Below are 144,179 nucleotides of genomic sequence, written 5' to 3'. Positions count from 1 at the left end.
AATGCGATCTGAAAGAAAAATGAAGTGTGAGAGAGTCTGCCCAACAGCACGAACAGTTTACTCTTGAGCACCACAATTTTAGTCATCATTCCACACCGAAATAAAAATGGGTCGCCGCCCTGACCACAATAGATGATGAATGCAAATCAGCCCTCCTGTTTCATCAAATTAGCTATAAATCTCACTGGTCCTCTGTCCGAAATGAGATACGACTCCATTACGAATTTTGTCCCATGAGCATTGATTTAATAAGGAGCAATATAAGTCGACAATTCTTTATCTAAGATGCAGCCTCCCTGAAATTCGATCAAGGTGGAATTTCTTCCCGGGGCTCTGCAGCACTTTCCGTGATGGATGGTATTGGCTCGAGGCCTGCAGCCAGCACCGGTCCGAAGCGACGGCGTCGGAAGGCGCCTAATTATCATCAAACGCGCCGCCCGGGTGCCAAATGGCTGCAGCTCCCTGCCCGCCCACCTACACGGGCACGGGCGGCGATATTGGTTCCAGCTGATGAGCGTCGGACGCCAGCCCCGCCCAGATGGCTCCAGATCAGCAGCCAGTATCGGAAACATGTTTGGATAGGGTAAACTATAAACTATATTAGATGGGCCACTAACCCAAATCTCAACCCATTTGACCAATGCAATATATCCCTTCAATACCGCAATTAGGTTGGTTTGATTTTCCACTTTGGCCAGATCCCAGATAAATGACAGCTGGTCAGCGAGTGGCGGCAGACACAGCCCTTTCGGCCACGTCATGTCTCTATCGCCACCCCCCTCCGCGTCACAGTTTCTGACGAGGTGGGTAGCCGGGCCTGCTCGCCTGCCGGGCCGATTGCCGAGTTTGACCGGCCGCCCGTACCAGCTGACGTTTTACAAATGTGCCCGCCCAAACCTTCATAGCGGGCCGTCGGATCGCGTCGATACAGGCGGCCGCTAAGCATCGCTAACGGCATCGATAAGAGGGTTACTGTGTCAGAACTATCCGCAGCTCGTATCGAGAGAAGTGGACAACATTAGCGAACAGCGAAAACTGACTCCAGAACCATTTTGACACAATTTGAAACAGGCGAAATCAATCCCAGTAGGTGGGCACTCTTCCAATAAAGACAGAAGTAGGCATGCAATATTTATAACAAATACCAATGAAACTTAGCCAAACTCTATGGGCATACTCTCAGGAGAATTTCATCCAGAGATCGCGTCTATCAAGCGATGGTTGATCCACGTCAGTTGTCATTCTGAGATTCCCTCCCCTCTCCAGCGCGCGGCCCCCTCCCAACTGAGAGAATCTACCGACCCTAGTCTCTGCGACTCCCCTGCGGTCGCGGGCTGGGACACTCACTGACACGACCGCAGTCGATGGTGACAAACTGTTCCTCGTTACGGTGTCGGGTCTCGTCCCGACACCCCGGGTGGTCGGCGACTCTCTCCTCTGGGTCCCGGCGGGCGCCCCATGGGGTCCGCCGGCGTCGAGACGACGTTCCCATGACTCCGCCGAGTCCTGAATTCAGCACGAGACATTACTGCGGAGTGCAAAGACAAGAGATATCGCACTGCCGTGTTTTTGTCTATTATGAAATTTAATTGTAAGTGCTGCATCATGCACCTCGATGCAGTCCACTGGTGGCCGACCAGTCCTTTGGTCGACCACCGCAAACAGGCAAATAAAGGTATTTTCCGAGGACTGGTAGACTTGAGTGTTTAAGACAATATTTTAGTATGTTTCACAATAATGACATACCGGAGAGACACTTAGAGGACAATTAAATAATAATCTCCCCGCCCCTACATCTGGGCATAACTGCCAGAACGCAATTTTCTGCGCCATAAGTCTCCAAAGAGCGCTTCGTGACACAAAGTTGGCCGCCTGGTGCATTTTTAACGTATCACCTCCATTTACGACCAATATAGCCCCAAATTATGCGAATTAGCGTGCCGCTGACACAGTTCGTCTTCCAAGTGTGCAATAGCTACTAAGTTAAACAGAGGCATCCACTCTGTAGCATGCTTATCAGAAGATTCTGCTTCCGTGACCACTTCTTTTTACTTTCACGTGTGTAATGGGAACCGTTGCATATAGGTATTGTAAGAAAATTGCATTAAGGATCCGTCATCACTCCTTATTCCACGCTTCCAGACATCATAACAAATTTACATAAAACAGCGCTAAAATGTTTGACATAAGGCGAAGTTTTATCCGGTCGCTTCCCGTTTCCCAGATCATGTCTCTGCTTTTTCCTGTCGGAATGAAGAACCACATGTTGATTGAGGTGAGAAGAGACGTCATATCATCCGAGCTTCTAACGGCTAACTAACCCCCTGGGACACTCCGGAAACCCCCCAGACCCTGCAGTGTACCGTTATCCCTCCGAATCCCGGCCCTCCCCTGGGCTCTCCCTGAGCATACCGCCCTCGAGTCACTGTCCCCAGCAGCGGTGACAGCTCTGACAGACCGTCATCTGACACCGTCAGCCGTCAACTCGTCTCTCCCCGTCTACCGGTTAGATGTCTAACCTGACATTCGGGGGAAGTGCTGTGACTGTCAATTGAGAGTTGAGGGAGGGAAGAGGCAACCGATGAAACTGTCTGATATTCAACTAAACGGGTCGTAGGCCTCTAAGCATCACAACTTGCTTACCACATGACCCTTCTTTTATGCCTACTTCTGTGGATGAACGCAATACGGACTGAAAAAAAATAGACAGCGGTGACGAAACTGACACATTTCAAACTGCAAAGAAAGACATTTAGAGTTGCTGGTCTATGTAGTTCCTAATAAGGGTCCAGTTTCCCAAGGCTATCGCTTTAATTGGGATCAGGTCATTAGGTCCTGAAATGGTTTTAAGCCACTTGATAATAATCTCGGGTGTAGTGTATCGGGCCAAATTTCAGTTCCTCTTTTTTACTCAGCAGCAATTAGGCAGACAAATGAGGTGAACGAAATAAATACGGTATTGTCACGCCATCAGTTTTTACCATTGAAACCATGACGCCTGTGTTTATTAAACGGATGTGTAACTGACCATTTAGACTATTCAATGACATGTTATTTAATAACATTTCATGACATGTCACTTGCATATCAGTATTGTGCTTTGCATACTGTATAAAGTGCAGACATTAGGTTACAGACTCCCCTCGTTTTCTTATATAGGCTATAACTTCTTATAAAGGCTTTGCAGTTCGCACTGAACCATACATCTGTGCACCTTGTCGCTGTATGACAATTGATCCCAACTCAAGTTACAAATCGCACACGCATCAGGTAAGTTCCCCGCCGGTCACCACGTGACTCACCTTTGCCATTTATATCAAGGGCAACACAAGTGTTGAGGCAGAGTATTGTTGAGGAATTTTAGTCCCACCATGTGAACACGCTGACTGCTGGGCCTCACTACCCTCGTTTTCGTTAGAACTTCTTATAAAGGCTTTACACCGAACCGTACAATACAAGCTGTATATCACAACTTGTCACTGTACGAGAATTCATCCAAACTCAGGTTGCAGAGGATCCCACACGCATCAGGAAACCCCGCCGGTCACCACGTGACTCACGGTCAAACTTGGTTCACCTGCCACGTGATTCGGCCGTGACGCGTCGACAAATCACAGTCCGTGTCTCCCAGATATCGGTGCCGATGGAGCGGATACTGTCGAATAGATATACCGATACGCCAGTCGATATAAGAAGGGCCGCGGAGATGGCTTTATGGCACCCATCTCCTGACAGGCATACCGCCGTGGGGCAGGTTCGAATCCCAGCCTCCTCTCACTTTTCCGACCCGTCAGGTCAGTGTTATTTATTGCGTCTCTGGAAGGTGTAGTGGCCTATTGTCTATGAGCTACTTGACCCACAGTGTGATTGTGGTGTGAAAAGCGGGCCATTACGAGTGGTTTTGGAAAGCAAAGAATGCGGTAACGACCGAATAGCAACTGTTAGAACGATGGAAATTGGTATCCTTATATGCCTTTCACACTGTCTGCTGAAGAAAAAAAAAACGTTGAAGGGTGAGAGAATAAGACAAATTTCACACGTCACTTTAAAAAAGCGACGTTCCAGCCGAGGCATGCAGCAAAATGGCAGCATGTCAAAATGTCAGCAGCATGTCACGTAGCAAAACAAAGTAAATAAACCAAAATAAAAACTAAAATAATATAAAAAACAGCGCCAAATATGTACAGGTGATACGACCAGTTTTTCTCTAAATCATTGTTTCGTTTAATAGCCAATTACCATTCAGCATAAATGCCATATCAGCCTTTACATACATGTTCTAACAATTAAAATTAGTTGTTATTTGTTAATAACCACGCCAAGAAGCTACGTACCTAAATCCAATTAAATAAATGTAGTTATTATACAGCAACCATGCCAAACAGGGATAACATCACTCATGCGGCAGCTAAGGTACCTATTAAAAATGCAATGCAAAATGTAGACCGCTGTTAAACTTAGACTATGCGGGTGCAAAGGACTCTTACAACGAATGCAGCGCAACATGAATCATATCAAACAGTGCGGTGTGTGTTTGTATAACTGCACACTTGAGCACATTTTACAGAGCCACAGTCGCACAGGTGGCGCCGGGCTGTGATCGTATTCTGTACGTCATTTGATGTAACTAGCAGCCACCAGTTGTTCAGAGTTGGCAGCTGACCTTGAGTTGGGCACGGCCTCTGATGCTGAAAAATGATGTATGATGTCTAATGGTCACCTCTGTCATACTGATGGTCAGTCCTGTCTAATTGATCATATTACAGTCGAGTCAGGCCGCACCTGGGTGCAAAGTGAGCGTATAACTGTCACCGTGCCAGAGATGTACCACCTAATTATGCTAAGAGTGTTAGCTCTGCAAATTGCATCAATTACCTGCTCACGAGTTCAGACACATTCACATGAAATACATCAGTGACGGTCAATGACCATTGGAACATCTGCACTGAAAGAAAAAATTACTCACGTTACCACCCCAAACTGAGTTGTCAAAACTCACGACGGCAACTACTCAGGTTCCCTTGGTAACTACTCTTTGGTACTCAGGAGATACTCATGTTAACACTGACGTGACTCATACATAACGTGAGTATTCCGGGTGAGTTGTCAAAACTCACCACCTAAGTACTCAGGTTTGAGCTTCTACTCAGACGCTACCCACAGTATTACCAAGGCGGACCACACGCTTACTCAGGCTAATACTAACGATAACCAACCCTGAATAATGATAATACTAACCCATTTAAGATGGGTGTTACTAACGCGGATGCCAACGCATGAAACCAAAAATGCGTTCGTTAACCTTACGCCTTGCAGACGTGACAAACACGAGGAAAAACACTGAAGTTTATTACAAAAACCCATCGTACGACATCTCTGCCAACATGCAATTCAAGAGCCGGGTACGGGGCGTAATCCGTTTAACACAACACTAAAAGAAGTCCGTAAAAAAAAACAATGAAACACTCCCATAGATCGCAAACACTGCGCGAGATCGCTTAGTTTTTTAACCACCTCCTACCGCGAGATCGGCGCACTGCAGCTCGAAGGGTGCTGGTATTTTGGCTCAGTAGCGCGAGGGACTGGAAAACCATGGGCGCACTTCCACCGTCGCCATCCTTGAGACTGCAGTTTCCAGAAGACGCACCAGTGTCTCCGAAACTTTACCTATGGACCGAAAACAATAAGCTGTTAAGAAATAAAGCGAAAACTTCAGAAGACATCGGCGAGGTGTGTTAAAGGAAATAGTTCACTCTCACGGAATTAGTTTTTTTCAATGGATTTATGATTTTTTATGCTCAAAATGATCAAAAGAAAACCTTTTTATAAAAAATATTATTTTCTATATTTTAACCCTCGCCGGCCGAGGGGGGGGAGGGTGCCGCCCCCCATAGGGTTTTTTCGCGATAGCTCCGAACACGCTGGCGATAGAGAGCTGAAACTTGGCATACCTGACCTTTGATCCAAGCCGCATCTTTTGACACCAACCGCATTTTTGGGTCAGGTCAGGTCACTGACCTATGACGTCATAAGTGAACCTCTGCACGGTCTTCAGATGTCGCAACTTCGCAACGCCCTCACTGCCAGAGGAGATGTCACAGGGAAATGAAACTTGCAGGATCTAGTATCCATTATGAGTCCCACAACTTGTATATCTCGGATTTTTCCTAAAGGTCATATGAGGTCAGGTCATTTTCGTGACCTCACCATTATAAGTCAATGGGGAAAAATGAAAACTGCTATTCTGGCGCCGGGAACGATCTCCAACTATCTCAAGCACACAGAATCGTGATTTTATGCACTCCTTGCAAGGTTAGATGCGTCACTTTTGCAATGTTGACCTTGCGTGACGTCATTTATGACGTCATCAAGGTCATATTAGTTTTTCGTCAATAACTCTTGATCAAATTGAGCTAGCGAGTCGGAAAAGCCACCAATGGACTCAGGAAGACCTGCCGAATCGAATGATATGCGACATGACCTCTTTCGACCAACTCCGTGACCTGGGGGTGCTGACCTGACCTTGACCTGAGGTCAACACCCCAAGTTGACCTGACCCGGACAAAAAGTATACCATTCGACGCGCCTGAGCGAGACGAACACGATGCTGCCAAAATCGGCGCTCTGCGGCCGTTTTTTGCGAAGTTATTCACCAAAAACTGAACCGTACCTTGGGGCACTTGACCTGACCTCAGAGGTCACCGGTTGACCTAGGACCTTAAAATCGGGTACCAATCTCTGCGTCTCGTAACGGCGCACACGCTCGTTTTTTTCTGCGACGCGCTAGCTCCACCAGGGGCGAAACGGCGAGGGGGGTCGTACCCGCCCCCCCCCCCTCGGCCGGCGCGTATGTAGAAAACCAATAGGTCCGGCGAGGGTTAATGAAGAAATACGATCGGCTTTGTATCGGATTTGGTGACAATCGGCGCAGCGCTTCTGGAGATAGGTATATCGAAAACACTCATGATATAAAGATATTTGTTAAAAAAAAGATTTGGTGCATAATTGGTCAAATTAGGTGCATTCGCCAAGTAACCCGTCGTGAAAACGGCTAGTGTTTTTCTTTTTACAAAGCATGTCGTGGTAAATTATGCAGATGGCATAATTATTAATTATATTTTATATACTGACACTGTGATCGCAAGATACAGAAAGAAGTAGAAAAAATTAGTAACTTTTTAGGAACCTGTTAAGATGAGCTATAGATCTCCGTACCTATCGAACAGGAGCAGGCAGACTTCACATTCTGAAGCCACCCGGCGGCGAGTATCCGGCGTCGATCGGGGCGAGCGTCTACACCGGCACCAGCCCCGGCAGCAGTGCGGTGGTATATCCAAAAGAAACTGTGAAAGGAGACATACAGTCGGTATATTTTAACCCGCGCCCTGCTGGGGGGGGGGGGTGTTTGAACACCCCCCTTGTGGTTTTTCGCGAATATCTCAAAAACGGCGGCGCGGAGCGCCGCCGTTTTTGGTACACCTTATCAGACATCAATTCTACACATGTTGTGAAAATTTCAGACCAAGGTCATTCAAGGTCAGGTCACCAGGTCACTTGAAGTGACCTCACCTCATAAAAACTTTCAATGTCTGTCATAGCTACACCGAGTGACCGATCGCTTTGAAACTTTCAGCGATTGCTAAGAGCAATAGCATTTACAAAATGTTTATCTCAGAATTTTGATATCGATGACCTAAGGTCAGGTCAATTTTGCGACCTCCCCATTATAAGTCAATGGGAGAAAATTGAAATGCGCCTCTTTTGGATGAAAGACATTATACACACTCCCAAACACCGAATTACAAGTGGTTTAGACACACTGAACTTGAAAATGGTGTCCGTGACCCTTGTTTATGCCCTGAGGTCATCTTAGGTCACGAATGGTATCTAACAGTTTTTCGCAAATAACTTTTGATAGAGGCATGCTAGAGCGATGAAAACGCCTTAGATGTGTTCAGCTCGACGATACGGATCGACTGATATGCAACATGACCCTTTCCGGTCAAGTCATGACCTTGACCTGAGGTCAAATTTTCAAGTTGACCTTTCAAGGTCAAGTTATAGTTCATTCGATGCGTCTTGACGAGAGGAACACGATGCCGGTAAAAGTAAGCTCGTACAAGGCTTGGGTCAAAAGTTATTGCAGAAAAACTGTTTTCGAAAATATCGGCTATTTTTGCAGTTTTTGCCCCCTGCAGGCAAAACCGTTGACCTTAGGTCAAATCTGAGAGAATTACTCAGAAAGGGCGTTAATAGGGCTATCGAATGCGCTTTTCCGCGGCGCTGTAGCTCTATTGGTTCCCGAGTTATGCGTTGGCTTCTTGGAAATTTTCGACATTCGACCTGGAAATCGGCGAAATTTTGCCTTCAATGACCTCTGGTGACCTGACCTTTGACCTGACCAAAAAATTGACCGAAGTGATTTCGTCATTATTTTTTACGCTCTTTCGAACGCCGCCTTCCGCGTATCGCTACGTGGCCCAGGAGCCGAGTTACAAGGGGGGGGGGTGTTCAAACACCCCCCCCCCCCCCCCAGAAGGGCGTGGAAATCCAGGACCCCCAGCAGGGCGCGGGTTAATGACACATTTTTTGAAAATAACTGCTTCCCTACCTTAATATATCCAACACAACCCAGAGGAACCCAGCGGATAAAATATTTACATAATATTTTCACGTATTTAATCATCAAAACTTTTCATAGAACAAAAGCATTGACTATCATCAAATACGCATTCCATTATTAAAATAACACCTACAAAGCACAAATCTTCACTAATTACCTATCATTAGGGCACATCTCTCTTCGGAGATGTGCTCTCACATCTCCCTCATCTCTCACGGTACATTAGGTATGCCTATTTCCTCGCGACACACAATTGCGCTTGTGGTCATTGATCAATAATTATTTAACAAGGTAAGTATATGAACATACTTACTATTGGCCTCGGAATCCGAGTTTCAGTTTCTGCACACCAAGTCCATAAAATGCTGCACACGCGAGCGACGCACCTTCACCACCAAGCAACGGAATTCAACTGAAATAATGGCAGACGCGCGCGAAACGTGCGCGGCTGTGCCACATCGGCTCAACCAATCAGCGAGCTGGAAGCCTACTCACGGCTAGATTACTAACCACATACTCATGATCCTGAGCATAAATACCAAGCATCGATGAGTACTGCCTCACACCATCGCAGGAGCTACGAACGAACTAAGGCATCGTTGGTAAATACGTTAGTTTACCTGAGTATGACATGAGTCTTATCCTGAATAAAAGGGTTAGTTTCCATAGGGTGGTAAAAATTTTTTCTCAGTGTGTGAATTGTGGTTCGGTTACACATTGAATTATTCCGAATATGGAAAGCATTTAGCAGCGCCAGTACTCTTGCACGGGTCAAAGGGATGCATCTGCAATTCATCGTATCTTAAAGACAAAAAAGATAAAAATGTAAAATGGCCTGAATATTGACGAGGTAACCCACAAAAGGCGAGAGAGGCGGGCTGGACAGTTACTTCTTTATCTGCCCGGTGCCATTCGATCCGAGCCGCCTCTTTCACCTCCCGGCTCCAAATGGATGTGTGCGCCGCGCCAGCCTGGCTGTCCATTGCTCTCCGTATAGATGGGTATCGGCGCCGGTCTCTGCACCACACGCCGGGCAGGAGGACGGGCGACATCAGATGAATATCTACACGGAGCGACTCCGACGGGACGCCTTTTTGCCGGGGCTTCACGCCGCAGGGCTACATGTTGTTGCATCATCAGTCTCCAGGCTGAGGCGCCCACGGAGATGAACTGCCCCGCCCCCGGCCGTTGACCTTTGGAGCGTGAGAAGAGCCCGGAAGCCTTCGGTGTCCAGTGACGCTCGATCAATTCAATAATGGTGCAGATAATTAATCGACGATTAATGGATCAGCCGTGACATTCACCCTGCAGTCCCATTGAATCACAAGTCGCGCTATCTGCCGCTGGAAACCACCAATCAAATGGGAATTCTTCCAGCTGACGCGTCTCACAAACCTCTAAATGGGCGTGCCACCGCGCATATCCCGTCACTCTTTGTTTGCACATGCACGCAGTCCAGTCTCAGCCAGCCCGTCAATGTTATTGCAGCCGGTGTATGGGAGATATTCATAATAAAGGGTGGAGCCGCCTGCAGGCCAGAGAAGAGTGAATGCTACGCTACCCCAGCCGATGGTCCCGCGCTTGGCCGCCACACGCATGGTGCGGTTCAGCATGAACCTTCATCTGTCGTCTGGATATAGAATGTCATGCAGTGCGTGAGTGGGAACACAGCTGATGCGGGCGTCGCGCTATGGTGCTGACGGACCGTGCGCCGCAGGGCGACAGACGTCACGATCTTTGCACCGCCTGGTCAGTCTGATGCCCGGCCGTGCAGAAGTCCCGCACATGGTAGTGTGTGTGCAGTGCATGCACACGGCACACCCCATACGAGGAGGCCTGTCACACCGAACGTACAGGAGCATGGCCGAGGGAAGTCGGAATATATTCATATTACAGTCAAGTCAGATGAGCCCGATATGCTGCATCATGCCTATCTCATGCGGGCAAAAAAGGTAAGAAAGGACAGGATCATTCACCTCACTCACAATTCTTACATGAGCCAACGGAATAAGCTCATAAACTGGACTGCGTAGACCACCGGACGTCATTTGGGAACCACTGACGACTCTCCACCCAGCCTGCACTGAGGGGTCTTGACTCGGCTGGCCCGATTTCAGTTTGGATCGGACACAGACACGAAGGCGGGGACGGCGCGGAGCCTGTCCTATCTGCGGTCGGGTCATCCGTCCGGGCATCTGCGGAGCGTGACCACCGACCGCACGGTCAGTCCCACATAATCCAGTGAGTGTGTGTTTGGCAAGTGAAGTGCGAGTCTGCTGGTATCTCGTGTACCTATTTTAGGTGGCACTTTAAACGTCTTTCTGAACCGGGTTCCTTACCGACCCAATTAGTCACGCGTACGTAATACAGACGAGCGCTTCTACTCGTATCATTATTAATTTGTATGAGGGCAAACCAGCATAAACATGTAATTTATTGCATGAACAGCGCATGGAGTAGCTATTTGGGTGCCTTCATCCATCTAGCTGAATTACCCCGTCACATGAACTGTTATGGCTGATGTTGCCGGCCACCCTTCCAGTGCTGCCACCTGTGATCTACATAACAACGGCCTAGCCCCAGCTGGTTTGCCGTCCTCGAGCCGTTTCACAAGTGCTTGGCAAAGACGTAAGAATCTTTGCAAAGACAATCTGCTGTATCATCTTTGCTCTTACTGTATCGTGGCCCGCGAATGAATGTTCGGGATCTGACAAGTTGTTACGAATATTATCCGGGTTTATGGATACAACTACGACCCAGGTAGAATGAATGTGATCCCGGTACCCGTAAGACACACCTTGACTGACCTGACCTCCTCAGAGAGAAGTCCCGTCTTCTGGTTTCGCCGGTATTTTGTGGTCGGCGGGAGGATCCATCGACGACTGCCCGCAGCTCTTCGCTTGCCGTCAGCGACGGTAACTGGAAGAAGGAAAGGGAATCAAAGGGGAACTTCGCCAAACGCTCGATACATAATTCATTTCTTATATTTATCACTGAGCTATTTTAAATGAGTCGGTAGGCGTATCAAAACAAACACTGAACACACGATCTCCTTGTTTACGCATCTGTTTATCCGTGTGAAGATAAATCGCTTCAGGATCAAATATTGTAAACGTTTTGTCATATTGAATTATAGCTTAGTTATATTATAGTGCGGTTGCTTTAGGCTCTGTCATAGATAACATGAATCATGATTCATGATTCATGTTATCTATGGCTCTGTAATAAGTGAGTGGCGACGGTTAAGCGTTAACGACCGCATATTTGAAGAAGAACTCGCTGCATGCAAGTGAACGCGAGCTTTACATTCAATAACGGTCTATTCCAGTAAGCGCATTCTAGGGCAACTTCCTATAGATAAGCGAAATGAGCCGAAGATACTGTACTAATAGCGAAGTGACAGCGAATTAAATCGATCAACGGATACTCATTGTCTAGTGGAAACGCTAAAAGGTTTAGAAGGGCTTCAGCTACAAAAACGCTTCATAGCATTTTTATCAAACATCTAATTATGCATTTTTCTCCGCGCTGTTCGGTGGCCTTCACTTCTTACCGGTAACAAGGGGTTGAATTTCATTGTTGGGATACCGCCCTTCCCTCTCCGGCTTAATGAGCCGTGGAAAACCGGAAAGTGGTCATTTCTTATTTACAAATATGCGTGTCCCTTGCGTATCGTATAATGGGGGAAATTAAAATTTAATTAATAAAAGGGCAGAACATTCACAACATTATACACAAAATGAGTATCCGTGTATAAGCAAGCGACCAGCAGTGGCGGACTCTGCACCATCTGATTGTGCACTCGGTTATTTCCCGTCGGTTTATGTCATGAACACATCTAAAATAAGAAAATGGGTCAGTTCCTGGGTGCCCGGCCGGGGAAATCGGTCGTAGCGACGCGCATCCGGAGCCCGAGGTGAGTGACAGGATGTGGCTGCTGCTGGAGGAAGGCAAGGACGATAGGGAGACGTCTGTCTGCGCCAACCCAGCTAGTTGTGTGGTGACACTGGAGGACGGCGCACGGCCGCTATGGGCGTCCTACGCGAGCTCATTCGGGGTTTGCTGCTCATCAGCCTCCTTGGACAATACCTTCATGGGTCCAGATTGAGCCAGCCGAGTCACAGCGACTTACTGCTTCACTTGGACCGTCCTGGTGGCGTCGCGATGGAGCTGCAAAGATCCTATTTGGCGGAGATGGTCCGCACTGGTGTTCGTGAAGCCGTGAGCGAGACGCATAGTAAGCTATTCTCACGACTGGACGAAATGCAAAAGTCTTTTGGAGCACTAGAACAGCTTGGAGAAAAACTGAAGATCATCGAACTGGCATTGGGTAGAGCTATTGAAGTGATTGCTTCTTCATCAAACCAGGAAACCGAAGAGAGAACCATACCATCAAGTCGAAATACCTTCAAGCGCCGAGCTAAAAGACAGGCATCGGTATCCCTTTCCGGCTTAATTGATACCGCAGTGCAGAAAGCTGCTGACGCACTGATAGCGCGTCTCAACGACGGGGTGACCTGTCAAAACATAGAGGAAATCCATCAGCTCGGTGAGCAGAACACTGACGCGCAGAACAGCCGAGAACAGGTGTCTGAAGCTCTTGTCACACTCTCCAATGTTCAGGCAGAGATGCAGAAAGCAATTTTGGACCAGGACAGACGGCTAGAGAACATTACGAAGTCTCTGACTATGCTGCACAACAATCAGCAGACCGCTGAGGACATACTCGAGCGCCTACCCACCAAGGAACATATCGACCAGAGTCTGACCGAACTTCACAGTCACCTCAATCAGACAGCGGAGGTCCTGCCCGAGACGGACCAGGAGGAAGGCGAGGGTGTCGCCCCACGTAGGATGCTCTCGGATCCTCTGAACACGGTGAGTGCGGCGCCGGTCGCGGACCGTGGATCCTCCATCCAGAAGGGACTCACGGAGCGGTCGGCCCGACTGGTAGGTCCTGTGGTTCAGGAGGCGGCGCTCAGCCCGGCACCATCGGACCGGTCCAGTCTGGTCAAGGGCCGCCTGCTGGGGGCGCCGTGCCGTGGTGACGTCGACTGCAGCTCGCTGCGAGCGGACACGGTGTGCGGCAGTGACGGCCGGTGTCGGTGTGCCGACGGCCTGCAGCCGGTGGCCGGGGAGGCGTGCCGGCCGTACCCGCGGCTCGCCGAGCCGTGCCGCGCCACCAGCGACTGCCGCGGCGCCACAGAGCTGGCCGTCTGCGCCGACGGCCTCTGCGGCTGCCCGCGCGGCCTCGTCAACTTCAACAACAGCGAGTGTCGCTCCCCGCTGAGTACCGGCGAGCCCTGTGCCACCGACAGCGATTGCTCCGCGACTGTCGGCCGGCTGTGTACGGACGGTGTGTGTGCTTTGCGCACCTGCGGACCGTCCAGCGACGGATCCCCATTCCAGTACCGACTGGTGGGCGGCGACTCCTGCTCCGAAGGCGTCCTTCAGTTCAGCTTCAACTTTGGCAGCCTCTGGCAGGTCTTATGCGACAGCGACTGGACGCAGGACGATGCCGTGGTGGCCTGTCGCTCGGTGGGCTTCTCTCGCGCCGCTCCTCTCCCTTGGCGCGAGCATGCCGCCGTAGACACGACCAGCTTCCTCACAGTGGAGGAGTTCGAGTGCGAAGGCTCCGAGCACAGCCTCACCAACTGCCACCGAGTCTACGGACGAAGCGCGTGCAACACCAGCGAGGTGGCTGCGGTCAAGTGTCTGACGTAAAACAATTCGATATCCACTTCTGCTGAATGTGCGCTGATTAGCTTGTCGCAATCACGAGACTCAGAGACAGTTGTGCAGAATAAGTGTAGTGACCAGGACAAGGTTCCACTTCCTCTTTTGCCGAACGATAGCAAATTTGCATGAAGATCTTAAGTTGATAAAATAGGTAACGATTTTGTCGACAATAATATAGCACGTACTCAATGCCGATGTTGAAGCATATAGGTATTGAAACGATGGCTGGCCGACTGGACTTGAAGATACGGGTCCGACCGGAATCTATCGCGACAGCAAATATACCCACTCGGCTGACAAGTCTTATTTCAACTTACAATTTAACCTAACACGCACCCATGCGCATCATAAACCGACTGGACAATGACAACATGAGCTCCAAACTTTCCGTTTGTTTAAGTGCTCCAAGTTGAAGTGTCCAGACTCACTCAGAAGTTCAGTCCCGCTACCAAGGACGCGGTGGGAGTGTGGGGACGGTTGCGCGGGACCACTCGGCCCAACAGCAGTATAAACCGGTCATTCGTCTGCTCGGCGTGCCTCGAACACACAGTCCTCTGCTCTTTCTGTCGGTCCTCTCCGCCGCGCCGGTCCTCTACGGCAAACGCCACGCAGGCCTCCGACTGAGTTACGCGACAAATATGGTAATGAAAGCGTGGAGTGATCCTTATCCGTGCTGACGCCGGGGTGGCAGAGCGGCGGATTTACTGGACGGACTGCCAGTGCGCTACGTGCTGGTCGACCAAGCAGCCCAATGACCGCTGTTTTCACAAGCGGCAGTCGGCAACATAATACATTTGTAAGAGATACCTACTACTACGTCTACAGAAACTCGGTTCATCTATCTACCGTAGAGGTACACACTACACATATAGCGTGAGAGGATGCATTGGGTTTCGCAACTTGCATTGTCGTATACTGTATAGCGTATACTGTTTAATGCTTATGATCGCCCATTCCGGTCTCAGCTGCTCGGGAACAGTCCAGCTGGTTACGAACTAACCAGTGGGTGCCACCGACACCACCCCAGCTGCTCTTAGGGGTCGGGGTCTGAAGCTCGGGGGCACCAACGGATGAGGGTCCCCCAGTGCCACGCCACTGTGTTTAAACGGGACCATCGACGCTCGTTGATGGCCCCAGATTAGACAGACAAACGGCATGTGCCATCTTAATGGAATCGTGATTAATGCTCAGCGAATGCGGGGAAATAATGGCATTAACTGATTTAATGGCCGATCCGTAATTTGTCCGAGGCAAATGGTGTGGAAAAGACGATTATCTGGTCACAGTAAAAAGCGAGCCACATTTCACCGACCAGACAGTCCACGTATGTACTAGCTAGATAGCCAGTTTCCTATCGATGCTTATAGCTGTACATCATTGGGCCACGAACTGCCTTTTTGCATCCTATGTAGGTAACCTATGTATCCTTGTCCAATTTTGGATTGTGTAATTACCGGTACTATAGGTATTTTGGCTCTCTGGCGATATTAATCTTTCAGATTTATGCAACAATCGCCCTGGGTAATGCTTTGACAGGATACTCGTATATGTATGCATAAAGTTTGAAATACTTGCCCATCCCTTCTTCCGTGCGTTCGAGAACTGAGTCATGCAGCTGACCTCCCCATCACGCCTGAGGCCAGCGATGATGAACCCTGTAAAGTCCGCCCCGCCTGCGTGGAGCTCGATAAACGGATGTAGCATAGCTGTATCAGACCCCACCCCGTATAAACTCTGCACGCGCCCCCGACAGACACGGCCCGGCGCCCCGGGCGCCCTCCGCCGACGCCCCTTGCGCCCCTTGGCGCTGTCTTTGGTCCGTAATCAGACGGTCGTACATAATACCGTAATTACCGACACGCGCGGTGCGCCGGCCGTGTCCGTCTGATTGATTGTGATCCGCGCTATGTAAGCACACCTCCGAGACCGGGTGTGGGTTTCATGTTTAACTGGATGACCACAGCCGCCCAGCAATGAGAAATAGACACCGGAAATCGAGCCTCATGGCCACACACCGTTTTTTGTCTATTAGGCCTGCGCTGGACATAAATTAGACAGTGACATGCACTGCACAATGACAATTATCACGGACCATATGGCGTATAAGACGATTAGACTGATGCTCATTGCCCACACGAGGCGGGGATCTAAGTGAATTAAGTTATATTACATAAAAAGGCTTGATTGCCGGCTACGGGGCCTCGGCGGGCAGCTGCGCGCTGGGTTATTAATGGCACCTCGTGGGCCGGCGGTCACTTATCTAATGAGCCTGATTACAGGTCAGGGAAATTACCAGCAAAAAAGGCACTTAGCAGTGACAGGCATTGTGAGCGAGTTCAGCTTAAACTACCCGTAACTAGGCTCGCAGGGGAATGAGAAGACGACAAGGTCACAGAAACGATGGAGGATAGACCCAATGTATATTATGATGCTCCCTGTATAACTATTCGTCTTCTGTTAAATGTTAAAACTCAACTTTAGGCTACAATTAGGCAGAGGACCAGGCTAATTGAAAAAAAAAAATGGAAATTGTAACAAAACCAGCAGCCATGTAAATACCATCAGAATATCACCGTTTAATTAGGCCCAACAGCCATGTCGGACTGTCGCCGTGTGAGCCTGTCAGTGTCGCCCGCAGTCGGTGAGGGGCGCGTTCGCACGGGTCCAGCCGCTGCCTCCCACGGCCCGGCACCATCCGCAGTATTCCGAACACGACTCGCTGTCCCCGCGCCGCTGATTCCCCACTAATTAATCACGGCGCAGCGGCGCAAAAACGGCGGCGGATATGGCGCACCCGGCCGGCGTGACGCGGCCGTCATCAGTGACGCGGCCGTCATCAGTGACGCGGCCGTCATCAGTGACGAGGCCGTCATCAGTGGAGACTGGCGCGTCATCGGCTCAGGGCGGTCCGGACGTGTGCAGATACTGTGGTGCAGACGGAGACCCGTATCTGTTAACCATTTTGTGAAATGCAAAGGAAAAGGAAATCCTGTCTCGGGTTGCAGCATGGCTTCAACTCAAAAGACATTTGCCAAAAACGGTTTTATAAGTTAGTCAAGAAACCCCATCACGCGTCGTTTTTGTTGAAATATAAATGCTAAAACGTCGTAGGTCATAGCAATATTCACCAATATCAAGACTTTATAACACCGGAGAATGCACAGCTGCATCCATCACAGGTTTTGCCTGAGATCCCACCCGTCCGAAGACCATCACCTCACACAGAGGCATGAATAATCACGTCGGCACAACAGGGCTTTTAACGTCCTTTTTAGAGCCAAGATTAATCTGGGACACGGCCGCGTCGCCACAAAGCCCATCCCGCTGACAAATACTCTCGGCTCGGCATTCCGGAACATTAAGCCGGGCTCCATTAGCGCCGCAGAAGACGCAACTTCACACTTCTTAGCCGTCCGCTACGCAAAGGATGCGCCTCAGCTCTGGATGATGCGGCTCGTGGAAGCCTGGGTGCTCGTCCCGCTCGGAGTCGCCGCCCGGTCCGCTCGGAGTTCCCGCCCGGCCCACTCGTCGTTCTCGCCCGGTCCGCTCGGAGTTCCCGCCCGGTCCGCTCGGAGTTCCCGCTCAGCCCGCTCGGAGTCTGTGGTCGGCTCGCTCGGAGTCTGTGCTCGGCTCGCTTGGAGTCTGTGCTCGCTCAATCGCTCTCCCACCACGACGGTATGGTACGACGGTAGGCAGGGCCCACCGAGCGCCTGCCGACGGTCGGCGTGGTATGAGGCAAATCACGCCATTAGCGTGCTACAGGCGCGTCCGAGATAAGCCCGTCGGGGCGCCGTTCGTCACGGGTCAGTCCGAGTGGCCGCACGGCCGTCGCAGTGGACGGCCCAGAGATACGGACAGGATACTGGGGTAGTACCGACATCCCAGTTGCGGTGTAGGAAAGGCCGCCGGAACCAAATGGACGGGATCGGGAAGGAAAGGACGGGAGAGGACAAGGACTTGTCGATACGGTATTGAACGCAGTCGACAAGGCCGGACAGAGGATGCCAGCGGAACAGGATGGGACCACGGAAGACACAGGACGAGACGGAATAGGCCGTGTCCAAAAGGTGTTATGAGGAGACAAGTGCTAGATTGTCATGTCACAATGGACTGACAAGGCAGATGACGTCCTGGGAATTAGAGAAGGAATTCGGGGTGATGCAAACTGCGTGAAGGCGGGACGCACGATTCGAGACATGCCACCAAACTACAAATTTTATCAGCATGGCTAAAATAAACCGATGAAAGCTGGAACCTATGCAGCTTGCATTATTTGAGATAGTGATACAAGAGCACAATAAGGCAAATAGAATACCTACCTACCAAAAATACCAAAAATATCAATAGATAAGCGTGGTAACGGACCTCTGTCGAGCCGAGAAGTGATGCGTACTTACCAGACTGACCGGCTCCGGTCCGGCAATAGATAGCAGTCACGCACCACGGGTTTTTGCCTCCGTCGTGATTCGGTAATCAGTATGCACCGTCAGCATATATTGACTGTTCGGCAAATCTAATACGATTAGACAGGTATGGACGGGAGATGCAAAAACCCGCCCACGCGTTAAAAATGCATCCGGATCTACTGCGCCAAATTGTTCTCGGAACGATGCCCACGTGCATGAGTCTTATATCGTCGTGAACAATCACCTTATATGATCGTATCTAATGGCCAGACTATCTTATATCTAACTGTGAATGCAATATGCATTAAAGATGTGACCAAATGACTATTGGAGATGTGACGATCGCTGAAAATGCTATGTCTGTAACTCGCAAACAATGTTTCAGCATGAGTCTAGTTCTCCAAGAACAACTGCAAATCGGAAAAACCTGTCCTCCGCCCAGAGAATGAGTGCTATAGACCTGCTTCTCCGCATGGAGAGCGTGGTGGGACCGATCCTCCGTTCAGGGAGAGCCATGGGCCCGTCCCGTCGCACGGAATGCGCTGTGGGGCCGACCAGCTCCACCCGGAGAGTGCCATGAGCCCGGTCCTCGTTCTAATAGTCCGCGGACGGGCCTGGCACGGCACCCCGTTCAGAGAGTGCGGCGGGACCGGGCGCCGCCGGTGGTCCGGTAAAAACGGCGGAGCGCCGTCATCCGTCCGGCCCCCCGCCGCCGTCGGCGCCGCTACAAATGGAATACACCGCCGCCGCGCCACGAGACTCCCGGCTAAAAACGCCTAATGACCCGGCCGGCCGCGGCACGCGAGTCGGCACCGTCGTGTGGCGTCCCGCCGCCGCGTGACGCCGTGACTGTTACGCGTCACGCGCCGCGCCGTGACGCTGATCCGACCCCCGCGGCGCTTTACGGGAGAGCCGCGGTCGACGGCCGCGGTGTCGGATAGGCTGCGGAAAGCGGAGGTCCGGAGAGGCGGGAGGGAGTTTGTTGCATGAATTTCAGGGGAGGTTACAGAGAATGAGGGGTCAGTTTTCAATTGCGAGCTGGGGTTCACGGAAAAGTTCATTGAAGGTCATGCAAAATGTCAAGGCCTCCAAAATGCTTCCATGCCAGTGCATTACTCGCATCAGCTAAACCCACGAGTTGCTTCGCTTGGGCTTTTTTTTACGGTCGCACTAACAAATGGAACTCCTCCAAAGTTGGTAATAACCCAGCAGCGCGTCAAAATTGGCGCTGCCAGCCGTCAGCCCAATCCAGTTCTGATGGTGGCAGCGCCGCGCTAAGCGCCTCTCCGACGCGGCTTATAATGAAACTTCGGAGTCGGTGCTTTTTATCGCGGACCACTCATTACGGCGGCGGATTGAGCCCGCAGCGGGCGGCCAGAGCTCGGAGGCTGGCAATGATGTCTGTCCAGCTTTTTAGCACGGAACGCCGTGAAATGAACTTCCGCCGCCACGCCGCTTGCTGCGGGCAGAGAGCAGACGCTCCTCACTTCTCAGAGTTCTCATGAGTCAAAACCTTCATCTTAGCGCTGTTCTCGCAGAAACTTCAATGGGAGGGCGGCAGCATCCGCGGCCTAACTCTACGGAGCCATCATCCCCCGGTCTCGCTGCTCCACCGGAGATGGCGAGACACCGAACCCCGTGCTACTCTCGCAGTGATCGTGCTCGGCAGAGTCGTTCATATCCTTGCTAAGGAACAGAGGGGTGGCATATAGGCCATAGGGCCTTGGCGGTGGCTTGCGGAACTGCACTCCGTCTTTTCCGCACGCACTACCGCTCGTCCTCTCACGGCTGACCGCCTGTTGATCGCTGCAGTCGAGGCTTGGACAGCTCGCCGGTTCCGATCAGCCGAGCATCGCCCTCACCCGACAACATCCTCTGCCTCCGAGCAACCAGAGCTCGAGCTGAGCTGTGCAGGCAGCGACCTCAAAGTAGTTAAAGCGTGTTCAGAATTGTTTCGGTAGACACTTTCGGGATGAATGAGGCTTACAGCACTTAGAAACTACGTTTATTCTTAGATTACGAAACTTCAGCTCTGAAAGTTTCATACATAAGCGACTTTCAAATACAAAAATGATACATTTTTCAAATAAAAAATGTATCAAAACAGGAAGATGATTTAGCTGCTCTGCTAGAATAATATTCCTTTGGTCGATCCCTTGAGGATGTTTTTTTTTTTGTCTCTTCTTTGCAGGGAAGGGCCTGGAGCGCCTCTAGTGTGATTAAAGGGATTGCTAGGTAAATGATTGTCGGGTGTGACAATGCTCTGGGGCAGATGAAGTGAAAATGGAAGCAAGAAGCTCATCACAGCTTGAGTCATCGGACAAACATTGCAGCGAGTAAAAACAAGTCTTCTTTGGTTTCGAACGTTGGGAGAGATGCCCTTTGCTCCGATTGATTAAACACAAATGGTTCAATTGTTCCCAAACGAGGGGATGTCTGATGGGCGACGGATGGTTGTCAGAGGGGACCGTTTTTATGGCCCGTAGTTTTTTGGATTGCTCGTGTCCCCTGTGTTCGCATCGCAAACGACGCCAATAACCGAACAAATGATGTGCGTAAGCCGGCGATGCGTCAGCAGATAAAGCCTCGGTCGTTCGGCGCCTTTTTTACGGCTCCAATCACGGCTGTCCGGGGCCGGGGTGATCGGGGGCTGGGCCGGCCGCCCCTGTCTGCCAGCGCGCGGCGCCGGCCGGCCGGGTGGGGCCGCGGAGCGCCGCCACCACCCGCTGCCAACCGTCACCAATCGGCAAACACGGCCGACTAATACGGGCAATTTGTGCTCACCCGGCGGCGGACGGTAGATAACATCGGGGCGGCGGCGGCAGACCTGTCCATCAGCGTGGTGCCACCGCCGGCACAGGCTCCACACCACGTCAGAAATGGCCTATCGGGCGGCGATCGGTAATTTCTGACGATGTCCGACTCCGAGACGGCTGACCGGTGAAAGGGCAGTCTGAGAAACCGTAAAAATAACACTGTGGGAATGCGTATTCCGGCTGCGGAAGTGCGACACCTAACACAAACAGATACGGATAAGAGAGCGCAGTACTTCCTAAAACACAAACACCACATATCAGTGTTTACAAAACGCATTAGCCTGCTCCCCGCGTGGACCAACAGAGCGACTGTTACTTTGATCTGACCTCGCCCTATCAATAACAGCCGTCGCACAGCGCTAGGAAGTCGGGATAGGAAGTTGAGATGGATGGTGCCGAATCTATCAGCGTTTCCTTTCTTCGCTAAGTATTTCTGGTCGGCCGCCAGGCGCGACGCCATGGAGGAGGATCCATCAGCGCGGTTTGCAGCGACCTGATTTCGGCGTTTGTGCTGGCACTGCCCGGGACAGGCCGTCGTGACCTCTGTGCCCGGCTCCATTCCTCTGCATGCTTGTGCCGTTCCTGTTCCAGTGACGACTGGGGAGCCGTCTCTGGCGTCTCTGAGGGTTTGTCTGAGTCTGTAGAGGTCACTGAGGATTTTGCATTCCGTGGGCGTATGTGGCTAACTGTTAGAGCGGTTGGTAGTCTGTGGGAGTCTGGTAGTCTGTGCAGTGTGAAGTATAGAAAATGCGGTAAACACCGACCTGTGGAAGTCTCTGTGTGTTTTTGAAAGTTCAGTTCCTGGCAGTCTGTAGACGTCTGGTGGTCTGTGAATCTCCGCTGCAGCCTCTGAGAGCCTTTGGCAGTCTGGGAGTCCGCGACAGCCTCTGAGAGTCTCTAGCGGTCTATGTATAAATCTCCGACAGCCTTTGAGAGTCCCTGTGTGCGTCTGTCGATGTGTGAGCTCTCCGTGATGGATCGGCCGACTGTGCCCGGTCGGGCGGGGCCGTGTCAGGACGCCGTGGATCCATCAGCGGCCGCCGGGTCAGCCGACCGCTGAACGACGCGCGCCGGCCGTGCCAGCTCCAATTAGTCCTCCTGACGGCGGCGGCCGACAGCTCGTGTCACGCGGCGGCGCTTTTTAGCCACCGCCGCCGCCGCCAACGTCGTCGTCGCCGTCGCAGTCCGCCGTCCCCCGTTCTTCCGACGTCGCGGTCCGTCGAAGTCCTGACGACGCTATCGACGCGGCGGAGCGGGGCCGTGACACGCGATCTGGGTGGGCCCGTCGGGCCACCTCAGCCCACCGGGCAGAGCTGCCAATACGGCCACCCAGCCATCCGAGTCATGCCGCCGATCCCTGTCCGTCGGCACCGTGGCAGACATCGGAATGGACTGCGGCCACAGTGGCACGGGGAACCACGATGAGACGAGGTCCACTCTGAAAAAAGGTAGCTCTGAGAAATGGTCATGTCGCAATGTAGAGTTCCTCTGTGCTGTTTTAGTAATTTGTCGATGATTGCACGCAGACGTCCCCGTTTTTACGGAGCCCGCCGCCCACACCCGCATTCTGATTGAGCCAGGGGCGTTCCCGATTTCACTCGAAGGCCGCCGTCACGGCTATCGCCGCTATCTGCGTGGCGCGTCGCTGCATGATGCTAACGAGCGTCAATCGGTGCGTGCCTGATGTGTGTTTAACGAGGGCGGGTCCCGTGTCGGCCGGCTCTCCTTGCATCACGCAGCTCTCACCGGTCGCGCTGACCCCATGGTCAGTCGCTCGTCAACGCCCCCTGACCTCATCAATCAGCGCTCAGATTCACGGCTCTCAGTCAAATGTAAACACCGCCGCAAAAATGAACACGCTCGCCGCGACTCAGGCGCGTCCGTGCAAACAAACAGCCGACGAAAAACTGGAGGTGTGTTCAGACGCCGTGTGGACGCTGCTTTCACGAGCCGAATTCCGCCTATCGTCGGACGGTCTGGGTTGGGGACTTAGGTCAGCAGTCAGAGTTTTTGGGCGGCCACATTGGGGTCGCGTCACCTCGCCGGCGGCAGATAAGTTTAAAAACAGTCGCCGCGGATCGGAGAGGGATTAATGGACGGCCGTGGTGGCGATAACGATTGGTTTGGAACTGTAAATAGCCCGGCCTGTGCCAGCCGAACGGAGTGTGGGTGGGCGTCACCCACCAGCGCGGCGCTGCGCTAAAAGTCAGCAGAGCCGTCCCACAAAACGGACAAATGCCACCGACACAGCTGCCAGATTCGACAGGAGAATGATTAGCCATGGACTCATCGACATGAAGAAGACGGAACGATACAATATTTAGAAGGAAATTTTAAATGTCTATGAATCTACTCACGATGACAAAGTTTACCTTAGTATGATTGGACGAATTATAAAAAGGTCGCCTGGCATATCTAAGGAAAATAGCAACAAGAATAAAACGTAACGGGTATGAAATGGCCCCTGTCAGGGATGACAAAAGCGCCCAATCAGGATCCATTAGACGACCGTAAACCAGCAGTCGTAAACAAGCTCAAAGAAGAAGTCGCATAAACCAAAGCATCCCACATTCATCATCATACAACAGCTGCCTGTATTTTTAGGCATCATCCAAGGGCGTGACAAGGGGCGTTATACACCGTGTAACGGTACAAAAAGCACTGTTAGCCTCCTTATACACAGTGTGCCTTTGTGCCGTGGGTGGTCCGCGTCTGATGACGTAAACATCTTCCCGCAAAGAACACGACCAGAGGCGCGCCTGTGTGGCACGAGACTGTGAAACGCACCGCTGATGGGACTGCGATGGATCCCAGAGTGACAGCATCTTCTTTACCACCTAAACGGGCTGTCCAAGCACTGAAGAATGGAAGTAGACGGTCATATTGCAGCAAATCGCACGATTGTTGATGTTAAGTGGTGTATCTTGGTGGGATGGTCGGTACTTCAGTGCACAGATAAAGCTCCACAAGACTTGCGGAGTGATATTAACACTACCGCAATATGATCAGAAGTAAAAACCAAGATTACGTAAAAGCTTTCAGAATGAGGAAACTATTACAAAACGATAGTTTTGTCGACAAAATTTATCTGAGTAGCAAAACAATTGCTGGGTTTGATGTTAACAGATTGATAACAGCTTGATGATAACAGATTGCCGCCATACCCCACCACAGCACGCCGCACTGGTCCCAGTGCGCCACACCTCGCCGCGGGGCGCGCCGCACCTCGTCGCATTCCGCTCCAATTCGTCACCGGCGCGGCGCCGCCCACGAGTCGATCAGCGCCGCATTAAATCGTGTTCGTTTACAGCGCACGTCGGTCCGGCAAAGTGGACAAGAAACAGAACACCTTGCCGGCTGGAAAACAGAGTTCTCCATTGCAAAGGAGAGTCCGTCGCCACTCGTGACTACACCCAGGGACTGATCTGACATGCGGTCCCTGGTGCTAATACGTTTCTCAGTTACATACAAAATGGTAAAAGAGTTTTTCCTGTCAGGAAAATATCCACATTTTATAAAAAAAAACGCAAATTCATAGGCACTCCGAAGCTATATTAACCGTTTTCACGACTATCATCTGGTACACATTTGGTGCAAATTTGGTGCAGATTAGGTGCAGATTTCGTCAAATTAGGTTCAGTGTGTCTCTTAGTAGCTATCAGCTAGGGTTGCATTAATTGCTTATATGCCTGCTTTGTCATATTTTCAGAGAGTATCATCGATTAAAACACTGAAATAAATTTATAAAATAAAGATATTTGCTGTAAAAGAGATTAGGTGCAGATTTGGTCAAAATAGGTGCACTCACCGGATAGCCCGTCGTGAAAACGGCTATTAAAGCCTTTTGAGAGACATGGGTGCAGCGCCCAGTCCCTCTACTGTTTGAACCTTGATCCCATATTGCACATGACGTGCGAGTTGTGGGACGGCATTAATAACGACATTAAATGAAGTTAGCATAATTGCGGGTGTCGTGCCTAGCTCACGTTATCGGACCCACTGCAGTTTGCAGTCTGCTATCAAAGACCCTAATGTCGCCGGGGTGGCACGCGACATGAGCAGCTTCAAAAGGCCAGCGCTGCCGGCCCGCCGGCCGCCGGCCTCTAGATCACCGGCAGCAGTAAACATGGGAGCGAGTCATTAAACGGGCACCTATGCGCTCACTGTGCACGCCAGTGGTTATGGCCGCCGCTGCTGTACCCGGTAGTTATGCAAATCAGCCCATGTGTTCGGTACTGGTGGGTGTCACCGGTCGGTCGCTACCAAACCGACTCGGCTCGGCTCGGTCAGAACGCCATGGGATAGGAGGTATAGATCATGACTGGGATAGAAGCCAGGTAACAGCACGTGCGTCTGAATGAGGCAAGTGAAAACTAGAAGTCCACAAGTTAGGAGCATTCAACGTCACAACTGTTTTCATTTGAGACGATGACTATCAACATTTACGTTCATGATGGTTGCAGGCTTGTATGCTGTTGCCATGATGCCAGTTTTGTCGCTATTTTGAGACAGCGTTAGTCAGTGATTACTGCGTTATGTGCGGCGTTTATCGGCGATATTGTCTGATTTGTGACGCTCTTGTCTGTCAGGATTTGCAATTAACCAAAGGCAGTGGGAGGGTGACGATAAATCTAACTCATTTTATGGATATTGATTCATAGTAAGTGCCTCTTAATTGCCACAATTGCAAAGTAAAGTAAGGCAGCTGAGAAACTAATTAACACTGTCGAAAGAAAATACAAACAAACAATAAAACTAAACAATTTTGGAATAATATTCTCACTGTTTCCTAAATGTGACAAGTGAGGGAGGAACCGCAACACTACTGGATGGTCCTTTTAACTCATCATTGATGTTGGCTCGAACATTTTACCTCGTATAGTCTCTCTTGAAAGTATCGCGACTCTGAGCGAAGGCGCCACCTGTTTTAGCCGCAGTCGAGCGGAAAAGTTTGAGAGCCGCTGGAAGCACTGACCGAAGCCTGACACGCGGAGGCAGCCAGCGCGGCGGGGCGAGGGGAGTGGTTGCGGACTGCGGGGGGATGGGGGGGGGGTGGCAGTCGCCGTCCGGTAACTTGAGATGGCAGCAGGCATGTGGTCAACGGAAGCCACTCTACTCACAGAGGATTTGTGAGATTTGTTTCATTGCAAAGTTAACAATCTGACCCGTCATCGGCACGACTGTCACAGGTTTTTGGTAAAATCCGGAAATCCGTGCCCGAATACAAATAAAAATCATCAGTTGCACCCGCTAATAGAATGCATCCGTGGCTGCAGATGCATCCGCGAGTGGATTCAAATCACAAAATTATCTCTCTAGCCAATTGTCAATTCGTTCTCTAGCCAATCGGTCATATATTTGAAGTTCTCGCTTTTTAATGAGCCGCTTACCGAACGGCGCAAAAGGAAGAATATTTACCGTTCAGCCGTCTTCTTTTTAAAAGCCCTATTTGATGCCAGGTTGCCCCTCCCCCTTCCATGACCTGTTTACGTCGTTCAGAAGGCCTCTTCACAGTGGGGTTATGGCGTAACTTTGCTTCATTGTGATTTTACGCGTCTCGCTGACTGAGTGGTTGGCGCCCACTAAGGCAGACCAACGAACGCCCGGCTGGTGAGCCCGGGCGGCGAGTGGTATCCGCCTGGGGCGGTGGACGGGGTCAAAGAAGAGCGATACGAGTATGACCTTTGGCCGGCCTCCACCTGTTTTGACACAGTTGTCAGCCGCTGGTGCCTGCGTCATATAGCAATTTTCCTCCTACCGCTGGCGTAGAATCGTGTAACAGCGTACTTTTTATGATACAGGCCATGACCTCACTGCTGGGGTCCTCAAACTGAATGGAATAGTTCGCCGAGCTGCCGCAGCCCATGACGCGATACTTTCAAGAGAGACTATACATGCAGATCGCTACGAGTTCCCGCATGTTTTGGACATCAATTGATTACAAACAAACGAGCAGAAGAAGAGCACATGCAGCGCCATTACCAACACCCACTAGCAGCGCCATACGACACCGTACTCTCATATCGGAGTGACCTGCCGTTCTGGCCGACAGGGCGGGTCAGCCCAGCGGCCCCAACAAACGCCGTAACCATGCATGCAAAGCACATAACATTCATGGCCGGCCACCAAATTGCTTCGATAAATCGGCCCGGGCGCTTAGCTCTGACGTGTAGTGCCTTTGTCCTAATAAAGTCAGCCTGATTTATTCTGACTGGTCCCACAGTAGCGCACGGCTGTCCCCCTTCCCCACCGATACCCCATCCGATCTCCCTGCCTCCATCAAGTCGCCTGTTTAGGTAAGCTTCATCGTGCCACTGGACAGCTTTATTGTCGTTATTGCATAGCTAAGGCGAGACCGTGCCACCGTTCGCTGAACACACCGGTTGGACAGCCGTCATGTTCTGCAGGCATATGGGCACTATGCATGCATGTGACAAGGAAATACATACCGGAGGGCATGACTCGTATTTTCAATGAAAGATTACTTACGACTATTTGCAACAGCCACTTGTTACATTACTCAAACCAACGGTTGCACAGGGCACTAACATAAATATTCATATTCATATTGCACGTTCTCTGAAATTGGTGTTTCGTAAACGAGTGCAACGCTGCGAAGGTTTTTGGTGCGCGTGCGAAAGCTTTTCTACCGTTGCTCGCAAACTTTAATGCTAAGCCCATGGCCACTTAAACCCCGCTCATCCACCACCTACTCACATGCCCACGCCAGGCCGGTCGACTCGAAAATCTCCCATCGGCCCACGATGGCCCGTCTCTTCCCTCCGTCCGTCCCGGTTCACACCGCCGTACCGTGCCGTAGGACATCCGACCCGGCCCCGTGACCGCCACTCCTCCAGCTGAGCCGATTACCGGCCGGTAAAGCCGCTTACCGGCGCCGATTGACGCGACCCGTCAGCGGCCGGCCGGCGTCATCCGTCATCAGGTGTCGGCCGTCATCGGCCACGCGGCGGCAGCGGCGGCGGCGGCGGCGGCGGTACAATGCCCCAATTACGGCTGCTGCCGGCACCACCGGACGCCGAACAAACGCCTTTAATTAGAAGGGCTGCACGGTGGCCGGGCCAGAAATCGGCACATTGTGCGCCCCGAGTGGCCTGTTTGGGTGTATTTTTGCCGCACGCGAGTAGCCACATAGTGATCACGAGTGCTGTAGTGACTAGTGAGAGCGGCCGAAATAGGCAAGGCGAAACGGAGAGAGGAGTACGGGGATGAAATTCGCCAATCATTGACTGAACCATGAATCGTTATGATAAACAGCAGGGGATGTCACGTTTCTCTTTTTTATAGTTGCAACAGAGGCGTCTCTCTTGCTTCCCATGCTATGTAATATAAAAAGTTGGGCCATTATTTGCTCACAACCTTCTTCAAAACACGAGATATGCAGTGGTGATTTAGGCCCATCATCGAGCGCTTCAATGACATCTCGCTTTCCTTCACTAACGGTGCACTTCAGCTGGGTATCAACTGATAACTGGGTCGAGTCACGTCTGCTGTCGGATCTGTCGTTTGAATTGCAGTTTTTGTCTTAACGAGACGAGTTTTTGCCCTTCTGCGGCATGTACCGACATTATTGGGCGCATTCATTGCTGTCTGAGCGTGTTGTCAAGTAAACAAGTACATGTCTACAACTCTCTTTAAATTTCACGAGAAGATGAGTCTGCTTGCACACAATACTCGTATACCTACGCAGACTTGAAAACTGTAAAAAAAAAAAGGACGATCGGTACTAATGTGTGAAATATTCACTATATAGTTCGAGCATCATTTACTCCTTTTTTTACTTGTGTGTATCTCTTGTTAAAAAGTCAAGTTCTTCACCGCACCAAAGAGGTGCAAGCGACCGTGTAATTACCTACTTTTGTGAGGTGACCCGCCAATGGGCTAACTGGTTCAGCTGATTTGGGTGCAAAAGATCGCAATCGTCGCCGCCTGCGGATTTAACTTCAATAGAAAGTGGGTTAACAACTGGGCCAAGCTTCTGAAGTCGGAGAACCTTGATCGAGGGCTTGTATGGTTGGGTGGTATGTACATCTTCCTGCTGTGCCGCTGTGGAATTCGGATGGAACTGCTCCAACAGGGGGCACATCGAAGGTACGGACTCGATCACGAGCCCAGTACCCACTCCTCTCCGTCGGCGATGCGATAGTCATGTTCTGTCTGATGTAACAAGTTCCCGAACGAGACTAGTTGAAGGAATAGCTTCGCGAGACCAGCATCCGAAACTCATTTGCATACATCATTCTTCCTTCTCATCGAATCGAACACCATTCCTGAATATCTAATCACGGCCTCAATGCAGCATCGGCCTTCCGCGTACACATACCGAGCCCGTAGCGTTCATCCGTCCGTGTCGTTAGCACCCAGCTGGGGGTGCTGGGCGGGTGCACAGCCACTGCACCCGTCTGTGCACGGGCCCGCCTCCCGTGCACCGCGCCAACCATTCACAAATAAACAAATTACCGCCGTTCGCCGCCCTCCATCGATTGCGCTAATGGGATGTAACGTGGCGAGATCGGCCGGCGCGATCGGCAGGGTGGTTCGCTGGCGCTCGGGGCGGTAGATCGGGGTGTGTCCGCCTCCCTCGGCCGGCTCCAGCTGAGCGGAGCAGGCCAGCGCAAATCAGCGTCCGTCAAATCAGACCGAGCTGCTCTGCCGTCGAGTGTGGTGTGTCGGACGGGTCGGAGGGACGACGGAGAGGAGAGGGTACAGGGGGCACGCCCTCCACACCGCCGAGGGAGGGACGATGACGGGTGGTCGGGAGGGGGAGGAGGGAATGAGTAGCTCCACCCCTCGTCTTTCGAACAGCAACGCCGCTACTGGTGGAGACGGCTGATTGCACTACTGATCAGTGATAAGCCAATTATCAGCTGCAACCCTGATAGTTGCTCTTGTGGGTAGCGTTAGAAAAGAGATGTCTTTACGAAACTGATCTCAATACAAATAGAATTAAAGGGATATCATAAAAACGAGAATGGTATTTTGCTCGCCAAAAAAGAACATCTTAACACAGAAAGAAACAGCAACGGAGAAAACGGGGTACTGCAGCTCCCTAATGCAAACACCGCAACTTCACCAATCTCTGTCGCCGCTCCTGACTCCTCTGTCGTCGGTCGGGACTCAGGCGGAACCCCAAGACCATCCTGCCCCTCGGGCAGCCCTGGCGCACACCTGTCGCTCCTCTCGCCCTGACGGACCCGGCAGCTGCGGCAGCGCGCCTCACTGAACGGCAGCCGGTGCTCGCACACCGACAGCCACGCGCCGTCGAGCGCGCGTCGGCTCCGTCAGCCACGTCCGTCAGCGCCGGCGGCGCCGTGTTCGACACGAGGCGACGTCACGGCCGACGCGGGTGGTCCGGGAACCACCCGGTCGGCGCACCTCCAGGACCCCGGCCGGCTCAGAGGTGGAGGCTAAGTGGTCGGTGCGTGTCGGTTCGACTGTTTCGTAACGGCGTGCAGCTCCCAGAATGAAGTGCAGGCGTGAAAAGCTCTAAGCGGCCGTCAGTTTCTGTCGTGTCCGTTCGAGGGTTCTGCAGTCTGCACATCTGTGCCCTCGGAGTGTTCGACTGTGAGTGGGTTCGTCTCGGGCGGATCGTCCTGGATAGCGCCGCGATCGGTGGGCTGGACCGCACCCGTGTCTGTTCGACACGCAGGATTAGTGCGTCAGATTAGTGCCAGCAGCGCCACGTCAGTCTCGATCAGAGACTGGGATTAGACCACTTCAATAGGTCACCGGGCACCGCTATTCGGAGCCAGTTCGCACAGACTCGAGTGGGGCCGAACTGCTGCTGCTCTCTCCGACCCGCAGCGCACCGAGCACGGGCCTTTCTTCAACTTCGGCAGTCGGAGCTGAACTTTTCCCGGGTGCCGGAAAACACTTCTGACGTACTCAGATCACCATTGTGAGACGGCAACTTGGCTTTTAAATGTTTGCCGGCTCTGATGCCCGGTTCCGTTTCGTTTTCATATGGATATTTGTCAGTTTTAGCTTATTCAGGGCATTTGTTTGGAGGTTCAGTTTCTCTGTTGATTAAAGCTTAAAGTTCGGACTTCGGAAGCCAGTGCGGACGACGCAGATAAAGATTGTCATAAGTCCGGTTTTCGAAAATCACTCAAACATTTTAAGACAAGTAAAGCCATGGCGTGAATAACTAGAGACAAACCAAAAACTCCGGTAAATTATTTTAAGAAAAACGTCTTCTCGTTGTAGTCGAGCGTGTGTGTGACATTCTCCAAGCGAGGCAATTATAAAGATGAATTGCAGTTCTTTTGAGATGCGGCGCGATGACTAACGGAGGGACTCCACCTTTGTCTTTCCATCAGCCGAGCCGTCTGGCCGCCGCCCAGCCTGCAGTGACAGCAACAAAGCTGTCGGCGGCGGCGGGCGCGGGCCGTTTTTCGGCCGGCCGGCCGGCTGGCACCATGGGTGGGACGCCGGCGATTGGTCGGCGGACGGCCACCGGCCGGCCTACCCGCCGCTCCGTGTTTTACAACATTGTTGCCGCCGCCGATACCATCTCGATTGAACACGGCCCGTGATCAATGCCGTGATAGCAGCCGTGTCGGCGGCGCACGCCCTTCATTGTTGGCTGACGCGCCGGGGACGGGGTGGGGGTGACGGACCGGCGCGGCGGCGGCGGAGACCGCAGCGACCCACTAATGTGACGTCATCCATAGAACGTCCACCGCCCGTCACGGGGCTAACCGCTGCTCTCCAACGGACAGCGGCTAGGGCCTCTGAGAGTGATAAGCAGATGGGTTGTGAATAATGTGTGACGAATCATCCGGCAATCAGCATTGATCATTCCTCCAAACAGGTATTTAGGCATTAGTTCCGACCATATGCCACTCAGGCAGTGTAATTTTGTCGTAAATATCCCCTTGACGTGAAACATTGCAGCGCGTTGTTTTGATGTTGCATGTCATTTATCAATCAATTTGCAACGCGAAGCAGAGTGTACAATCTCAGTTGTTCGCACGGTATCATTTTAGAGGTCATTGCATGATAGCACATTTTAACCGCTCGGCACTTTGCAGAGGTAGGTATGTACATTGCAGCGCTTTGCTTATTCGTCTGTCTGTCTGTCTGTCTGTCTGTCTGTCTGTCTGTCTGTCTGTCTGTCTGTCTGTCTGTTTATCTGCCCGCCTACACCTCCGTCTGTCCGTCTATCTGTCGTATACCGTCACCTCTCCACTGAATCTCTGACAGCGTCGGTTTCTGTGTTGCGGATCACTGACAGAACGGTGCGCTGGTTTACAGTCGACCGGCGTGGTGTTGGTCGCCCGAAACACACCGGAAAAGTGGCGATCTGCCGTGATTGAATCCGGACCGCAGAAGGGAGGGACCCTCACACAGTTCCACCCCCGTGCCGGTCCGTAGGGCGATTGTGGCACGAACAAAGGGCGGCGTCGGTCGCGCCCCGTCGGCCCGCCGAGCGAGATGTTTTTCCCCAAGAGGCGGCTGAGAAAATATCGTATCGAAGGGAAGTTAGCCGAATCATCGATTCATCTCGGCGCTATGGTTGGGCGGCCGCCTCCTCTCGAGGAGGGTACGCGGGCGGAAGGAGACACGAGCGACCGCAGACCGATGAGGGACAAAACCGGCAGTGACACGGAACAAACAGAGGCGATAGCGGTTAACTGGAAATTCAGCAATAATGCTGCATCGGGAGCTGCAGTAACGGGTGTGGAGCATGTGACGTGCAATGTTGCAGACTATCACATGCAACAGATCACAAACATGTATGCATAGTGGGCATAACGTCAAATCTCCAGTCGTCCATATTCAAAGCCATGCTCCAGGGACCATGGAAACTTTCAACGAATGCATGACCTCGTTCCATTCTACAATTCCCATCTGATGGGTTCGGATCGCTGCTTACACTGAAACTACTTTAATGTGTGGCGACAAATAACCCTGTCCAACACTGGTTGGACATGTGTATGATAGCATTAACACGAACACATCCCATGACAAAACAGGCATTTGTACCGCGAAGTTTGGCCTGTTTACATCGTCACCAGCTGGCGAGGGGGGGGGGACAAACCAAGCTGGTAGCAGCTGCTCCTGTTCATCGATCTATCGGGAGCTTCAGCGCTAGGAGAGCATTAAGCTTTTTTGCATTCTTTTCACTGCCATTTGTAGTAATTGGTCCTGGCGAGATACTACGATAAATAATCACAGTTATATTAAACCTGTGGTTTCTTTTTCAGGGTATCCATTAGGTATCTTCTTCCATCTGTAACTGACTGGAGAGGCCACCTCGGCGGTCCAGCACTTCTAACAGACCACCTATCCCTTAACACTGACCTGCGGCCAAAACGCCACCCAAGTCTAATCACTGGCACCCTGCGGGCGCGGTGTGGCGCCCGGCACCCTCCTCTAAATCCATCCGCGGTGGTATCACCGGCAATTTGGCCGACCTCGGACGCGTCAGACAGTGGTTAACCTCGACCGGTCCGCCGTGGGCTATCCACATTCCTCGGGTAACCTCTCGTTACCCCGACGGTAGCCGCAGGCTGGGACGCCTCCTCCCATCCCTGAGGAGGTCCAGAGGTGCCCGCGGTGGCAGAGGTGGCTTCCCCACCGTCCTCCAGACCAGTTCAAACAGACGAGCTCGAACCCAGCCGCAGCTGCGATTGGAGCATTTGAGCCCACTTCTTGAGTTTTAGTGTATTGCATTGTCCATTAAATATTTGGGACTCTTTTAGTTTTGTTTGTATATTTGCTAACAAAAAGCTAACACCAAAAATAGCTCAAATAGAAGCTGATCCGGGTCATCGCAAGCATCTCAGCCGAGATAAGGGCTTCAGAGAGTACAAGACCTCCACACAGCAGTTGCTCTCTATTGTTGCCGAGATGTCCAATGCGGTTTCCAGGACAGTTTTAGAGCTCCTAATCCGGAGAAGAAACGGTTGATTGTTGGCTACGAGGCGACATTTCCCTGGGCCAAAAGTGGTTGTAAAACGGCGACAACGGCACCTCGCTGTCCACAGGCGGCGACTAAATGTGCACCACTGCAAGATGTGCTCCACGGTGGGGAACAGAGACAGCGCTGTGTAAATACGGAAATGGGTGGAGGGAAATTTGCGTTTTATGAAAGCTTTGTCTTCTCAAATAGGAAAAAAACCTGTGCCCAATGCCTATATGTCACTTACCATTACAAAAATAGCTTGTTAAAAGCAGGGCTGCGGAGTCGGAGTCGGAGTCGGAGTCGGAGTCGGTCGGAGTCGACAGTTGTAACCGGAGTCGGAGTCGGAGTCGGAGTCGATTTTAGAAACCCGAGCCGGAGTCGGAGTCGGAGTCACCGAAAATCTGTCGACTCCGCAGCCCTGCTAGGTCTGCGGAGTCGGAGTCGGGAGTTGGAGTCGGTCGGAGTCGACAATTCTGCCCAGAGTCGGAGTCGGAGTCGGAGCTGGTTTTTGAAAGCCGGAGTCGGAGTCTGAGTCGGAGTCGCCGAAAATCCATCGACTCCGCAGCCCTGGTTAAAAGGGTCACCAAATCTACGCTACGCACTTAAGCGCCCCCTCCCCCCCCCCCTGCGAAAAAGAAAAGTATTAGGAATTTCTCAACTTCTCCAAAGGACCTGACACCAGCCCGTGTGTCATGTGTGTGTTCCCGTCGCTGCGTCTGTCCGCCTGTCGCCCCACTGTCTGTCTGTCCGAGCAGCTGCGATCCGCCGCCTCTGAACCGCGGTCGGATAGCGGGAATTCGGCGCCATTCAGAGTCATCTGTCTGACCGTCCGTGTGTCTGTTTGTGTGAGTCTGTAACGAGGCAGGAGGCTCGCTCTCCAGCCCCACCCGACTTCCGTCGGCTCTCCGGCTGGGTTGTCACCGCACGTGCCACGGACCGTCCCGCACCGGCCGCACAACGGCCGTCTATTTATTCACCGTTCTACCGCCCCCACCGCGGCCCGGCCACCGCCGCCGTGCCGCGCCGCATCCTTGTCCCGTGAAATATGTACCAATTACTGACCATTCAGGCGACCAATGAACGGGTAAGTGCGGCGGCGGGGGCGGCCGGAACTGATGTATGAGCCGACTGGAAGCCAGCCAGATAAAAGCCGCCCGGTTACGGTTGCTAAGTTGGGCTCGTGTAAATGAAATTTCTGTATCATGATAAACGGACGCAAAAATACGGATGGCGAGTTGAAATGTCAGTTACGTCTGTAGTCAAGTGGGGATGTGTGTGATAAATTTACGACGTCATCGAAGACGGGGAGGGTTTTTGTCTCGAGCATATGTTTAACTAAGTGTTCGTCAAGGACATTCGCCAACTTTTGACGATGAGATTCATAAGGCGCATTGAGTCAGGCTTCTTAGAAAAGAGCGCACAAGATTTACATGAACCATAAGCATGAAGTATTTACTGTCATGGCGAATCAAAACTATTCATCCGAATTCATGTCCTGCATTGTCGCTGGAACTGATTGACAATGCATCTGATGAAATCCTGCATGTCATAATCCTGAGTTCCTTGTTCCACTGCGGGCATTTGAATGACATCAGATAAATCCCCTATAAATGTACACATCCATCATCGCATGGCCCTTTCACTTCTACTCAGCATTGATGCTTATTTGAATATGTAGCCTTATATCCAACTGAATACCTGTCCTTCACAAACATGACAGCACGCCGCTCTGTTGCCCGCCGCTCGCTCCGTGAAGCACAGCTGAAGTCAGAGCGATTAGACACACCTCTGTTCCTTCCCTTCTTATGACTATCCGCATCCCGTGTGGCGCCGTCAGTTTCAATTAGTCCCGGCATTAGCGTGTCCCCCTGGCCAACCCGGGACGCGTGCAGCAGCTGCCGAGCGGGCGGCCGCTAACCACCTCTGTAGTGGAGATAGGCCGGACGGCCGACGCGCGTGCCCGACACAAAATTAGTCATGATTGACGCCGGGGTGATGGGGAGGGATGGCCGCTAGTCAGCCCTGGTGGCGAAGTGAGTTATGTGACGAATAGGAAACAGACAGACAGGGGAAGTGCAGTACGGAGGCACAGAGGTACAGAGACAGAGGTACGGAGGAACAGAGGTACAGAGGCAGAGGGGGACTGAGCCAGGGAGGCAGGTGAGACGAGAGGGCAGGTAGATGGAGCCAGGTGAGACAGGGACAGATTAAAGACAGGATGTGGGGATAAGTGGGCACGCCAGGACAACGTGGGGGAGAGGCAGGATAAAGAACAAGATCCTGACCGCAGGCGCCTTGCTGTTTGGGACAGAAGGCAGACTCCAAACACTGCACAGCGGACCGGTTACCGTTGCACTACCAAACGCCTCCACCCCGATACACCACTGATTGTTGGCCTATGAAGTACCGTTGGAAGGAGGCCTGGTGCTCTGAGTCAGCGCAGGTCGGCGCCGGTGACATGTTTGGCGGCCGGCGCGCTGATTTGTGTGCTGCCAGGAGCCGTGTGTGGCCCGCCGAGCGAACAGGCCGCCCTGACTCACCGCCGTGATATAGCGGCCGGTGTAACGAGACAGCAGCCCCGACCGTAACTCATGACACGGACCGGCCAGTCGCCAGCTAACAGGACCGGCGCGTCGCGCAGCTCGTGGCTGAGGATCTGCTCCCCATCTGTCCCCATCGGCCGTCAATGGTTGTCCCACTGGAAATCGATTCGTCGTCGGCCGGCTCTTTTTCAATCGTCGCCGGCGAGCCGTGCAGTGTTGAAATGCGGTCTTTACGAGCGGTCGTTTGGTGCTGTTACGATGTTTTCGGGTCGTTTCCAGCGCGTTGCGCTGTTGTTCCACGCACCAAATGGCGCTTGACGCAGCTGAGGGGAGGCGATCACTGCAAGAGGGCCGCGCACTTAACGACACCGAGCGCTAATGTGGGATTAGTGGCGCGACACGAGATAGCTACAGGGAGACACGTGAGACGGAGATAAGTGGCACTGTATGCAGGTGTGAGGGGGGACACTGTCAGTTTGGGCGCAGTGGGGATGGGAGGGGGCGGGAAGAGGGGAGGGCGGTGTGTGCGTAGGGATAGCGAGTGAACGATGTTTACGAGGGACGGGCGCGGGAGACGGTGACGGGAGGGGGCTGACCAGTGTGAGCAGCGACGGCCATGGTGACGGACGTAGAGTGAAAATGGTCATCATTTGGTGTTCGTGCTGATAACTATTTATGGTGACAGTGATGGTGGGTTGGTGACAGCGCCCGATACCTGAGGTGTGGCCGTGACCTTATAGCACTAGCGGGCGCCTTACTACAAGCGTGTAGCTGCGTGCACGCTGAGGTTTGCACGCTGAGGTCACCGACTGCAGCGACATGACAGGTGGGTGCGACTGACGTCGACAGTGGTTTCCCTCAGTATGATGTGCGTGTATGTCGGCCTGTTGTCGACGCGTCAAAGCCAAGGTACGGGGCAGTGCGGAGGCACACGAGAGGCCTGGTTTTGATGGAGATAGAGAGGGAATGGGAGAGAGAGAGAGAGAGAGAGAGAGAGAGAGAGAGAGAGAGAGAGCGGGGGCGAGGTTGGTAACCGGCGTGGTGCATGTGTGCGGGCGCTCGGGCCGAGCCGAGACTTCCGTGTATGGACAAAGAAATATTCACAGCTGGCCTGGTATGCTGCTGCGCTCAGGCTGAGAGGGAAGAGTGCCTAGATCCGTTACCCGTTAGCAACAGCATGTCCGGGTGTGGTCGAGGGACTCTAACCGGAGCTTGCCTGGTATGCTGCTGCGCTCAGGCTGAGAAGGAAGGGCGCCTGGCTCTTACCCGGTAGCCGTGTGGCCGAGGGACTCGTATCCGGGACTTGCCTGGTATGCTGCTGCGCTCAGGCTGAGAAGGAAGGGCGCCTGGTTCTTACCCGGTAGCCGTGTGGCCGAGGGACTCGTATCCGGGACTTGCCTGGTATGCTGCTGCGCTCAGGCTGAGAAGGAAGGGCGCCTGGCCCTGTTACCCGGTAGCAACAGCATGTATGTACATGTGTGGCCGAGGGAATCGTATCCAGAGCTGGCCTGGTATGCTGCTGCGCTCAGGCTGAGAAGGAAGGGCGTCAGGCTCTGTTAAAGGGTACCCACCAGCATCGTACTTGGTTGAGTTAGTTTCGTACTGCTGCGCTCAGGCTGAGAGGAAGGGCGCCTGGTTCTGTTACCCGGTAGCCGTGTGGCCGAGGGACTCGTATCCAGAGCTTGCCTGGTATGCTGCTGCGCTCAGGCGAGAAGGAAGGGCGCCTGGCTCTGTTAAACGTTACCCGCCAGCATCGTACCTTGGGTGAGTTGGGTCGGAGTGGTGGTGTGATGTAAACTCGCTCGGCAGTTCAATAAGGGCATGTCACGGGGCTGTCGCAGGTAACGATCAGCGGAGCGGCAGCAGCACCGCGTCCCACTCGCTAGCAGGCGGCCGGCTGTGTTGGGGAGGTGGCGCACAGCTGTGCGGCCCGGGGCGCCGGGAATTAGACCGGGGGAGTGTTTACACAGGCGCCGAGTGGGCACTCTGGCCACCAATACCCGGGTTCGGTTACACGAGGACGGCCGTTGCCGGGGAGGGGAGGGTGAGGAGACACGCACGCAGAGGTCGGATACCGGGGGAGGGGGAGGGGGGCAGGGCGAGATGGGGAGGGGTGCGGAGGGCGGGGCGCCGGGCGCATGTGAAATCAGAGGGGTGTTCACGGGCACCGCACACTGCTGCGTGCGGTGTGTGCGGTGCGTCCAGCAGGCGTGGGGGGTAGGGGATGGGTAGGCGGCTCTGACGTCACGGCTGCGTGCGGTGGACGGTCCGCTGTGGCCAGTCCCTGACCGCGGCCACAGCGATCGCTGTGTGCGGTGACGGAAGGCTGATGTAGGGACGTAGTGGGCGGAGCTTGGAGGCATTGCACCGGGCACACGCAGGGCGTACCGGACGGGGCAGGCGTGTTTCATTGAGTTTTGGGAGCGGTACGGCTTGAGTGTCGTGCCGGCGACGGAAGCCACACTCACGTTTTTTGTGGGACATATGCGACTGATGGGTTTATCGTTGGCCAGCGCGCGACAGTATCTCGCCGCGGTCCGACGCCTGCACCTTCAATCTGGCTGGCCGATGGCCGATGTCCTGCCGCCTTATACGTCACAGCGGCATTAAGGGGCTTTGAGCCGCGAGGCGCACAGCCGGCCGTGCGTGCGCGTCATGCGCTCACCGTGCAACATTTACGCCGGTAGAAAATACGGCTGGCGGCGACACTGGCGTCTCCATGGGACCAGCGATGCGTGTGGGCGGCGTGCACGCTGGGGTTTTATGGTGGCCTGCGCAGCAGTGAATACCTGGTCACCGGCCTGGGGCGCGGTGCGCGCCGGGAGGATCTACGCGGCTCCCAGCCACACACGCCCAAATCATGTGGGCTTCCCTACGCCGGTTCTCTGATCCGTATCGGTACGGAAATTCAGCATGCATGATCATGTTGACACATCTAAATTCGTTGTTCGTCAGGCATGCCTGAACCATATCTACGTGGCTCCCAGCCACACACGCTTGAAGCATGTGGGCTCACATACGCCGGTTCTTTGACCCGTATCGATGAGGCGATTCAACATGCATGAATCATGTTGACAGTTAAATCCGTCGTGCGTCAGGTACGTCTAAACCATATCGAGCAGCTCCCAACCAAACATGCCTGAATCATGCGGCAGCGGGCCCATTTATGCGCCGGTATTCGAACACGCATCGGTGCGGCGATTCAACAGGCATGAATCATGTTGACACAGTTAAATCCGTTGTGCGTCAGGTAGTACCAGTAGCGGTGCGGCAATTCAACATGCATGAATCATGTTGACAGTTAAATGGCGTTGTTCGTCGTGATGCCTGAATCATATCTACGCGGCCCTCAGCCAAAAATGCCTGAATCATGTGGGCGGCTGGATTACGCGCCCGGTTCTCTGACCCGTATCGGTGAGGCGATTCAACATGCATGAACCATGTTGACAGTTAAATTAGCGGTTCGTAAAGTATGCATGAACCATATCGACGCGGCTCCAAGCCACAAATGCTTGAACCATCTGGGCGCATCTACGCGTCCGGTATTTTGACACGTACTGGTGCGGCAATTCAACATGCCTGAATCATGTTGACACAGTAAAACTCGCTGTTCGCCAGGTATGTCTGAACCATATCGACGTATCGACGCAGCACCAAGCCACACATGCGTGCACCATGTGGGCTCATTTATGCGCCAGTTACGCCTGAACCGTATCGGGGAGGCAATTCAACATGCCTGAACAATGTTGATCCATTTAAAACTCGCTGTTCGTCAGGTATGCGTGAACCATATCGACGCAGCACCAAGCCACACATGCGTGAACCATGTGGGCTCATTTATGCACCCGGTACGCCTGAACCCACCTGAACCGTATCGGTGAGACACTTCAACATGCCTGAACCATGTTGACACATTACAAATCTCGCTGTTCTTCAGGTATGCGTGAGCCGTGAACCATATCGAAGCAGCGCCAAGCCACAAATTCGTGAACCATGTGGGCTCATTTATGCGCCAGTTACGCCTGAACCGTATCGGGGAGGCAATTCAACATGCCTGAACAATGTTGATCCATTTAAAACTCGCTGTTCGTCAGGTATGCGTGAACCACATCGACGCAGCACCAAGCCACACATGCGTGAACCATGTGGGCTCATTTATGCGCCCGGTGAGGCACTTCCACATGCCTGAACCATGTTGACCCATTAAAAATTTATGGAACAATGGCAATTATAAGCGGTAGCGAATAAGGAGATGGACAAACCATTGACCAATGCCGTGTGCATAGAACTGCGGCCGCTCAGCGCGGCCATCGCCGAACAGGCGCACATAGACGCTTGGCTCCGCGTCGACTTTAGACGCTTGGCTCCGCGCCGACTTGGACTTTGCCGTCGCTGGGGAATAACACACCATAAGGACACCTGGCGACCCTGTTTTGCACCAGGCACCAGGCCACCAGCAGCATGACGTCCACTGGTCCATGCATATCGACAGCAGCACGGCTTCGGATGGTGTCAATAAAAAGGACGCAATGGCGGTGCCAGTCAAACATGTCAATTTCAAATATCGCCGTCTAGCGCTCGTCAAACGCGAAAGTGGATATGAGGGTGGTCTGTGGCCACGGTGTTGCTATTGGTTCTGGACGGCCGTTGCGGTAATAAAGCTACACCCCCAGAAAACCGACAAACAAGAGAGGGACCGTGGGACGGGCCCGTCCGTCCCGTAGTCGGACGTCAGACGGGGAGGAAAGTGAGGGAGAGAGAGAGAGAGAGAAGAGAGAGAGGGGGAGGGAGAGGAAAGAGAGAGAGGGAGAGAGAGAGAGAGAGGGGAGAGAGGGGGTCGGCGACATGGGGAAGGGAAGTGTTCGTCAGTGTGTGCGGACGCCAAAAAAGGGGGACCTGGCGTAACTCATAACACCAATCGCCGCGTCGGCGGGCCGATGGGAAGTGCAAACAGCAAACAGACGGACACGGCAGGCTATGGAACTGCGAACAAAACACTTCATGCCGAACGTCGTGTGCATTGCCAACAACCAGGATACCTATATAACCGCGTACATTCTGCTCCGTTGGCTAGTTTGGCGTCTTGTTATCGATCATGATATGAACGATAACGCGATTTGGGTGCAGACGGCCATTAACAGCCAATACTGGACAACAGATCTGGGGAGCGTACAGTATGAGACACCCTAATCAGTAAAGCCAGCACGAGGAGGGAGGGAGGGGCAGAGGGGTGGGAGGAGACCCGAGTCGTGGCGCGGTTGGCGACCCGGGTCCAGGGGGAGGGGACCGGGCTTCGGCCGAGGCGAGATAAGACACGCACAGTATGTACACAGGCCGCAAAACAGGTCGGGCAGTCCAAGGCGCGCGCTCAGAGGCGGCGGACAGTGCGGAAGGGTGGAAACGAAGCGACAGGCTGTGGAAAACGATCCCCTCCCACCCTCCCCAATAGCAACTTTCAATCCAAAAATACCGTCCTATAGACACACTCGCTGTCGGCCTAAGTCTTGTTATCGATCATGCTTGGACGGCGCTCCGGGGTTTCATTTTAGAGATAGCGTACATTCCAACCAAGGAGAACGGCGCGGCAGATGCCCTGAGCTGAAATGACGAGGCGCGGTTCCGGCAGCTACGGCCCCACGCCGCGACCCTCCCGGCCGTGCTGCCGGAGAGCATGGCGGCGTACTTGCGCGACCCGGTGGGCAGCGCCCACGTACTGACAGGGTTTCGGTTATAACTGCCGGACATCGCATACCGCGTGCATGTTTGTTACTGTTGGATGTGTGATCGTACATGTTAACTTGTGTCTAGCATATACATTCCAGATAAACATTCCATTATGTCCCGTTGGCGTGTTTGGCGGTTATGGTAAGACGCCCGCAAGGAGGATGAGCACACGCGACGGGAACGTACGGCCTTTAACAGCCAAAAGGTGAGGTTCGTAAGCAATGATGGAGCGAACGAGTGGAACGCGCACTAATCAGCGATAGGGTATCCTATTGTGGGATTAGTGGCGCGACACGAGATAGCTACAGGGAGACACGTGAGACGGAGATAAGTGGCACTGTATGCAGGTGTGAGGGGGGACACTGTCAGTTTGGGCGCAGTGGGGATGGGAGGGGGCGGGAAGAGGGGAGGGCGGTGTGTGCGTAGGGATAGCGAGTGAACGATGTTTACGAGGGACGGGCGCGGGAGACGGTGACGGGAGGGGGCTGACCAGTGTGAGCAGCGACGGCCATGGTGACGGACGTAGAGTGAAAATGGTCATCATTTCCCCGCCCGCCATCCCCAGCTTTCCCCCTTTTGACCTAAATCCTACCTCTCCTGTCGTCGTTTTCCCTTAGCGTGCTCGCTGCGGGCGGCGGTTATGGTAAGACGCCCGCAAGGAGGATGAGCACACGCGACGGGAACGTACGGCCTTTAACAGCCAAAAGGTGAGGTTCGTAAGCAATGATGGAGCGAACGAGTGGAACGCGCACTAATCAGCGATAGGGTATCCTATCGATTGTCACTTCGACACAACAAGGCCGGGACGTCGAAAGGACTGAGACGAAAAGTTTGTTGTTCGGGGCATGTTGACCTTGCTCTTGAGGTGTGCTGAGTTTTAATTTGAGTCGTTTGTATGTTACATATAAGAAGCACAGCTTGAACAGAAAGGTTAAAAATCATTAAAACTATCCTGCCAAAAACTTCATTCGATCATTACTTTCTAGTGTTCGAGGTCCTGTCAAACTTTCGCCGTGGAACTGGTCTGTTCTGAGTGCAAATCTATGTTTTAAGCCTTTACAATGTTGCAATAATTTTCACGCACGTCCATCACAACACGACGGCTACCGCCCATTGCTTTGATCGCCGTCCCAAACACGATTACTAATCACACTTTGAGCCGCAACCAGCGCCGCGGAGGAAACCACAGCCTCCCAGTCAGAAGCAGAGCTCCAATCGTACAGCTGATCACAGGGTCTGGCGGCCACCTCCAACCCGCCAGCCAGTCCCACATATCGATCTGGGGGGCTCAGCTGCGACGCCTGTTTTGGCACGGCACGTCACCATACCTGGGGGCTGGAGACAAATATCGGGGTTACATGAGCACAGTAAATACGTATTTAGCCGCTAATTCGAATTAGGAACGCATTACCGACTCATGTAGCCACCTGCTAGTACGAATCGGCGATCCGATCCGCGGTTACATGAGCAAAGCAAATACGTATCACGATCGGATTCACCGCTAATGCGAATCAGGAGCGTACTACCGACTCATGTATCCACCTGCTAATACGAATCGGCGGTCCGAACAAAATCCGCTGAGAAACAGGCTTAGAAGCGAATAGGACCAAGATACGTATTACAGGAACTATTTCTTTGCAAAAAGAAACATTAAAATGCAAAATAATAGGTATTTTTTTCAATTTCTTCTTTTGAAATAATATTTAAAAAATATGTCGGTATATTGTCAAGTTTTCAACAATAAATATTGTGAAAACCAAATAGTACATATCCACATAATTTCAGTTGAAACATTTTTCTGACAGCACTACAGACGAATCAAGAGAGGCAATTGCCCAATGAGTCAAAGCAAGACGACTTTATGTTCAACTTTTTTTTTGTTAAGTTAAATGAGAATGTTTTGAGCAGATTAAATGCAAAAAAGACATAAGATAATAAATTTTTAATTTAGTCACCTCTATTGCTACGGAAGTGCGCCACATTTGTATGCTATTCCGTTTGTAATGCGCATCGGGCCGAGAGCCAAACTAGATCCGTTTGACGTCACTGATACGAATTTGCTCATGTAGTCGGTGCACTGAATGCGTTCTTGGGGAGCTGATGCGAATTAGCGATAGTGCGTATTTGGAACGGATCGCTCGACGCTCATGTAACCGAAACGTCCGAGGCACACGATTCGGGCCGTATTTCACAAGAACTATTCTTTGCTGACTGGAAGCGTCAAAATGCAAAATACTAAGCATTTTTTTTAATGGCTGCCTCGTAGAATATAGCAAAAAAATGTTGGTATTTTGGTTTAGTCTTTGCATGTGAAATAAAATGAATGAAATATTTTGATAGATAATTTTTTCTGACCACCCTGCTGTCGCTGCATGGCGAATCAGTGCCCACTGACTTAAAACAAGAAAACTTTGTTTTCATTTTTTGATTTCATGTTAATTTTAAATGTTTTTGAGCCTATCAAATGATATAATTATTAAAAATTTAGCTCAGTCGTCCCGGTAAATGCCACAACTGCGCCATGACTGTACGCTAATCCTATTCCGTTTGTGATGCGAATTACCGGCCGTCGAGGAGTCAGCCCGGGTGAGCCAAACAAGATCCGTTTGACGTAGATAAAACGAATTAGTCTCATGTAACCGGTGCCGTAGATCCGTTTGTGGGGAGCTGATGCGCATTAGCGTAGGGCGTATTTGGAACGGATCGCTCATGTAACCCCGGTAAAACAGACCGGACAACTGAGCGGCGCGCGGTCCCAAGCCGTCCGACCCGTCCACGCCGTGACCCATATATAACACACGGTGACCCATATATGGCACACGGTGACACCGCAGCTCCGCGCCGACGTGTCACGAGCCGGCCGCTCTGTATGCCGGACGTGGCTCCCGCCCCGGGGCCACGCTGACGTCCCGTGAAATATCGCCCAAAACAACGCCGTGTTTATGTCTCTGCCTCGAGTGCGCCATTAAGATGCATTGTGCTTTCGGTAATGAATTGGCTTGAGTCAGAAGGCGGAGTACCACCCGTGAACGGTAAAGGCTATCTACGGGTAGAAGTGAAAAGTTACCAATTGTTCTACAGCATCACTTAAAACGGCAAATTTAGCGCAAAATCAAGTTTATATCGCTGCGGAATAAACACGTACACTTAGCAGAATGTTAAATTTTCCATTTCATGTCACTTTTGCCTTATTTTTAAAATGAATATTAATCCTTCGCCAGTATGGTAAATGTTCCTTAGTGGCATTATATGATGCCTCCCTGGGGCCATTGTGGTTTTCTCTGGAACAAATTGACGCTTATTAAATTCATAACGCTTTATGCTTTCTAAGTGCCAGTAGGTGGTTTTAATAGGCTTATTCAGACTAATTTTTAGTGCTCTCCGACGTTGGTGACAGGTGCTGACTGAGCTCCGCGGTCTAACAAAGCCGACGGTGAGCGTTGCGACTCCCGGCAGTGGCTCCGGGCAGTGTTGGAGGAGACGGTGGTAAGGCCGCACAGAGCGCTGTGCTCTGGGCCCTGTCCGGGCCGTCATCGGGGCAGTGCTAGGTAAGGTGGCGGTCGGTCGTGCTCTGTGCCGTGCTCGGACCCTGCTCGATGAGCCCGAGGTGCTGGCTGCCGGCCAGGCTCGTCAGCGGTTCGCGGTCGGCCGGCACGGGTCCGGGCTCGCTCGGCCCGCCACCGACGCGCTACAAACGAGCCTCTGTGTCTGAGCGGGGGCGCGGGCCGGGCAGCCAGGTGTGACACCGGTCCGGTCGGCCCCGGGGGCGCTGCAGAGGGCCGGCGGCCAGCCCCCACCGCCGGACCGTCACCCCACAGCGGCCGCGCCGGCGGTCATAAATCCTCACCAAACGACGCGCCATGGCGGCGTTTGAAGCCGCCGCCCGTGCCATTTTTGCGCCCGGGGCCCGTGATTAGGCCGGCGGAGCGGTACGGCGGCGCCGGAGCGGCCGGCGCGGCTCCCATGCCAGCCGCGCGCGCGGACAGTGGATGGAAGGTGGACGGGCAGTGGACGGGCAGCGGCGGGAGGCGGGGAGGTGCTGAGCCTCCCTCCGAGCCAGGCCCCGGGCTATCCCGCATCCAACCATGGCACAGACGGTCAGGTACAAAGAAACACCGCACTCAGACTGAAGAGGAGCGGTCGGTAACGGCAGAGAGCGCGTCACGGTGTGCCACGCTGCTTATTCAAACTGTGCATAATGAGAAGGCGCGTAATTTAATTAGCGAGCGTCACGGCACTTGCAGCTGTGCCTTCCGTGAGGTGCAGGCAGGGCCGGCGGCGATGGACGCGGAGGTGTGTTTCATACCTGCCAAACAAGTGGTCCGCCGACTGAGAACGCCGAACGATGTAATGCGAGTCTGAGAGAACAGTTTGCTGTGGGTCTGAGACTGGTCTGTTGTGGGTCTGAGAAGGGTCTGCCCGCTGCCATGGGTCTGAAAACGGTTTGCTGTGGGTCTGAGATTGATCGTCATGGGTTTGAGGGAAGTCTGCCGTGGGCATGAACTTAAAGCAGGTCTGTTATGAGCCTCTGCTATCAGTTTGTTGTTAGTCTGAGAACGGTCTGCTGTGGGTTTGGGTGGTCTGCTGTGGGTCTAAGAAATGACGAATGTCGTTTGTTGATGGCATGAAGCCAAAATAGTGATAGCCTTTTTCCTTTAGCGCGCAGAGTTAAAGAGAAATCCAGGTTGAGCAGGTACTTACCTATTTATGTAGGAATACGTGTTTCTTCCATTCCCCAGCTTCAAAAATGCCCTCGCGTGTCTGCGACTTACACCAAAAATAATGAATACCTAAGCAAGCTGCAATCTTAATGATAAATTAGGCGATGCGATCTTCCACCTGCACAAAATTCAACGTCATCCACTTCAGAGAACATATTACGAAGGCTAGTGGCATTTTAAGAATAAGGTCTGTGGTCCCTTTTTATAAAGCAAACATGCTTTCCTCGACTTCAAGTGCATCAGAGAATGGCTTTCTTTGATTAAGAACGAGGGATAACAATAAGAGGAGCGTGCAGAGTCGGACAGGTAACATGCAGTTTGTCACGCTACCTGTTTGTGTGGCAGTTAACCCGTGTAAAAATCCGTCAACAATTAATCGCGTGCTACCCCAGGTCGGATAATTAGGCTTGGCTTTGATCACCCAGCGGGACAAGTTTCAATGTCGAACACCGCACTGCGAGCGAGCGGCCAGTCGAAGAATTCAGTTTTAGACCCGTGTCTGGCACTTCGAGGTAAATTGGTTGCGCCGGTTAATGGGAAACCGAGCCGTTTGGGAATGTTGTTTGGTTGGCACGTCGGCCCTCTGCGGGTCCTTGCCGTCCGACACCGCCGTATGCATAGTTATGTGGGTGGTTAAGTAAAACCTGCCATCATTAAATATCCGTGGCCGGCCCCTCTGTAATCAATCCATTGCTGTTCTGACAGACCTGGCAATTAGGGGCGGCCACCCCGAAGGCCACACGGCACGGCGCTGACCGTGTCCCGGGAGGGCGGCACAAAAACGGGCCGCACTCCCAAATTGGACACCCCTGTTCGGCGGCGGCGTCACCGACCGGCCGGCGCGGAGCCCTCCTCCCCGGTATCGGCCCGCGGCCCGGCCCTCCGCTCCACAGCTGACCTCACCCGAACCTGCCGCCGCGGTGACATGGGCGTCAGTACATACCATCTCGAGCGTCACTCCCGATCGTGTTAACGAGCCGTCATTGAAATGTGTCACTGTGCGCATCTGAGTGCGGCTGTCACACCCGTTCGGCCCACCGCTCTGTCTCCGTTAGACCGGCTCCAAATAGGGCGCCGTGCGATCTCGCCACAGACCACAGGACGCAGGGAACAGCGTCAGATCTCTGTCCGGGGGCTGCCGATGGACGGACCGGCCGGCGCCGTGGACGGTACACCCCGACACCCTCGTTTGAATATTGATCCCGTCTATGCAAATCGGTGACCGTGCTGGAAAATGCGTGAATAATGTATAGATTTGGTGCACGACAAGCGGAGAGGCACGAGCCCGGGTCTCCGTTATCCGGGTCAGATCAAGGCGCGACCATAACTCCTCGAGAGTGCACACTACCGCCACCGTGCCGGAGACACGAGGCGGTACGATATCAGTGTCCCATGTGGCGTGCTCAATTGTAATTTGAAATTAGCCTTTCCAGAATTTCGAGCTGTCAGAGGTGTTAGAACTTCTTTCATATGACCAAAGGAGCAGAGACGGGTATAGCCGGTATAGCCACAAAAGATACACCGAAAACTGCCGAATAGTGTCGCACCTGGTACCTAATTGGATGAATAATGTGAAACATTTCATGCAGGGTTGAGTAGGTATTCACTATTGGATTTATTGGTTTTAGTTTGAGCTCGGTAAAAAAATAAAACATTTTACAAGGAGTGAGATACGTTGTCGTATAAAGTTCGACATCCAATTATGCCAAAAAATATATATTTACAAGTACATAGTTAGTAGGCAGGCATTAACAATGCATCAAGTTCCTATGAAAACCATTGACAAATTGTCTTCTTCAAAGACTTGAGGAAATTGCATTTAGCAACCGGATAGCGCTTACAGTTCATCGAGCTTATCCATATAAACATATAAACACCTTTTCATATATCGATCGATTACAAAATGTATCCACTTCAAATGAACCGCGATGTCAAGCATTACGTAATAGAGATGCCACTTTTGAACCCGCGAACCCGCTTTCTGCGGGTTTTCAAAACCCGCAGGGTTTTTGGCGGGTTCGAGAAGCAAAACTTGTCGTGTGGCGGGTATTTGACGGTCAGACTTAAGAACCTATAAATTTATTTTTTTAGATGCAAAACACAATGTCAAGCGCATTTGCTCAGGTTAACAATACAATATTCATCAAAACAACTTTTAACCTGAATAACAACAGGTTATTCATCCTTCTAATAAAACAACTTTTAAAACAGAACCAAATATAAAAATATATCAAGGTAGCACATTTCAAATGCAAAACTGAAAACAACCAGCAATAGCATCCACAGTCTAGCAATGACCAAACCAGGGTACAAGCAACAAACTACAAAGCGTAAGTAAATGCTGATGAAAGCATTCCATAAAACATAAATGAACCCGAAAGCAAACTTATAGGAAGCTGAACTGAAGTCTATGTGCAGTGTGCACTAGATATACATTATGGAAGAACCCAGACTTAAATGAGATGTTGAAAATCAGAGCAAATGCCACATGTTACTTTATTTGCGTCTGGTCGGCATAAAAAGAGCTATCAGCTAAACAAAATTTGATGCAATGCAAATTCATTAATTGCCTATCCTACTCTATGTTCTGTCCCACCCTATATTACGAAAATAACACCAATTACCCTTACAAAAAATCAAAATATTGACTGGCATGCGGCCCAAACATAACGCAATACAAAACAGGCGCACTTCCGACATTCTGACAAGGATTGGCATTTGACTGCGTCAATTTTGATCTCTGAGGCGAAGGAAAGCTGACATTAATGACGCAATAATAATTTTACAATCAATTTTTTTCTGTTTTGGTTTTTGAATACCTCAAAATAGCAGTTATACATGTTACAAAACCACGTAGCTGGTCGCATTTATTTCTTTTGTCTTTTTACTTGTCATTTGTATGCCGAGAGATGACCAGCCGGAGAGCATTACCAAGACCATCTTTAAAATTATTACATTTTATTTAGTATTTACTGTCTCTTTATTTTTTAACAGGTGATTAACTCTGAATTGTAAAACTTTAGCTGTTGTGTAAAATAACTTTATCAGAATGGCACATGAATATGTATTATGCAACGGTGTTTTCGCAACAACTTCGCACTAACTACGGCTGCAATAATTTAGTCGCTGTAACATTCCTTGCAATCAGCTGTTGGTGACGCTTCTGACGCATGTTTCAAGAAACGCGTGGTTCATTGGTGGTTAGTTGGTTTTTGCTGGGATTTTGCATGATTTGTTTTATGTGTAGATCGACTGGATACTCATTATTCAACGTGTCACTATTTACTTTTTAACTGGAAATCGCATATCTTCTTATATCAACATTCATTTTGATAACAATATCATTCTAGAAGCCTAATATTGAGAGGGAGCTAGAGTGAAATTTTGATCCTCAGCCAATGCTGAAGGGTAAGGTGAGAGAAAGATTTTACTGAACTCTTTTCAGAAAGGAATTTCAAATGTATTGATGCATTATTCATTTTCCACTATCCAGTGTGCACTTCCTGAGGACTTAGCATAGAAATTTCAAGTCCTTACTATTTGTTTGGCTGCCTTTTTCTGCACAGCAATGAAGCAAGTAAGGTTTATTTAGCTCTAGCATTGACCCAGCTGTATTTTTTTCTTGCAAAAGCAGGTTTTTAAAATTGTGTTTTTTTTGCGGGTTCGGCTCAGCCAAAATCAGCTTGCGGGTAGTTGTGGTTGGGCAAGGGGTAGCTGCGGGGCGGGGCGGGTAATGAAATTGCAAATTTGTGGCATCTCTATTACGTAAGTACCAAAGCAACAGCATATGAAATATGCAATGATTTATTAAGACACAAAAGTTATGCACCTTTCCCATTTCCTTTTGTATTATCTTTTGTTCAAGCTGCATGGAGCTTTTAATGTGTCATCGTAAATACAGTTAACTTACAAAAAGTACGGATTGGCATGCACATTGTACCTACCTACCCGTAGTACCACCTACCCACTGAATAACTGTTCCATGAACTATCGAAAACCACAGTGACATGTTTTTATATTCACCCCAATTCCAATGCAGTAACACCTGCTATCTCATTCCCTTAACCGAATTGTCCGAGTTATTCCAAACAGGAAGCTAGGCGCACAGTCTCTGCACTTATCCCCCATTTGGCCGTCATATTTCAATCGGTCCTGCCTGCCGAGCCGCCGCGGCGGCCGTGTCATTACGGTCGCGTTTACCGTGGTGCGGCCGCGGCGCATGGCCCGTGCGAGCGGCGGCAGGCGGCGCTGAGCCGGCCGGCGGCCGGCAGTGCTGCGCCGACCGTCGTGAGGGGTGGTTGTGCCGCGTCCGCGTCCGGAGCGAGCGAGCGCTGGGGAGACTGGGCAGTGCGAGTGACCGGAGTGGTGCGGCTGCTGGACACAGGGTGCGCGGAGTGAGGAGTTAATACATCGGACACACTGCTGAGCGAGCGAGACCCGAGACGCCGAGCGTGGGAGGTTCCACAGGTGAGTGGTGTTTCGAGATGGGCCTCCGATGTGCCATTACCGTCACACCAACGCCGCGTAAATATTCAGTTATGTGACAGCCGACATGGAAACAATTTCGGATAGAAATAAAGCCCAGGCTCGTTTACATTTTTGTATGGTCAATATCGCGCATTTTCGGGGTTGTATAACAATTTTATAAATTCAGAGTACGTATTCGCCATCTGATTTCTCGGACGTTGTTCGCTGATATGCCGATGTAGCATCCGTGTAGCTTATCATACAACATCAACGTCAGCACGTCAGTCGGACTTCTGGATCGATCCATACGTAAACCTTCACAGGGCGTACACCAGGTGAATACTGATGTGAACAATTCATTCATCATCTGATACCGCGTTCACGGTGCCTCTCATTAGTCATGTTACCGTCACTCGCCCATGGCTATTGTACTAGCACATTGACTCACCTGATCAAACATTGATACCCTGATATCAACACACAGCGCAGATTGTGTACGTGCTTTTATCGCAGTGCATGTTTAAAGCTTGATGAAACACCCATGAAATGTAATCTCTAGTCGGTAGTTGACCTTCAACCGAATCAGGTAACTCTGTTGGAATTTCCATGTAATCTATCTCCACCTCACCGGCCAAATCGCTTCTCGACATTTTCCTCGAGACTAGCGAACCCAATAATCGGCCTGACACGAGCCAGGGACGTGGGGCGCATGATGACCCGGGCCGCGAGGACCGCGACGCTTCATTGGACCGCCGTCTTCTCCGTCCGCTTCGGCAGCCGCTCCAGCGCGATGTGTTCGTTGCTCCCGGAGATGGGTGAACCGTAAAACCCTCGCGAGCACTGCCGCCCTGGGCCAGTTCCGGGAATTCTACAAACACTTGCACCGCAGGCCACCGGCCGGCTCCTCAGCGACCCTGCTACGTTATTTTCATGTGCGGCTATATTGGGGAGTATATTTAATTAGCGGCCCTTCCCGGGCGGTCCGACAGTCCCGGTGCGCCGCGCCGCGCTGGTGGGCGGCTGCGTTCAGCCGGGGTCACGGCTGGACGCGACCGGCGCTCCAATCTCAGCCGAGCGTGAGTTCAAGTCGTTATACGCCCAGCCTTTCGCGTGTCAGGAGGCCGTTTACGGCCGAGACTGTTTCAGCCCCGGCCGGCGCATATTAATTAGGTTAGATTCCTATTGGATCGCCAAGAACGGTCTTCTTCCGCTGAGCCTCCTTTTAGACGGCAAGTCAAAACACCGGCCGCCTCATTACTGCCACTAACGGACCGGCTCCCTGCAGCGACGGGCGGTCAGCGTGGCCGAGGTCCGACGCTTACTCTAGCTGTGGAGGAGCAGTCAGTCTAGCTGGGGATTTGCGCCCAGTCTGGCTAGGGACGGGCCGTCGTCAGGCTGGGGACGGGTCGCCGGGTCACCGGACCCTCTCTCAGGAAGGACCATCACTCATCGGACCCATTCGCACGTCCGAGCCGCGTCCGCACGCACTGTCAGGTGTCGCCATTCTTCCCTCAGTGACCGCGGTCGCCGTGTGGGCGAACCATGTCCAGAAGATGATGTGTTTTTGAGGGATCGCTAGTGCTTCTCACCACACCCGCGAGAGGTCATCCCATTAGATTAGATGATGGTGCACTTTCTTGAAAGGAAGCGCAGCAAGCCTGATTCAGATTAATGACCCGTTGCCCGACAAGGCCACAGTTAAGCCACAGTGCCATGACAGGCAGGCGACCCATACGCCGGCTGTAATTGTTATTTGACCTGCTTACCCGGCCAATGCACCGCCCGGAAGTGCCGCCCGGATAGAAAGCTGCAGCTGGTCCCAGAGTGCCTTATAACAGTAAACTCAGGCGGTCGCATGTTGGGCGCACCTGTTTCACCACAACAGCTATCAATCACGGTCAACATATCAATCTGCAATTCATTTAGTATTTACACGTGTAATTATACTTCTTTTCTTGCCAGATACCGTACCCTGACGACAGATCGCCGTCAAGCACACCAGGTTTTCACAGAGTATTCGGTATGAGTCAGCTGGCTGGCGTGGGTAAGTGCATTCCGTGAGCGTCACCTTGCACCTGTGCTGGCGCGGTTTGTGGCTGCGCTGCCGCGGCCGCCAAGGTTGAACTCACCGCTCCGCGCCCCGACAGTCCCAGGACTGGGTCACCAGCCACCATTCACTGGGTCTGGGAGCGCTGGGTCACCAGTTTCACCACTCAGTGGGTCAGGCTACTGTCACCAAACGCATTGTTGCGCTGTTCGGTGATGTTTGGGCTACTGTCACCAGTCGCATCGGCATGCTTGGTCCGCGTTTGTGCAGGTGTAGGCCGGCACTGGTGAAGGGCGAGGCAGCCATTCCATAGGAATTTTTAATCGACGCTGATTTATGTGCCGTCGACTATGAAAGAATCGTTTTAGGTCGTCCAGTGGCGCTAGCAGACTTCAGAACCTGCCAGCTGCTAGACGCGGACCTTGAGTGGGCCGAGTGAAAAGCGACTCATGTTTGTCCTCATCAGACATCTGGTCGCCACACAATGCAGGAAAGCAACAATACCAAACATTACTTCTGTATTTGATCAGTCAGGTAGCTCAGCTTATTTGTGTTCCTCCTTCTGCCAACCGATGACCTATTTTTTCATATGTTCTAATCATTTCCAATAGCGATGGTCGATGTTTGGAGTCCTGACTCCACCACCACATACAACGGTAGTCATGAAGACACAGCCAGCGTGCCAATCAATTCAGGGACCCGTCATTACCTGACTCCCTCGATCGACGCACCTTGTCTGAACTCCACACCAGCCCCAGGGACACCCAGACACAACCTGTGCCGTCCAGAGGACACCCAACGACGACACTCTCTCGTCCGGGGACACTCAACGACGGCATACGCCACCGCCTGAGCGACCCGGCCATCGGCTCAAGTAGCCGACCATTTGTGGGCCGTTCAGCAATCAGTCGGTGTCCTTGCTCCCGTGATTGCTGGGCGGGCTGCTGCGGCGGCTGCGGCGGCGGTGGGTGCAGTGTTGGTAGAGGAGTAGCGAGGTGAGGACGGAGACGTCGGCAGTGTTGTCGAGAGCAGCAGTGGCAGTGCCTCCACGGACGACCCGGTCGAGTGCGATGGCCGGCCACAAACGGCGTCTGGCCGCCGACCGGGGCCGTTGTCGGCCGCTATCGGCTCCCCCCGGACCCGTCGCTCTCCGTGGCCCCGGCCGACCGGCGGCCATTCCCGTCCATATGACCCGCTCGGCCTCGGACCGCCGACGGTCAGCGTGTGAATGTGTGGCTCCGGCCGCAGTCCCTGGACACTGGGTATTTACAGAGGAGTGCGGTTTCACCGCTGGTCAGCGGGGTGTATTCGACCGTGCCTCACCGAGGGGCAGCTACAGGGGAGAGGGACATATGGCGCAGCGGGGGGCGTCACCTCTCGGACACCCGTCCGCTGACCAGCTGCCTGTTGACAGATCCCCTCAGCTGGTCCAGCATGACAGACTGTCATCGTGGGTCAGCTGGTGGTCACATGATCAATCTAAAGCCCCGGGCCACATCAGGGGGACGGTTAATGGGGTTGGAGATGGCGCCTTCTCTGGACCACTAGGAGTGGCACCATCGCTTCCCACGCTTGCCTGTGCGGCCCGAGAGGGCGGACCAGGCTCGAGATCCCGTTGAAGGCGGCGAGATTAATGACGAATCTTGTTAGCGCGGTTTGCCGACAGTCATTACTCGCTGTAACACAGGGACCAAGGGTCGACTCAGGTAGGCCGCGGCGGCGTCCTGAAATTAATCATCCACTGAACAGTGCGCCGAAATGGCCGCACACATGGCGGCCGGGCCGCGCTTCGTGTGAGGCGTTGTCTGGATGAAAACAAAGGTAATTAAAATAGCTCTCGCATGAGCACGGCTTTATCATGCAAACTAAGTAGAATAGGCTCACCTGGTGCAAAATACCGGTTACGGAGGTTTCCAACAAGGATTCGCCACCATTGCATGCAAATTACAGCGGCCTTCCATCGCATTGTGACGGATTAGGGGTGAATCGGCAGAATCCCGGCTGACGACGCATGCAATTCCCGAAGCCTCAATCTCTCATCAATGATGCGGCAAAGCGGGTCGACGCGCACGCTATCCACGAAAGGAGCCGGTCGCCGCTCTCCGCCGGCCGGCGGCGCACCACCCACGGCACCGGAACTGTACCAGGCGGCGCCGCGCGGCCCTGGACAACCGGGGACGGGTCGGGACGGGACCAGAATGGGCCGTCGGCGCCCTCAAAGGCTGCGCCTGTCGACGCCGTCGCGTCGTGGCCGATGTATCGCTGCCGGTGTTATTCTGCGCTGAGTGGGCCTGCCGAGATAGGCCGGCAGGGCCGACGGCCGATAACACAATCTGGCGCCGGACCGAGCCGGCCGGCCGCCGCCGTCCCTGGACGGGGTACGACCGTCTGGACAGAGTACGGCTGTCTACTGGACGGGGTACGGCTGCACGGTGGGCGGTGCCTTCCAGACGGAGGGTACCGACAACTGGTATAGGTATACTCGTACACATCTTCGGACGGAGGTGAGTTCGGTCGAGGAAGATTCGTTTTGCATCCATCCGAATGAAATGGACATGGTCGGATTAGGTATATGCTCGTAAGTCGTACGTCTGCCTTCGGCCGGGTGGTTTCGTGCGCATTCCACACGATGGTTATGATGAGACACCTCCGCTGGCATTACATGACACAAAGCACTGCTTGATTGCATTGCAATCCAATGATAATCCAGCGTCCAACAGTTACCTGACCACCTGTAAGCCACAGACAACACGACCGTCAGAAAACACGACCGTTGACATTGCGGACGACAAACTGCCCGCTGTGGATCGGTTCATCGTTGACAGTTTGGCCGATCCAGGGGCGATACGGCGGGCGGAGCATGTCATGTGCACGCGAGCATCGCTCACGGCAGGGATAATGCGATTAACGCTACCCGACTCCGGAGATAGCGCGATTAGCGCTGCTACCTGCTGGCAGGCCGGACCGCGGATAGTAGCCGTTGGGCTCCGGCACAGCTCTTGGGGCAGCGTTCCGGCGCTATACTTCCCTCTCAGAGTTGAGGGCACTATCCAGAGACGGCTGGTCGCTGCACACCGGAGCCGGGCGATGACACGATGACGGAAAATGCTGCCGGGAAGAGCCGAGATCCACTGCCAGCGCGCCGCGCCCTCGGTGCTCGGTGCAGCTCACATGGAGTGTGCACTGTGCATGCACAATGTGCATTGAGCAGGCCGATCCCGCCGTTGCACGCGGTCTGGGCTGAAATGGTCCGGCGTCGGAGCTCACGAGAGTGACTGGTTTGTCAGCCGACGTCAGTGGAAATAGAATTACTGGCTGCATGAAAGCAAAACACGCCAATTTTACACCATTCATGAAATCATAGTCAAACGTCAGCAGATTTTTAACGCAGACAATCTATCGTCTGTTTCGATGAATCATACAGTATTCAGGTCAGACAACGCAAGCCGTCAGCTGTGCGCACTGCCGATAGCGTTTTCAGTTTTCTCGCGGGTCTTTCTCAAACTGCATCCACAGCAAAACCTACAGGTATGCTGCGCGCAGGGTTATCTTGTCAAAATCAGACGGCTGAAAGAAGAAAAACAAGGAATCTTAAAAGCGGAGCTTCAAAGGGATTTCTGATTAGGCCCACGCATTGTTTGCGGCGAAGGACGTGAACGTGCGGCGCCGAGAGAGCCCGCCGCTCTGAAAGAATAGAGACGTCAATCTCTGCCCGCGGCCCTGCAGAACACAAGGCAGAGAAAGCTAATTCCAGGATGGCTCCAAACCGCTTGGGCGTTAGTGCGGACACGAAACAGAAACAAATTAGCCGGCAAAGAGATCAAACGATAAGACACGGCAACGGCACGTGCCCACACGAGAACGAGGGGCGACAGAAACAGAACGGACACGAGCGCTACACGGACAAATATTTACAAACGGAAGCGAACGTAACGCCGTGACCCTACTGAAGAAGCAAGTGCGGACGATACCGATTACCCTACCGACCACCTCCCTCTCCGACAAACAGTTGGCACCGCCCCACGGTCGGCCATCAGCGGGGCCCTCTGTTGACAACTACAAACGATTAGGGGTTTTACGGCGGCGCGGCGCGGTGCGTTTCGCCGTGACCCGGCCGCCAAGTGGTGGCTGACAAGTGGCGGCCGGGCCGCGTTCCCACGGCTCCTCGGGTCACCAGTAATTGGCTAACTGTGTTGTAAACTGCCCCCCGCCGGCTACCGGAGATGTGCCGCACACCGGAAGGGGGCGCGGCCCGCCGGTATAATTACACCGCGCCGGCCCGATCGCCTTCCCACCGTGCTCGACTGAGGGAGTGCGGGCAGCTCGGACGGCCGCTGACGGGCCGCCGACGGACAGCCCTGCCAGTGCCGACCGATCGGCGGGCGATAGAATTACCGCCGCCGGCGCTCCCCACGGACGGCGGGGCTCGGTTTTTGTACGGCGGCCCGGCCACTCCCGAGGGAGCAACTGTTTGGATACCGTGAATAAATGGCGTCCAGAACGGTCGTTCGTCATCACCAGATATCCATCAGCCGTCGCTGAATGGCGGTCGATGCGGTGGCGCTATGGCTGGCCTGACACTGGGCGCGCTCGGTCAGGTATAGTTGGCCTCAGATCGGCCTCAGGGGGCCTCACGATGCTCCGTCGGCATCACAAAGAGGTACACGGTACGACAGCAGGCGAGCTCACGTGACTGTGTGATGCCTTAAGGCTGAAACAGACTCTTTCCGCGTTCAGGAAATCGCATGCGAGAGCCTATTCAAATACATTGCAATTCTTCTCGCATCAATCGCTTGCGGAAGGTGCGTGCGATTGCTGCGAGCGTGCTTCCATGTATTTGAATAAGCTCTCGCATGCGATTTCCTGACTGCGGAAAGAGTCTGTTTCAGGCTTTACATGGTTCACTGGGTCCCCATGCAGAGTGAAGTCGAACACCGCCTGACCTCTCTACGTCCAGCAGCGCTCCACAAGGCTCACTTCACCTCTCATCTCCCCATCTGGCCTCCTGGGGCCCATGCCAATCCGCATGGCGTCATGTCCTCGCACCCTCTCCGGGGACGGCCCCGCGGGGTGACAGCCGGCGCCGCGACAGGCGCACAATGGCCGCGGGCTGTGCGGGCGGCGCCCGACGGCAGGCACCTGGGCGCACCGCACCTCTGGGTCGGACGACCGGCACCTGCGACCACCGGTGACGAGTTATTAGCGAAGTGACAGCGGAGGGGCGCGCGGCGCCAGATGTGAGCGACGCCGACGGATGGACGAGCGATGGAGCAGCAAATACCTCAGCTGGTCTACAGTGGTTACTTTTGTTATGTTCAAGTGGCTAGTTCTACAGCAGTACAGCCTTAGCCGCAAGAGACGAAAGAAGTGGGGTCATTCGCTGTGTATTCTAAGCGTTTCTTGCTGTTTTCATGCATGTAGGTGCTGCCCCGACTGTGCATTTTCGCTAGTGAATCGACGAAACAAAACATCCTCTAATCGCGTTTCACGGAATCTCACCTCCCTTCCATGGTCAAGCCCCTCTCTCGAACCATCTCCCATACACTTTCATCGGCGCTGGATAAACGTCCCCTGCATCTGCCTAATCCTGCGGGCCGGCGACATTCACGAATGGCTCACTCAACTGGCGGTGAGCGCTCACACAGCCGAGGCAGCAGACCGTGAGTGATCCTCCCCGAGGGCTCTCCCGATGGACAAACGACTGTGCCGGCACTGGGAGGACGGAGACGACAGAGGCTGGGTGGAGGTGCCGCTCCGTGCCGGCACTGGGAGGACGGAGGCGCCGCTCCGTGCCGGTCGAGCCCGCCACGCCGCGCCGGAGGGACGGGGAGCCCAGCGGCCGACCGTTCACCTGGTCGGCGTCAGCCCTTTGTACCGTCCCGATGGGACACGCCGGCCCGCCGCGCCGGACCGAGTCCCCGTATAATGGCGTGAATTCTCGCTCTCCGGTCACATAAACACGGACATTATTCATTCGGCGCGCCGTTATGGTGTCCGAGGGACGTACCAGCCTGTTGAGAAACAATCAGGTCTGATTCTCATCACCCGCCGAGGTTGGCGAGATTTCGCGTCACCGCCTCCCTGTTGCGAGCCTAAAAGAGCCAAATCAAGGCCGAGGGATTCCGAGAGCGTGCCTCGGCTGGGATATCGCCGGCTTACGGCTGGTAAAATTGGTTCCATTGAGCTGTCGTGAAGGCATTCGGGACGTAAGTAGAGCCCAATTGAATGCTATTTAATGAGAGAAAATGGTCAGTGGAAGACCCACGACCAACGGTTACAATGTCGCCTGCGTGCGCCCACGTGAGCGGAATGCAAACATATTTTTATGTTTATCAATGCGTTAAAAATCTGTCAAATCGATCACCTGCCTCATTCGCAAATTCACCGAGCCCAAAGAAAAATAGATTTACCTACCAGCATCTATTGTAACGTTCTGGAAAATATCGCACAATGGAAACGAAATGTTTCAGAAATTCTCTCCGCTTTTTCAGGAATTTATAAACTTCCCTTTGTTCCTAGCCTCGCGCTTCTCGGAGACCAATCAGTCTCGCTCATCTCCCGGCTTCAACGCGCCCCGACAGCGTGACGAGCCAAGTTTGTTGTCGTGGCTCTTCGCCAGCGTTTAGGGGCGAACCCAGCGGGCTCGATTGGCACCATTACCTACGTAACGAGTCAAACTTGTTTTAGTGCATTTGGTGGCCAGAGATATCATACAGCATTGCCCAGATGGCTGTAATAAAATCGACGATTTTTAGAGGAGAGCACATGGCGCGGAGCCATCTTCGGTATCTGGATGACCGAAACGCTCAAACGCCACGGAATCCGGGAACGTTAGTAAGTGCTCTCGACGGCTGGCTGTCTTCAATCGGAATGCAGTGAGAAATCCCACCCATCAGGCGCCGAGTTAAATTAAAAGGCAGGTAAGATGGCTGTCCCGTTGGCGCTCGGCGGAGGGTGGTCGGTCAGGAGCCGCGACACTGCCTGCCCCGGCGCCGGCGACGACGAATTAACACGCCGCGGTGCGTTTGAAGTGAAGTAGACGGACGCGGCGCGGCGGCGACGTTCGATGAATCGCGCCATACGTCGCCGCCCGGCTGACAGCTGCGCCAGAGTCGGCGCAGCGGGTCGGCGGAGGCGCGCCTGCCGCAGCTGACGGGCACCTGCAGCTCCAGTATGCAGAGACGGGCCGGTCAAACGGGCGGCAGGGCCGCGCGCAATGTCAGGCATCGCTCATGGAGGACGGCCGTTTATTGGAGACATCCGCGGATCCCGCGGCGTCCGGGGAGAGCAGTAAAACGACCCGTGTTTTACATACCGGGCAGCCGCGGCCCCGAGACGGGACTGGCCGTTTTATGGGAGTCTCAGGTATCCGCATCATCGATTGTGATGGAGACCGGCTGTCACGCGGACCCTGTGACGGACGGAGGCCTGTCATATGACAGCTGGCCGGCAGCGGATGTCGACAGAGTGAGTGGGGCGTGGGTGATGTCTGCATTTGGCCATGAGGTCGAAGGCGCTGAGTCGCAGCTGGTGTCGGTGCTGGTCATGGTTCCACCCATGGACCGCGCACGTGACTAAGAGGTAATACGCCGTCTGTGACTGGCACTGACCTGGATTTCGCAGTCACTCTCCCGAGCTGAGCTCACGGTCCGTCCCTGACGGCGGGCGACACGCTGGAGACACCGGGAGGCGCCGTCCCGCAGCAGCTGCCGCCTGTTTGGAGCTCAGATACACAAACGATAGCTCACGCCGACGACGGGACCGGCGCCACGCGCGTGTCCCGCCGCCCCGGAGAGCGCCCTCACCAGCGGCGGTTCCTGTGAACTGCGCTCATCCCACGCAGCTGACTTGTCTCCAGTCCAAAATTCAGTGTGGTCCAATTGTCTTGAGCGGTAAATTAATGCGTCAGCTCATAACGGACATGATGTGCTGTCCATAGATCTGCTTCGGGCCTCTCCATGATAATCGCCCCGTTATACATTGACACATGGGTACAGCCGCACTCCACTCGCGTCTTGAGGTGGGCGTACTTCGGAACGGGATAACGGGTGATGACGGGTGAAGCCGTCCATCTCCGTCCGTCCGTCTCCGATCAGCTCGGACGAGGAGGAAGAGATGGGTGGGCAGCTGTCGCCCGCCGAGCGACATTCGCTCGCCCATAAAATATGCATTCAATTCTGTTTTTTTGAGGCGTTCGGCCGGCGCTTAGATGCGCGCCGAGGTGATCGGTTGACCCGATATTTTTCCGGCATGAGATACGGGCCTATCTTCCAGGGACCGGGCCGAATCGAAATTCCGATCCGCAGATAAGTCAAATTATTCATGGAAACCGTTGATTTGTGGCCGTTGCGGCTGTGCCGTTATGCGGCGTCTGGTGACTGACCAACTGAGAAGAGCGTGTTGAGTAAGGATATCCGCTGACGAATGTGCACGCCCCGGCCAGATGGCCCGTGCAGACATCGCCAAGCAAGTGAAGGTTTGCGATGAGCAGCGCTCAGTATCCAGCACCTTCCTGGAAACGACATGAATTTCTCTGTACGGCTCGCGGCTTTATCTCCTGTGATACGGCACTTTCTCGGTCTAATTAAGGATAAGTGGCCGTGAGCTACCACGCATAAAGCCAGTTGAACAGTCACTCCAATTTCAGACTCCAAGATATCCAGCGCTGAGACGAAGCGGCCAGTGTTGTGTAGTGTTGTTCACCCGTCGAAAACCGGCTCCGTTATCAGTTTGGAGGTCCGCCCCCGCTGTACCGATGTCTCGGGACGGTCAGGGCAGCGGCGGCGGGCTAGGGTGACGTCAGCCGCTCTCGGCAGCGGCCCGCGGACGCCGGCGGCCATCCGGGCGCCCATTATGCAGTCCACCGGCGGCGCTCTGCTGAGCCACATGCCCGCCTGCAGCCGGGCCGGCCTTATAAGCCCGTCTGCGTCACCGAGCCGCTCTCAAACACCAGCACAGACTATCACAAACACCACTCCGGGCCGCGCCACTTAGGCCGATAGAGTATCGTTGCACAGTCATAACACATGCATACCACTTAGGGCGTTGCTCACATTGTGTATTTGTGAGCGATCAGTGTATTATCACAAAGACTTGTGAAGCCAGGCTGCATGCACCCCTGTCGTCGACAGTCGTTAATTCGACAGATGGTTGATCATTGACGGGTGGTCTGGGTCATAGAGGTGACACAGGGGCACCTACAGATCACCCCCCAGCCGGTCCCTGTCTGCACGAGATGGTGACAAAGTTCCACCACCTGTCGTTTGACCCGGGGGAGACGGTGACACAGAGGGTGACGGAGGAGACAACACGACTGGTGTCACCGTGGGGTGTCAGCCGGTCCCAGACAGAGGTGGTGACACGGACGGACCACCTGGCGGTCTCCGGGGTGACACGGGGTATGCGTGACAGGTGACAGGGCCGCTGTCACCACCCCGTGTCAGCGCCTGGCGCAGTCCGGGGTCAGCCGGGTCACCTACCGACGTCCTCCTCGCAGCAGCGGGAGCAACAGGTTCATAACCGGGACCATGTGGCCGCTATGGGCCCCCGCTCTCATGACGCCCCGGTTATGTGCCAGGGTAGGAAGCCGAGCAGCTCGTCGACAACAAATTGCGCCCGTAAAATCCTGCGCCGGGGTCAAGGTCGTCAATTTGGTGCCGTCATCGGCAGCGACAGCGGCGGGGGAGAGTCGACCCGCGCTCCGGGTCGCCGTCTGGCGGAGCGGATCGGCGCATTGTCACCCTGGCAGAGACGGATGGCGTCGGCGGTGACATCAGACGACCGTCCGACGGGCCGGCGGCGGTTCGGGTCGGCCCCTGACCTCCCGGGGTGTGCCGGCCGGCCCTCGCGGCGCCGCGCCGGCTGCCGCGCCGCCCGTTCCCAGGCCCGGCGAGCTGAAGGTCGCGGGCGGCCCTCGGCGTGCTCTCGTCCACCCGTCTGGCGGCGGCGTCTATTTTTCAGACGGGATGGAAACGATCAGCGCCACGCCGCTCCGTCCAGTCCCCTGCGCTCCTTCCATGACCTCGCGGGCCTGCCGCGCTCTCTCCGATGTCCCTCCTCATTCTCTGTCCCTGTCGCTCCGACGTACAGCAGCCGAGCTCCCTCCCAGCAGCCGCCCAGCAGCGCAGCGCATTTATCAGCCTCGCCGAGTTGCGTGTGTGCGGCAGGGTCTGATTTACATCCGCGCGCTGTTTTGCGGTGCGTCGGCCGTACGTATGTGATCCGTATCGCACATAATGCGCCCACTGGCTAAGGAGGCGGCCCTAATTATCTGTGGGCACGACACGGCGATCGCGTGCCGCGCGACCGTCCGTTGTCCGCGATCAATGAAGTGTCAGATCACAAAGATAGTGGATATTAACACAGCCACCGCAACTCACTCGGAGCCATTTTCCTAATCGACTTGGCATGTACGCATCCGCTCGGATAGCCCGTTAGTGTCCGTGCTAAACTGTGTTTTAGCGTCGCTTAGCGACGTTTAGCGATGCCCGGTATTATTGCACCCGGACGTCGTTTCGGATCCAAATGGGCGACGTCGTGCGGACATTAACGCAAAAAGCGACTCGATGTGTAAACGATGGATTTCGATCGACAGATCGGCTCGGAAGTCTCGATATCAACGTGGCCCGGCGCCGCGGGTGTGGTGTAAATATTTGGCGGACCGCGGCCATTCCGTGGGCGGCTGCCGTGCTCTTGACGTCATTAGTTTCCGAACCCGCTGCGAGGCGGAGCGCCACCGGTTTCTGAGCGGCCGTACCCACGAGCGAGCGCTGAGCTGCGCCGTTCGGTGGGGCCGGCTCAGCAGGGAGGACAGCCATCTGGACTGACGGCGGTATATCTATGCAGAGCAGACGATGACCGACGTGCATGTGGTGGACAAATTGGTGCACATGTCCGGGCGGGCTCTGTTCTCGCCGGCTCCGGACTAGAGGTGGCTAAAGATGAAAATTTTGGGAACCAGACTCGAACCAGGCCCGGCTGGACATTTCTGGAACCAGTCGGACCCGGTCTTAGTTGGAATCGGAACCCGGTTGAACCCGTTCCCCAAAAGTCAATTAATACAAACTACCTGTAGGTAGGTATCATTAGTTGCATCATGTTAACCCTCGCCGGCCGAGGGGGGGGGGGCGGGTGCCGCCCCCCCCCCCATAGGGTTTTTTCGCGATAGCTCCGAACACGCTGGCGATAGAGAGCTGAAACTTGGCATACCTGACCTTTGATCCAAGCCGCATCTTTTGACACCAACCGCATTTTTGGGTCAGGTCAGGTCACTGACCTATGACGTCATAAGTGAACCTCTGCACGGTCTTCAGATGTCGCAACTTCGCAACGCCCTCACTGCCAGAGGAGATGTCACAGGGAAATGAAACTTGCAGGATCTAGTATCCATTATGAGTCTCACAACTTGTATATCTCGGATTTTTCCTAAAGGTCATATGAGGTCAGGTCATTTTCGTGACCTCACCATTATAAGTCAATGGGGAAAAATTCAAACTGCTATTCTGGCGCCGGGAACGATCTCCCACCATCTCAATCACACAGAATCGTGATTTGATGCACTCCTTGCAAGGTTAGATGCGTCACTTTTGCAATGTTGACCTTGCGTGACGTCATTTATGACGTCATCAAGGCCATATTAGTTTTTCGTCAATAACTCTTGATCAAATTGAGCTAGCGAGTCGGGGAAGCCACCAATGGACTCAGAAAGACCTGCCGAATCGAATGATATGCGACATGACCCCTTTCGACCAACTTCGTGACCTTAGGGTGCTGACCTGACCTTGACCTGAGGTCAACACCCCAAGTTGACCTGACCCGAACAAAAAGTATATCATTCGACGCGCCTGAGCGAGGCGAACACGATGCTGCCAAAATCGCGGCGCTGCGGCCGTTTTTTGCGAAGTTATTCACCAAAAACTGAACCGTACCTTGGGGCACTTGACCTGACCTCAGAGGTCACCGGTTGACCTAGGACCTTAAAATCGGGTACCAATCTCTGCGTCTCGTAACGGCGCACACGCTCGTTTTTTCCGCGACGCGCTAGCTCCACCAGGGGCGAAACGGCGAGGGGGGGGTCGTACCCGCCCCCCCCCTCGGCCGGCGCGTATGTAGAAAACCAATAGGTCCGGCGAGGGTTAAACAGCCTATTCCCCACTGGGAATACTCATGAGCTACTGTGTGCAAAGAAACATTCACTTCATTCACTTCATATTTTGCAATAATGTGTAGTGTGCAAGATGTATAGTTTATGGTAGGACCCGTTTGGACCCGTCAGAAAATTTCCAGGGACCGGTCTGGACCCATATGGGTCCAGACTGGTTCTTTGGACCGGGTCCTCGGGTCCACATTTTGCCACCTCTACTCCGGACCCTCCGCTGAGACCCTGGAAGGCACAGCGCGTGCAGACGAAGCTCAGTGTCATCACTGCAAATGGCTGAGAGACCAGCTGTCTGCAGCGGAGAGGGCACTAAGACGTGCAAAGGCCTCCCGGGTATGCCGTTTATCTACAACAGGTTGCAGCTTGCAAAGCTCGACTCGGCCGGTGGTATCACACCGGGGCTGCAACGTGCAATCAGAGGAGTGCCTCTTTTCCCCGCCGCAAACATTCTTATCATTTTTGGTACTCAGCAAGCCTTTCCTTTCACCGGAATCGACTAATGTTGACAAATCATTCGAGTGTCATCGCGGTGCTCAAGTGACGGCATTTTTATCCTGCTCGGCACCCACCAATAAAACTTATCGCCGCCGAACAGAGCGGGCCTGTTCAGCGGAGTGTGCCCCTGCCCGCCGTATCCATTACGGTGATTCCCCGGGGGGCGATCAGCAGTGTCGGCGGCCGTGTCGGTCCCCGGGGCGCGGCGGCGGTGGCGGGGCTGTAAGTCCATCTGCCGGGCCCGCTCGGCTGCGGCGGCGGCGGATGATAATCGCTACCCGATCTCACGCCGCCGATAGCCGGGCTCCTCGTCTCCGTCTCTCGGCGTCTCGTTCCCATATCGCCGAGAGCACTGTCCGTCCGTCCAATAACAAACAGGGCGGCCGACCGGATTAGGTCCGACACGAGGCGGATAAACATAGAGCAGGCCGGCCGACGGGCGTATCAGACGGCGCCGACCGCCCGCGGCAGCGCGAGTTACACCGGTCACCGGTAGATGCCACTCCGCTCGGGGTGTCACTGCGCCGCTTGCAGTGTCACCGCGCCGGGCTGTGGAGTCGGCAGGCGGCTCGGTGGGCCGGAGAGGTGTCCGACTCCAGACGAGCGCGCCGTGACGGGGAGCGACAGGTCTGCCAGCCCGGAGCTCATTGTCTGGCTCAGATCAGTGCCGGCAGCCTGCTTCTTGTGTAACTCGCGCGCCTCTGGTGCCTGTTTTGATGGTGTAACGCTGACCTCCGATACGCTTGATGGTGCGTCTGGCGCCGGGTAACGCTGTGACAACATTGGTAGCGCGCTCCCGAGTATGTGATGAGTCGGGGCGCGGCGTTCATGTTCGCAGCCACTTAGCCAAGATAACATCTATCATTCGATCGTCGCTGAGCTGAAGAAGATCCCTAGCGGGATCGAACGCGTGCTTATTTTCCCAGTGCAGTAGATCATCAATTCGTATGTGCATTTATCATGAATGCAGAGGGTAATTAATTGAAACTCCTTTCCTGATGTGATTTCTATGCAAACTACCATTCCATGCATACTTGCTAACCACGAAACGAAAACATCTGCTGGAGCGCCCATAGGACAAAGATGCAATCTCGCCAAATCATTCGCTGAACTGCGCAGCTTGTCTGCAATTTGCAAACTCTCAAAACCATGGACAAAAATCGCCGACAGCATATACGCCGCCGGCTCCTGTGTTCAGACGCGTGGCGGTTCGATGACCCAGGACACAGTTCAGACACGTCCGCCTTTTCCCCGCCGGCGCACCGCCTATCGCCGGACGCACGTCAATCGCGTCGCGCCGGTTTTGTCGCGCCGCGCCAGCTCCGCCGCTCGCGCGTCACGGTGCGTCACGGCGCCATTTTGCCGCGGCACTTTTGCCACTACGGCTTCATGCACGTCGCGCGGACGATAAAAATAGGGTCGGTTCCCATGACAGCGGACGGGGACGGCAGCAGTGCGGCGCGGCTTTGTTACCGGAACGGGGCACCGCCGCTCGGTGCGAGGCGCCTGGCCGGCAGATGACGCCGTCACGTGACATGTGGGCTCATGAGGCACACGTTCACGTGATCAGAGGGCCGAGCGGCGCCGCCTGGACCCCCTGTCAGCAGTGGGACCTCCGTGCTGTTGGCGCTCGACGCTGAAACGCGATCTGACAGTTTGTTTTCGTTCGACCGAAGGTCAGCTCCCAGCATGTGTGGGTGTTTCACGCCACCGACTTCAAACGCCATCGCCTACGTGCGACCGTATAGGATACCGTGGAAATTGAGCACACCATATCCCACCGTCATGTCCGACAAGCCCCAGCCCATCTCTCGGTTCGGCGAGTGCAGCCACTCCAGCTGCCCCGCAGAGCTGCCCCTCAGTGGCCGAGGAGGCTGGGTAGCTGTACCAGCTGCAGCGGCGGCCCGGAGCTGCAGAAGGCTACCTGGCGGGTCGTCGCGGGCTGTACCGGAGCCCCCTCCCGCGACTGTGATGGATACCTGGCTTCGGCCGTGAATTAGACTGGCATCTAATTAACTGCGCGCCGCACCAGGCGGCTGGGCGGGGCCAGACACACTCTCGGCAGCCTGCAGCGCCGCGCTGTCCGCGCTACGGCAGACACACTCCACAGCGCGCATCCCGAGACGACACCAGTCTGATTCACGGCTAATTGAATCACTGACACACGGCCTGATCGCGGCCCGCTGCTGGATTCCGCCAATTTGGCAGTACGCGTGCAGGCCGGTGCACCAGTTTCTCTGCCCCCGGCGCCCGGATGATGGTGTTGTATTACCCTGGTGGCAGGTGTACAGCGACTGTGGGAAGAGCCAGGCCCGCGGCGCTCTGCGGAACGGGTAATTAAATTCGGCTCACTGAGATGACGGTCATGCTTCTGACAACCGGTTGCCTCGTGCAGACCAAGTTCGGTCGTCACAGCCGGAAATGAGTAGCATTTGTCTTTATTGGAACAAAAGCCGGATGCAGCGCAACATATTTTGCATACGAAAGGGGCTGCGTTTGTAAGAGGCTTGCATTCAGCAAGCGCCGTCTGCAGATCTGTGCCATTGGCGACCCGTCCATGAAAACTGTTTCTTTGTTTGTGGTTCCGAGCCGTTCCCACCGCGGCTCCGTTTCGCCCCCACACCGCGCAGAACCACACGGAACATGTATATGTCCTGCCGAAATCCGCCTCAGACGTCGGCTGTAATTGTGGGACTCGGTGGGCGAAGGGGCTCTTTGTTCGGCTCCGGTAAACAGGGCCGGTAGTGGGTGATGTCGGCGCGTCACGTCTGTGACAGCCTCCGACAGGCTCTGTAATTTGCGCCGGACGTCTCCCGCGGGCGGCACAAGTCGCCTATCGCCGCGCTCATCGCCGACTAACAGCGAATAACCGCCACTTTGCGGTCACGCTGACGAAGGCGACAGATTGGATCGCACCGCGAACAGCCGCCGCTCGCCGACGGGTTTGACGGTGGCGGCTGACTTGTTCAGCTCTTGACGCGTAAAATGCTGATTCTTGTTTTCTTCTGTTGCAGATTATGGTCGGGAGCGCTTCAGGAGACTGTTCATCGCCAGTGTCCTAGCGATGTTTTGCCGGTCTCGGCCGGCGGCGGCGCTGCTGCTGCCGCTGCTGTTGTCGGTCGCCTGTGCCGATGACCCGGTGGTGACCCAGCTCGACCTGAGCGCTGAGGTCAGCCGACTGACCCACCTGCGACTCAGCCCCGGCTCGGGCCAGGTGTACGTGGCCGGCGTCAACCGGATCTACCAGCTGTCCTCGACGCTGGCCCGGCTGCAGGAGGTGGTCACCGGGCCGCGCCAGGACAACCCGCTCTCATGCCCCGCCTCCGGCTGTCCCGCCGACGTGGCCACCGAGCCCACAGACAATGTCAACAAGGTGCTGGTGGTCGACCAGGAGTCGCGGACACTGCTGGCGTGCGGCTCGGTGCTGCAGGGCGCCTGCACCAAGTACGACCTCAACAACATCTCCCTGCCCAGCCAGGACCTGCCCGAGGCCATCGCCGCCAACGACGCCAACTCGTCGACAGTGGCGTTCATCGGGCCGGAGCACTACCACGCGTGGGGAGCCTCCAACGTTCTGTATGTGGCCACCACCTTCACCTTAGTGGGCATCTACCGCAACACTGTGCCGGCGATATCCACACGGCGACTTGACAATCTGGACTTTGCCGAGCGTTCGTTCAACAAGCACTCGATGCTGACAGTGGACGTCAAGTACCGGGACCACTTTCTGGTGGAATACGTGTACGGCTTCCACGAGAAAGATTACGCTTACTTTCTGACGGTGCAGCGGCGCTCCCACCTTCCTGGCCAGCAGGAGAGGGGCTACATCTCTCGGATCGTGCGCACGTGCGTCACCGACGCCAACTACGACAGCTACGTGGAGATGACGCTGAGCTGCGGCGGCGACAACCTGCTGCAGGCGGCCAGGGTGGCTGAGCCGGGCGACGACCTCTCGCAGGACGCCGGCATCCTCGACGGCGACAGGGTGCTCGTCGCCGCCTTCTCACCCAGTCAAGGGTTTACCAACGAGCCGCAAGAACAGTCGAATGTGTGTGTTTTCTCGATGAAGGAAATCGAGGAAAAGTTTGAGGAGAACATCCACATGTGCTTCAACGGTTCGATGCAGTACCGGAACATGGAGTACATATCGGGACCGATCCTCGACGGACAGTGCCCGAAAGCCGGGGTGAGTACCTACGCATGGTTTTCTGACATCTCTAGCAAGCGAAATGTAGAAAGTTTGTGTCGTTAAGTCCGTTATTCGCTCTCTGGCCTTTGGGACTTTCCGGGCGTTATATCGTATCTGCATCCTGTATCCTCACCGTGCAGCGCAAATTCCAAATTAAAAACCTATCCATGACCGTTATTCGCTCTCTGGCCTTTGGGACTTTCCGGGCGTTATATTATATCGTATCTGCATCCTGTATCCTCACCGTACAGTACACATTCCAAATCAGGGGTCGGCAAATGGTGGGGCATGCCCCCTTTGGGGGTAATGGAGCCCCTCGGCGGGGGGTAATGGGGGCCTCTGAGAAAGCCTTATCTTAGAATTAATGTCTCCCTTGATGGGACAGACATCACGCCTATTTGGTCTCAGGGTTCAAAGATCGAACGCTGACCGTCGCCCCTCTATTGGCGTTTTCATAACAGCTAACGTAAACGGGGAGGGGCCGGTCGGACCCCAGCCTCTCGGCCTCTGAAATCTGAACTGGAGCTTTGCGGTAGAAAAATGAACGTGCTTCCCGTGACGATAGGAAGACGCTGCTACCCAATTTTAACCTTCGCACTTATAGGGGACCCTCCCTTTTCCTCGGGTTTTCGCGAATAACTCGCGCAAAAAGCGGCCGATCGGGATGACATTTTCAGTACAGGTTTATCAATTTTATACATTGTAGCTAGAATTTCGCAACCATTTGAACACATACCAAGTAATTTTGGTGCCTTCGTAACATGTTACGAAACTGTCAGTGGCCTACTATAAATACCCGACAGGACGCCTATTGGTCGACCTGACCTGACCCGACCTGGCCTAAATGCACGAAGACATCTGTGATCAAAACTTAGATAAAATTCGTGATCAGTACCCCGACAAACTCCATAACATCCTCACTTTACGAAGTTCTGACAGGTCTCGATTTTCCGACTTTTTGGGTCATTGAGCCGACCTGGAAGGTCAATCAATGACCTAGGACCTTAAAATCGCGTATCATCAGCTTCCTCTCGTCACGGGCAACACGCTCGTTTTTTCCGCGAAGCTTATGCTTGATCAGGGGCCGAACGACAAAGAGGGGTCCAACGAATTTCTCCCCCCCCCATAAATTAGCGGCTGGCAAAACACCAATACGGGTGACGGTTAACTTCCTTGGCCATTGGGTGAGTAGATCAGAAGTTCAGAACCCGCTCTACCTTCTAGAATTGAAATTTTATGACCTTCCATGATCTCAAGAAACAACTGCCTAACAAGTCAACAGTTATTTCTGTCAATGTATATGACATGTTTTATGGCAGATAAAAAAAAATGATCGGCTCAAGGGTAAAAAATGATCCGACGTTTTTACATAATAAAACCCGAAATACCCAAAGAGTCACGGAAAGGTATGACATTTCAGTGAGCTCGGTTGTGTATGCAATGGTGTCTGGTAGGGTGGGGGTAATGGCCCTGCCTGGCGCCCGAAAACTGGGGCACGACCCCGGAGGGCCTGCCGACCACTGTTCCAAATTAAAAGCCTTTCTGCCGGTCATTGGGTGCGTTGGCGGCAAGAGTTGTGTTGCCGACAAACTAGGCAAATGTCGCGCCGCTGATGCCGAGACGAGCCGCCGCCGCGCCGCCCGTCACCCCGCCTCGCCGGTCCCGCCGCCGAGCCGGGCCGCCGCCCGCCCAGCGGCCACCTGTCGCCGCGCATAGCTTTTTTCTGAGACAGAAGCAATGGGCCGTATCGACGCCGCGAACGGCGTCCCCCTGTGACCCTGCGACCCGGCTGACCTGTCACCTGTTCCGAATGGGGCCGGCGGGGCCCTGGGCCTGGGAACTGGAAGGGTGTGTGAGGGGACGCGGCGTGCCGGCCGCCTTTTTTGTGCTCTGCGTCACGACCCCTGTATCGAGTGACATTTTGGCCACGTATTTGAACCGATACCGGGCTCTGCTCGGTCTCACTTCACTGTTAGTCGCCGACGAGTTCACTTCGCTCTCAAACGCGGACGGCGGCGCTCTGCTGCCGCTCACGTCTAACTTTTCTAACTACTGTGTCTGTGCTGTACTGCTGCCATCTTGCCGTCTTCGGTCAATAGCGAACTCTTCTATTTAGAAGACTGTGTTTAAGTGGTGGTGGTGTGAGTGAAACCGAAGTGGCGAGTGGAGGAAAGGAGAGCGGCGCGCAGCTCACAGTTTTTCACGGTGGCCGGGTCTACTCACTATTCCTATCAATCCTCTGTCATCCTACATAATATGCGTGCCGCGAGGTGTGCTCCTTATGCGCTCTGAGACGGGCGCTGTTGAACGACCCAACATGCATGCCGCGAGGTGTGCACCTTATGCGCTCTGAGACGGGCGCTGTTGAACGACCCAACATGCATGCCGCGGGGTGTGCTCCTTATGCGCTCTGAGACGGGCGCTGTTGAACGACCCAACATGCATGCCGCGAGGTGTGCTCCTTGTGCGCTCTGAGACGGGCGCTGTTGAACCTTGATCCGTAAATTATTCATCCGTGCTTATTTAATTACCGATTAGCTACTTCCCTTCTTCATTATTCGTTCACTGCCTCTATTAATCCTACATCCTCTCACAATTTCCCCCGGCCGCCAACCCGAATGCTGCGAGACGTAACAAACACCATACAGTCCACACAAGAAAGCCAGAGACGTCCGCAACATTCGCTGGTCCTCCGGGCCGGATGGTATCAGTTAAGAATGTAAGAAGTCAAGAAGAGAATGTACAATAAGTCGATACTGTGCGTGAACGACCGTCCGTGACGTCGATAAGTTCTGCTCCCACCGTGTCAGTCGAATTGAGAAGCATCGTGGACCGATGGAAGACGCGATGGAGACGGAGCACCAGGAGACGACGCCTGAGAATTGCGAGCCTGCAGGGCAAGAGGAGACAGAGACGGAGAACCGGGAGACGATGCCAGAGAACTGCGACCCTGCAGGAGGAGAGGATGGAGATATCACCGCTGAACGGAAGGCATTAAAGCTTCATCGCGGTCGCAAGGCGGCCATGTTCACACGCTCGTGTAACAGGGCTGACGCGCAAATAGCGCGGCGAGCCAGTGAGGAGGAATTGAAGAAGCGGCTCGAGACGCTGCACACAACGCTGGACGCCTTCATGGATGCAAATGAGGAGTTTGTAGAGAAGTTGCAAGATGTGAGCGAGCTGGAAGAAGCGGAGGAGTACGCCACAAGAATGACAGCGCGGCACGCCGAAACGGTCGCAAGAATTGAAGAGGCGATAACTCGCCCATCAGCGAGCCGCTCAGCGTCACGCACAGGAATGCTCCCCCTACCATCGGTGCAACTTGAGGAAGGAAGCAAAGTGTGCGGGTCTCATATATCACGAGGCTCAAAGGCTTCAGCCACTTTCAAGGAGGCTGAAATCACCGCGGAATTGAAAGCTCTCGAACTAAAGCATCTCAAAGCAAGGAAAGAAAGAGAACGAGAGATGAGAAGACAGGAAGATATGCTGGAAGAAGCAAGGAAAGAAAGAGAACGAGCGATGGAAGAAGCAAGGAAAGAAAGAGAACGAGAGATGAGAAAACAAGAAGATTTGCTGGAAGAAAGGGCTCTAGAAGAGGAAGTGGAACGTGCGACTTTGAAGGCGCGTCTCTGGAGGGCCGCTGGCAACGAGTTGGAGTGGGAACGAAGACACGACTTTGAAGATGAGGTCGCTGTGGAAGTGGCGCCTAGTCGTCAAAACAACACCGGATGCGGCCGCGGGAAGGGAAACGAGCAAGAGCAAGAACGCGTGATCAGTGGTTTGGGAGAGCTCCGGCGCGAGCCGCCGCCACCGAAAGCTACTAGTACCTCTTCGATAGCCAACCAGCCGAGAACTGCCAACCAGGACCCAACCAGCTGGGTGACAGCGTTGGGTTCCGAGCGGCGATGTGACGTCCCGGGCCCATCAGCGTTCGTGAAAAGTATACCACGTCTGACGCTGCCTACCTTCCGAGGCAGCCCTCAGGAGTGGCCTCGCTGGATCGGCCTATTTAAGGCTCTCGTCCACGACCAGCCGTCTCTATCGGACTCAGAGCGAATGGCTCACTTGCAGAACGCAGTAGAAGGGCCGGCAGCCCAAGCTATTGAAGGCATGCTGTTCAATGGCAGCCTCTACCTGGAAGCTCTGAGAACCCTACAAGAAAGATTTGGGAGAGAAGAAGACATCATCCAAAGTCAGTTGAGGAAAATCTTCACTTCCAACCCACCAGCTCTCACGGATCTTCCAGCAATGGAAAAGTTCTACGCCATCGTTCATAACACAGTGACCATCCTACAGAATCTTGGCTATTCAAGCGATCTGTCCAGTAGTGAGAACCTCAGGAGGGTGGTGGAGAAGCTGCCGAATGAGCTGGCCCGAGAATGGGGTCGTGAAGTGTTTCGGCTACGGCCAGAACGACCCACTCTGAAGACCTTCAGCGAATGGCTTCAGGTGCAAGTCAGCATCCTCAGCTTCTCGGCAGTTCAGTCTGGAACGTCGGAACGGAATGCAGCCGGCACGCAGCGTGAAGGAGCGGTGCGGAGGACAGCGCTCGCGACTGGAGCGACTCATGGAGCTGGAGAAGTGGAACCACATTCGCTGCCACCCTGTCTGGTGTGCGGCGATAATCACAGGGTGGCTGACTGCCCGTCATTCAAGAAGAAAACATTGGAAGCGAGAATGGAGATGGTGTACGAGAACGGCCTTTGCTTCTCATGTCTGAGGAAGGGCCACTGGACCAGGAGATGCAGATCCTCTCGGAAATGCGGAGTGGAGGGCTGCAAGCTCACTCATCATCCAATGCTACACAGAAGCTCAGGATACGCGAGACCCGAGGACGGAAGCTCAAGGGAAGAAGACTCTCCGAGCGGATCAGCAACGGCTGCGGCACCATATCCGCAAGCTAAATGCAACTCGCCGTTTGTAGCAGCCTCCCTCAGCAATGAGACCGACACACTGCTGCAGGTCGTTCGGGTTCGCGTCCACGGAGCGACCAAATCAAAGGACGTGCTGGCGTTGCTAGATACCGGAGCGCAAACGTCACTGTGCAGCGCTGACGTCCTGCAGGAGTTGGGCATCACCGGGGACCTTCGCCAGCTCTGCATCCAAAATGTGGAGGGAAGCGGAGCTCAGAAACCATCTGAACGCGTTACCCTGACGGTCAGCGCGCTCGGCGATGGTGTGAAGAGAGGGTACATCGAAATCCCTGAAGCCTGGGCTGTACCATCACTGAATGTGACTGCCCCAACGGTATCTCACCGCCAACTCAGGCAATGCAAACATCTCCGTGGACTAGCACTTCCGCAGTATGATGGCGGTGAAGTGAAACTGCTGCTCGGAGGGAACGTGCTGGAAGCCGTTCTCCAACAGGAAGTACGAGTGGGTCGTTCCAACCAGCCAGCAGCTATAAGAACCGGGTTTGGATGGGCACTGGCTGGTTCCATATCAGCAGTGGAGCCAAGCAGCCTGCGCCAGGTTATGTTCCTGCAACGCAACGCCCAGAGCAGCGACGACGAGCTAGCAACCACCGTGAAGGACTGGTGCACGGAGGCCTTTGGGACCAAGTACGACGAGCCTGTAGAACAGTCCCGGGAGGATGATCGTGCGCTGTCAATCCTGAAAGGCAAAACAAAAGAGCCGCCGGACAGGTATGAAACAGGCATGCTGCGGAAGGAAGACCGGGTGGAGCTCCCCGACAACGGACGGATCGCAATGAAACGGCTCGAAGCCACGGAACGAAGACTCAAACGCAACGACGACCTGACCAGAAAGGAGCAGTGCCGTCACGTGTCAGGAACGCTGAATCCTGTAGACGACTGCTCAAGAGAGCTGGCCGCGTCCGAGCTATCGCCAGACTGCAATCGGCTCCGCGGCCGCGGTCTTCTGTGGCAAGATGAGGAAAACCGGCTATCAAAGCAAGACGCAAGCCCGCTCAGACCAGGACAAGAGGCAGTGAAGGAAGAGAACTTCGTGGGACTCACAACCCAACGACAGCCCGTGCTACCAGACGCCATGAAGAGCTCGTGCTGGCTCAAGTACCGTCGAGCGGCGGCCTGTGTGAGACGTTTCACTCACAACACAGCCATATGCGCCTCAGACGATGAAACGCGTCTCAGCGGGCCTCTCAGTGCCCAAGAACTCAGGGATGCCGGAATCTGGATACTCAAACGGTTGCAGAGGACAAGCTATCCGGAGGAAACCCACAGTCGGGCGCTGGGGAACGAGCTACCTGGGAAGAGTGATCTGCTTCCGCTCTCACCACACCACGACGCAAGGCGAGGGAGACCATCAGTCAGACTCTCCGATAACGGCGCCAACCTCGTGGGAGGCTGTCTCGAGCTAAAGGCGGAGCTGCAAGCCATGGAAAGGGAGATCGCAGGAAAGCTCATTGTCTTCGAACTTGACCGGCTCTTCAACCTCCCGGCTGCTAGCCACATGGGGGGAGTGTGGGGCAGAATTGTGCGATCGGTGAAGAACACTCGGAAGAAGGTGGTGGGTCCACAGGTGCTCACAGACGAAGCGCTTGTGACGGTGCCCACTGAAGTTGAGCACATGGTCGACAATCGACCCTTGATCCACGTCAGCTCGGAGCCGCCAGACCAAGAAGTTCTGACGCAAAATAATTTTCTGCTTGGTGGCGCTTCGAGGCATCTCGCGCCAGGGCTCGTGAAAGACAGACATGTGCAGCCGACACCGATGGAAGCATGTCCAAGCTGTGGCGGAACATGTGTGGAAGAAGTGGACAAGAGAGTACGTGCGGACTCTCATCCAGAGAAGCAAGTGGCGCAAGGAGCAGAGAAACCTGCAAGTTGGGGACTTAGTGCTGATGGCAGACCCAAACATGTTTCGGGGCTCATGCCCGTTGGCCCGCATCTGCCGCGTGTTGCCGGCAGCGGGTGGCAGAGTCCGGTCTGCCGAGCTTCAAACGGCTATCGCGAAACTGTACACGCGACCAGCCACCAAGATCTGCTTCTGAGAAGAGGAATGCAAGTGAATCTGTGCAGACGGGGAGAAGGAGGATGTCGAGAAGATGAAGGAAGACGAAGAAGGAGGAAGACGATGAAGTAGAGGACCACAAGTGAATTGAAGCTGAGAACGAGACGAATCGAGAGGAGAAAAGTCAACGCATGGCGAACGAGCGCCGTGTTGGTCGGCCTGGTCTGGCTTGGCTTATTCGCTCGGCAAATGTCTGATGTCCATGTGTGCCGCTTACTAGTGAGTAGTCATAGGAATAGCGTGTGAGAAGTTTGTCGGTCATTTGTGTGTGTTCGGAACGTACGACCGAACACAGGGGGGAGTGATGTTGCCGACAAACTAGGCAAATGTCGCGCCGCTGATGCCGAGACGAGCCGCCGCCGCGCCGCCCGTCACCCCGCCTCGCCGGTCCCGCCGCCGAGCCGGGCCGCCGCCCGCCCAGCGGCCACCTGTCGCCGCGCATAGCTTTTTTCTGAGACAGAAGCAATGGGCCGTATCGACGCCGCGAACGGCGTCCCCCTGTGACCCTGCGACCCGGCTGACCTGTCACCTGTTCCGAATGGGGCCGGCGGGGCCCTGGGCCTGGGAACTGGAAGGGTGTGTGAGGGGACGCGGCGTGCCGGCCGCCTTTTTTGTGCTCTGCGTCACGACCCCTGTATCGAGTGACATTTTGGCCACGTATTTGAACCGATACCGGGCTCTGCTCGGTCTCACTTCACTGTTAGTCGCCGACGAGTTCACTTCGCTCTCAAACGCGGACGGCGGCGCTCTGCTGCCGCTCACGTCTAACTTTTCTAACTACTGTGTCTGTGCTGTACTGCTGCCATCTTGCCGTCTTCGGTCAATAGCGAACTCTTCTATTTAGAAGACTGTGTTTAAGTGGTGGTGGTGTGAGTGAAACCGAAGTGGCGAGTGGAGGAAAGGAGAGCGGCGCGCAGCTCACAGTTTTTCACGGTGGCCGGGTCTACTCACTATTCCTATCAATCCTCTGTCATCCTACATAATATGCGTGCCGCGAGGTGTGCTCCTTATGCGCTCTGAGACGGGCGCTGTTGAACGACCCAACATGCATGCCGCGAGGTGTGCACCTTATGCGCTCTGAGACGGGCGCTGTTGAACGACCCAACATGCATGCCGCGGGGTGTGCTCCTTATGCGCTCTGAGACGGGCGCTGTTGAACGACCCAACATGCATGCCGCGAGGTGTGCTCCTTGTGCGCTCTGAGACGGGCGCTGTTGAACCTTGATCCGTAAATTATTCATCCGTGCTTATTTAATTACCGATTAGCTACTTCCCTTCTTCATTATTCGTTCACTGCCTCTATTAATCCTACATCCTCTCACAATTTCCCCCGGCCGCCAACCCGAATGCTGCGAGACGTAACAAACACCATACAGTCCACACAAGAAAGCCAGAGACGTCCGCAACAAGTTGAATGATTCTGCGGTTGGCAAATGAAACGGTTATCAGGGTTTGCACTCTCCACAAGCGCTGTTTTCAATGTGGCCTTCCTTTCGATGATTCTCATGATAGATATAGGTTGCCATCCCAATCAGTGCCGTACATAAATCAATGGTCAAGTCCAAAACATTTCGTGTTATTATTCGAGGAGCGTGAGATCAATCGACCCATTCCATCTAACGTACTAAGCTGACCGCCAGCATAATTGACTTCAGTGAGATCACCAAATGGCATCTTGCAGGTGGAGATATTGTAAATGCGTTTTCGTTGCATCTTTATGTGGCACTGTGTAGTCGGCATCGTCATTGGTTAGTGAATGATAAAAGACCATTTTTCAAGCTAACAGTCCGTAATGCAGTGGTCGGCAGGCCCTCCGGGGTCGTGCCCCAGTTTTCGGGCGCCAGGCAGGGCCATTACCCCCACCCTACCAGACACCATTGCATACACAACCGAGCTCACTGAAATGTCATACCTTTCCGTGACTCTTTGGGTATTTCGGGTTTTATTATGTAAAAACGTCGGATCATTTTTTACCCTTGAGCCGATCATTTTTTTTTATCTGCCATAAAACATGTCATATACATTGACAGAAATAACTGTTGACTTGTTAGGCAGTTGTTTCTTGAGATCATGGAAGGTCATAAAATTTCAATTCTAGAAGGTAGAGCGGGTTCTGAACTTCTGATCTACTCACCCAATGGCCAAGGAAGTTAACCGTCACCCGTATTGGTGTTTTGCCAGCCGCTAATTTATGGGGGGGGGGAGAAATTCGTTGGACCCCTCTTTGTCGTTCGGCCCCTGATCAAGCATAAGCTTCGCGGAAAAAACGAGCGTGTTGCCCGTGACGAGAGGAAGCTGATGATACGCGATTTTAAGGTCCTAGGTCATTGATTGACCTTCCAGGTCGGCTCAATGACCCAAAAAGTCGGAAAATCGAGACCTGTCAGAACTTCGTAAAGTGAGGATGTTATGGAGTTTGTCGGGGTACTGATCACGAATTTTATCTAAGTTTTGATCACAGATGTCTTCGTGCATTTAGGCCAGGTCGGGTCAGGTCAGGTCGACCAATAGGCGTCCTGTCGGGTATTTATAGTAGGCCACTGACAGTTTCGTAACATGTTACGAAGGCACCAAAATTACTTGGTATGTGTTCACTTCAAATGGTTGCGAAATTCTAGCTACAATGTATAAAATTGATAAACCTGTACTGAAAATGTCATCCCGATCGGCCGCTTTTTGCGCGAGTTATTCGCGAAAACCCGAGGAAAAGGGAGGGTCCCCTATAAGTGCGAAGGTTAAAATTGGGTAGCAGCGTCTTCCTATCGTCACGGGTAGCACGTTCATTTTTCTACCGCAAAGCTCCAGTTCAGATTTCAGAGGCCGAGAGGCTGGGGTCCGACCGGCCCCTCCCCGTTTACGTTAGCTGTTATGAAAACGCCAATAGAGGGGCGACGGTCAGCGTTCGATCTTTGAACCCTGAGACCAAATAGGCGTGATGTCTGTCCCATCAAGGGAGACATTAATTCTAAGATAAGGCTTTCTCAGAGGCCCCCATTACCCCCCGCCGAGGGGCTCCATTACCCCCAAAGGGGGCATGCCCCACCATTTGCCGACCCCTGGTAATGAATAAAGGATTCAAAAACATGGTCCCTTAACAATGATCCAGACGTCAAGATTGCTTTCATTAGGTGATGCCAATTCAAATAAAATTGGTTTTAAGTCACTGTATTGATAACGAACAAGGACTTCCATGTAATTACGTATACTTAGTTAATGGAAGGTAAACTCGGTTACCTATAGTACTTATCTGTAGGTATATGCGTCTTTTTGCAATGATCGGCTTATCAAAACGTTACATCATTTGACGTACTTTCCCGAAGAGTTGCCAATATTTGAGCAGATGAGAAGCAGGCTAAACGACGTGACCTGACACATGCAAACAACTTTCTATCACCCGAACCGTTTGGTGCTGCGTTTTAAAATAGCCTAACGTCCACGTAGCGCCCTGCTGTAGTTTCTGGGCTCTTCCATAGTCCCAGGAGTGTAACATGCAACCGGCGCAGGCACTCCCTCCCCTGGAGGAGAGGGGCCGGAAGGAGGGATGACATCAGCCTTTTTTTTTTTTTGCTCCGCCAGCCTAAAGCCAGTCTGGAGCCGGGGGTCATTACATCTGTCAATTTTGGTCAGGAACAAATTTTACGTTAAGCCGGTTTATGTGAACCCGGAAGCAATAGCAACGTGGGAGCCTATCCTTAGTGTGTGTGAGCAAATCTAATGGGGGAACTTACTTTTGCCGAAGTGCCGAAAAAGCCGGAACAAAACACAGATGAAGAAACGGTAACATTTATTTACATCACATATTCATACACTTGTGTAAGGTGTCAGTGTACTGGTGTGGGGTGTATTGGTCAGGGAAAAAGTCCTAAATAACAAAAAACCTGACGCCTATTGCAAAGGGGAAAACCCCGCGCTGAAGCCAAAGAGCGCGGGGAAAAACCCCTACAGTTGTTTAATCTAATGTGTAGGAGGTAAAAGGGAAGGGATAATGACGGCCCCGTGCTGGGGAGGGGCGCCCGGCGACCACAGGCGTAAACACCTTGGCTGCCAGTCGGCGTTGGCTCTCAACGACTCCGCCTTAGCGGGTCGGAGAGCGCAATAGGGGGCCGCCAGTTACACATGCCAGTTACACAGTGCAAGAAACATCAATGGCTAGAGCGCGAGCACACGATGCAATCAAAAGGAGAATGTAAATAAACGACCGGGATTTAGGTTGTACGAGTAAGGAACTGGGCGCCGCGTTACTATCGTCCCCACGGCGCCCACTCATGCCCGTGCTCGGGGTTCCTTTTGTCTCAGTGAGGTGGTTTCTATATGCTGTTAATAAGACGTGCCTCCTGGAGAAAGATAAAAAGCAAATCATGAAGCTCTGGGTGATGGTCGCCAAGGATAGTTGGCAAATCCAGACTGAGGCCATGTGTGGTAATGTGTCTTATAATGTGTCTTCTGTGGTGCTGTAGGCGTGGGCAGTGGAGTATGAAGTGTTGTATTGTGTATCTTGGATGTGTGGGGCAATAGTGACATATTGGAGGTGGTACACGGTCGTATATATGCGAGTGTGTAAGATACGTGTGTCCTAGCCTCAGTCTGGCCAGCACGGTTTCTTTTTGTCTTGTAGGTTGATTTGAAGAAGAGAAATGGGAAATTGATGGTTTAATCGGATAGAGATGTGGATGTTTGATTGTGTCCCAGTCTCTTTGTCGAAGTTGCATAAAGGAGACGTAAATATGGTTGATGAAATCTATAACTGGAAGAGGAAGATGATTTCGAGACGAGAAGAGGAGTCCAGTTTTGGCAAGGTTATCTGCCCGTTCGTTACCTTGGATCCCCATATGTGCGGGGATCCAGAGGATTCTTACTTCTTTCTTTTCTTTCTGTAGAGCAATCAGCTGCTTTTTTATTTTGTATACCAAAGGATGTGTTTCCGTTTTTCTTGTCGTCAAAGTCCTAACAGAGGAAGCCGAGTCTGTGCATATCACTGCTTTCTGAAAATGTTTGCTTGCAATATATTTAAGAGCTGAACTAATCGCTATGTCTGACCTTCTCAGCTGCGCGCGGGGTCGGACCCGGTGTCTGTCTCCGCTCGGAGACCCCAGACGGACGGTCACAGCCGAGCCGCGGCGCTGGGTCACGCCGCTTCATTGAACCGGCTCTCTTCATTGGTGCTCCGAGCTCGGCTCACGATTCATGATCTGCGGTTAAGTGCATGCCAGCAAAAATGAATGGTCCTCAAGTAGTATGTGCGGGTGTCTATTCACAAAATGAACCGCAAAAAGTCTGGATGTATTTCAATGGTTAATTATCTCGGAGGCGGCGTTTCAAAACAGTTGTGGCGTCTCCAGCTGTCGACTGCCGTTCTCAATGCGCTGCTATCCCGATTTCCAGCCCTCGCAATGATGCGCTGAATTCCTTCTCGTTTGCGTTGGCGGTGACTTCGCACCAGACGACCCTCATTGCGAACCTCTCACACAATATTTCACAGCCTACCACACCCTCCATTCCTCTGCCCTTCGATGAAGTCCTCGTGGCCTTCGTCTGGGACTCTGGAGCATCTCCGCCAGTCCCGACCTCTTCTCTGGCCCGCCGCTGACCGACGCGTCGGTCACTGGTTGGCATTCACGTCGCGCTGGGACCGGCGACAGACGATCAGCACCCGTCAGTGGGTCCGATATCGGCGCTGCGCGAGCCGCGACACGGGCCGGCATCATTCATGAACTGTCCCCCGCCGGGCGGCGTTTTCTGCGCGATATGTCCAAGGCTACCGACCGGGCGTGATTTATACCAGTGATCAGATTATGCATGGGATCTTCAGCTTTGGTTTTGAAAAGTTATAGAATAGGAAAGGGACGGTTGAGAGCAGCTAACATTTAGCATGCAGGGAGCGTATAAGACTATAAGATCGAGGGATCGGGGGTTGCGGCACATGGAACTTGTGTATTCAGTATACATGTTTCTGGAGATAAATATGTGAAATCACATCATGTAGACAGTCATGCCCGTATTAAATTTATATGCCTTCATGGCCGTGCCTCATGCCATTATTCATGCCTGCCTTGCATGCTCTTATAACAACTCAGCGCCGAAAAAAAAAAACTATCCAAACTCCTTTTTTCTGTCGAAAACGATTCGAGGGTATCTAAAAGCACACACCAGTCCCGGTCACGTGTCCCGTGGGCCATGTGGAGCGACCCGGGCCGGCCTCCGTGGACGCACCTGGTAGCGCACACACGTCCATCCATTCCCACGGACCGAACCCTGCCTGCCGCAGAAAATGACGCCCATTAATCCCCCTTCCCCGGGACAAAAACTGGCCGCCCTGTCGGCAAGTGGGTCGCCGTGTTTTCTGAGCGGCGGCGCGGGACGTGCGGCCATGCGCCGGCCGTCAGCAGTCGGCTACCCTGCATGCATAACGGCGGCAGCAGCAGCGACTGGCTGACAGGGAGACACGGCACCCCGTTCGGCCATCAGAATACGACGCTGCCGTCAGCCGGAGATGTCGGCGCCGCGGCCGATAGGCATCAGCGCGCCGCGACGAGCGCACGGACCCGGCCGGCGCCGCGGCATGAAGTCATGACACGGCGGTGGGGATGGTGGTGGAGACAACCCGGACCTCTGTCAGCCCCCGGGGCAGAAAGGTCGAAACGAAGGAAATGGATGATAGCGTCGGTTCAGAGATACTGGATGATTTTTACTTTGGTTTCAGTGAATGGCGATAACATGCAGAAATGTTGGAGCATCAATATCCATTGGTTCTGCATCGCATGTCCATCTGTGGACCATCACGGCTATCCATTCAGTCTGCCTTTGTGTCGTTATCATTGATGTCGGTACTTTGGTAGCAGGTTTTGTTATCATCTCCGATCAAATGTCAAGTATTGGTCATGCCTAGCCATCTCAACGTTGTGAAATACGCCTTATGGCGCCATTCAGTAGTGCCAGGGGCGTTCAAGTCGTTCACACTCGTATTATCTGTCGAGAAGGTATATTCCCATGCGTTACAATTGGAGCTCGGCTTTCAGAGCCGCTTATCACCCATCAAGGGACCGCAAGAATGAGAAGGTGGGAACGGTCACAGGGTCGTGGGAGACCAGCTGTTGTGCGTTGACCAGGACCGTGAATTGAGACCGCAGTTGTCCGAAAACAGCCGCAAACGTCGCGAAAATGGCCCCAGACTCGGCGAAAACGACTTCAGGTGTGACTTACGTCATTAAGGGAGAGAGGGACGAAGGGGAGTGGAGGTAAACGGCGAGAGGGGTGTCAGGTGTGTAGGGCGGATGCCAGTTACTACAGCTCCTGACCTTGAGTCGGCGCTAATGACGGTTCCTTCACCTTTTGCCGTCTGCTAGTCCTGATAGGGCGTGGAGTGACGCCCAAACCGGCGCTCGAACCAGTTCTAACAGAGTAGGATAACATCCGTGAAATTGGACCACATTCCAAGGTAATTCGATTACCGGAGACCACTATTTGGGGGCCGTTATCGACATGGGAAAACCATTATCGGCAACCTGAGATTTATTTCAGGCTTTCTATAACCAAACGGTTTATCGCGCCAGCTCTGCCTAGTATAACCATGGGCTGCAGGACCTCGTTCCTTTGGACCCAACGGCCTCGTGACATTGAGATAGTTAGCGCGAGCATATTGCACAGTTCATTCTGCAACTACAGTGTCTGAGGTATCAAATATCCCATCAATCAGATACATGATCGGGTCGAGGCGCTGACAAGTGTTTATTATTAGCCCCACAGAGACATTACGCGGCCATTTGCGGTCGGCACATATGACTGTGTCAACATGACAGATCAATCATCGTGCTGCGATTCAGGGTACAGCGACCTGCAGCCGATTCTGGGAGGTCAATTAATAGCAAACCCAATTGCCCGCGACTCCCAGGGGATCTACGTCCCTCGCGCGAACCGGCTTTGTTCATTGACCGCCTTGAAATCTTTGGTGAATTTAGTATAAGCGAGTAGCAATTATATGGTGTAAATTTTTCTGCAACGACAGCCACAAGTCATTCAATTTGCATTCAGAGGCAATATGCATCATCTATGCAATGCTTTATTAGTTCCGCTTCGAACCACCAATAAACCCGAAATGCTAACCACATCGTATTTTGCATTGATGGAAATTTACGCTAGCCTGTGAGAATACCTCGATTGGATAAATAACTCCCTCGATAATGGCAGTATTTCCCAGAGAGCGTCTGAGGCGGCTCATCATTGTCCAATAACCCAATCACAAGGCGCGGCGATGCATTGCGGCTCTGATTCAGAACAGCCCTTTATTTTATTTATGGCTATGATCGGAGGAACGTTCGGTGCATACAGAGCTGCGCCCGTCTCTTCCTTACGACGCCGCGCGGCGCATAAACGTGTCGGACATGCGAATCACCTGTGGCGGACGCTAATATACTTACAACTGCCGTCACTCGCGCTCACACTGATTTGCGATAGAGCGCGATCGGATTGCGATCGGACGGCGCACGACCGCGCGGAGAGTTATGGAGTGCCTCTGACCGCGCCCGTTCGCCCGTGGAGTGTTACCCCTACTGCGGCCACGCGGCTCAGTGACAGCCGACACGTATATGGGCACTCTGGAGCCGACGAGAAGGTGCTGGGTTGACGAGGAGGTGCTCTTTGCGACCGTTCGAGGTGTCGGATGGACAGGTAGAGCGAACATGCTCTCCGCAGATTTGCATGTTGCTCTACACGACACTGACGACCCGCATAAGGGCAGCGGATGGCGCGTTGGACCGGTCGGCGGCCGCGCCCGGTCGCCAGAGGCGGCCGCTCCCGGGTGGGGAGCGCCGGCTCTTTTCTCTGGTCGGCCGCGCCCGCTCACTGGGGCGCGGAGCTCGACGTGCTCGTGTGTGGGAGTGGCGCTCGATCTCTGAATATTCAGCGGCGCGGAGCGGGGAGCGACACGGTGACGCGTCCGTCACACATCGACGGACGACCGTCGTGATCGCGGATGGGGACAGTCGCCGGCCATCGGTAAAAACGGGGTCCGCGTTCCCACCACCACGCGGCTCGAGGTGATTTCTCCCTGAAGCTCCTCCGGAGACCGTGAGTCCCTTCTCTTGCAGAACGCAACCGTGACGCAAAACACTAACGTGACGCAACCGCGTGTCACTGGGCGGGTCTGCCACAGAACGGGAGGTGCCGTGGGAACATCAGATCGTGTCACGAACAGGCACACTGTGTTTTTCACTCGTCTGCGTCTTAATCCGCGGCTGGAACCATAAATGCCAACTTTGCCGAACGGACATCCATTGTGTGTCAAGCTGCGAAGCCCGGTGAAGCCAGAGGAGTTAAACGTCACACTCCCTGTCCGAAACGTCGTTCACGTGCCCGGGCGCTGAAGGGTCTTTGCATTTAGAACAGGTCTGGTGCTCAGCTCCCGTATGTGCGCGAAGGTTTATGGCCAGTAAACGCTGACGAAGATCTTACGCCATGGTGATTGGTGATGAACGATGATGTATGTCCAACAGGTCTATCATACTTGTGATGCGATGTTTAACATGTGATAATTCTGGATATCAGATTCCAAAACGTCGGCCATAAGTAGTAATCACGGGTGATAGAGCACGGGCGGTCCTATCCGGCCATCTAGCACCTGGAACTGACTCGAAGGTGGCTGGGTCACCTCGCCATGGGCATGTCTCAGACGCTGAGATTAGAGCCGATAGCCGACTGCGTCACGGTCGCCGTCCGGTCAGGGTCGGGGCGGCGGTCGGCGGTCACGTGCCGTGCGTCGATCAGAGTACCGCAGAGCGACCACAGACTCACGCTATCGTAGCGCGCCCGCAGCTCGGCGTCCAATGGACCGAGAGCCGGCGGCTGGCGGCGGCTGTCACACCCGGCGTGTTGTCCGCGTCGAGCCCACTCTCCCGGTCCGCTCAAAAGTCAATCTACGTCGGAAATGTAAGACAGCGGTCGGCCTTTTTTTGCAGAAGCGTCCGACAGAAGCCGCCTCCTCGCTCAGCGCCGAGCCGAGCGGAGTGCTCGCGAGCTCTCCGTATTGGCTGCTGTCTCTCGGAGCCCGTTCAGGCCGCTGTCAGCGCTGCCATTCTCCGCTGCCACTACCTGTTCACCGCGGCGCGCGAGACGGGTCCATTTTCTGCAGCGGACCAGCAGCGCCATTCGGCCTTTGTTGTCGCTGTCAGATGGCGCTCGAACGTGCGTTAGGCCCCCGTTGCCCGCGCCACTATCACCAAGCGTTCGCCTCAGTTGGCTGTCAGCGGCCGAAACCACTCGCGTCGGCTCGTTTGTAGGGTAGGACGGCCCCTAAAAAACGCACCGACGGAGTGATAACGACGAGGTATATGGTCGGGATTAAGGATATGCAGGTTTGACGAATCTCGAAGTCGCATCTATTAAATAGGTGAGGGTGGGTGGGAAACTTCTCGCCCACTCTCTGCTCCACTCGCCGTCCGTCGCAGTCGACGACTGCCGTTCGCGCCTCTCGGCTCTCCTGCCAGCGGCGCGCCCGTTCCTACACTCCCCTTCGCACCACCCCTAGTCAGGGTCTGCCCCGCGTCTGTCGGCGGGGTGATTTATCTATCTCCGACCCCCGTCTCCCTTTGCTCCGGTCACGTTCAGTGGCGCCCGGGCAGGGTCCTAACCTTCCATAGCCGCGTCGCCGCTATGAGTTGATTAGGCCCCCGTTGCCCGCGCCACTATCACCAAGCGTTCGCCTCAGTTGGCTGTCAGCGGCCGAAACCACTCGCGTCGGCTCGTTTGTAGGGTAGGACGGCCCCTAAAAAACGCCAAATACACCCAAGGTGACTAGATTTTACGGGGTGGCTGAGGCTATACGACGGCGGGCCTGATGTGTGTGCATGAGTAGCAGAGGGGCCGAGGCGTCGGCGGCGGACCTGATGCATGTGCATGAGTTGCAGAGTAGCCGAGGCGTCGGCGGCGGACCTGATGTATGTGCGTGATTTGCGGAGTGGCCGGGGCGTTGTCGGCGAACCTGATGTGTGTGCGTGGGTTGCAGAGTAGCCGAGGCGTCGGTGGCGGACCTGTTGTATGTGCAGTGCAGTGTATTGATGTCAACTACGGAAAAACGGAATACCGATACCAAACCAAGTACCAGCCTATGGTTCATTATACCATCAAAATACCGAACACATTAGGAATCAAATACCAAGTACCGAGTTGGTATCAGTATGGTATCGGTATACCGAAAAGTTGTATCCGAGGACATCTCTACTGCAGAGTAGCCGAGGCGTCGGCGGCGGACCTGATGCGTGTGCGTGCCGAGGCGTCGGCGGCGGACCTGATGTATGTGCGGTGCAGAGTAGGACGTCGACTACGGAAAATCGGAATACCGATACCAAACCAAGTACCAACCTAGGGTGCATTATACCAACAAAATACCGAACACATTAGGAATCAAATACCAAGTACCGAGTTGGTATCAGTATGGTATCGGTATACCGAAAGTTGTATCCGAGGACATCTCTACAGCAGAGTAGCCGAGGCGTCGGCGGCGGACCTGATGCGTGTGGGTGCCGAGGCGTCGGCGGCGGACCTGATGCATGTGCGGTGCAGAGTAGGACGTCGACTACGGAAAATCGGAATACCGATACCAAACCAAGTACCAACCTAGGGTGCATTATACCAACAAAATACCGAACACATTAGGAATCAATTAGCAAGTACCGAGTTGGTATCAGTATGGTATCGGTATACCGAAAAGTTATATCCGAGGACATCTCTACTGCAGAGTAGCCGAGGCGTCGGCGGCGGACCTGATGCCTGTGCGTGCCGAGGCGTCGGCGGCGGACCTGATGTATGTGCAGTGCCGAGTAGGACGTCGACTACGGAAAATCGGAATACCGATACCAAACCAAGTACCAACCTAGGGTGCATTATACCAACAAAATACCGAACACATTAGGAATCAAATACCAAGTACCGAGTTGGTATCAGTATGGTATCGGTATACCGAAAGTTGTATCCGAGGACATCTCTACAGCAGCGTAGCCGAGGCGTCGGCGGCGGACCTGATGCGTGTGGGTGCCGAGGCGTCGGCGGCGGACCTGATGCGTGTGGGTGCCGAGGCGTCGGCGGCGGACCTGATGTATGTGCGGCGCAGAGTAGGACGTCGACTACGGAAAGTCGGAATACCGATACCAAACCAAGTACCAACCTAGGGTGCATTATACCAACAAAATACCGAACACATTAGGAATCAATTAGCAAGTACCGAGTTGGTATCAGTATGGTATCGGTATACCGAAAAGTTATATCCGAGGACATCTCTACTGCAGAGTAGCCGAGGCGTCGGCGGCGGACCTGATGCATGTGCGTGCCGAGGCGTCGGCGGCGGACCTGATGTATGTGCGTGCCGAGGCGTCGGCGGCGGACCTGATGCATGTGCATGAGTATGTATGTGCGTGAGTTGCAGAGTAGCCGAGGCGTCGGCAGCGGGCCTGATGTATTTGCAGTGCGGAGTTGCCGGGGCGTCGGACGCATTGCAGTTGCAGAGTAGCCGAGGGGTCGGCGGCGGACCTGATGTGTGTGCATGAGTTGTAGGGTGGCCGGAACCAGGTGTTTTGTGTGTATCGCGTCGCAGGTTGGGGTGCCGCGTTGCACGACCCTTCAAAGCGTGCCTACCAGGCTCCCCGGTTTCCTTTACGATTGCGTGTGCGCTTAATATGCCTCTGAATAGATGCGCGTCAGTCGCCGGGGAAACCATCCTCATGGTGGCGCCGCGTCAGTCGCCGGGCGACCATCCTCGTGGTGTCGCCGCCAAGGAACCGCACTCCGCTGTACGTACCCCCGAGCCGTGCTCGATACGCCTCACCTGCCGTGCCGGCGTTAGTATGCCTGACCATAGAATCCTTGTAGCCGTTGGTACTCCCCACAGCTTCCCTGGCTCCCTTCTCGCTCGCTCTCCGCTCCACTCGCCGGCGGCCATGTCGGCGTTAAGGAGTGCGTGATCGGATAATCCTCGTAGCCGTTGGCACTCCGCACGGATTCCTTAGCTCACTTCTCGCCCACTCTCTGCTCCACTCGCCGTCCGTCGCAGTCGACGACTGCCGTTCGCGCCTCTCGGCTCTCCTGCCAGCGGCGCGCCCGTTCCTACACTCCCCTTCGCACCACCCCTAGTCAGGGTCTGCCCCGCGTCTGTCGGCGGGGTGATTTATCTATCTCCGACCCCCGTCTCCCTTTGCTCCGGTCACGTTCAGTGGCGCCCGGGCAGGGTCCTAACCTTCCATAGCCGCGTCGCCGCTATGAGTTGATTATTTGGAGGGCCGCCGTTTAACGCCCGAGCGCGCCGGAATGGTCGCGCGGTGCGGCTGAATGGCACCGTGCAACCGGGACAAAGCGTACATGGATGACATTGAACGGTGGTCTGTCACTGTCACCCGGGACAAAGGGATGCTAAAGGGCAGGTGTCTTCAGCATTCAGAAGCGAGGTCAATGTCGAGAGCATCCGAGGTTGAATATCGGCCTGATCAGCAGAGTTCTCAGTGTTTTGCTTGGAAATTAGTTTAGTCGAGCTGTAGCTTGGAGACTGAATGTTTCTCCGTTCCTGTCCAGCTGACGTGATGTATATGCCGCAACGGCAGGCATAACTGGTCTGTCATAACATCTATACGTATTCCGATAATCGCCCGCCGCTGGGACGCCCATTTGCTGGTAGCGACTGGTCTGTGATTACAGACTTGATACACACCCGTCTTGTCCAGACCCGGGCCATCTGTCAACACTGACATGGTGCAAACCACCGGATCGATGTTGTGCTTATGATAGGCCCTCATGCGTGTATCGCTGCTCAATCACAGCAGTGCAGCCGCTGCGCTGGGGCCAGCGCTGATGTCTGAGCAACATGATCACTGACGACATCCTGACCTGTCCTCGGTCCGCCGGGCGGCGCAGGTCCTTCTCCGGTCACCGGACCCACTGTTTTCCCGGAAGTTCCCCAACTCCTCCACATTCCTGGGCGCTCTCTCAGACACCTGCTGCCCGTGGGCGGCTCTCCGACACCTCCTCACCCGTCAGCCGCTGATCCGTCCGTCAGACCCGCGCCGGACGCCGCGGCGGGCCCGGCCTTTGAGGCGCGCCTCACACAATGAGCGCCCAGCGGCCGCTCACACCCGGCTCATCTCCGCGGCAGCGCCGCCAGGTGCGGCTCTGTTGTTACCGCCGAGCGGCCCGGTGCCGCCGGCCACATCAGAGCTACGGTCGCCGCAGCGGTGCCGCGATAGAGCGAGGTTCAGACGGGCGCGCAGCTGACAACAGCAGACTCAGCGGGATGCCTCAGCCCGCCGGGCCACACACTGTCTGTGGCCTAAGGCTGAGGTGCTGGCTTCAGTAAGTTGCAGAGGTGGCTGGTGGGACTGTAGTGTGTGACAGAACCAGACAGTGACGAGGTGTGGCGCATAGATCTGGGTAGAGGCGATCTGTTGAATTAGAGAATGTGCCATTCTAATTTCTAAGGATGTCTGCATTGGTCCGGCTAATCGCTGCTTTTACGATCACGATATGTTGACATCACAATGGTCCATGGACACCGCTAGGCTCCATCCAAAGTCACCCATCAGCTTTGAACCCCCACCGCTCATGAATGGATTTTACACACACCGGCCGTAGCTCATCTGGGGAACTTTCTTCCCTCTCCCACGGTTCTCTCAGCGACTTTCGGCAGCCACGTACCGGGTCGCTCCGTTGCATTCCGCCGAGGTTTTGTTACCGGCAGCGTGGCCGGCCGGCGAAAGCTTCTGATAAGCGTTCCGACACGACTGCCGTGCGCACAGCGGTGCGTGACAGCCCTGACGAGCTTGTCCGTACAGCGTGCACAAAGAAAGGCTACGTTACAGATGACAACCGATAAGCAGGCAGCAAAACCCACTGGATGTCATGTTCATGTTCATGTGATGACTTCTTTTATTGAGCGATCGATTGCAATATTCCGTTTATTCTCACAACTCCTTTGCTAGCCATTCAGGCATCCTCAAAATTCATTTAGGCGCTGATATAGTCGACGGGGCTGACTAAAATTGTCTTTAGCGCACTCTCATGAATCAATGGCATCGTTTCATTTCTGTAAGAGGCTCTTCACAAATAAGCCCGCCGTGAATCTCCTCTCGGCTGGAGACCGCAGTGTCATGGTATGCATTCTTCAGACGGCACCGGCGGCACCTAAATCATACCTGGTGGTGGTGGAACACAGGCCACCTCTGTCGCAGCTGACGGCGGGAATGTGACGTCTGCAGTCTCCTCCCTTCCTCCACCGCCCTCCCCACCGGTCACAGCCCGCGGTACAGTGTCCGTCGGCTGTCATCCCAGCCCGGCCCGGCCCGCCAGCAGCACCAGAAAGAGCTCTGTCAGCTGGTCCGCCGCCCGGCTGAGCAGCCCGCCTGGCGCCTGCCTGCATTCCTTCTACTCCGTATCAAACGGGCCACAGATAGGGAACAGGGAACGACCTGTGACGTGACTGCCCACTTGATGACTCAGGTCGCCGTCACCGATAACTCAGACGGGCTTCATATCAGTGAGCTCACAGGTCACTCAGGTTTGATAAACAGGGTAATGCAAACAGTAAACATAGGCCATATAAACGGAAACACTGCAGGAAATGCAGCGCTGATAGGCGCTGTAAACGGGTTCAACAGTGTTTGCTGAGATAACGGATAGTGACGAATTAGAACGTCTGACGATGCAGGCTTGTTTACAGCGTCAGCGATTGCAGACTGTTCAGTCATCGCTACAGTGCAATCAGAACCTATCTTAGGTGAAATGCACACTTCGTGTAGTGGTGCAATGCCAACGCTTTACTTAGTCCACTTTGGCATCCAACATTGTGTTAGGTGCGAGCATTTTAAATGCTGCATGTTTACCATGAAATTATTTCCTACCGAAAGTCGAAATTCTGTAGAAGTTGAGTCCTGCTATTGCTTAGGACGCCCTTGACTCAGTTGACCGAAACATCTGGGCCAAATCTTTCGTCATTGTTAATCAACACATGCACACACTACGTACCACCTCCGGGCGGCTCTGTTTCGGCGCCACGCACCGTGTCCCGGTCCCACGGGTCACCTGGCGGCTCACCGGACCGGCTCCGTCGCGGTGCATACCACGACCTCTCATTAACCGGCCCGACCAGACCGGCATGCGAGCGGAGCACAACAGCAGTGAAAGCGGGCCTGTCGCCGTGCCGACTGCGACCTGTCGCTCCGTCGCGTCCATCACTCTCCGCAGTCTCTGCGTCTCCTCGTCCGTCTCCGTCAGTCGTCTATCCGTCCTCGTCAGTTCTTTGGCCGCGCTCGTCCGTTTCTTGTTCGGCTCGGTGTCTGTCTTCCGTCGGCGTCCTGTTCGTACCATGTCCGACCGATCTCGCTTGTTCGTTTCTCACCCCCTGGCACCATTTCGCGTCCATCTTCGTCGCTCGTGTCTGGCTCTCCGCGTTCGTCGCAGTCGGTCGCTCGCCGCGGCTCTCCCGCCAGCGACCCGAATCTCGAGGAGACGGACCTAGTCTCGCCAGGGTAAACATCCTGGCGCGTCTCTGATGGCAAATTAACCGAGTATTACCCACCTGATTGGACCCAGATGGAGAGATTTCAGCCTCAGAGGCGGCGCTCCGAGGCGCGCGGCGGTGGTGCGGAGAGGTGCACTGCTCGACCTCGCGGAGAGTGCACCCGGGAGCGGGCAGGCCGATCGCTCCCGGCACACGGCGGCAGATTGGATCTGCCATTCACCGGGCATTGCCGCCAGTGCCCGATCAGATCGGACTCGCGTTCGGGTCGATCCAGAACCAGAACATGGCCCACACGGAAAAAGATAACGAAGTGATCGAGTTTGTGGAAGTAAACAGCAGTTTTATTTGATGATGCTGGAGCTAAGGACGTTTTCATGAGTTTTGATTACGGACATAATTTAACATTTTCTGTATAGTTATTTGTCTTTCATATCTCTGTTAATTGATGGTATCAAACCGTATAGATAAAGCCACTTTGCTAGGTCTATCTGCTATCAACCGCCGACCAGTAGGTAACGTTAACGCACTCCGTGACGCATTCATCTAACCACGTTCACTTCATGTGAACTGGTTCTCACTTCCTTTTCCGGGCGCGAGTCACTTCTTTATTGCGAGCTCCCGCCGTCAATTGTCAAACGTCACATCAAATATCCATCTTCATCTGAGTGGCATCGATTGGTGCCATTAAATATCCATCTCCTCCCTAATTGGAAGCGTGGGGCTCAATAACTGGCCGCAACTCCACTGCCGGTATCGGCGGCCGACTACGCGCAGCCCACAGCTCACGAAGCGGCAGCTGTAGGCAGACACCAGGCACACAGCAGACAGCGGGAGCAGACAGCTGCGGGAGAGGCAGAGGTGCGCAGCCGGCGCCACAGCCGCTCCCGGGACCGCCTCAACAGACACGCTGCATTAGCCTTGAGCACGGCGCCGCCGATCGTCCGGCGCCCGCATTGAAGCAGGAGCACCGAGCCGAAACAGGCCGGCCGGGACTACCTCAGGGCGGAGCCGCTTGGATGCCCACCGAAGCAATCAGCCGACTGTGTTCAGACCGTGTGTTGTTACAGCGTGAAATGCAATGAAAATTGCTTGTGATGAGGTCGGGTGGGATGTCCGAGGCTTGTACACAATCCGGTCTCGGGGAGCATCATTTTCAAAGCCGCTGTAGCAGTTTCCTCCGTGGCGTTCCAGGCGACCTGACCCCGATTCCGGGGTCGGAGGTAGACCGGTCGGAGGCTCACAGACCTCCTGTGACGGTAGACCATCGGCATTGTTGTGTCCCGATCGAGCCATGTCGGAGCGGCGCGGCGCCGTAGAAAGCGGCGACGTTGGCGGCGCAGCGGCGGCGACCCAGTGACGCGGTGACCCGGTCACAGTGACCCGCCGCGGGCCGCGCCCGCGACACTGCAGGACGTCGCCGGCCTTTGTCCCCGACTGAGACGCTGGCGGACGGCGACGGTGACGGACGGGCGCGGTCCACGGCGGTATGAAATGGCACGCCCGGTCGGCAATTAACGTGGCAGCCCAGATAGCGAGTGGCAGGTACAGCACGAGCCAGATAGCGGACCATCAGAAGATAGCTAATGGAGCGTGTGAGACGCCCGCGATGTTGATGGTCAGATAGGACAAAGTGGCGTCTGTGACAGTTTTTAAGACGTTTTTGTTGGATGTTTTTTAACATCAGACGTTCAAAGAATCACCTCTCGAGTTGATTACTCTCCTGTAATTAATTGAATGGTCCTTATCACTTCTGCTGATGCATGGATCCACGCCAAACTAATTGACTGATGAGCACATCGTCCAGCGCACCCTCTGAAGGACATTTTGACTGATTGCCGCGCCGGCTCCCTGGGCGGCCGCCGGGCGCGCGGTGCCAACTGGGAGAGGCCCGCGCCAAGTGGCGGCGAGGCCGGCGGAGCTGACACGCGTCCGTCTCGCGGTCGCGGATCGGACACCTGCCCTCCCCGGGTCGGCGCAGCTCCGGTTCGTCGCCATCGGCGCCGTCTGGCGCGTGCCCAGCGCGGTTGAGGAGCTCGGTGCCGTCTCGGTAGCACAGTGGCTGGGCGGGCCAGCGCCGTGACGCGGCGGCTCAGTACGTGCCTGAACTGCACCACCGAGCCGCCATGTGAGCCGCCGTGTCTCGGTGTGTGTATCTTGGACGGGCGGCGCCGCGTCACGAAAGCCACACTCGGCGCCGGGATCAGCGGGGCTCTGTTCCTCCTGTTCTCGGGTGCTGCTCCCATGACGCTCCCCGCAGCGGCCGGGCCGTGCCGGCGGAGCGGCCACCACCGACTCCGCTCAGGTCAGGGTCGGGTGGCTCGCCGACAGCCGGGCTCCCTCAGCGGCGCGGTGGGTCGCCGTTGATCTTGGAACGGGAGGCGCGCGGCGCTCTCTCACAACAGCCGCCGGCGTCGATCGGCGCTCCGATTTACATTGCGGTGTTTGCTCGCGAGGAATAGCTGGGCCACCGGACCGCGCCGCGGGATCCGCCGAGTTGATTTGGGGTGTAATAAAACGGACGCCACCGGCCGGAGGAGCTTTGGAGTCGCCGATGCATTCCATTCAAATTAGGAAGAGTTCCCTGAGCTATACGATCGACGCGTCGATTGCCATTTCAAAACCGTCATCGCGACCACAGACTATTGCCCTTAAGGGTTTCAAAGAAAGGGTGAATTCATATTGCTTTTATGGATTTTTAACTACCCATAGTTGCAACGTTTGGGGCGGGCAATAAAACTCTGCAGCTGGACTGTTGCAGTCGTGTTAGGTTTATAGCTGCTGGAAGCCGGAAGGGAAGTTAACGATCAGTCAAGCGAATGAAGCGAATTCGCGTTATGTCTGCCAGGTCTGCTTAGTCAGAGGACAGTTTTCCAGACGCACTTTTAATGACCTGAGACGGTCGTTAATGCCGTTTTTATGTGCGCTCGTGTCGCGTTATATGGGTCCTGCTCGCCCGAAACTCCATCAAGTTATTTACGTTGGGTGCCGCGTTTCCGAGTGACTGGCCGGAGACACTGAGTCGATCGGAGCCTGAGTCAGAGTCGGCAGTGTGTGTCTGTATACAGGACGAGCCCCTGGGGTTATGCGGCGTTGACGAGCCGCGGAGGGGAGGGACAGTCCCCTGCCCTACCGGGAGCCGCTGCCTAATGTATGCCGCATGCATTGTCGGTCGTAAATGTACGTCTGTGTGCTGTGTACCGGCCAGGCATGCATTATTGATGGCGCCGTGGTATCCGTCCGCGCAGTCGACATCCGTACATGTGCTCCCCGTCTCAGGTTTTACGGAGAAGGCCCGGGTACTCGGAATACCACGAACGCCTCTCAGATGTGTTTTATATCAGCGGCGATAAACTGGGGGATCGGTGTCTTCACCTTCGTTTTCTTGTTTCAGACGACCGGCAACATCTACCATTTCTGCTCGGAGGGTCTGAAGATTTCTGCGGTGCACCCGCTGACGGCCGAGCCGGTGCTGTCCTGGGACCAGCGGGTCACCAGCGTGGCCGTCACCTCCACGGGTCGACACACGGTGGCGCTGCTGGGCACGCAGCAGGGCACACTGAAAAAGGTAAGCACTGAGTGGAAAACTTGCTCTGACGCTGCATTTTGCCCTCCTTGCTTAGCATCTGGATATTGGGAAAAGCCGTCGCCTTTTCACGAAGCATCAGGAACATACGCTGAGCCGAGATTTATTTCACCAGAGTTCACCCGGTAAAATCCACAAAGCGACGTTGCATGGTTTTATGTTGAGGCCACACAGTGCTAGGGCGCAACCCGGAAATGGGTTCCCGAAACCTTTTTAAACTTTTGGTTGGCGTTCAGTAGACTGGGCGATGACCGTGCTGATTCAGCTCAAGTGTTGTCAGATATACGCGTGAAGCCATGTCAAACACGTTCTTCAAATAGGTCATGTTCTGGTTCAGAGGTCAGCAACCATATATCATCTTCGTCATCAGCGGAAGATACTTTTTATCTTTTATCAGAAAAGTGTGCCATTTCGGCTCCGATGATCAATTAATATAGCGTTTTATCATGATCGGGAATATCGGAGCCATGGCCGACTAGTTTCGGTGCCGGCGGCCGCTCGCCGCTGTATCAGATCCAGTGGAGAGTGAACGCTCCATCACAGCTCCGGCCGCCGGGAGAGCGCCCAAGCCGCCCGCTCGTGGAGCTCGTGACGCGCGCTCCACGCAGCCCCCATCAGCCCGGCGCGCCGCGACACTCAGCCGAGTGTTTTGCACAATCCAAGCACCGCCATCGGTGTCCGTCAGCGACTTTCGTCGGCTCATTACCGGCCTTTCAGCGCCGTTAAATTGCAGCCATACGCCGGAGCGATGGGACCGTTTGTGCAATCAGGATGATGTGGAGCGCTCTTTAGGCCGACGATATCTGCGATACATTTGCATAGTTCCACTTTGCATCTGCAAGGTCGCGCTACAGACCAGATGGAATGGAAATGGACCATGCCTTTGTCGTATATTCCCGGTCACGGGAACACAGAATCTGTCCGCAGTCTGCATTTTCCCACTAATCATCACCACTCTGTTCGTGTCTGGCCCAGTGGCCCAGTGTTCCATCACCCTCCCCCTACTCCTTCTCTGCCCTCCGTGCCGCCTCTCTCCCTCGCCTCAGTACTGTCTGGGTGGCGTGTGCCCGCGGCTCCTGCTCGGGGTGGTCGCGTGCCTCGGCGGCCAGCGTGTCTCCCCACCCGGCCACCCAGTGCGTGCCGCCCTCCCCGGTCCGCGTCCGGCGCCCACTCCGGCGACCCTGTCCCCGCTTCCTGCGCAGCGTCGCAGCTAATTAGGCCCGTGTAGATGCCGAGCGTCGCCAGCGACGATGCGTCGGCCGCGCCGATATCGGCACCGTTTGGCAGCGCTGCCGCCGGAGAATTAGCCGGGCGGCTCCGGGCGGCGGCGGCTCTCCACCCGCCCCCGCCCCCGCCCCCATCACGGCCTGGAGCCGGCCTTCCGCCGAGCCGAGCTTGCTGTCTCAGTTGCCGCTGCTAAGGATGAAGCTGCTTTTGAGCGCTAGCTGACAAGTTGAGTATCAGAGTTCAGGCCAAAACGGAGACAGTAGCCCGGGCAACCCAAGGAATGACCCCACACGGGGGCGGCACCGATCGCTGCGTCATGGCGTCATCAACGGCGTCACTGCGGCGTCATCCGGCCGGCTGACGGGCGCCATCGGCGGCGTCACGCTCCGCGGGGGGCCGCGGCCGCCGTGTCTGGTGTGGGTCGGCGGTCGTCACGCCGAGTCTGGTGTCCACGGTCCGGCTCTCCCGCCATCCGCCCCTCCGCCGCCCGCCAGTCGTAAACGGCAGGACACTGTCGTCGGGAAAGGGTCCGCACCGACAGGCGCCTTTACGACGGGCCCCCGGCGCAGCCCTGCGGGGGACGTCGCTCTCCGAGGTGAAAATAAATTGCCAGTGCCGTTCATGACATTTGAAACTTTCCCATTGAAGTCTGGGAAGGAACAATACGGGCGGACAAACGGCAGATTTCACAGCGTTTCATCACGGGTCATGAGTTGCGACTCGCCGTCATTAGCCAAGTTCAGAACTTGACGGAATTCATCGTGGGTGCAGTTCTGTTTGGTAAATATTTAACTTCTCAGAAATTTCGATGAAGTTCTAAATTCGGGTAGTTGCCGAGCTGAGCTATAGGACTCGTCCGGTCGCTGCTATAAGTAACCAGCTGTGTGCAGCTCCTGACCCCTGGGGCAGGACCAGAAGGGGCCCGCAGCGCCTAATGAAACTCTCAGTGACCCGTCGCTAAGGACCCAGACGGCGGGCCGCTCCCGCGGGTTCACGGCGCCGGCAGCCCCTCCCGTGCCGCCTCTTATCGCCGGTGCCGGCCGTCGAACGCGCCTCGAACGCGGCGGGAATGTTAATTTACGGCACGGCGCGACGATGTCCGGCGCAGCGGACCACACAGCGCGCCGCAGCCGGCTGCCAACCGGCCGACGGGCGGGCTGTCGGCCGGCCGAGCGTCGGCTTATTTCCGTCTCACACCGGCGGCGCGGCTCGGCGGCATCGGCACACCGCGCCCGATCGTCAACAGAACCCGATCGGACGCATTGTGACCTCAATCGGCACAGCTCGCCCTATACGACCCTGATTAGCCCACAATCCCGACCGATTCATCGAGACACCCCGAGTGCCGAGTGTGGACGCTGCTTGTGGCACGTTGGGACGCCATGCCCTGATATATGTCAAAGCTGACAACGCGCCGCAGTGCGTCGATACGAAATGTCAGGGGCGGTGCGGTGACAGTCGACTTCTGACAGATTATGGCAAACAGTTATGTGGCCTTCGTTCGATGCGGGTGTAGCTATGTAAAACGTCGAAACGATCCTCTCGATATTTCACACATATCTGGGTTTAGCTAAATACAAAGCTGGTGTAGTGCTCAACCTGAATTTAAACGTCACTCTCACTGGCTGCGAGCATAAAATACCTAGCCTGAAAAAATAGACGCTTGGGCGCTTGTCTCACGAAGTTTCAGTCTCCATTTCAGTTTTGTGCTGTTGAATCGAGAAATATTCGACCAAGAGCCGTCAGATTGATCTCGATGATGCTTCAGGCTGCAATATTCTGCGAGGGTCTGATGAACGAGGTCATAATTTGCCGCGCGTCATGCCGGTATGATAAATCACACGCGGCTAAAATACGGAGATGTTATTATAGTGATACTGTTTGACGTGCTGTTGCCCCAGCCAGTCGGGGGCGGCGGGCTACATAAATAGCCGGCCGGCCGATAATTGATAGCGCTACTCGTTTTGAGAGGAGGCCACGAGCTGCTGAGTGGGCACAGGCCGTGTCATCCCGGTGAAAAACGTCCGGCCGTCCGCCCCTGGCGCACGCGGCCCGACTGACAGACATCTGGCCCTTTTCACGGCGCGACGGCTGGCAACTCATCTGGCATGCGGGCCTGATGGGACATTTCTCAGCCGGAAATCAATTAACCTGCCAAGAGGCGGCGTCGTGCAGCTCTCAGCCGCGCCGCCTGGAACAAATTGGATCGGACTCAGATGCGTGCTCATCGGCCTGCTCTCATTTGAGGTCGGCGAATCTGACCCAGTCTGGCCGCATGATTATTTCTCTCTTTTCATCGCCGTCATCACAACTCCGCACGGTCCCATCGACTAATCCAAACATGCCAGCAACCCGAGCCAGGGCCTCCGGGAAGCGAAAACAGCGGTGTGTCTTCTCTGTGCGGGCACAGGAGCCTCCCTCCGCCTCTTCGCTCACCATTAGGCCGTGTTGGTTACGTTATCTCGGCTCGTCGGGCCGTCTGCCGCCGACGAGCGCCGGGGGTCGCACCGTCGACCCGTTTGTTTTCGCCGGCCCCCGACAGCGCGCGCTACCTGACACCGGCGCGCGCCGCGCGCTGATGGCGATGCGGCCAGATCAATCACGGCGCGGCGGCGGCGACAAGCGGCGCGGCGCGGTCAGCATGCAGATGCGGCGGTGTTGATGCGCGCACCTCCGTGGCAGGAGCTGTGTGCTCGCGCCCGCCGCCCCCGACCGCCCACCCTTCGTCCTGTCCAGTGGCGGATCCTGGGGGGGGTCCACGGGGTCATGACCCCCCCCAAAAGGTCTGAGAGGGTCATTTGACCCCCCCCAAAAGCCGAAGACCTAAATGCGCTATAGACGCCGTCTTGCATGCTCAAAATCACATGTCAAACACTTCTGAGCTAATACCTTTGTTTTTCTGGATCGTGTTGCGTGAAAAGGCGTATTGAAGGCCAGAATCTTACTCATTTTTGTCTCAACCGTGCGAGCACCAGGGGATGATCCAGGAAAACTCCAAGGGGATGGTCATGAATTTAATTCGTGGTGCCCCTACCTATACGCAAAATTAAAAACTCAACGGATTTCGGCCACTTAATTTTGGTGATGTCCTATTTCCATTTTTTTATTTTGTTTGTTTTATTTTTAGTGCCCCTGGGCCCTGGCAGGTCAAAATCACGTCGGAGGCGAAAGAAATTCACGGGAATCCCAAAAATCACGTCAGGACATTCAGGGCACTCTGACCAGCCTGACAGCTAGGGCCCTTCTTACTTCCTGGGGCCTCCAGTGAATAACCGCTAGTGTCTGTGTCGGCCCCTCTGACTCCTCAGTAGGTAGGAGGCCCTCTGTAGAGGAGACCCTCTGTGGAAAGGAGACCGCCTGAATGCAGAAGGCCCTCTGAAGAGAGGAGACCCGCTGTAGAGAGAAGGCCCTCTGAAGAAAGGAGGCTCTCTGTAGAGAAGAGGCCCTCTGAAGAGAGGAAGCCCTTTGCAGAGATGAGGTCCTCTGGCTCTTTGAAGAGAGGAGGTCCTCTGTAAAGGAGGCCCTCTGAAAGGGAGAGACCCTCAGTAGAGAGGAAGCCCTCTGTAGAGAGGAAGCCTTCTGTAGTTAAGAGGCCCTGTGAAAAGAGGAGGCCCGCAGTAGAGATCGGTGGTCCTCTGTAGAGAGGAGACCCCCTCTGTGTTTTGACAAATGTTTTTGCAAATTTTTCGCGGCGCTTCGCGCCGCCGATTCATGTACATACGTACAGGTCAATATGAAATCGTGACTGTAATTACATAAACCAACCGTGTCAAATTGAATCAGAATTCATATGTGTACTGTGAAGAAACTCCGGCTTGTACTGCCATGCTAAAAGGGTGGTAAAATTTGTGTTTTGGAGCGGAGCTGTGTTTTGACACATTCTTTTGCAAATGTTCTCGGCGCTTCGCGCCGCCGATTTATACACCAATCAATAAGAGAGATCGTGACTGTAATAACACCAACCGTGTCAAATTGAATCGGAATTCATATGTGCACTGTGAAGGAACTCCGGCTTGTACTAGCATGCTAAAAGGGTTGTAATATTTGTGTTTTAGAGCTGTGTTTTGACAACTTTTTTCAAATTTTTGCGGCGCTTCGCGCCGCCGATTCATACACAGGTCAATAAGAGAGATCGTGACTGTATGCTACTAATGCATTGGGCATTAGACTAATGCATAGGTAAGTGAGGTAACTATATCTACTACTTCTGGGTTTTTAAGTCGGTCGATCCGCCCCCCCCCCCCCCCCAGTAAAAAAATCCGTGGCGACGCTCCTCTATAGGTGGGTTTCACTAACTAAAACTACTGAGCCGAGTGACTTACGATAAAACTTCAACTCAGAAACGACGAAGATCAAATGTCATTTGATCTCGACATACTCGCTCCCTACCCCCCCCCCCCCCCCCCCCCGGTCGTCAGAATTCATTCATCAGACCTGGCATGTCGGCCGACTGGTGACCCCCCCCAAAACGTTCCCCTAGATCCGCCCTTGGTCCTGTCTCCGCCGGCGGCCCACCCGGAGCTGGAAGGTCGCCCACGTGGCCCCCAACCGCGACAGACGGTGGAAACGGGCACGTCGGGGCAACTTACGCCCACATCGTCAGCCACTTAAAGGTAGTGTGCCACCTTTGAAAGATTTCCCATTTTATTTTTCCTAGGATAAGAAGCTTCTGTTTTTACCTAATATCGCAAAAAAAAATCAAAAATGGGCCTGGAATAGTGCCTTTTTCGCCTAAAAGTTTTTCGGTTTTTAGATAGGTATAACAACTGTAGTGGGCTCACCTGCAAACAGGCGTCGGGCAACAATCGCGAATGCGGCGCACTTGTGACAATAAGCAAAGGTCATTATAGTGTTACGACCATACGACGTACGGGAATGAGTAATCAGCTGTCTAATCGTAGACAACACAATGTCGAGCCTTAAACTGTAAGCCCGTATTGGTATTGTTTCTTTTATTTGGCTGTCGAACATTATTTATGGTTTGAAATATGATTTTATGTAAAATAATTGATATGAAAAAGCCGTCTTATAAGTTATGACCCCATTTCACCACACGCAAGTGGCAGAAATGACAATGATCAGCTGACGCATTTTTCTTGGCCGAAGTCAGAGCGCGCGGCCCGACGCACCACGCGTATTTGGAAATTCCAACCTCGACGAGCATCAGAAGCCACCTAACAGGCGTGTTCGAAACCGCAGGAGATGATGATGAACGGGTTTATCGAAACTTGATTGGATGAGCATATCGGTAATAGCGATTTCAGTGTGTGCATTTATTGTTCATAGTGGTGTGAAATGTGGTTGGGGTACGACCGACAACCCGTCGGGGCGAATTTCGCACTGGGGTACTCAAAATTTGAAGAATTTAAGACGTTTCCATGAGTTTTGAAGGTATGGATAAGTTCTAAAAATCCGGTTCTCCTTATCTGGGCCATTAATTCCATACGGTCCAAGAAAGCTGGCACACTTCCTTTAAACTGACAACATACCAGTGGGTGAGACCTGCCTGCCACATGCCAGTGCCACCCTGCCTTCTCCGCAGACCAAGAGACATTCATAATTCAACATCACACGATTCAATATTCGCTGCAAGCGAAACGGAGGGTCATCCCATGCCACCGTTTGATGCTGCAACTTGGCTAAATATTTGAACTAAAAACACCGGTGCCATTGAGGTGAGCCTATCCGTCGGCGGTGACCCGTTACTGGTCTGGCGCCCAGCCGCCGCCGTTGACACAGATCGGCCCCCAGTAATGAGTTTGATAACACTTCTGGGGACCCGTCGCCGCGCTGCCTATCCAGAATTTAATTATCGACAAATTGTAATTAATGACTCACGGTAGCGGGTCATGCGGGCCACCGCGTATCCTCTCTACCGCGCGTGGCTACTGGCCGTTGTGGGCGGTGCCGACCCGAGCAGCACTGAACCGTGGGCGGTGGGCGGTGGCGAGCCGGGGCGGAAAACACAACCGACCATACCGCCGACTTTATTTCTGTTGGCCGGGGCATTAGCGGCGGCGTCTGGCGATGAAATGACGCCTGTTGAAGGAAGCAAAAACAGCGCGGGGCAGCCATGTGGCGCTTCTCAGTCGCTCCTGACGCCGGCCGCCTCGCATATATTTGCTTTTGCAGTCCGCTTCATCGTTATCCGGCGTGACAAATCGATTTTTCCGCTTCCGGGGCGGCGGACGCTTAATGCCGGTCCCGATGCTATTCATTGAGTCAGACAGAAGCCAGCCTGCCCGCAGGTAGATAGCAGGGTGGCTGTGTGCCATTTCCACGGCTTCGGCTACCTGTAGTGATTTACATTTCACTTAGCTAACAAAGCGCCCATGGAGATTGTGGCATTTTTCAGGACCGTGTGACCGTCAGAGCCCGATAACGTCCCGCCTGATCACCGTGCTACTCACGAGTGGGAGCTATGAACGCGGCCATTTGCATAATCCATGCAAATAAAGCACATTAGGAAACACAAAGTGGCTGAAATGGGATACGCAACTGTCATTTGTGGCTGTAGAATTCGTGAGAGTTGTCAGTTTTCCATCACTTGGACTGCCCGTGGCGGGCTCGGTTGCGTCAGTGACCTTTACTTCCGATGTGAATTCGAGCTTTTACCAGGGTCACACATGGATCAGAGGCGTCCCCGTCCCGATCAGGGGCCGAGTCCCACTGCCCGGGACGGCGCGGTGTGCTGTGGCCGAGCTCAGCGCGCAGGGTGGTCGGAAGCCCCCGGTGGGCTCTCACCTCCGACGGCGACCGACCGACGATCGTCGACGGCGGCATCCGACTGCCGACCGAAATAGACAAACACGGCGCGCCAGAGGTGGCCGAGACGCCGGCGGCGCGGCGCGGCGCGACGCGCGCTGTCGCCTGCGACGATCAGCGTGTCGCCGCGCCGACCCCGTCGGCCGCGACGTCCGGCGGGCGGGGATTCCTGTCTGTGACTACCCCGGACCGACGCTGGACGCACCGGCGCCACCGGACCCTCGGCAGACCCCGGGCAGACCACCGACGGACCGCCGACGGACCGCCGACGGACCACCCGCACACTCCCGGCGGGCCGGTGGCGCAACACCGGCGCGCTGTCGACGTGACGCGGCGCGTCGGCGGCGATAGTGGCGCGGACGAGCGGCTCGTGGCGCGTGACGCCCGGACCCGTGACGCACGCCAGGCGCAGTGGTTGCGTGAGGAAAGCAGGGATTGCGGATTGGGCAGGGCGAGATCGGGATGGGCGATGGTCCCGGTGAGCAGATTTTTAGTTATACATTTACTATATAGGTACTTACATGAGTACATTATATTGGAGAAGTAGGTGGAGAAGTAGGTACACGCGTTCGCTTGTGTGGAAACGGACACCAATGCGACTTACATAGTTCCTATCTCTGTATATGATTAGATAGGATTTAGGTTCTCCCTGGAGCATTTCTTTATATTATTTTTACTTCTATTCACATTTTCTCCGTCACATCATTCGGTTCTCTTAGCAGTGAGCTCCATCTCATTCATCTTCGTTAGATGACTTCCAAGGCGGAATTTTGTAAATGATCTTGTTAATGTTGTTCCTGGCTACAAAGACCGCCGGAAGATTGTCATCTTCTGGATCAAAGGCACTGCTGTATTTCTGAGCCCAAATCTCAGCCAATTTGCCTAATAATGTTCTCCAAAAGTCACCCTAATGATTTTGCATAATGATTAGTCTGAAGATTGGCTGTGATATGTCACATAGCTTTGTCTGCTGTCCTTCTCCTTTGCCACTTAATTCTTTCACTTTTCCTGAGCAACGGTTTATTGCATGAGCGGATAACCATGATGGAAAACTCATCAGAAACATAAACGTTGGATTCATTTTACAAGACTTCGATGGCGCGAACACTTTTTTAGTACGGCGCATTGAAAGGAACTGAGAACAAATAATGGTTTATATCGCAGCTTCATGAAGGGAAAATTTCAGTGTTACCTTCACCACAAGATGCACTCCTTGTTCGAACGTATGTAGACCATCTACAGAGGTCCTCCATGAAGCTCCTCAGTCAGTAGCCCGCCCGCGCCGCCGATGGTCCATACTAGGCCAATATCCCAGCAGGTCCAGCGAAGGGCCGCTCTTCACATCGCGATAGGCATATGACCGCTAACCGATAGGTGCGTGGGTGGTTGTCGGCTTGTTGACTTGTTTACATGCATTGGCTAATCAGAGCCGAGTACCTCCTCAAAGAGTTCATGGCTCAAGTTGGTATAGCAAGCTTTACGACGCAACAAAGACGTGCACTGTAGGTACCTAAACGGGCTGAAACTTGTTTGCTTCGAGTGCAGATCCACGATGACTGATATGTGATACGAGATAACGCTAAAACATAGGCATTGCTTATCAGGCACATGACTAAACAACTTCCTCGATGCAGTGCTAATGTTGCTGCTACCATTTATTTATATCGCCGTCCTATGGAGCTCTCTACCACTTACAACCTGTCTCCGAAGCGTGCTTGGTCGCATTCATCACAGGTCTGATTATGATGAATTATGGCATTCCCAGCGTTACATCCCATCTCGGGATGATTTGCCGCACCTCTTGTACTGGCGTCACCATACATGATCTACGGCGACAATTAGTCGGGCGTCGCGCGACAGTGCGCGACAGTGCGACACTGCCGGCGACAGCGACGGCGACGCTATCGGCCCGGAGCCGCCGCCGATTCGCGCCATTAATTTGGCGCGCCGGAGGGCGGTGGCAGCGGCTTGTGATGCCGACGTCGAACGATTGCAGCCTGTTGTGCTCCGGCTGGACGATCGAGCCGTGCAGGGATAGATCGAGAGGTGGTGTGGTGGACTCCCTTCGTCAGAACTGACCTGTCGCCATAGATGTATTAACGGGCACCGCACGTCAAAGCACCCGTAAACCATCAAGCCCAAGCCGGCCGTCACAACATCCAAAAATTCATGACCTCCTGACTAGAATGATAGTAAGACTACACCGTTTACACCATTCCCTTTCGCCGTTTTACGCCAGCAAAATATCCTACGAATCAAGACGATCCTTATCGCATTCGCGCGGCACAACTTTGACGGCCCGTTTTCTCCCTTCCACCAGGTGCTGGTGTCGTCCATGCGCTCGGCGCGGCAGTACGCCGAGCTACCCGTCGATCCCGGGTCACCGGTCCTGGCCGATATGCAGGTGGACCTGCCTGGGGAGCACGTCTACGTTCCCACAACACAAAAGGTGAGCGAGCGGTGAACGCTCTGTGTGAATTAAAATGTGTGGGATGCCTATTGTTATTTGTCCAATCAACGTTGTGTGTAAACTGTAAGCTTATCGCAGTTAAAAGTTGACAGCTTTCAATTTAGCTCATCATTTTCAGAATTCATATGAGTTGACGGTTGAAAATTACTGGCCGTGTAATCCCGTGAACCCTTTACGATCGCTCTGTTGCGAGCCCCGCTCAGCCCCTGGCTCACGTCGTCATGGCAGCTGGACGCCGCCGGCTGCAGGGCGCTGCAACTGAAAACCGATAGTGTTCCCGGCTAATTCGCGTGAGCGGCGCCATTTCGGCCGTCCACTGTTATCGTAACTCAATATTGGAGCGGCGGGAGCCGGTTGACGCGCGTCCCCTCCGCCCCTCTGCCGTCGTCTCTCGGCTCTGTCCCCGACGGTGCGCTCCCCTCCCCTCCCTGTCGGCGCCGGACCGTCAGCGTCACGTCAACTCCTCGGATGTCGTGATTGGGACCGGGGACGGCGCAACCTGAGCCGTACCCGCTCCCGGCTAATCGGGCCATTTGAATAACAAAGGGGAGAGACGGCGGACTGCTGTCGGCATGATGAGCCGGCCGGCTGACTCCCAGCTCATCGGATGACTCCACTGGGGGAGGAAGGATTGACTCTCCCGGAGTCTCCCTGGGTCATCGAATGACTCCGTCGGAGAGGGACCGGTATGAATTGACTCAGACGGCTAGCAGTTCATCAAGCTCTTAGCCCGCAGGATAAGGGGAGAATCGATTCTCGGAGCCTCAGAGGTAAAATTACAGCAGTTCTCTTCCTTTTGGTAAATTTGTTGAAACAGTCCAGTGCTGGTCTTCAGAGCGGTTCCAGGAATTTTCAGCATATGATTTGATTTGGAGCACCAAATGGAAAGTTGTATCGAGTTTAGGATCGCACAACCACGTGATGGGGGCAAATCTCTGCCACTGCTGCTTGCCGTCAAGTTGGTCTTTAATCGCGGACCCTCCGAGGTGCTTGGATCGCGATTCTGACCCGACTTAGCCGGGCGAGTCCGACTTTGACCCAGCACGGGGCGGCGACGGATGTCCTGACCGGGGATGATCGCTGGTCCAGCACCGCCATCCCTCAGTGCCACACAAAAGTTGGAGTGCTTCGAGCCAGAACTTTGGACAAAACCGCGAACCACGCTGAAACAAACGATGCCCGCTGCATGACGAAGCACCTCACACGATCCGGTGGGAGGAAATCATGGCCCGCTCAGCACTGCAACGAATCATGGATCAGCTAAAAACTTCACAATTCGTAATTCGAAACCAGATATTGGTGAAGACCTGGCCTCTACAAGGAAATCATCCCAGTGAGACGTGCGCCGCGCACTCCCATGGCCATCAGTCCTGCGGGACGCCTGATGTCAGTCCTGCGCACTGTCTGTCGCGCCCTTGCTGATAGGAGAGACTGCTGACGTTCACCCACTGACGAGTTACGACTGACTCACGCAGAGACCCTGTCTGACGTATCGTCCGCAACAGTGACCAGTGACGCGGTGACGTGGCGCGGTGCGAGAATGACCTCTGACCTCACCGGCGCAGGGGAGCGACCGGACGTGCCGCAGGTCTATCGCGGTGCTGACCGTGAGCTTCCCTTATCAGTTCTAGCGATACGCATGGTTCATTCGCTTGCATGGGACGTCATAAAACGCAACTTCTAAGCACTCATTTCTTTCAAGATAAATGCAAATGACCCATTGGCGTCTCTCGTAAATTCGCGATGCTGCCAGCCTTGAACAAACAATGCCCTCCGATTCGCTTCACTAGTGCCAAACAAATGAACAGCATTGAAGCACAACATATTTCCATGCGATTCACCAACGGTGCTGATGTAATACCCGCCATTGGCCATTGATTTCAGCGCGTTTATCATTAAAACAACACGCTGACGTCCTAAAGATACCCCCGACGTGACGTCAAATTGATCAAGGGGAGGCGTCCGCACTCGCAGCGATGTTTGCCACTCACTAGTCACTCCCGTTGTTAGACCTCCCTCATTCCCGGTATCTCTAGCAATACGCAATAGAATAGCTTCGCGGGCACAAAACCCTTGATGCAAATTAGCGCCTGTAAAAACAAGGCCCGCCCATAAAGTACACGGGACCACCAACAGTGCCAGCGCTCAGCTCGTAGGTAAACAAGCGAATAAATAATATCCAACATACGAGCCGAATCCAGGCTGGCTCATTTAGCGGCCACCCTGGCTTTGTCGCCTATTTATCACTGTGTTTTAATCACCACTGGCTACTCTGAGCCCTCAGAACCCCTGTACGGCTGCCGCCTCTGTAGCCCGCCCAGCGCGGTCGGACGGTGCGTGGGGCGGGTCCCACCTCTTCCACCTCCTCTGCGTTCTGTTCGGTGCGACCGCCGCGCGCGTGCGGCCGCCGCAGACAGGGCGGAGCGCTGTCGTCTGTCGCCTCCGCAGGCGAGTGTAATTTGTCCGCGCTGCGGCGTCCGGAATTCATTAGGCGGCCTGCCGCGCGGCGCGCATTGTGTGAGCTGCGTCTGTTTGCGCGCCGCCGACTCGTGTCGGCGTGTCGTGTCACGGCGCCGGCTCGCTGAGTCGTGTCGGCGAGTCGGAGAGGTGTCAGCCGCCGGTGGAGATCGGGAAGACAGCCGGTGGCACGGCGGGCTCAGAGAGCCGGGACAGGCCGCAGACGGACTGATGGCTGAGAAGATCGGACGAGGCGTCTGCGGGAGAAGCGTATAGTGAGAGTGATTCTCCCTCGGAATTCTGACGTCCTCTCCCTGCGCTGTGGTGGGCAGAGTCTGCAGAGAAGCCGATGAGGATCAAACGAGCTAAGCTGACCGGGCAGTCACCACTGACCGAACAGGGAGACTGACCGGGAGGACTAGACTTCCCGGTAGTTAGAGGTACCCAGAGGACGCACAGCCTACATACACGTCACCACGGGGCCGCTGACCTGGCCGGCACGTGACGGAGACCCTCTCGAGAGGATCACTATCACCTAGGTGTTAACTGGAGAACAAACCGCCGGGTCAGCCGCCGCGCACAAAAACAGGCCGTTGCGGTGGCGAGGTGCATTGGGAGAGGCGCCGCGGGTCAGGCCCGGTCAGTGCGAACGCGTGCCACGTGCGACCAGCCCAGCTCTGGCACAGGTGGGCTAGGACACCATTTTGTTTGCCTTCGTTCTCCAGCAACTGATAGTCATGCATCGTATTCATGCCAGGTGATGTCAGATTCACAGTGGAGCATGGTTTAATTAGAATAACAAGGTCTACGGATTACTGATAGCACATTATACTTCCAAGTTCCAACAACAAGCAGATTGCACTTTCAACAACCTGCATGTTCAACGTAACCGGACGTATGAGGTCTCAGTGAATTAAGTAAGACATGCACGTATGCAAATGTTATCTGTCCCCTTGCATGGGGCCGGCGTATTTGGCTCTGCATCACGTCACGTCGCATCACAATAAGCGCCGTCACTGCTCGCCGCGGGGCGCCCACCGGCCAGATGGCCATACCTCAGCCGAAACGAATCGCGGCAGCTCGTATTGGGCCGTGGCCGTGCCCGGTCGGACCGTCCACAGGCACGTGCCCTATTGTCGAGCCGTCCAGCGAGTCCATAACGGGCCGATAGAGAGCCGCAGAGCCGGCTGGTCGGGCGCCGAGCGCCACTTTATTGACGGCCCCCTGCCGCGGCGCCGCGACGCCACCGGCCTCTCAGGCTTTACGATGCTCTTACTTCTTGGGCCGTAACGCTACACTTACGGCGTCCTTTCGCTAAAACAATCGCACGCAGAGACGAACTCCATCTGAGGAAGGCTCGGAAAAACGTGCGCGCAGCTGTAAAAATGTCATCACGGGTCGTTCATCAGCGGCGGAGTGGGCGCGGCCCGTCTCCAGGGGACAACCGAGTCGGACGGGCTCCATCTGGCCGGACACCCCTCGGCGCAACGCCCCGAGATTAATGACTTTTTAATGATCTCCCTCGCAGGAATTTGGACTGAGTGCATATTTATAGAGCCCCCTCCTAGAGCGTGTCTGCGACGCGGCAGGCGCCAGGATCACCCTGCTGACGTCTGGTGTTATCTCCTCAGTTTTCAGCTCCCGGGATGTCAGTCTCCCCTTTCCTGTTCCCCCGTCAGTCATCAGGGTGATCCGCAGACTTCCCACAGTTTTCATCCCTTTGACTCCAGCCTGAGCACTGTCTGTCGTTCCCTCCGTCTCCTGACACAGTTGTTTGTCGCTCTCGCCTCTGCGGGGAGGCATACGGTGGGGTGATGAGGACTACACAAAAACAGCCGAGACAAGCTGGTGAGAAGTGGCTTGCATGGCTTGGCTTGCCATAAACGGTCGCTATTTCTATAAGTATGCATAACAACCAACTTTGACTCTGAAAGCCACCCATAGTTCACTTCTACCTGAACAGGACAAGCTCAACCAACTATACTGTCTAGTGTCTTTCATTGCAACCATATCAGAAAACAGGACTGTAAGACGTATCATTCAGTTCAAAAACAGGCATTGTCCTTTCAGAGAAGAACGAATTGTCTCCGCCAGCCCCACCGCTTGTCATCGGATTGATAATAGGAAGGTGGAGGAGCGGATGAATTGTCCTCACTGACGAGTGACGGTGGTCACTGTGACCCCTCTGCGAGAGGCGCCGTCTCGCCGCTGACCCGTCCCGCTGCCGGTCTGTCGCCTCTGAGTCACCCTCTGCCGTCCCGTGGGTGTCGTCCAACGGCCTGTCCTCGGAGGCCGCCTGTCCGAGGGACCGGCAGCAGGCCAGCCAGCTCACTGTTTATTCAGAGCGCGATTAAAGCCGCCGCGCCGCTATCATCCCTGCAGCGTCTGTCTCCTGCGGCCGATCGCCGCGGATCAATCAGTGACCGAGTGGGGCGTGCACCCCCCCCCCCCCCGGGTGTCAGCACCTCACCGGTGTCAGCACCCCAGCGTCAGCTCAGCGCAGGCCGCTGACACGCCAGGAAGTCGGTGTTTTGGTTCGCAGTTCGCACTAACGGAGCCCGGAGGTGTTTGGTCGGTGAGCTGAGCGAGTTACGGCGGCCCCGAGCCGACCTGTCACAAATGGCGATTGATGCCCCATCGAGGACGATGGAGTTGGGCCGGCGGGCATATTGTTCAGCGAAGCGATGGATGTGTGTTGTTCGACGAAGCATCTTCGACGCCACGTGGAGGAATGATGTTGCTGGGTTTCCGATGACTCACATAAACGTGAAAAGTTTCCTCAAAGAAAACAAACGCGTTTCAAGTGGAGGCGGAATTGATTTGAATGTTCAGCTCTGGTTAATTGCCGGGCATCTGCTCAGTCAAACACGTGTCAGCTGTATCCTGTGCTCACCAAGGTCTGCGAGAACAAACGTCCAAGTCGCCGCCGCCGGCCGGGAACTTGGAGAATCCGTTCAGGATGTCATGGCCATTTAATTAGGCGAGCTGGCCGACCCCCAGGCGAAATACATCATCACCCAGGCGTGATCGAGAAGTTGTGACTGTCCGACTGACCCGAAATTTGCTCAACTAGCTTTCGCCATTAGTGATGCCTGTCGGTCTTGGCAAAACTCCGCTTTCCGCGGCGGCTCGGGGTGACGGCGAAGAGTTTCTCGGAATAGACGGCCCACCGCCGAGCTATGCCAGACGCCCCAAAGGTGATGCCCTGTCCATCTCAAACCCAGATTTGTCAGTTATAATCTATTTTTGTACTCAACTTACGTCCGTAATCCAGCCGCTATTTTTAGTTGCATTCTTGATAAGTCGTACAGTGTCTCCTAAATGATTTAATTTTTAATTTTCTGTCGAACGTCTCTAACCCTGTGTCCCTTCTGTGTCCGCCAGGTTACGCTGCTGCGACTCCAGACGTGCGAGCAGTATACCAACTGCACCGAGTGTCTTCAGACCGGAGACCCTTACTGTGGCTGGTGCTCGCTAGAGAAAAGGTGAGCTCCACGGCGCCTTCACACCAGACAAGCTCCGCCGTCCGCTGCTAAAGGCCTGTCACACAATGACGGCATTTGGGCGGAGTCCTGTCGGCAGCTGCTGTCCAGCAGTGCATTTACATACAGTGGCGAAGGGGTGTTCATAATGCATGGATCTTGCATCACCAAAGCAAGATTAATCTCCATCAAGGTGACAGCACATCGCATATTTGTCTTACACTGTTTGCAAATGCGGTACAAAGCTGACAAATGCACCCACACACAAAGGCGTGATTGAGGGGGGTAAAGAGAACCCGTAAAGAGCTCAGTTTCGCACCAGTGTCATGACTGCAGCGACACCATTGCGTGGGGGCACCTGAAATAGTCCTTTTTGCTCACATTACACCATAAACTATACTGGAAAAGAAAGAAAGCAATGGGGGACGTGCGTCATTCTAGACCGCTGCAGACGCCGTGTTCATATGGTGCGCACGGCCCGGGGGATAATCGCCTGAGCCGCGCGGGCCAATGTCGCCCGTTTTTGCCCTCTGTTTACCCGTTCGTGCCGCAATTATCCGTAACTCACTGCGCTGCCGTACAAGAACCGGCGCGGAATCCGATTCCGGCGTGGGCACCCGGTTTTTACGGGCCGCCGGCTCGGCTGTGAATCAGGAGGGTCTGTCTCGGGGGGCGGGTCTCGACACGGGACCGAGGGGAGGGGGCGGGGGCGCGCCTCTGTTTGCCACTGTCCGAGGTCACGTCCGGCGCCGGTCCGCGGACCGGTCCGACGGGCCCCAGACGGACGGCCGTGCCTTATCGGAGATGGCGCCCATCTCGGCTCCTGCGAGCCGCTCCGAGATCCGCCGCCACTGCCATCGGCGAGGTCTCGAGGTTCCTGGATTGCCGCTGCCTTGGGAGGAGCCTTCGAGGAGTGTCTTGGACCGGAGCGGTGAATCGCGTGAATCGGCGACTCGCTCCCGGCTGACGGATCGGCGCGCCACCGTGCGGCTCATTGCGGGCCAAGTCGCCCTCCTTTATCCGACCATTTCCCCTCATAATGGCACGAATAAAGTGTCAGCGTAATGGGATGTGTCATAGGGGCGGCGCTGGAGAATTAATCCGGCCCATGGAAGTCACGTTAGAGGGCCGTTACACCGGTCGTTACGTCGGCGTAGTTCGTCATCTGACACGCTCACGTCACGCCGCGGGCACGTCGAGCACAGCCAGCGGGCGGGACGAGCACGGCCGACCCGGGGCACCCATCAGTCACCGGTCGAGCCCCGAGACTCGGCGCGGCTAGCAACAGCGCACAGTCACGGAAAAACGCCGCCATTGGCAGAATAGATGGCCGTTCGATGTAACAGGGGGTAAGAACAACGCTGGCCATGCTACGTGTGTAACACAAAATTTGGTCATTGGTAGCATAGCACCGTAATGCAAAAGTATGCGTTCATACAATTTCGGAAACGCTAGGCAGAGGAAAGTGATTGTTGTGATGAAATATTGGAGGGGTCAAAAAGTGGAGGCATGATGCCACCTCTTATACCTAAACGGTAGTTACTTTATGGATTCAAGGCGTTGATTCAACAAGTGAAAAGTTGAACATCCTGAATTTAGGCGCACGACACCTACAACCAAACATTTTCAAGGCTTTCACGTCATTTCACAAACTTCCGGCTCGGCGGCGGCTCGTCAGCCGGCAGTGTATGCGTTCAGCGCCTCACAGAGGCTGTCACAGCGCCAACTTCCGGCGCATGTTCGGGGCCCGCTGTTTATCGCACGTTTTTCCTTAGTTTCCGCTCGAACACAACCCGCTTTGTCGTTGAGTCAGCAGAACTAGATCAGCGCCTAGCGTTGGCAGGCTGAACGTTGACCTCGATGCCCAATTTGGCAGTCAGCGTAGCTTCTCAAATCACAGACTAAAAAGCGTATTTGTAGTTTCCAGTCGTAATCGCGGGCCAATCACATAGCGTGCACCTCGCTGGTACACGAACCCAGTCAATTCCCAATGCCGATCCAATAATTCCACGGAGGCGTAGGCGGTCATTAAGTACCGTTCCTCGGCTGCGTCCTGTGTGGATTTCGCACGGTAGGCGGCTGCCAACGACCCCTGGGTGACCCGGGGTCGGGGGCGATCGGAGGCGCGTCCGATCAGCCTTGGCCAGCCGGTGGCTCCCCACCTGCGGCGACCACGGAGGCGGCCCATTACAGAGCGACGCCATCCATCAGAGGAGGCGCGACGGGCACCACCCTTCCCGACGGCGGCGGCCAAATTCCACACACAACACAGGAGCGGCGGCGCACAGACAGTACACAATACACACAACACAGCAGAGCGGCGGCTCCCAGACGGCGGATAACACATACACAACACAGCAGTGTGGTGGCTTTCAGTCCCAGACTACCGTACACACAACACGGTCAGACAGGACAGCTCGGAGACATTTCACACAACACGGAGACAGAGCGGCTACCGGACGCACTATGGTTGGAAACGGCCTCACGGATGGCCGGGGGTCAACGCGAAAAAATGTTTTGCCCATAACTTGTTAATGCGTAGACCGACTGCGATGAAACTTTGCATAGGTATACCAGTGTCTTTCGTGCATCATACAGTAACTCAGAAATGACGAGGTCACGTCACGTCACGCGTGTGTGACGTCATCATTGCAAGTATGTTATAAGTCGCCTATGTCTTTCGTTATGTTATCGATATCGCGAGGCATTTTGAACATGTTTTGAATACTGCTTTTACTGAATGGATATTGTTGTTATGCTTTAGGGCGAGAAATATCAACGTAGTGACGCACAGTGTCTTACTATTGGTCATAAAGGGTCAAAAATTTGGAGAAAGAGTATTTATGATTTTTTTAGATTGGGCAAAAAAGTAAGAAATAAAATGACGATCAAATGACAAAACATGCGTCAGATTAACCCGGTAGTTGCTGGGGTATTTCCCCATCCGCCGTTTGCCGGGGGGGGGGGCGTTCAACGCCCCCAGCCGATAACTCGCGAACAAATAGGCGCAGCGAAACGCACGAGGCGCGGCAAACGAAAGAAGAACGCGACGAGACGATTCACATGAATACTTTAAAGTTGAATTTCGAGGTCACAGGTCGGGTCAAGGTCAGGTCAAACACTTGAAATCGGGCTTTCAGTAGCATGGACTTTAGAACCTCGCAATCGGTGCCTCGCGTTTCGCGTTTCGATTACATCGTCATCAGTTGGTCCTAAATAAATTCAGTCATCAGTTGGTCCTAAACAATCTGTCACAGCTGTCACAACTGTCACAACCCTTCATATAAGTGCTAAAAGAGTTTCAGATCAATGTAGGGGTCAGTCAAACATAGGCCACTGGCCAGGGTCAAAGTCAGGTCAATCAGGTAAGCACATAACCCCGAAAATTAAAACTGGTACCTATTCGCAGCCCATGCATGACACATGTTTTATGGGTACTTTTGGGCGTAGAACACGATGGTGACATTCATTTTATCATACGAGTACGTGGCTGGTTGAAAAAAGATCAATTTCAGAAATGCATGCATCATGGTCGTGAAGTACCTAACCACGAGAAATTGCCAACATTCAGTTCAAGATTTTGGAAAATGTAGAACGATGATCAAAAACCATAGATAGCCATTTGATTTGCCATGGTATTGGCAGTGTAATGGCGTTTACAGCATGTCTGTATGTCTGCTCTGTCGGTGGATATCCATATCCATACTCCAGGATATCCATACACGTTTGCACGATATCCATACTCCAGGTGCAGGGGCGAGCAGTTACTTCTTACGAGGGGTGCGGAGTCGAAGTCAGAGTCGGAGTCAGAGTCGGAGTCGGAGTCAGAGTCGCCCAGAGTCGTGGCAACGAGCCAGGAGTCGGAGTCGGAGTCGGGGTCGGTCAGGAGCCCGCAGTGGAAGTCGGAGTCGGTCCGAATCGGAACAGCTCCATCACGACTCCGAAACACTGGCAGGGGTCCGGAGTCGGAGACAGAGTTGGCTGGAGTCATGGCAACGAGTCAGGAGTCGGAGTCGTAGTCGGAGTCGGATTTGGCGCCACCACGACTCCGCAACCCTGCTTCTTACCATCATTTATAAGGATAAGCGATTGCAAGACTGACGAGCCGACCTGGTGCTAACGAAGCGACGGGTAGGTACGCCTCGGGAGATGAAGCTTCACGGACGATTTTGCGCACAAGTGCGCAGTCTGCTTTTACGTTCCCCTTACGCAGAATTGAACAGAGATTTATTCTGCCAAAAAGCTCAATGGAGGTCGATGGAGAACTTTTTGTATGTCCAATGAAACATAAACGTAATTTTGCAAATATTGCTGTGGTGACACTGCAAACAGAATGCAATGCCGTTCCTGATTTTGAACACGCATGGGAAAAAGAGTCACTCCACTCGATAGCCAACATAACAAGGATTATTTTGATACATAATAATCCAGTTTTACAACGTCATGGAGGTACTCCACATGCTATCACCAGCGCGGTTGTTTAAACCTTTGACGGCGCACCAAAAAAGCCACTATCAGAAACTCCCGATTCCACGTACAATAATGGAGACTAAATGTGCAACTAAATAAATTTTTTTGCCCTATTCAAAACATTTCATCAATTTCCAACAGAATGACACCCCAAATATACATATATTCCGAAATTGCCCACGGCCATCCGTGAGGCCGTTTCCAACCATAGTGGGACGGTGACAACTTTAAGTGACGGAGAGGTCGCTATGCTGCTGGACGACCTTAGGCAGAAATTATTACTCGTATATCTCGGGCCTTGTCCGCCATCCGAAGCGGTCGAGCTTCACATGCTGCTTGAACTGACTCAGAGCTGCACGCAGCTTGTTGCATCACGTTGAATTCCACGGAACTGCTTTGCATCTTCTCACCACCCGCTGAAAACATGACTTTCGATGTCACCTCGCTACACATCCAAAACTAGCCTAAATCTTATGCCCACCAACACACCCCTTGTACTCACTCCTGTCGCTATCCGCACCATCTCTTGTCACCTGGTCGAGGTCAATCTCCGTCGAGTCACCGTTTCCACCCAGCCCGAGGTGTTGTCCCTCCCCTGTCCCCCACCTCCTCCGGCACCGGTCTCTGATGCCTCCTGACGTCCCGGCGCGGCGCCCTGCAGAGACCGTGTCGCGGCCCCACCTAATCAGATCGGTCGCCTCCACGCCGCCGATTCAATTATTTTTCTATTATCTGCTGACGGCGCTGGAGGTGGACTGAGATCGGGCTGCCGAGAAGTCGGAGCGTCACCCCGCTGAGGGAGGGGGCCGAGATGTTAGTCGGACGAGAGTAAATAACGCTCTGTAACTGGCGAGTGCAGCCGATCGCGTGAGGGCACTCCGCTGTCAGATGCGTTTGCGCAGTACGAGAGTGCGTAGGAGCGGAGCGAGCCATCTCTGACGGTTGATGTGTTTGTGTCTGCAGGTGCACGGTGCGTTCCGAGTGCGGAAAGGCGGACTCGAGCTCGCCGCGGTGGCTCTCCATTGACGCCGGCCAGCAGTGTATTGACATGGAGAGGATCGAGCCGCAGCACATCGCCATCGACCAACAGGCGCAGGTCAGTGAAGCAGCTCTGTGAGTTAAGTCTTGAGTAGTTCTTTGTTCCAAGAATTGATCACGCAAGGAGATGTCGCTAAATGTTCTCTCGTTTAACGCATTTGTAGCATCATTATGCAGACATTGTTTCGCTCTTTTAGTCTTGTCCACTTTTACTACTGCGAAGATGGTCTGATCCGCTTAAATGCCGAGAAAACTGACTAAAAGCCGACCGAAGTGGCAGTGGTCGGCAGCACATTTGTCACTTAGCGGCAGCCGTCACTCGCACGTGTTCAGCAAAGCTCTGAACGCTGTCGTGCAGAAGGGATCGAGTCGCTCTCTGCGCAGGCAGCCCTCTATCAGTCATCATACAAATTAGCTGTCGAGGCGTGGCCGGGTCACCGAGCGGCGGTCGGAGAGGGCGGCGGCGCGCGTGTCGTTTGTCAGATGGCCGGCATCAGTCAGCGCACCGCGGCGGCTCTCTCAGTCCCATCTGCACCCCTTCCACCGCCGCGCCGGCTCCGTCTCGGAGCCGCCGACCGAAACGGAAGCCGTCAGCGGCAGATTTAAGCCGGCACGGCTCGTGTCTCCCACGTGGGCGCCTTTACCCCCATTAGCGTGTGCCGACGACCTGTCGACACTGCTGACGCCGCATTGTGGCGCGCGTTGTGCAAGCGGCGGCGACGCGCGGGGCGCCCCTTGCCTAATGCACCCCGATGGACGACAGGGCCGCTGACGGCCCGTGATGCGCGCGGGAGATGTCCACTCGCACCGACACGAAACACTCACTCACTCTCTCACTCACTCACTCGCCCTGTGCCTCACACTGAGTGCATCGCCGAGTGTTGAGGAGCGACATTGAGCTGTTGTCTATTCCTCAGTAGATTTCAGCCGATTGCAGAGTGCACATCAGACTTGGATTTCAACTTCGTGACGCATCTATCAAGCTATGCATGAGTCGTGACATGCTGGAGAGTGGAAGCCGAGCACAAAACCGAGTGCGGTTCGTAGATGGACAGGTTTCGGTGGCATCTTGATGTGCGAGCACTGACCCAACCCACTCCAAAGCCACTCGACTTGTTTTTCGGATAGCTCTGGAGTATTTTCTCGCGTCGAGACGTCAGCCCTGAGAGGTTCGAGGGCCGATAGGTTTGGCGTCCACGCGGCCAAGTGGCATCCTCCGAGATGAGATTCGGAGAGTAGGTTTTCAGCCGCCTTCTTCCGCCGCCTTCGTTCGTTTCCGGGCAGAAAGTGTCGGCGAATTCGGGTCACGACCCCATCCAATCTCGGTCCTGAGGTGCGCCGCTCGGCGGACGCTGCGATCGGCCGCGGGTCACGACAGGTTCGTACCCAGAGCAGCCCGGCCGAACGAGAAAACTTGGGCACATTGGGGCCATACCTCAGTCCAAATATGAGGCGCTGCTCAGCCGCGCCATGTGATGACGTTCGGTTTTTGTTTATCTCCCGTGCACATTCGTGTTCGATCTCCTAAGTTATCGCTGTTGTGTAGATTCCTGTCAATATTGGTGGCAGGTCCCAGACGTATCACCAGCCGGTCCCTTTGACCCGTCCGGCGACACACTGTCTCCAGAGAGTGCGATCAAAGGGGCGTCGATAGACGGATAAATTACACTGCACCCCCACCTCCCGGGGCGAGCTCTGCTGGGACCTGGGAGGTCCCGGTCGGCCTGGACCATCAACCGCCCTCTCACGGCCCACAGCTCAGAGAGCTGTCCCCGTGATCCCGGCGGGACCGGACCCGGCTCCTTTGCCCTCGTGGACCCGCGTTACGGGCCCGGGATGTGCCTGCCCCGCTTTGTACCGTCGGTCGCCGTCGGGCCGGGCTGACGGTCGGACCTCACAGGTGGCGCCACCTGCCGTGCGCCGCGGACATCAGGCGGAGCCGCGCGGCCATTAGTGCGATACTGCCGTGCCCGGCCGCCCAGAAAACACCCCTAACGACCTCTAATGCCGGCCCGGATTGGCCGCCGCTACGGGGATTGCGGCCGATCCTGCCCGAGCGACCAACTTTGGCGACGTCACGCCGCTAAATGGTCAAAACATCCAGCTCGGAATGTGTTATTTGTCACTCCGCGAATCTAATTATGAACCATGTTTTAGGATTTCACACTGATTCCATGAAATTAGTGTTAAAATGTTTCATCCAGTAGGCAGGTAGGTATGAGGTAGGCATTGCCTCTCCACCTCGTAAGGCTATATAGTCTGCAAATCGTTTATCCCCATCGTTCTTTCTCACGCTCCTAAAAGCCCGCTTCCTCTGGCTCTGACCTCAGGAAGGCCTGCTCATTGTCAGCGATTCCGTGAGCGACACACACGGCACAGATAGCAGCTGCGAGCGACGCGCGCCGGCGTCACTCTTTATCGGCGCCGACGCCGATAAATCAACCGCCTCCGATGGTGAAACAGCATCTGCATCCCAATCAAGGCAAACGAGCGTTTAATCCGACATCATCAGAGTCCGATGCTGGGCTCATTCACGCGGCCGGCCCATGCTGTGATGAATGTTGCATCGCATTATGGCTTAATGTGGCTTAACTGGCGGGCTGACGCTCCACTGACCTGACGACACAGTCGCTTTCATGGCGAGACCGTGGCGGCATTACGGACCGGTTAGATTCAGAACTAGAATTTTATGAAACTGGAACCGCACCTCTGAAACTCCAAGCGAGAACTTCCATCTTGGTATGACATGCATTATACACGAATGTGTATCAGCTTTCATGATTCCAAATTAGAGCCAATATTAGCACAGAATTGAACGTCAGCCTTATTATGGTTCAGAGGAATTTCCTTATGCATGCTAATGAATGTGGCCAGGCCCTAAGACGCCTAGCATGGACAGCTGCACGTCGTCATATCTCTCCGTCCGTCCGTCCGTCCGTCCGTCCGTCCGTCCGTCCGTCCGTCCGTCCGTCCGTCCGTCCGCCCGTCCGTCCGTCCGTCTGTCCGTCTCTCCGTCCGTCCGTCCGTCCAATGGGAGACGCTCGGGGAAGGCGTCAGGAGCCGAGGGTGCGGGCGGCAGGGACCACCGCCAGGCGGACCGCCCATTCTCCTGTCTCCACCGGCGCCATAAATCATCCTGTTATCGTACTGCCTGCCAGCCGGCAGTCAACAGGCCGCCAGCAAAAAGCGCCACCATTTGGCGCCCCCGCGGCGCGATCGCCGCACACCGGCACAGCGCCGCTAACGACCGGTGGCGTCCGACCCGCGCCTCACCCCGGGCCGTCGGCACTGGTCCCTCCCCTGGCCGGCCGCCGCCGGGGGCGGTCAGGGTCGGTATACCGCCCGCAGCCGGGCGACCCCCGCTGCCGCTGCTATGTGTGAGGTATGATTACTGATGACGCGACAGAAACGTTAACGTTCCGATGATGGAACTGTGCATCCCCCTATGGAACTGCATCCAGGCGCGGATACAAGGGGGGCCATGGGGGCCATGCCCCCCCCCTTGGCCGATTTTTTTTCAAAAATAAAATAAAAAGTTAAAAAGTTAAAAAGCTGAAAAGGGGGCCTCCTGAAAATAAAGTGGCCGAAATCCGATGAGTTTTTTTTTAACCTACCCACTTAGTTATTTCTTAGAAGACTAGCTGAGAAGACTTCTTTGTTAGAAGATTGGTAAAGCTTTTCATAACTTGGAGGTCTCTTATACTCACAGAGATGACCACTTTTACAGGGCCTCCTAACCTGCACAGAGGGCCTCCAAGCCTGCACAGATGTTGAGATGTTGCCTGAACAGCTAGATAAGCTCAATAGACGCAGTTTTTTTTTGGGGGGGGGGCCCAACAAGTGGGAAGATGGGGCCTCCAACAGGTGGGATTATGGGGGGGGCCTCCTGGTTTCTAATGGCCCCTCCCTTGGAGATTTTCTGGATCCGCCCCTGACTGCATCCCAGACATAGAGCAGGTAATTAATTAAGTGCTTCGATTATAATCTTCCATCTGGTCCATGTGTTGAGTACTGAAATCCAAACTAATCCATTAGTTCAACCATGACTTTGTTTTAGACGTTTTTGCCGCTGTCTCCCTTCATTAGAGCGAGTTATTTACCTATGTCTCGGTATTGGCGTTGCAGTCGCCAGTTTCCACAGTTGGGTAGACTGTGCCGCATTACACCCATGTATGGCGGTGCAGCATACCTTGCCGTCTATCGGTGGACACTTGACGCGGGACAACTGGCTAATTTATGAGGCAGCCTTTACGCCTTCGACCGTAAAAACGGCGCACGGAGAAAAAAGGACCGCTTCTTCGTGTTTCGGAATTGCATTTTCAGTTTAGAAGATTGCAACTCACCTACAATGGAGTGACTTTGTACTTTGACGTGCGAAGTGAAGGACATGTTGTTCCTAAATGGTATTGAGCAACTACATGCAACTTCACTTTGTCACAACCGCTCTATTCAAGCACAATAACTGATTGAATACAGACCATTTTAGTCAGTTTTATGTAAGATCATAGGCGGTCGTTCCGCTTTAAGGAGTAAAACAAACCTGCCCAGTGCCCAAGTTCCGACCCGGTACCTAGTCCTTTTTGCTAGTATAATATGCATCAGCACTGACAGTGTCCTAACTGTTAAACGACCTCTCACTTACCTACCGATTTTTTTTACGAATAGTGCACATGTCTCATTAGATAATGTAAGGAAGAACCCTGTTCTGAGTGCCACAAGTGGCATTTGCAAAGTCATTTATGTGCGCGCTTCCTAGGTGTCCACCGGGCAGACAAGTAATTCCACGGCGAGGTCAGTCCGCTCTGTACAGAATCGTGTTTTCGATTGCCGCGCCGAAGATTTATCGTCGAAGAGTTAATTTGAAATCACCGGTAATACGCGGATACGGCTGTATTTATGGTCGCCGGTGGCTGCGCCAGTGATATAGAGTGGGCGCGCGTGCCGTTTTCGCTCTGACTTATTCTCTCCACCAGGCGGCTACCTATAAATACTCCTCCACTCAACTATCAGCGATATTGCCTGTCGGCTATGATGAATGATCTCGGGGTATTAGCTCATGTGATTGCTTTGTATTCATAGGAATGTTATTCGTCCTGCGGCGCCGAGAGGTGCGACCGACGCGCACAGGTCAGGAGACCGACAGGGCGGGGTCGCACGGCGGCCTGTGGTCGGCAGACACACCCTCCCTCCCCTCCACCGGGCCAGGCCGCTCCAGACGGCTGGTTACCGACGGCCGACCAGCCTGTCTGTCTCCACTGAATGTCAAACGGGATGGGGCTCGCCGCAGGGAGTCGAAATTAGGGGGATCCCTGAATGCCTCAGCTCAACTGGAAGGACATCGATGAAAAAGTCCGCGCTACTCAATGGGGTTCCGTCTCAATGGAGCCCCACTTCTGTATGCGACCATGCGCCTAGCCCTCTATTATATGCCGGTGGCCCAAGAGTAGGGACGGGGCATCCGCCCGGCTTCATAAAATAGCGCTGAGGTAATCGCTTTCAAGCGATGTGCTTCTCCGAAAGCGTGGTACTCGAGACATCGCGTCACAAAACACCAAGCTATCTTTTCTTCTTCGTTTAGGAAACTTGATATGTTTAATTTTCAGCCGTGAGCTGGTTTCAAAATAATGCAGTAAAAATTTTGCCGATAGCCTCCGCCTGGACATAGACCGTCAGCGATCTAACGTTTTCCAAGAAAACATTACCACATTCTGCCCATAGACTCCATAGGAAACGTCATGAAAGGACCGAATGCTAATGTATGTTGAGAGAAAACATTGCCGATGATTTGCGAATGAATGGATTTTTGAGGCAGTAAGTATGGTGAGAAAGTGCCTGCTGTGTGCTCGTTCGTCTGCCGTTCTCTCCGCCTCGAGAGTGGGTGGAGGTGAAGACGGGTCCCACGGGGCCGTCAGACAAAGATCCCTTCACAAACGGGCCCGCTGCTCTGACGTACTCACGATCTGGCTTTTGCGAGTGGCTCGGCAGTCACTGGCAGTCAGGCAGACGGCTTTCACGACAGACTAATGGAAAAGTCAGGTTCGACGGACAGCACTGACCTCCCTGGACAGTAATTTTGACCTTACCGCTCACCAGAGGCACGGCTCAAAACGGGTATGGTGTCAGTGGCTCTTAGGTAGAGCATTACACAGAAACTCGAGAAGTTCAGTATTTCTTTCTGAGTTCTTCCTCTCTCTTCCGTTCTCTTCTCCGCATCTCTCTCCCTCTCTCTCTCTCTCTCTCCCTCTTCTCTCCCTCTCTCTCTCTCTCTCTCTCTCTCTCTCTCTCTCTCTCTCTCTCTCTCTCTCTCTCTCTCTCTCTCTCCCAAACATTTTCTCCGGCCACCCACATCCCATTACCTCGGCGAGGTGGCGGACCAACGCGTCACTACATACAAAGACGAGTCCGCGTCGGCCGCGCGTACAGATGACAATGAGCGGACAGCCTGGCCGCACCTGGCTCCGTACACGATCTATCCGTCCGAGAGGTGTCAACCCCACTGTTCCGGGGGCCATTTCATCCCACGCTGACCGGTCAGCGCCACCTCCCCCTCACGGGGAGGTGGGACGGCAGATGGTCCCTGGAGACCACAGCTCGTGGTCTAATGTGCCGCGTGTGTGCACTGGTTGGAATGTTGGTTCTGCCATTTGGGTCGCGGCTGGTATCACCTGCGGTTCATGGCTCGAGTGTTTCCGTGTTTGCGCCGCTAGTTTGGCCGTCAGTACGACTGCGCACAGTAAGAGCGGCGAGGAATGCGTCCCAGAGAAATGGGGATGTTTGGTCAGCTGCTGGGCTCGCGTTGTCCCATCCCCATGATGCCCCGCGTAATACAAGGTTCATTTCCCTTGTACAATGAAACGTTTTGAGTCAATCAATAACATTCCAGGCATTAATAATCTCGAATAAGCTTCGTTCTGAAAGTGTTTACCTACGTCCACTTCTGAAGCAGTGTGACCTGAACAATATGTCACTTGAGGCATATTATTGCATCCATAAATGAACCCATGACAAGGGCGGAACTCGGTTATTGCGCGATGCATTGTGCACACGTCACTTCGGCTTCATTCTGCCTCACTTCCCCGACCTGCCAAAGTGGAGTGGCTGGTTCTCCAACTGCATGCTGGCAGCCCTCGCGGCACTCCACGCCTCTGTTCTCCCCGGTCCCGGTTAACCGGCCCTCTTGAGAGCTGCCCTGAAAGCCGGGCGCCGAATCGGTCGCATTCACGCTGCAGTCGGGATCGAACGTCGAGAACAAACGGAACACGGCGCGGGGTACTACAGACCCGGTCTGCGGCAGCTCGGCACAGGCTCCCGACTCCAGCTCGGCGCAGGACCCCGGCCAACCCCTCGGCCGCAGCTGAAATGAGACTCACGTGCAGAGCCGGCTCGCTAGTCGCTCCATGTGTTCAGACACGAGTCCATGGTCATGCTCGGTGGGCGATGGCGTCAGAGGGAGGTCGCCGACGGCACCAGTCCATGAAGAACTGTGTCACTGCGTATACGCGATATGAGTAAACACCATCCACAGATCACTCATCCCTGAATCACTTGGGCCGGAATGCACCCGGTAATTTATTAGGTCTACTCGCACTAATTGTGGAATTAAGGACCGCCCTCATAGCCTCAGGAAGTAATAATTTACGAAAATGACTGCTCATGAAAGCCGTGGCCTTCGTACGGGAAATTGATTCGACACATTGGCCAATTATTGGCCGCAGGCGGCGGGGAGGAATGCGCGTCAGGGCAGCTGTGACACTGACCACAAGTAACGAACGGACAAATAGCCGGCCACGTTTTATGGTGCTCCATTTCAATTTCCCTTTCCGTTCCCAAGCCAACCTACAAACAGGATATACTTACGTACCAATTCATTACCGCATACCTACCTCTGGGTGCCTCATTTTCTAGTGATAGATGCTTGGTTTCAATTTGCGTCTCAAGGATATGTTTTGTTTGAAGTTGGCTTTCGTCCATAGCCACCAACATGCGTGATGCCATTCCCTTGACATTCAATCAAACAAACAGGAATATTCCAACATTGGGTCTCTGACATGAGAAGTACTCAACTCCACATCTACGTTAAAGGAAGACTGCCACCTTCAAAAAGTTTTCTCAGATCGGCCTATGATTTATTCCCTGGACAAAACAAAATTTTAGAATTCACCTGACAAAGTATCATCACGTGAATCGCGAAAAAAATGTCGATTATCATACAATTATCAATCGGTTAATGTCTAACGACAATGTTTACACATCACTAGACTTCAAGGTCATAAGATTATTACATTTTATTTGAAAAAGTAAGGTATTTTATGATTTACTAATATATGATTTCATAAGAAATTGGCCATGTTTAATTTATTTTGCATTTAAGTTCGTAAAACATTTTTAAAAATCATGGCTCATTTGGAATGGGTCTGGCCCATGTTAAACCCCATTTCCCACACTTTTTTGGAAAAAATGAACTACTGAATATATAAGTTTAACTTTTATTTTGACACTCCAAAATTCTTCTCTGATCTCGAAACAATCAAAGTTTTGACATATATTTACCAAAAGATAAGAAAATTTGTGTTTCAAAGTTATCGATAAACAGTAGAGATGTCGGTTTTCTTGGACTAAAAAAATGGCATCAAACTGAACTTTGGTCTCCGATTTCTCGCAAACGGGTTCGAATTTCGGAAAACCGAAAACCTACTTCAGTCTGGGACATAGGTGGCTCAGCTCTAGTGAAAACCGTTTTGTGGAAAAAAGGTGGCAGTCTACCTTTAAGTGTTATCTACGTTAATCCACATTAAGTGACAAACTGAGAGTTCACAATGTGTGGGTCGATTTAGCTCCTTTGGTCTCTTTTCTACACCGTGCCACCTCCTCTGAACGACAGTACTGGTCGGAGTCTCACCGTTCGCCTAGCCGAAACACGAGCTCGCGCCAGTCGGGGCCGACAGGTGGTGGCCGGGCGTGACGGTCCGTCACGTCAGTCACGGCGTCACGGCCGTCGTGACGCCACTAGGCGTCTCACACTACCTGTCTCTCCTCGGTCGTCACTTTGTCAGACATCTGTCAACGCACAGAACGAACAAAGACCGCGCCGAGTCTGACTGGGCAGCAATTACTAGCGAGGTGGTTCTGTAGGGATGCGCAATGCGCAATGACATCTGTGGAACAATGACGATTCCCGAGCATGAAACCCGCAGATTCCTATTCTCCATGCCAGAATAAAAGACAAGCTATATGTGTATGAAACTCGACAGTTTGAAGTAAAGCTCGCATGAGGAAACCGAAATGAGTTAGGTACTCCGATCGTATAAAGGTAGCTACTCCTAGAATTTAACCAGTATTTTTTCTTTTGTCTCTTACAGATCTACTTGGGAATCCGCGCGCTGCCGCCGCTGCGGTCGGGCGCCAAGTACCAGTGCGTGTTCGGCTCAGCGCCGCCCGTCGACGCCACGGCCACCGTGCGCGGCCTGCGCTGTCCGGCGCCGCCGCTCAGCCTCCGACCCCTGCTGGCGCCCTCGGCCGATCACGTGACCGTGCCGCTCTCCGTGCGCTCCTCCGAGACCAAGAAGGACTTTGTGACGCGCCAGTTCGTCTACTTTGACTGCGGCCGGCACACAACCTGCGGTTCGTGTGTGACGTCACAGTGGCAGTGCAGCTGGTGCGTGTACGACAACAAGTGTGTCAACGACAACAGCACGTGCCACAGGCATGTGGTCTCAGCGCGGCATAAGAGCGAGGTAAGCAATAATGAAGGATAAGTGCCAGGTAAATGCATGGAATTAGATGCCTGGACCAATGCCAAAAGCAACTCATTGTGCCCAAATTACAACCAGCCTTTGATGGGGCATTTTACGTTTGTACGTTTATGCCCATATTTGGCACACAGCACGTGATTCTCCAAACAAGAGTCTGTGCCCAGAAAATCAACGCCCTATTACCGTCCTGAAAACAACATAACAAAAGTTTTCAGAGAGCGTGCAGTTGCTTTGCTGAGCGGAAAATTGGTTACCCACAATAATCAATAAAGTCGGAAAGTGTACCAGGATGCAGCTCGGGTTCAGTAAGCCTGGATGAGGGAAAGTCTGGCGCGACGGGCCCGCTCGGTGGGTTTACGGCCGCGTCCTGGCCCCGGCCCAGGTCGGCGGAGGGCGCACCTGGCCGAGCGCTCCCCCACGGCCATAGATTGGCTCCGGCCGCTCATAAGGCAGGTTGCGATATTAATTGGATAGAGCGCCGTATTGGGGCGACCTCAGCGCCCGGATCGTTATAAAAACGGCTGGACATGGTGACTAGGGTTGATAATCCCGGGACTTTTTGGCAATCCCGGGATCCCGGGATTTTAGAAATGCAATCCCGGGATATCCCGGGATCCCGGGATTGAGCAGTTTTTATTTTAACCTGTCTACAAAGCAGAATTTTCTTGCAATATCGTATGTATATGGCGCATCCTTACCATCATAAACACAATACCAGGCATACACCTTCACCCCGAACAAATATAAGAGCATGAATGACATTGATCATTGTATTTCTTGTTTATATTTCGAGTCAGGATACAATAGACGTGCCTACGGATTGTGGTCGTCTGACCAGCAGCATGTCCTGGTCACATTCACTTGTTACGGTAGTAGCACTTGAGGAAGCAAAGTGCATCAACGACTTCGTCGCCGAGACTCGACCGCACTTTTGTGACGATATTCCCGACAGTGGAAAACACTCGTTCCGATTCAACACTCGTAGGAACTATGCCCTTCAGCCAGTTGTAGGACAGCGCTACCATGCCTGTCCTTCCTGAGATAGGTAAATTTTCCAATTCTTTCCTTATGGCCTTCGTCATCATCAGAGAAGATTGCGAAAAGTTAATCCCAGACGGGCATGAACTGATGCCTTGCTCTGGAGCTCTAACCTCATCTAGAGCTTGTTGAAGCATCGACTGAAGAGACGGCGCTGATTCAGGATCATCAGCGTCCATCACTTCTGTATCTACAGTAGGCACGTAAGTAATAATTATTCACTAACGGTAACCATGCCCAGGGCGCCCGGCCAGCCTCATGGATCGTCCAGCCACGGGGCACTGACAGTAACTGAGCCACCAGACGTGCTCCCACAGTCACACAGAGAAGACGGCCGACCTCCTCCCACTCGATGGACTCGAATTCGATAGTCGGCATAGTATGTCATCGTGCAAAATGATCTGTTAAACCGAGTACGCGAGGGACGTCGCGGGGAGCGAGAGATGAGCCGAGAGAGAGAGCTCATCTCTCGCCACATTGTGAAGGCTGAGACGGTGTGAAACAATGTCAATTAGGTATATATGTAACCAATACTTGTGCATAACGACTTTGCACGGCGTAAGTAAGATCTTTGGACATAAAACTGCACTGTAATGCGTTGTTACTCACTTACCTTTTTTTACATACCTTCTATCAGCTACACTTTATGAACGATGTTTCTGTACGGAAAATATCGGGATCCCGAAATCCCGATGCTTCTAATCCCGGGATTCGGGATTAATACAATCCCGGGATCCCGGGATCCCGATCCCGGGATTATCAGCCCTAAATTGGTGACCGACGACGCAGAACGGACCGTTCGAGATGCATCCAGTCGCTAAATCAGCTATATGTAATTATAAAAACCTTATGAAACGGTGACAGATTCCCATAGTTAATGTTCACAGCGATAATGACTTGTGAAATCCCGACGTTCAATTTATTTTGTTCGGGCCCATCTCATATGACGGCGAAGTAAATTCGTTATCTAAAACATAACTGTCGAGGTAGCGATTCGTCAAATTAGTAAACCGATTATCTCCTCCTCTCAGCGATGGAGCCGATCTCGTCGCTCCCGGCGAGGAGCACCCACAGCCACACCTGGCCACACTGACCGAACTTGGGGCCTCCTGCTCCTGCCCATTATCAGCGGCCTCAGTATGAGAGGTATCGCCACTGGCGGCGGCACTTGCCTCGAGACGCTCATTAATTTCACACCCGGCTCCGCTAATGCCGCCCACCCCCCGCCATCTCGAACGTCGCGGAATGCGCGCGCTGCCGCCCTCAGGGTGTCCCCCAGCCGGAGACTGGGAGGGAGTGATGTTGGACAGGACTCCCAGCTACTAACTGACCCAGAGCGGCGGGTGGCACGGCGGACCCCGGAGCGCCGCGGCCGATTCTGCCCGTATAAATCAGAGCGCCGGGTCGGGTCGGGCCCGGCCGGGGGTCGGGCCCACCTCGCCGTTCCCCGCGGAGGGGAGCCGTCATTAGCGGGCCGTCGCCGGGCTCAATATGCCGCCCGCCGGGCGACGGCCGCCGCCCAGTGCCGTCGGCCGCTAATTGATTCCATGGCGCCGATCTGCGGCTCGCTGGGCGGCGCCGGCGCGGCAGTTGAATGGTCCAGTGAGCGGCTCAGTGCGAGCGGCGGGACGCGCGTCCGATCCAGTTGAATGTGATCGATCGTTTGGTGCGACCCATTGTTCTGAATACAATGATTTTGATGGATGTATTTGAATTGGAATGTCACCACCGGCTGTCATTATTTTATCACATCTCGTCAATACCACTCTAAATCAGTCGGCTTCCCTACGAGTTTTGAATGCCTGGTTTGGTCTCCCTTGATTATCATCTGATTGCATCCATGAATTATTTCAGATGCTATCTCCGTCCGAGCTGGGCTGCCCGGCGGTGGTGCCGCCCCGGCAGCCGATCCTGGTCGCTGACGAGGTCGCCCACAGCCTCGTGCTGGAGGTGACCAACCTGCCGTCGCCGCTGGCCGGACAGTCCAGCTACACGTGCGTCATCGTCATCGAGGGGCGGACCGTGCTGGTGCCCGGCAGACTCGACGCCGGGCAGTTCATCGTCTGCGAGAAGCGAACGGTGAGCACAGAGAACGGCCAGCTGTTGCTGACGCGCAGCCATATTTCGCGTTCCATCTACCGCTCAGAGCGCGTAGCGACTAAGATGACGTCAGCCTTCACCGATGACACATTGCACGCCAGACTTGAGGAGTTTCTGTCAAACTGTGAAAGGGCTTCCTTGTGGCAGCGCGACTCTGGTTTATGGCTGCTGCATCAATGCGTGCAGTCGTCCCAGTTCAAAATACCCGCCGTCCCACGGGTGGTCCGACTGTGCGGCGTGCTTTGTTCGACGAACAGAGTAGCCTGCGGCCATCCTGCGCTCCCCAGAAAACACTCATTTTATATCCAGTTTAATTGTCGAGGCAGCCATATCTGTCGTTCGGTGTCCCCACCACCGGAGTCCCTGGAAGAGGGTCGATGGCGAGGCTTCTGATGTCGCCACGCACAGGTTCTGTGGATTCCTTTTACGGTCAATAAACCGAATTTCCCTGCAATTAACGATAGTCGTAGTAAAACCACAGCCGGATGCGGTTACTTGCCATGAACCTCAGCGAAATGGGTTTCTTTTCGAGACGTTGCAGTAACTGTTTTTATTCGCTTTCTTGCCGTTCTTGAATTACCTTTTCATCGCTTTTTCGCAGTACTTTTACCGAAGTAACGCCTCAGAGCTGACCGCAACGGCGACAGTGAAGTGGAACTACAACAATAACATCGGCTCCGTCAACTTCACGCTGTACAAGTGCGCTCTGCTGGCCACCCACCAGGGGTCGGAGGACTGCTCCCTGTGCCTCACCAGAGACCCCAGATACAGGTAAGAACAGAACTACTATCCGGCCGGAAGACTCATGAATCTGCGCTTACCATTTCGTCCGCAGCGGTTGCTGATTGTTCTTCGCCATAAGCAAGCATGTTGTGGAGGTCTGTCTCCACAACATGAATAAACGTCTGTCTGTCTGTCTGTCTGTCTGGAGGTGGAAATTGACCACTTTTGTCAGTGTTGCCATGTTTGGTTGACATTTTTCCAATTAAAATTTCTGAGGAATTGTGTCTAGATCCTAACCATGCTGCCGTTCGTTTGTGCAGGTGCCAGTGGTGCGGCGGCCAGTGCCGATTCAGCGAGCAGTGCCGACAGAACCCGGTCAGAGAATGCCCTCGGCCGCAGGTAGATCGGGTAAGCGACGACCACATTATACGAGGGTGATGCTGTTCACGTACAGGAGCTATATCGATGATATAGGTCTGCGCAGATAACTGGATCTGTAGTAAATGCATAAATTAAATTGTCTGACCACCTCAGCATTTATTGAGCATTGAATAATGCATTTCATCCCTCTTCAGATCCACCCTCGTTCGGGTCCTCTGGAGGGCGGCACCCTGCTCACCATCGAGGGCAGAAACCTGGGACTGCACCGAAACGAGGTGACCGGACGCATCTTCGTCGGCCGGGTGCCCTGTGACCTTGTCGACTACGAGGTCTCGGTCAAGGTCATGTGCCGCACCGGCGCCGTCACCCAGCCCGCGGAGGAAACGGTCAAACTGGGAAACAGCGCCGGCTTCACTGTTTCAGATATTACCTTCCAGTACAAGGTACGTTTCGATTTCCATGCAAGGTAAAGTCTGCTATTGATTTAAGTACCTACGTCAACACTCCGCTCCAACCATATGCGTAACGCCACACAGGCACTAAGGAAATTTCGACCATGTGGTCTGTCTGCAATGCACGTCCTCCGCCGGCAGTCCGTCACTGACCGTCACCCTGTGCCACCGCCAGCGGGTGGAGCTGCTGGACTTCCAGCCGCGGCTGGGACCTCAGAGCGGCGGCACCCTGGTGACTCTCACCGGATCTAACCTGCACGTGGGCTCGAACGTCACCGTGACGCTCGGCGGCCGGCCGTGCCCCGTCACGGAGCGGCTGGACGGCGTGACGTGCGTAACGGCGCCGTCGGTCGAGCCGCGTGACGTGACGGACCTGCGCGTCACGGTGGACGGCGCCAACAGGTCGCTGGCCGTGCCCTTCACCTACACACCTGGTGAGTGGTCCTTCCTTCTCTCTGTAGGTATAGCACAGCCTTTGGTTGAGCTTAGAGAGGTGTTCATCAGGGCTGGTTATTCTAATTTTACTCACCGACTTTCGTTTACTACACTGCGTCGTGGCGTTGGGAAAAGGTCACATATGGCTTCTATCTTTCACTATAAAGTATCAGCTGGCTATTAGATAGGCGATAACATTTACACGTACCTATCTTGCACTCGACAGACCCGGTGGTGCTGGACATCCGTCCGCTGAAGAGCTACGTCTCCGGCGGCCGGCCGCTGACCGTCCACGGCCGTCAGTTTGACTCGATACAGCAGCCCAAGATCATCGTGTTCAACGAGACCGCCCTCCGACCCATCAACACCACGGTAAGGGACCGAGGACTATTGGACACTGCCGTTATTTGTTAGAGGAACGATAAGCTCAATTCGGGAATAAGGTGATTGCTTCTCTACTACTACGATGCAGAGTGTAAATCACTATTGCTGTCAAGTCTCTCTTGGAAAACACTTAACAAAACCAAGTCATCCTGACAAAACGTCCAACGCGTTGATCCGTCACCTGTTTCAGATACATGTGGTACTAACCTCTGATCCATGTTTCAGGTCTGCACGGTGCTGACCCCCGAGCTGATGGAGTGCCCGTCCCCGGCCGTGCCCCGGCTCTCGGCTCCGGCCGTTCCGGAGCCGGAGCTGCTCCGTCTGGGCGAGTCTCGCGCGGCGCGCATGTACCGCTCCCCGGACACCCAGCTGCCGACGCCGCCCCAGCAGGAGCTGCAGGTGGGTACCGCTACCCCTCCCCCAACCACCCACCTGCCCATGTACCGCTCCCCGGACACCCAGCTGCCGGCGCCGCCCCAGCAGGAGCTGCAGGTGGGTACCGCTACCCCTCCCCCAACCACCCAGCTGCCCATGTACCGCTCCCCGGACACCCAGCTGCCGGCGCCGCCCCAGCAGGAGCTGTAGGTGGGTACTCCGCCCCCTCCCCCTTTCAACACCCAGTTCCCCGCGCCGCCCCAGCAGGAGCTGCAGGTGGGTAAATGATACTCCAGCGAGGAGTCAGCGGCGTCTTGTGCTTTCATTGGCCATTGAAGTTGTTCGGGGCTGGCAAGTACCACCACACATGAAGTATGGGTAGATATGTAACTGTTCTACTCCCTTCTTTTAGATCGGCTTTCTGATGGACAACGTGAAGGGAGTGCTGAACCTGAAGCAGTTCTCGCCGGAGCTGGAGTCCACCATCACTTATGTGGAGGATCCCGTCTACTTTCCGTTCGCCAAGGACGTGAAGGCCTTCAGCGGCGACACACTCGTCATTGAGGTACGTGCTCACAAAACTAAGTGGTCGAAGCCAACACAGAGACGTAGAACTTCGTAAAACATGCTATGCGCAGAATATGTCGTCATGCTGCCAAGTTTCATATGCTCTCCTAAGATAAACGTGCGAGAATAATTGTCAATTCAAATAATTGGCATTCAAAAGCAGAAATCCCGCAACTGATTCTGAAAATCGCTTTCCATCATGGTTCAAGATAGTGATGCACGTATTCCTCATTCATTTATGAATTACTCATGATAATCACTTGTTTTCGTTCTCAGTTCGCCCGTGTGCGCATTGGAAAATCCGCGAGATAGATTCGGCATTCGTTTGCTAATGAGATACCCTGATTTGCATCACATACCTCGCCGAGCTATTGACCAGGCGCAGTACGATTCACATAATAGACCAGTGGTCGGCAGGTCATTCGGGGTCGTGCCCCCTTTTCGGGCGCCAGGCAGGGCCATTACCCCCACCTACCAGACCCCATTGCTGACACAACTAAGTTTACTGAAATTCCATACCGTCCTGGAACTCTTTGGGTATTTGTGCATTTCCAATGCATCAAATTTAAAACATGACACTTCCTCCACAAAACATTTAATGCCTATATCCCAGTAGCGGCGGAACACCTTCAATTAAGGGGGAGGGGGGAGCACTGCCGACTTTTGGTCCCATTCTTTCCATGCAAAAAATCAAAGGGTGCGCGGTGCCCCGGTGCCCTCCCCGTTCCGCCGCCTATGCTATATCCCATTTAACCCTTGTACGTATAGGGGCGGCGGGTGGTTTTTCGTTAAAAGCTCACGTAATAGGCATTGGATCACAACCAAATTGTACCCTCGAGCCCATCATTTTTTTTTTTCACCAGCCCGGAAAATATCATGACCTGAGACCAGTTTTACCAACAGAAAAATAACCGCCTGCCGGAATTTTTGCCTCAAGACCGCTTCACATACGGAGCGTAAACGCGATGGGCTCGTAAGCGGATAGGGCTTTACCGTTTACGCTCCATATGTGAAAAGATCTTTAGGCAAAAAATCCGGCAGGCGGCTATTTTTCTGTTGGTAAAACTGGCCTGTGGACCCATAATGACCGTTGGCTTATGAGCTTTTTCTGGAGACTTGAGCCATAAAATCTCACTTCAAGAAGTTATAGCGGGTCCAGATTTTCTCGACACTTATCATTTCCCTCTTGAATGAGACGGAATGACCAAGGACCTTAAAAATGGGCAGCAGCGGCTTCCTATGGTCACGGGTAGCACGCTCGTCTTTTTTATGCACAGCTCCATATCAGAGTCCGAGAGGCCGCGGGGGTCCGATCGACTCCTCCCCCTTACGTTAGCGGCTGTTGAAACGCCAATAGACGGGCGACGGTTAAAAGTTGCAGCTGCTTTTGAACGACTGTACGGAGGGGTGGGATGGTGAGGCGAGCAGGCACGTGAAAATTGGTATCTAATTAATGTGTGCTGTGCCTTTGGCCTGGGCTAATCTTTGAACCCTGGGATGCAACAGTCACGATGGCTCCATCACTGGAGCTACAAACTCTAAAAAGATAGGCTTTCTCAGAATCCCTCATTACCCCCACCTAAAGGGCTCCATTACCCCCAAAGGGGGCATGCCCCACCATTTGCCGACCCCTGTAATAGACGGACCGTCGCGCGTTGTTAGGTTGAAGAGCCATCCATCCGACTAACAAATGTTCCTGTTCTGTCAGGGTGTGAACCTGAACGGCGCCAGTGACGAGCGTGACACGGCCGTGACGGTGGGCGGCGTGCCGTGTAACGTCACCACGCTGACGGCCACACAGCTGGTGTGTGTGCCGCCGCGCCGACAGTCGGACGGCATGCTGCTCTCGGAGCAGACCGGCCTGCCGCTGGTGCAGGTCACCGTCGGAAACCTCCGCTTCCCGCTCGGACACCTGCAGTACGACGGCGCCGGACCGTTCAAGGTGAGTTCGAACAATATGGAAATTATCGACCCAAAAACTGCGCGGTGCGCTCAAACAAATATAATTCAGCAATGCTTGAACGATTGAAACTAATGAACGATACAATTTGTTTTTCTCAACGACAATGACAATCCAAAAAACAATGTAGTCATTGTCGTTGAGAAAAATGTCTGACTCTTCTGAACGATACAATCGTTAATGGAAAAAGGGAAAAACAGCTCGGCAACGATAAATAAAAACTAAGTGTTTGTCGGTATTCCCAGGCCCCGTACCATTTAGGAAAAAATGGCCCACTGACCCTCAACGACAGCCGACGATTCAAAATCGCTCGTACTGAGCTGCTCGGAGCGCAGTGTCTAGTTATAATCGGGAGGGGGTAGCTGTACTCAGACACCGTTCAACTCTCTCTAGCCTTCCACTATTGGAGACAACTCTCCATATCAGCTGTCGCCAGGGACCGGAGTCGCCGACAGCCTTGATTTACTCCAGTCTCGACACCGTAAGGAGAGTCACGACGACTTCGCTGAGCTCAGAAAAGACCCTCGTCAATAATGTACATATAAAGAATGGCCCTGAAAAGTTTCGACACCAGAGAAATCCACGCTGGCCTACCGACGGAAGATGAAACTGCTCATTCATATTTTAATTTGCGACAAACTTTGATAACCCATGCATTCGAAATGAATGTAACATTGTAACCTTACATTCGTCGGGGACGAAATGAAACGGTTGTTGCCGAGGAATCGTCAGGGCAGATTAGTACGGGCGTACAAGCAAAAGACAGAGGGAGTACTGCTTCCATTTCTTTTCTTTTTTTACTTTGGTAAAAATGTGAAAATGAGAAGCATTTGATTAAAGTACGAACTTAAAAGTAACAGCTCGAATAAAATAGAAGATCCAAGAAGCAGTTCCAGATGAAAGCACTAAGTATGCGCACACTAATTAGTTTTCATAATTGTTATTTTATATTTCAGCTGAGCGGCGAGGTGATAGCGGGGATCGCGGCCGGCGCCGTGGTGCTCGTGCTGGCCTCCCTGCTCATCCTGCTCGTCTACCGGCGCAAGTCCACACAGGTCGAGCGAGAGTACAAGCGCATCCAGATCCAGATGGACACGCTCGAGAACAACATCCGCTCCGAGTGCAAGCAGGCGTTCGCGGCCATGTGCACGTGGGACTCGCGGCGCGGCCGGGACACACTGGCGGCGGCCAGTCCCGACCTGCCGGCCCAGCTGAGCAGCCTGGCCGCCACCTTCAACCCCGACGAGGTCGACTGTCTCGAGCAGCGAGAGTTCCTTGTCAAGGTCAGTGGGCTGTTCGGGAAAATATAGTGCTGCGTCTGCAGTAATATTTCCCCGGCATTATGTGGCGTTTAAAAATCATCAAACACGATGGCTTTGAGACGACCATCATTCATTATCCGGCGAAGCGTCATTTGTTCCTGTCATATCCAGCCACCATTGTATTCAAATTTCAACGATAGAATACCAGACACGGAGGAAGGTTTCTCCCAGATGACACGCAGCTCCGCTGCTATGATTTTATTGTCGCTCAGTCAACGGTCCAACGGAGGCTGGCGCTGGTTGACTAACGGGACATGATTTATGGATTTATGCTCTCATCTCAGGTGCTGTTCCCTGGGATCGCGGAGCACCCGATCCTGAGCCGGCAGCGTCCGTCGTCTCCGACCAGCCCTCGCACCTCGCTGGACGTGGCCATGCTGCAGCTGGAGCAGCTCGTCAGGAACCAGCACTTCCTCGTCACCGTCATCGACACCATGGAGCGGCAAAAGGACTTCTCCATCCGTGACAGGTAGGTGCTGCAACGGCTGCTGCTGCTCGAGGTGCTTGGATGTCTTTTAATTTCGATGCCCGATGATTACTGCATACCATGAACAGAAGGAACAAAAAGGCATGCATCTCTTCTTTCTTTTTATCTCCACCTGACTTGCACCAAAGTAATAATCTTCTGTGTCCCCTGCAGGGTGACGGTGGCGTCGCTGCTGACGGTGATCCTGATGACCAACATGGAGTACCTGACCACCGTGCTCCACCAGCTACTGGTCCGACACATCTCCCGCATAGCCAGGTCCAGGCACCCGCACCTGATGCTCAGAAGAACAGAAACCGTCATGGAGAAGCTGCTCACCAACTGGATCTCCGTCTGCCTCTATGGGTTAGTCCGATGAAAATGATGCCTCATTTTTTCTCTAATGGTTCCAATTACGCACCGATAAGCAATGCGAAAGTCAATCTCGTATGTCAAAATAACTGATAAAGGAAGCCATGAGTTAAAACGCCATGATTGTAAGAAGAGTTGCAAAGGACGTCCATTTCAATTATTGATTTGTCCACAGCCACATCCGGGAGCGTCTGTCGTCCCGGCTGTACCTGCTCACCAAGGCCATCAAACACCAGATCTCGTGCGGTCCCGTGGACGCCGTCACCCTGGAGGCTCACTACAGCCTCGCAGAGGAGCGGCTGCTCCGACCCCAGATCGAACACAACAGCGTGGTAAGGAAAACATTCAAGTCAGCGATGTAAAAATCATGTGTAAGCATATTGCGTTCCTGTGTTTTGGGGAGCGTAAGAAATTTTACTTTCCTTAGGAGTTGAAACACTAAAATATTTTCCAGACGTTGCTGGTGACGACTGAAGAAACTCCGTACGAGAGGATCCCTTGTAACGACTACCAGAGCCAGCCTCGCCACTACGAGGACGTCATTCACAAGGTGACGGTGCACGCGCTCGACTGCGACTCCATCAGCCAGGTGAAGCAGAAGGTGGTCGACGCCGTGTTCTGCGGCCTGCCTGCCTCGCAGCGGCCCAGCCACCACTGCGTCGCGCTGGGTGAGTAATACATTTTTCTATTGGTCCGAGCTTGCATACATTTGAGGTACTTTATAAAATTGCGTGATGTTTTTTCATCGATCCATAAGGATATCTCAAACCACGGTGTTTTACTAGAGACCGCACGATTTATCACATACAAACCCGCCACCCGCAATAAGCTGGTGCATTGCGGAACAGCATAACTACAGGCGTTTACCACTAGCGCCATCTAGGTCCAGGAATACAAGTTAAGCCACGGCTTTTCTCTCGCAGTGTGGCTGACGGCGGACGGTCAGCGGACGCCGCTGGCGGACGAGGACGCCACCAGCAGGACCGTGGACGGCTGGCGGCAGATCAACACCCTCTCCCACTACGGCATCAACAAGATCGCCACCATGTTCCTCGTGCAGGCCAGGGAGACGGTCCGAACGAAAAAGTACAACACGCCTTCATGTGAGCATTCAGTAGCACCAGAGTTCCTTTCCCTCCTCGGCTGTTTTCACTAATTTTGATAAATATTTTAGTAACGTCTTTTTTGTTGCCCTTCGTCAAGCTATATTTGATCTGATAGCAACTTGCAATATGCCATTTTTACGTGACGCTTAGCTTTCAGCTACGTGTGTAGCACCATTCCAACGCCGATTTTCTCTTCCAGCGGTCGGAAGTTTCTCGCTTCCGTCGGCATTTTCGCCGTTGGTGGGCTCCAACATTTACGTGAAGCCGGGCGCCGAGATCCGTGTGTACCACCTGGTGCGTCCCGAGGGTCCGGCTGGCGGAGGCGGCGGCTCCGGTGGTCAGGAGACGGCCGCCAGAGCCGTGCCAGAGGTGTTCCTCACGCGGCTACTCGCGACAAAAGGTGAGTCGGGGAGGCCAGACCATTCGGCTGCTGACCAACAAACGCGAGTCAGAGAGGACTTTGTACCCGGCTTCTGGCCACCTAAGGGAAAAATACCTCCAAAATATAACACTTATATCGTCTGGGTGGGACATTATCACAAATTATAGCTGGCATACACCCAGCGCCACCCACGTCGCCTCTGACCATGCCGCTGCGCGGGCCCCACAGCGATGCTGCAGCCGTTCATAGATACCATGGCGTCGGCGCTTCTGACACCCGACGAGGAGCCGCCGCCGGTGGTCAAGTGGCTGTTTGACGTGCTCGACGAGGAGGCCGAGCGTCAGGGCATGGACCAGCCGGACATCCTGCACGCCTGGAAGGCCAACTGGTGAGCGACGGACGCCGCGAATGTGATCGGCGATTCCTGCGTGCATATCGTCAAACGACTTTCGCTGAAATATTTCAATCTTATCTGAAAAGTAAATAGAGTGAATAACCTTGTGCTCATGTTATATGTTGCAAATTGATATAATTAAAACTAAATTGATATATTTCGATATTGCACCGTCATCATTCTGATGACGGTGCAATATCGAAATATATCAATTTAGTTTTGATTATATCAATTTGCAACATATAACATGAGCATAAGGTTATTCACTATATTTACATTATTAATCATGCTCAGAAATACCATAGCTTACCTCCAAGAAGTTATCTGAAAAGATTGTATTTTGCTGAAAATCAATGATGTAAAATAAACTGGTGATTATTGCTTTAGAGTTCGCGAAATCCATCGCAAGCGCCATAAAAGTCGCCTCCAGCGACAGGCCCGTGCATTGCGGAACAGCATAACTACAGGCGTCGACCACTAGCGCCATCTATGCGCAGGAATATAAATTAATACCGGCGGGGTACGAAACAACTTTCGGCTAGCTTCTCACTTATGCTCTTTAGTCTTTTGTTAATACCAACGGCGTCGAACTAGCAATGAATGTTTTAATCTTTATCTCAGTAATTAACATTTTCAAGGATGAATAGTTACCATTTTGTGCATTTCTTTCGCAGTTTGCCGCTGCGGATGTGGGCGAACCTGATCCGCCGACCGGAGCTGATATTTGACCTGGACAAGTCGCCCGCCGTCGAGTCCAGTCTCACTGTGATATCCCAGAGCCTTGTGGAGGCGTGTCTGCCCACGCCGCACACAATCTCCAAAAACTCTCCGTCGCACAAGCTGGTGTTTGCCAAGGACATTGGTCGGTGGCAGTGTATGGTGGGCGACTATTTCGAGTCGGTGCGGAGCCGGCCGCCGGTCAGTGACCAGGACCTGGCCGTGCTGCTGCAGCAGCTGTCGCGCCACCACGCCGGCCAGTTTGACGCCATCGCCGCGCTCAAGGAGCTCTACATCTACATCACCAAGTACGGCGAGCCGATCGCGCAGGCGCTCGACAGCGAGCCCACCTGTCAGCAGCTGTTCTTCTCGAGCCGTCTTTCAAACATCGCCGCCAGCCTGGAGATGCCCATTTGCTGAGTCTACACACTGGAAACTCGGTCCCTCAGAAAACGTCCACTGAGAGTCCCGCTCTCAGTTCTGTACCACTGCGCGGTGAATGGAACCGCGCAGTCCGTTACACAACTCGCGAGGCGAGCTCAGTATGGAGGCTCAGATTATTTACGCTTCTAACCGGTATATGGGGCGTGGCGGCAGGTAGCCTGATGCCGAGACCTGCCTGCCACGAAATAGTTTTAGCCTCTCGTCCACCGGCCCCGATTTCTGCTCGGTGTAGGTGGCGCGGCTGTGCAATGTTGCAGCCAGTGCAGTGAGCTGAGGGCGTGCCGCCGAATCTCCGAGACCGCCGGGGCTCGGAGTGGGGACTGAGTGGCCGCTGGCCGACGCTGCACGCCGAGATATCAGAGGGCCCGTGTGCCCCGTAGCCTTTGGGGAGCGCTGATGGCGCCTCAGTAACTAGTCATGCAGGGGGCCGGCTCTGGCGGCGCCGGGTGGGCAGACCGCCGTGTGATGGTGGTGATGTGCCCCTGTGTACGGATGATCGTGATACACCCCCTCCCCCGTGTACGGATGGTGGTAATACGGCCTCATATGTACGGACGGTGGTGCTGTTAGGTCAGTTGGAGCGCGGCCAGTGGCGCCCGAGTCGTTTCGCTGTGTTCCCATCCGGGAGAATTGGGCCAAGTGGTGTAAACTGCTATTTGAGTAGGGATTTTGTATCAACGATGTATTGTTACCAGTTGTCTTTATTATTCAATAAATGCACTGTTTTTATTGCGCTTTTTTAACCTCTGCATAAAAACCCATGGCCTTCCCGAACACACATTTTCAGAATGACGTTTCGCCCCCTGCGGCCTACATATGAGTACTTTGGATGAAAACAAACGAACACCCGACCATCGGTGTCCGTGGTACCCCCCCCCCCCCCCCCCCTCCTCTTCCCCTCCCGCCGTCTGCCCCGGATGAATTCTCCAGTGAGCAGACTTACCTGAATATGATCCGAAGAATGGAGGCCCACCTTGGCC

At 54.0% G+C, this 144,179-nt stretch overlaps 1 protein-coding gene and 1 long non-coding RNA gene across 2 annotated transcripts; one reads left to right on the top strand and one right to left on the bottom strand.

Annotated features, from left to right (window-relative positions):
- Window positions 1-5,478: 5,478 nt before the first annotated feature.
- Window positions 5,479-9,272, bottom strand: LOC122383000. The gene is made up of 3 exons (XR_006256760.1): window positions 8,937-9,272; window positions 7,216-7,343; window positions 5,479-5,667 (listed from the first exon to the last, which is right to left on the bottom strand). It is a non-coding gene; the product is annotated as an uncharacterized LOC122383000 (long non-coding RNA).
- A 42,499-nt stretch (window positions 9,273-51,771) lies between these two features.
- Window positions 51,772-143,928, top strand: LOC122382999 (plexin-B-like). The gene is made up of 25 exons (XM_043369038.1): window positions 51,772-51,967; window positions 69,681-70,852; window positions 97,729-97,902; window positions 108,233-108,361; window positions 114,224-114,324; window positions 119,755-119,887; window positions 129,189-129,563; window positions 132,474-132,698; window positions 133,321-133,490; window positions 133,763-133,850; window positions 134,018-134,266; window positions 134,451-134,709; window positions 134,937-135,082; window positions 135,320-135,493; window positions 135,882-136,034; window positions 137,745-137,978; window positions 138,953-139,279; window positions 139,603-139,787; window positions 139,959-140,150; window positions 140,332-140,488; window positions 140,611-140,824; window positions 141,080-141,259; window positions 141,462-141,662; window positions 141,873-142,032; window positions 142,713-143,928. Exons 2-25 carry the CDS (start codon window positions 69,731-69,733, stop codon window positions 143,173-143,175), a joined length of 5,811 nt encoding a protein of 1,936 aa, XP_043224973.1. The 5' UTR covers window positions 51,772-51,967; window positions 69,681-69,730; the 3' UTR covers window positions 143,176-143,928.
- The last annotated feature ends 251 nt before the right edge of the window (window positions 143,929-144,179 follow it).

This window comes from Amphibalanus amphitrite, unplaced genomic scaffold (genome assembly GCF_019059575.1).
Source record: "Amphibalanus amphitrite isolate SeventyFive unplaced genomic scaffold, NRLGWU_Aamphi_draft 000152F_arrow, whole genome shotgun sequence".
NCBI classification, from domain to species: Eukaryota; Metazoa; Arthropoda; class Thecostraca; order Balanomorpha; family Balanidae; genus Amphibalanus; species Amphibalanus amphitrite.
The sequence above is the reverse complement of the archived record's forward strand: the minus strand, read 5'-3'. Positions and strand labels throughout refer to the sequence as shown.

Excerpts from the sequence above, each read along its gene's own strand:
- LOC122382999 (XM_043369038.1), top strand. The coding sequence starts at position 69,731 with ATGTTTTGCCGGTCTCGGCCGGCGGCGGCGCTGCTGCTGCCGCTGCTG. Across the intron at positions 114,325-119,754 it reads TGGTGCTCGCTAGAGAAAAG|GTGCACGGTGCGTTCCGAGT; the intron begins GTGAGCTCCACG and ends TTGTGTCTGCAG. Across the intron at positions 141,663-141,872 it reads GCGGCTACTCGCGACAAAAG|CGATGCTGCAGCCGTTCATA; the intron begins GTGAGTCGGGGA and ends CGGGCCCCACAG.